General features: G+C 37.6%; 2 protein-coding genes and 4 long non-coding RNA genes across 8 annotated transcripts; 1 reads left to right on the top strand and 5 right to left on the bottom strand.

The window, feature by feature from the left end:
• Positions 1-19,004: 19,004 nt before the first annotated feature.
• Positions 19,005-24,942, bottom strand: fgf9 (fibroblast growth factor 9). Of its 2 annotated transcripts, none has more exons than XM_052605496.1 (4): positions 22,783-23,648; positions 20,627-20,749; positions 20,387-20,490; positions 19,005-19,451 (listed from the first exon to the last, which is right to left on the bottom strand). In XM_052605496.1, the coding sequence occupies exons 1-4, from the start codon at positions 22,949-22,951 to the stop codon at positions 19,266-19,268; spliced, it is 582 nt and encodes a 193-aa protein (XP_052461456.1). In that variant the 5' UTR covers positions 22,952-23,648; the 3' UTR covers positions 19,005-19,265. The 2 variants fall into 2 exon arrangements, with proteins under 2 accessions (XP_052461456.1, XP_052461457.1); XM_052605497.1 differs by having other exon boundaries at positions 19,407-19,451; positions 20,632-20,749; positions 22,783-24,942.
• A 279-nt stretch (positions 24,943-25,221) lies between these two features.
• Positions 25,222-43,950, top strand: LOC128019495 (pyridoxal kinase). The gene is made up of 11 exons (XM_052605495.1): positions 25,222-25,370; positions 25,622-25,676; positions 35,800-35,904; positions 36,178-36,261; positions 38,718-38,752; positions 38,922-39,007; positions 39,449-39,494; positions 40,973-41,084; positions 42,686-42,822; positions 43,066-43,132; positions 43,223-43,950. The coding sequence occupies exons 1-11, from the start codon at positions 25,290-25,292 to the stop codon at positions 43,333-43,335; spliced, it is 921 nt and encodes a 306-aa protein (XP_052461455.1). The 5' UTR covers positions 25,222-25,289; the 3' UTR covers positions 43,336-43,950.
• A 14,699-nt stretch (positions 43,951-58,649) lies between these two features.
• Positions 58,650-63,411, bottom strand: LOC128019503 (uncharacterized). The gene is made up of 3 exons (XR_008185188.1): positions 61,575-63,411; positions 61,081-61,196; positions 58,650-60,287 (listed from the first exon to the last, which is right to left on the bottom strand). It is a non-coding gene; the product is annotated as an uncharacterized LOC128019503 (long non-coding RNA).
• A 7,934-nt stretch (positions 63,412-71,345) lies between these two features.
• Positions 71,346-91,045, bottom strand: LOC128019501 (uncharacterized). Its single transcript, XR_008185186.1, has 3 exons — positions 90,523-91,045; positions 81,490-83,746; positions 71,346-71,599 (listed from the first exon to the last, which is right to left on the bottom strand). It is a non-coding gene; the product is annotated as an uncharacterized LOC128019501 (long non-coding RNA).
• A 7,199-nt stretch (positions 91,046-98,244) lies between these two features.
• Positions 98,245-112,091, bottom strand: LOC128019499 (uncharacterized). Of its 2 annotated transcripts, none has more exons than XR_008185184.1 (3): positions 110,256-112,091; positions 105,186-105,360; positions 98,245-98,769 (listed from the first exon to the last, which is right to left on the bottom strand). It is a non-coding gene; the product is annotated as an uncharacterized LOC128019499 (long non-coding RNA). The 2 variants fall into 2 exon arrangements; XR_008185183.1 differs by lacking the exon at positions 105,186-105,360 and adding an exon at positions 101,277-101,447.
• A 12,817-nt stretch (positions 112,092-124,908) lies between these two features.
• LOC128019500 (uncharacterized) lies at positions 124,909-140,448 on the bottom strand. The gene is made up of 3 exons (XR_008185185.1): positions 139,416-140,448; positions 133,053-134,442; positions 124,909-128,170 (listed from the first exon to the last, which is right to left on the bottom strand). It is a non-coding gene; the product is annotated as an uncharacterized LOC128019500 (long non-coding RNA).
• Between the last annotated feature and the right edge of the window lie 3,731 nt (positions 140,449-144,179).

Below are 144,179 nucleotides of genomic sequence, written 5' to 3'. Positions count from 1 at the left end.
CTTGTCAAAAGTTTCATTCAGTGGCATTGCTTGAGGCTTCCTGATCATCCACACAGTCAGGTGCTGAGCAATATGAACTAACTTTTTTCCCGAGACTATATAAAGTTAAACAGCACTTGTCAGTTGGCATTTTATGATCTAGATTCAATCTAACGTTAAATCATGAAATGCCAACTGACAAAGTGCTGTATAACTTAATCAACCGCGATCGCGCATGGAGATAATAAATAATTAATTTCCACAAAGCGGTAGGCTATATTTATATGTGTATTAGCGAAATAATTGTTATGTAGTAAATGATAATATAATCTAGGGTGTTTAAACAAGATAATCTTGTCAAAAGTTTCATTCAGTGGCCGTGCTTAAGCCTCCAGATCATCCGTCAGTTGCTAAGCAATATGAACAAACTTTCTCTTCTAGACTAATGGTGAGCAAATACAACAGATAGAGAATTAAATTCAACACTTTTATTTTCAACATGTACTCATTCATGTCTGTTTTATTTAATTCATGTAAAGATACGTCTTTATTGGGTCAGGACATGATGAATTACACTACTTGACTCAATGAGTTCGTCTCAATTGTTTAGAAACAAGCTGCATAAATTAACTATATCAGGAATTTATGTCTCAGATCTCATTTGTGCATGTCTGTTATGTTAAATAAAGTTGATTAATTAAAGCAAACCAAGTAGAACATATATTTACCTGTGCACTGAGTTGTTGTTGACTTATCACCTCAGACGCCCGGGCTGCAATGGCGGAAATCTCAAAACGGCCACAAGATGGCGCTGTAAATCGGCGAATCCGATATTACAAAACCGATACCCGATTATGGAAAAATGTTTAAATATCGGGAAAAATATCGGGAAACAGATACATCGGTCGATCACTAATGTCATTATGTCCTTTTTGAACATCATCTTATACATATATTATGTGACTTGTACATATATAATGTCAATTTTGCCTAGGAAAAGCAATTATTATACTAGCAAACTCAAAATTGGATTAAGAATGAACAAACTTGTCAGATAGGAGGTGAGGTGAGCTAATCACAGACTGAAGACCCAGGTGAAAAATGAATTAATCTTTTCTGTATCTTATAGCATTTTAGTTTTGTATTGTTGTGTGATCAACGTTTGCGTAAGTACTAGATGTGGTGGGGAAGTAACATGTAACATTTTAATAAAATTTTGCTAAAATGAACGAAATGACTCGAAAAAAGATTCGTTCATTTTGCTGAACGTGACTCAAAAGTCTGAGTTAGTAAAATGATCCGAACTTCCCATCACTATTTGACATCTCGCGTGGTTCTGTGTGATTTGGACAACTTAAAGTTACACCCACTTCAAGTTACGCTGTCTGTCTGCAGACTCAGACAGTAAGACAGGGCCGTAACTTGAAAGAGGCGTAAATTGAGACAATAAATTAATAAAGGAACAGAAATCTGACCAAAAACAAACTGAATGAGGACAACTACAAAATAAATGATAAAATGTTTAATCGTGTAGATCACAAAATGTACACAATGTATCAATATCACAATTAAATCGGTTCACAAGGAAATAATTACATGGGTAAAATTTATAAATAAGTTTAAACAGGATTTCTTTGATTTTATTAGTAATTAAATATCTATGTGGGAGTTTCCAGATTTTATACCATAACAAATTATCAGCACATCCATTCCAGAATGATATAATAGCAGGTCTGGGGACAATATCCCTTTGGAACAATGCCTGTATATAACGGTTAGTATTTTTAATACAGGGAATAGAGAAACAGATCCGTCCTATTTCAATATCAGCAGGATCCAACGAGTATGGAGAGAGCAGAGGACAGGTTTTTTTAAGAATAATTTTTAGACCCATAGCACCCATAACCACTGCAAAATCCCTAGGAGTAACAGGAATATTATATTTAGAAAGAAATTCAGAGTAGGCCAACATAAGACCATCATGCTTATAAAGTTGCCTGACAAAAATTATATCATTACAAAACCAATTCAAAAGAAATAAAGATTTAGATTTATACAGAATGTGCTTATTATTCCACATAAAACACCTGTTAGGAGAGAAGTTGTGTTTATAGATTAAGATAAGAAAGAAGCATCTGTTTGTGAAAATTAGATAGTTTTAAAGGAAGTTTGGTAATACTGCAGTCACAAAGTAAAAGGAATTGAAGTCCTCCCTGAAAAGATAAATTGAGGAATAATATTCCAGACAGATGTTGTTTCTTAAGGAATTGCTTAATCCAGTTAACTTTGAAGGTGTGATCAAGGGTGGTAAAATCTAAATTCAGACCTCCATTTTCCGGTGAGTTCATAACCAAAAAATGTCTTTATATAGAGGGTTTTTTTTTCCATAAGAAGTTAAATAGAATTTTATGATTAATTTTACAAGTATTATCATTAACTGCTAGGCGCTGCATACGTAAGTCTCGATATGCCCTTTGCCTTTGCGATCAGTACTCTCCTCGGGGTGTTTGCACTTTGTGGTGAAGTCTGTATGTTTGCGTCTGCACTGATTAGTTTGTGGGCGCCTCCGTTAATTGTCATCATCAACAGCTGTCACTCATTACTCATCCCCTTTATATTGGCTTGTCTCACGTCTTGTGTTTGTGAGATCGTTGTTTAATGTCGTTTACCCTGTTTGTCGGCTTCACTGTTGTCTGCGTTGGATGTTCGTGTTTTCCTGGAACCTCATCCACTCTACGCACTTCCACTCAGCCACAAACACTTACCTTCGGCTCTATTCCCCGCAGTTCCTGTTCCATCCTCTCCTGCTGCCTTCTCACCGCCATCATCCGGATTCCTAACCTCCTCACCACCATCTTGGATTGTCGTCTTCCCAGCATCATTGTCCCTTCTTGTTTGCTTATTTCTATTAAATTTGTTAACTCGCTATTGTTTCTAGTCCTTCCTTCATCCCACCGTAACAGAACGATCTCAGCCAAAATGGAAGCAGCGAGCACCAACGCTCTCACGGACTTGCACCACAGTGTGAAACGAATGGATCAGCAGCAGGAGAGCATCTCGAACACCGGACGCGCTGTCCAAGCACTGGTGGCACAGGTGTCCGAGCTCACCCAGCAGATCCATCAGCTCACATCTCCCACTGTGGGCATCGCACCGCCCGTCCCCCGGTATGCATTTCATGCATACTGAGTTTTTTTACACTGTTAAAGAGTTGGATTCCCATGCTAAACATGGTCAAAGTTTCAAAAATCAAGTTGTACGTTTGAAGGAGTATTTTTTCTCCCAAAATCCTCCATCCGGTTTGTCACAAGTTTCTGAAAGTTTTTTTTGAGTATGGGTCTGTGTGACGTTAGATGGAGTGGAATTTCCTTAAATGGGTCCTAAGGGCACTTCTGCCGGAAGAGCGCGCACTCCCGTATAGCAGAGCAGAGAGAGCACAGACATTCACTGATCAGAACGAGAGCGAAATGTCACAAAAGAAGTGTGTTTTTGGTTGCCAGGGCAAGACAACCCTGCACAGATCACCAAAAAAAAAAAAAAAAAAAAAAAAAAACAGCATTAAGGGACCAGTGGATGGAGTTTTTTTTTACAGAGCATCAACGGAGCTGTGCAAGTGTTTTTGTTTGTTCCCTGCATTTCGAAGATGCTTGTTTTACAAACAAGGCCCAGTTTGACGCTGGATTTGCGTATCGTTTATTTCTTAAGGATAATGCAGTCCCAACGAAAAAGGGTCACGATCGTGTGTTGGAACCGCAAGTGGTGAGTAAAACTGCTTCAAATATCTCTGTGTTGTTAACTATCTAGTAAACAGCATGCGATGTTGGCATAAAACTGCACTTTCCGAAAGACGTCATTTTCCAAAATGGCTAAGCAAATATATACAGTTTCAATACATACCACATAGAGACGTCCTGCTGTAGTTGTTGATGCTGCTGCTCTCGTTCAATTTCAGCCTCGGGATCTGATTCTGGATCATAAATATACGCTGAATCTGACTGTTAGCCATGGTTTGTTTTGGATGATGGTTTTTTCCTCACAGTAATGTCACAGTTTCTAGCGCTCTCAACGCAAAAGCCTACTCGCGCTCGTGATTCTTTAGCTCCGCCCACACACCACGCCTCCAGCCAGTCGTGTTTTTCCGGGAAAAAATGGTACAGACTATCTTTTTCTTATAGATATGATAAAACTAAAGACTTTTTGGAGTTATGAAGGATGCAGTACTACTCTATAGGTACTCAAGATTAACAGGATATTGAGTGAAAACGAGCATTGCACCCCCCCTCCCCTTTAAATAAATGTTCAATGCATTTCACTCTGCAGCCCTCACGTTACTGTCGGGCAAGGCCGCCCTATGGGGGACGGCGGTGTGGGAGAATCAACATCTGTGTTGTGCCTCGTTCCACGCCCTCTCAGAGGAAATGAGAAAGGTATTCGATCGATCTTGACCTCTCCCAGTACTCCGTTCAGGTGGTCACTAACCTCAAGAGCCGCTTCGTTTCCGCTCCCATCCTTGTGGCCCCTGATCCCACACGGCAGTTCGTGGTTCAGGTCGACGCGTCAGAGGTGGTGGTAGGAGCAGTGTTGTCCCAACGTACTGCTTCGGATGATAAGGTACATCCTTGCACGTTTTTCTCTCATCGACTGTCTCCTGCTGAACGTAATTATGACATTGGCAATAGAGAGTTGTTGGCCTTCAAATTAGCGTTAGAGGAGTAGCGCCACTGGCTGGAAGGTTCAGGGGTTCCTTTTATTGTTTGGACCGATCATAAGAATTTAGAGTACATTAGAACCGCCAAAAGACTCAATTCCAGGCAGGCTCGGTGGGCACTTTTTTTCGGTTGCTTTGTGTTTAACTTATCGTACCGCCCGGGTTCCAAGAATATCAAATCCGATTCTTTATCACATCTTTTTGATCCCTCCGCCCGCCCGGTGACTCCCGAGTGTATTTTACCTGAGAAGTTAGTGGTCTCAGCACTCATATGGGAGGTCGAGTCGAAGGTCAAGGTGATTTTGTTTTTGCTTCCTCAGTTTGCGCCAGTGGCAAGTCATCTAATCGACCTTCTGATGGGCTTCTTCAACCGCTGTCTGTCCCTTCGAGACCCTGGTCCCACATCGCTCTAGATTTTGTTACCACCCTCTAATGGCATGATGGTTGTTTTGACCGTAGTGGACCAGTTCTCGAAGGTGGCAAATTTCATTCCCTTGCCCAAATTACCTACAGCCAAGGAGACAGCGGTCACTGACCTAGATCACGTCTTTCGGCTTCATGGCCTCCCGGTAGACGTGGTTTCTGACAGGGGATCTCAATTCATATCCAAATTTTGGAAAGAGTTTTGTAAATTGTAAGGAGCGTCAGTTAGTTTGTCTTCGGGTTATCATCCCCAAAGTAACAGACAGTCTGAGCGAGCCAACCAAGATTTAGAGAGGACGTTGAGATGTTTGGTCTCAAAGAATCCTTCTTCCTGGAGTCAACAACTCTCTATGGTGGAGTACGCCCACAATTCTTTGCCAGTGTCAGCTACAGGCCTTTCTCTGTTTCAGTGCAGTTTAGGTTACCAGCCACCAGTTTTTCCCAGTTTGGAATATGAAGTTGGCCCTCCGCTCACACATTTGTCCAGAGGTGCCACCGCACCTGGACCAGAGGGAGTGCACTAAGGCCAAGGCCGATCACCACCGGTCAAAGCCTCCCGTTTACGTCGTGGGTCAAAAAGTGTGGCTTTCTACTAGTAACATTCCTCTGCGTTCAGTCTCTAATAAATTAGCTCCCAAATTTATTGGCCCGTTTACTATCACCAAGATCATCAGTCAAGTGACAGTCCGCCTCAAACTACCTCCAGCGTATAGGAGGATACATCCCGCCTTTCATGTGTCCAAAATTAAACCCATGTTTTATGCACGTATTAATCCGCCTACTCTGATTCCCCCGCCGCTGCGTCTCGTAGATGGGAAACTGACTTATTTGGTTAATCGTATTCTTGACTCGAGACGGAGGGGATGAGGATTCCAGTACCTGGTGGACTGGGAAGGTTACGGTCTGGAGGAGAGGAGTTGGGTACCTGCTAGGGACATATTGGATCACTCCCTTATTGATGAATACAATCAGCAGGTAGGCCCTTCTGGGAGCTCCAAGAGGAGCTCTTGGGGGGGGGGGGGGGGGGGGTACTGTCACGGTTGGTAAACCGTGATCTCGGGGTGTTTGCATTTTGTGGTGAAGTCTGTGTATTTTGTGTCTGCACTGATTAGTTTGTGGCTAAAATTTTATAATCATTAAGTAAGCGGGAGCTTACCATACTCAATAGATTGTAAGAAGAGTTTCAAAAGAAAAGAAGCAAGTTCTTCTGAGAAGGTTTTATAGAATTCAGAGTTTAAACCATCTATGCCAGGGGATTTATTCAACTTGAGTTCTGTAATAGCTTGAAGGACTTCATTTACACATATAAGACTGTCACAATGTTCTTTTTGATTTTCACTTATAGTTTTCGAATAAGATATCTATAAAAACTGAATTGTAAATCCTGAATTGTAGAGAATGCTAAAAAAGGTTGAACAGCAATCTGCAACGTCCTTTGAATCACTTGTTATTGTACCATTAATATTCAGTTGCACAATTGTATTTGTTTTTGCATGGATTTTTTCTAATTAAAGAAAAATGCTGAATTCTGTTCACCTTTTTCTAACCATCTCTGTCTGGATCTAATAAAGGCACCCTCTGCCCTCCTTTTATAAATATCATCTAACTGGCTTTGAAGTGTGAATAATTCAAGATCTTCATGATTCAACTAGTTTGGTGATTTATGAGTTAAAGACATAATTTTAGAAATTATCATCTCCTCTTCAAACGTTCTAGCTTTAGATAATAAACTACCAAATTTTCTAAGAAATTTACAAACTTCAAATTTAAACAACTCCTAATTAGAGCAATAGTTATTACTAATCTGAGCTATATTCAAACTGCACAAACTGCGAATGGTCATCTTAACAAATTTGTGTTCCAATAATGACTTATTAAGCTTCCAATAAAAGTTATGGTAGTTAGAGAAAGGAGAAGAAAGTAAAGAAATGTTAATAGATACTGCCTGTCTGTTAATGGTGTGGGAAGAATATTAACAGAAATATCTTATTTGTGTAAATTGCATGGTGTTAACCAGTAGTCAATATGAGACATAACGGTACAGGACTTATTATTCCACGTAAAAGAGCGAATAGTTTTGATAATTTACACTGCGAGGTGGCCATCGGTCAAGGGAGTTATCTAAAGTGATATTAAAATCTCCTCCTATCAGAACAAATGTCAGAGGTTTGCTATTATCTGATGAGTGGAATGTAAAGGTGTCTGTTGATATTTCCCAGCTCAAGCCAAGACTGCGTTGAACAGGGATGGTATCGTCTTCGAAATCAAGATCTTTGACACCTTTTACACAGTCTTCAGATGGAAAGGCTGCCAACACCTCCGGGCTGTTTGACATTATCTTTTGAAGCCTTAGATTTGATTCTGCAAGAGACGCTTGTGTCCTTTGAAGTAGATCAATAGCTTCAAAAGTGGTTGGAAATGATCACAGACCATCGTCCACATAAAAATCTCTCCTCACAAAGTTGTAGGTGTCAGTTCCATGCACAAGCTCTCCTTTTTTGGCAGCCCGAAGAAGTCTGTAAATCGCCACTGCTGGGGAGGGGCTATTTCCAAATACATGGACTTTCATCCTGCATTCAACTACATCCTTGTCTAGATCATTGTCACGGAACCATAAGAACCTTAAATAATCTCTGTGTTCTTCCTTCACTGTGAAACAGTGGAACATCTGCTGTATATCAACAGTCACAGCAACTGGCTCCTTTCTGAATCGAATCAGGACACCTAACAAGCTATTATTTTTAATCTGGTCCTGTCAAAAGGATGCTGTTTAGTGAGAGACCCTTATATTGTGCACTGGAGTCAAACACCACTCTAATTTGGTTGGGTTTTTTAGGATGATAAACCCCAAAGAATGGCAAATACCAACGTTCCTGGTCATCACTTAAGAGAGGAGCATACTCAGCATGATCATTTTCAAACAACTTTTGCATAAAGTCTGTGAATTACTTTTTCATCTCCATTCTCTTCAGCAGAGTGCGACAGATAGAGTAGAGCCGAGAGACAGCATGCTCTCTGTTATCGGGAAGTAGTGGCCTCGGGCATCTGAAAAGGAAGAGGACCCACCAAGCTATTATCCCTATCTCTGAAAAAATCATTGTCCTTGATTTCCAGGAAAAGATGATGCTCAACAGAAAGAGCAGGCTTGTTGTCATCCTTTGTGCGCTTCAACACCGAACAGCCAATGTGATTTCCTTTGTTTGTACATGCACCCTTGTTGTTATTAGGGATTCCTTGTACTTCAGGTGTGAGACTGAAACTATCCTTCACGTTGATGTGACTTTGACAAGGGGAAAAATATAGGAAAAATAGGTTCTGCCATTGTCCAACATACGTCTCCAATTATCAGCCAGCCTAGATCTGATTTAATTGCAAAAGGTGCATTATGAGGCCCATTTATCTGGTGTCTCACTTTATGGACTCACAACCCAACAGCATGAGGATCTGGGCATTGTCATCTATTTCTGGAATCTCAGAAGCAATTCTTTTAAGATGATTTTGAGCAACCTCTGTAGTAGGTATTTCTACCCTGTTATACAGAATGTCATTGCACTCAATTAGAGTAGGTAGTGTGAAGCTAATATTACCGATAACAGGCTCTATCTTAAATCCATCAACTCTCCTTCCAGAAGCTTCAATAGTTCCAGCAAATTTTTTCAAAAGATAAGGAGAAGCCTGACTATTTATGCAAAAAAGCTCAAAAAACTCTCTAGAAACCTGTTACTCTGGTCATCGAGTATTGCATACATCTTAACAGCGGTTTCTGGACTGCCCTTAGGATACATTACAACTAAGCATATTTTAGAACAAGATTTGGCAGGTGAACTTTCACCACATATCTTGGTACAGGCGCTGTTCACCGGAGGTGATGAACATTCTTCATCCCCGCCATGCTCTGAAGAGGAAATGGAAGGCTTTGAGACCCATGGTGCTGACCCTGGGTGGAGGGCAGCAGTGTGATCTTCACTGTCACATTCTGTACACTTGACTACAGTTTTGCAATTACATGCAATGTGTGAAGAAAACCCACAACATCGAAAACAGATTCCATTCTCCTTTAGGTAGGCCTTACATACCTCCAATGGCTTCATCCGGAAACTGCAACATTTTCTCAGTGGTTGTGGTTTCTTATGTATCGGGCAGTTCTTAGAGCTTTCATCACTGATGCCAAAGTCCTTACTAGTGTAGGACTTTTGCAAAACATCAATTTTATGAACAGAAATGGGTGTTCTCTGATGTGTTTGTTTGCTCAAGAATTTCTCTCCTTTAGGACAACTAGCAATTGAGAAGCTTGGATAATTTCTGGCTTTTGACAGTTAACAGACAAAGCTAACAAAATACCAGAATGGAGAAAAAGAGGCACTGTACATTTATTTGTATTTCATGTCATGCAAGAGCCATTTCTCTTGAAGAAAGTGTGGTAGCTTTTCAACTATGGGATTTACTCCTCTAGCGGAGTCCAGATATGTTAGGCCAGGGAGATCGCCAAAAGATCGCCTAACTCTCTTAATTTTACATAATCCTTGCTAAGAATCTTAGGAAAATGTTCTAGCCTTTGCAGGAGTCCATTTTCAATTAACTCGGGAGCACCATAACATTCTGTTAATCTTTCCCAGGCCACGTTTAGAGCTGTCTCAGGATCACTGACATGGGCTAATCGTAATCTTTTCACATAGTCAGATGATTCTTTGCCATGCCACCTAATAAGCAGGTCCAACTTTTCACCAGCAGTCAGGACTAAGATGGCATAAGATGCCATTGAGGTGTACATTATGAATTAGGAGTAAAACTGTAAAAACAGTAAACAAACAATAATCAGAATAATTATACAACAACCAAAGAATATGCATACCGAAGAATATGCATACAAGCAGCTCTGACTTATTTCTAAAAAAAGGCTCAAATGTTATCAATGTACTCAATTTACAGTACTTAATGAGATTACCAAATAACCAAAAATAGCAGCAAATACAAATATTAACTGGTATTGTGAACTTATTTTAGCAAAGTAGAATGAAATCAACACATTGAGTGCCATATCTAATGAAAGCTAGGCTAACAGCTAGAGGCTTTTACTAAAATTACATCAAATCAAAGCTCTGAAAGAATTTTATCACAAATATGTGCAGATATATATAATCAAGTATTATATAAATAATAATTAACTTACAGATGATGCTTTTTCATACACAAATCAAAGGATGGCATCCAAAGATTGAGGAGAAAGTGACTGTATGAGAAATGTGCTGTACTCTGAACTACCACTAGGTGGCGTCAAACCTATAAAACTGACAAACTTGGAGCAGAACAGTGACCTGTGCAAGGACTTCTGCAGCCGTTACATTACCTGCCTCAAGACCAAGATGAACATACCCGAGTGGAGAGCCAGGCAGCCCGTACTCTCCAGGCCATGACCAAGTAAAGGCTGTTTTCCTTGGATTTTAGACCCTAACACTCACAGCGAGTACACTGATGTAGTGTTCATTTATTTATTCTTTTGCAGTTGTCCAATGCTTTCTCAGGTGTCCTCAGTCCCCAGGGCATTGTGGTGCCCTCACAAGGTCTTCACATTAAAGTGTGTGCTTCTAAATTCGTCCCTGTTTGGATCCTAAGGAATGAATGATCCTAAGTTAAACGCAAGCATAGTGGCATTTAAGGACTGTAAACACTACAGTAGTATAACATAATTAAAGCCTTTAAAAAGTTTTGCAACAGTAAAAATACTTTTTTGCATTGATGGTTGGATTTTGTCCTTTTTTCACCATATTCATTGCATATTATTAGACAAGCACATTGGAATATTTGTGTATTTAATACTTCAGGACACGTCAGAGGATTGTTTGGCAGCTGTTTCTTAAAACTTAAAGCAAGGACTGTCTAAGACTACTTACAAATAAAACCTTTTCAGATTTGAGTGCACGTACTATAATGGTATCTTAAGCCGTGCCTGTATTTGACATACAGTGACCAGTGCAAGGTTTGTTTTTACCTGGATTCAGTTCCTTGATGTTGTCTTTCCCGTAAGTAAACTGTAGAGCTGGGAGTAGAGGAATGCAGCTTTTATTCTCTCTGTATGAAAAGTAGCAGAGACGATTATTGTAGTTTTTTCTTCTTCTTGTAATTCTTCAACCACAAGAGGGCGCTGTTTCATCAGAATAACTGATGAGATGATTTCAGAGTGTAACCACTCCCTTTTTACAACTGCCTTGGTTCTGGTATTTTTCCATTCGATTTATAAGAAGTGAATCACAACTTTAAAACTTTAATTTGAAGGAGTGTACAAAATTCATAAAGAGGAGGTGTACCTTTTGACAAACAACAAACAACTTCGTTCACAGACGAATGTGACATGATCACAATCCTGGCTCCATCCAGGTGTAAACCCCAGGTTCAGTTTATGTTGGATATACAATTTTCACTCCAACTTTCTTGTGATTTTAGACAAAACGCAAATTGGTTCTTGTTCATGTGAGTGATGATCACAAAGTGTGACTTCTGCATATCTGAAAGCACATTATTTCCTGTACCACTTCTTTCACTATTGTTTTTTTTAAATGAGACACAGTAAACAACTTTGAAAATTGTGTGTATGGATGACTTTAGTGAAACTTCACTGTGAGTCATTACAATAGCAGTGGTTCTTCAGAATAACTATTTTAAACAAACAAATATTGCAGAAGGCACCACTGAAGCTGAGGGGCTGCACCAGTTTCATCAGAGCCATATCATGGTCCAAGCCCTTAGGTCTGTAGCAATTTTAATAAATGATCTTCTCCACTGCGAGAGATTGCATTGCATTAACTGGCTGTTCAATCAAACCAACATGTCCACAGTTTATATGCAAACCTGCATGGAAAGCTGCAGACTATCATCATTTCCATGTGGGTGTCTGAATATTGTTCCATGAACCCCGTATACACAATGTGCAGCAGTCACTATCCAGCGAGATGATATGATGGAGCCTCCACACACACAGGTGCTCGTTCAGAAAGTCCCGGGGAACTGACCCTCAACGGTTACGGCCTGCTGTATAAGCATTAAACTTAGGTCTGGAACCACAAGCTATGCAGAAATAGATCAAATGATTATTTGGTAAACTCCGATGTGACCAGTATTATTACATTTGCAATTATAGTTATAAAGATAAATTTTTAAAGCGAATACAAAACTTTTCAGAAAACTCCAAAATAGCAGTTTCGAGAAGAAGAAAAATCTGATTGACTTTGTGTGGGCGGTGCTTCCTGCACTTAAGTGTTGTTATAATTCCCAGAATGCATTGGGTTTTACTAGTAGGGAGAGAGAAGAAAACAAACCCATTCAAATGGTTAAGAAATTGTATGTCAATAATACGGGTTAATTCATCCAAAACCATATTTGCCTTGAGAAAAAAGAAAGGCCTGTTTTGAATAAAAATCAGCAGTGAAGGGCATGACGTAAGGAAATATCATATGAGTAATATGAGCTCCTAATATGTCCCATGGAAAAATGAAAATCAAAAGGGTTTGTTTTGCTTGAGGTAAGAAAATGATGACAGAAATTGAACTCTTCATGCATGCTGAGAAAATCTACAAAATATTAATAGCATTTGACTTTAAGATATTAATCTACTATGCTGGAGAATGAAAATGAAAAGCAAATCAGCTGTAAAAGAGTTACATTCTTAAATGCAAATATGCACAAGTGTTCTGGGAAACTGCCGTGGGCAGAGACTCCAGGCCTAAAATAGCAGGCTTACACAAACCACAGGGGCCATAAAAGGAAAGAAGCTGTACTATGTGTACAAAAATACCCTGAATGGCTTGTAAACAACATACCAAACTCAATGTCATATTTACAACAGTGTCTACAATTCTAAGCAGATTACAGATACATTGAAATGTATTCATTCCTGAGGGTGAGGCACACGTGAATGAAGAGGTTTTAGTTCTGTGTAAATTAAATCAGATCAGAGCTGCTTTAGCTGTCACAAGACTCAGCACACATCTTGCTTTCAGTCAACATATAAGAATCAACTGAAATAGTTAAAGAGCGGCTAGAATTATTAAATTGACTGATTACAAGTCAGTTTGATGTCAATGCTGTCAGTTACATTTAAAATTTTGTGCATTTATGCTGGTAAAGGCCCAAGAAAGATTGCAGATAACTATAACACCAAAGCATACTGATGTTCTCTTTCGGCTATTATAAGATTGCAGGGCATGCATTTCCTAAATAGCAACTATGATAACAAGTTATGTTGTTTCTAATAGAGTTCATTGGAACCTATGACCATAGTTAGTTTACGATGTGTTGATGAAGAACAGAAAGCTGCTTTGTTTGAATGTGAATTCTGTGTGGGCTGTGCTTTATTCTTCTATACTTGATTGAGACCAACAATTCACAATTTTTCTTTTTATTGTTCTTATTAACTATAATAATTTGTTGAGTTAGTGAATTGGTGGGTTTTTGTTAAATGTGATCCAAAATCATCACAATTAAAAGGACCAAAGTCTTAAACTACTTCAGTCTGTGTGCATTTAATTTAATTACAATTCACAACTTTCACAATTATAGTTGAATTACTGAAATAGATGAAATTTTCCATGACATTCTAATTTATTGAGATTCACCTTTATATCACAATGGGGGGGGGGGGGGGGGGCTCTTATTTTGTAATACCACAACACGTGTACTTTCAATCTGAGGTGGAGCTAGTCTGTGCAATCTAGAACTTTTATTGTTATAGATCTTTTAAAAAGTAGAGATGCAACAGCATATTTATGATATTTTGGAGGCTCTTATTTTGTAATTCCACATCAGACAGTTCTGAAACTATGCAGCTGACATTGTGGCAAGGTGTACTTCTCAGTCTAAGGGTGAAAGTGGCCTGTGCAATCTATGACTTTAATTTGTATAGATTTTTGAAAGTAGAGATGCAGCAGCATATTTTTGAGATTTGAGACAGCGACACTGAACCGAGCTCTCTTCTGCGAAGTTCATATCGAAGTCCCTCCTGCATCTGAACGAACAAATACAAATCGCAGTTTGAACAAACAAAAAGATGTGAAAGAGCCCAATTCAGTACAACGGTGTTCTGGTGTTCAGGGCTCACGCAGACAAAGGCGTCTCAAAACGTTTGAACACTGAATTTGCTTCTTTTTGCTCTTGTGCCGACAAATACATACAAAATATGTCAAAATACCCACCTAGGAAAGTATGGTCGAAAAAAACTAGTGAAAGTAGTGAAAGTGAAAGTAAACAGTTGAGGAAAAAAATTATTTTGGATGCGTTCATCTTCTCTTAAAGTGACCTCGCCTAATTTAGCTATAGCTGCTATGTTAATCCAAGAAAATGAAAGAAAGAAAATCACTGAAATACTTTGTAGTTTTAACAAGAATTTATGCACAGTTAAACCAAAAATTATTCAGACACCAGATATAATGTTATATATATATATATATATATATATATATATATATATATGTATATATATATATATATATATATACATATATATATATATATATATATATATATATATATATATATATATATATATATATATATATATATATAATATATATATTACTAGTAGCTACAGGACACTATGATACATTTATGTAAGTGAGTTGGCTATAGCAAAATTAAGCGAACTGTGACATATTATACGAATCTTCATATACGTCACGCTGTCAGTCTCTGTTTTCCTGGGTGTTCCCTAGTGAGCTCACTTCTCCTTAGGCACTTCACCATAGGCACTATAATTCCTCTAGTCTGGTCCTGTCTTCACAGTAATTGCACTCCAATTAATCGCACCAGGTGCAGGCAATCTATTGTCATTAGTCTCCTTATAAATACCTGTCTTTCCCTGTTGTTTGTATGGAGTCCTTACCCTTCGTGTTACCTATGTTCTAGTCTCCCGAGACTTACCCTTACCTTCTCGTCCTCCGAGTTCCCGTTCTGTTCCTTCCGGTTCCCTCTTTTGTTTTATTTGTCTCCTTGGATTGTTTATTTTTGGATTACCCTTTTTGTCAATAAAGTTTACCTGTAATTGGATCTCTCCCTCTCCTTATGTTTTCCTGGTGCACGAACGTCACAATATATTGAACTACTAGTGAAATTGATAAAAATGTTATATATATATATATATATATATATATATATATATATATATATATATATATATATATATATAAAATTGGGACCAAAAATTAAACCTTAAAAACAGCACCTTATGAAGCACCATGTATTGCTTATATGTTTATTTATTATTATTATTATTTTTTTAATTGTTAATGCAACCTCACACCACAGTCTGAACAGAATGAAGCATTGCTTGGTAATTGGTCAACAAAGTGTTGATAGTTGTTTAAATATTGTCATAAAAACAGTTGTAGTTTTTGGTTGATTGTAATGCGTTAAATACATTCCTATCAAAGTTATGACATTATCAAGACAAATTTGTTCTGACACAGTTTAACTCTTAAGCAATAGCAAATAAAACTGTGGGCCTCAAACAGGGCCCACTGGAACAACCTTCACTGGGGCACCGCAAACCCCAGCTACGGCCCTGGTGAGTAGGATGCGTTTCACACAAGATCTGGCAACTGGACAACCTTGGAATAATATATTGATGTGATTGTTCATGTAAGGAAGTAGGGCCATACAAAGTAACCCCTCTCTGCACCGCTTCGCTAAATATAGGCGCCTAGTCTATTTTTGACGGACGAGCGTACAAGTCGCACCGGAAATACAAAATAAAAGTCAGAAATCCCTGTCAATTTAAAAAGACTAGACTTAAGAATAGACTAGGCGCCTATATTTAGAGACTTCTGGGAAGCTTCTGAAACGCGCCGCGTCGCAGCCGGTGTAAACACAAGCATTGACTAGAATGGGCGCGATCAGCTCCGGTAGCCGTGTCGCAGCCATAATGCGCCGCACATGTGTTCAGTGTAAATGAGGGGTGAGGGAGTTTAACAAAAGTGAAATAACAAAACGGGAGGAGGTGGGAGATGAGTGTGAAATACGTGAGAATCCCGGGAAAAACGGGAGTATTGACAGGTATGGACATGGCTGTATGTCACCTCTCACACTAAAATCCTAACTTTTAGAATGAAGAAAAATTCAATTGCACTCTAATTTAAAATATGTGCACTTGCTACTTAGAGTACTAAGATAGTACTGTGTGTTATAACTATGGGTCAAGCTAAGGTTTAGGGTAGGTTTGGAATTAGTACTTAGTTATTACCCGATTTTTGTAATTACAATTACAGGTACATAGTATGTAAATGCATAACATATTTGTAAATAAATTAATCACAAAACATGATCAAAATTTTGATATCAGAAGAATGCTAAGATTACTTGAGTTAATTTAACAAGAAAATACTGTTTCAGTCTTTGTGTTAATTGCTGTTTCTTTGTAATTATTTGTGAAATGTACAAGCTGTGTGATTTTTTTCCCAGTCCATATGGCTGATAAGATGACACATACATAATGGGATAAGATGAGGAGCTGCTCTGTGGTCATGACCATCTGTTCTCCATTTATATAGCCCCAACATCTACACCTACTGTAGACTCTAGCTCCTCTGGATGAGCCATGACTTTCTTCATACACTTATCTCAACAGCACTCAAACATATACGACTGGGGAAAGACAGCAGAAGAAGAAGAAGAGTTAACAAGTGAGGAGAGAGAGCACTGTATGATAATGGACCAAACAAACAATACACAAAAGTTCGACATGTCTAATTTATCTAATAGAGTTATATAGTCTGTGGTGTCTAATTTGCTTGAGCTTTCTCTTCGTCATCTGGTCTTCTCAAAGGGGGGGGGGGGGGGGTGAAATGCTATTTCATGCATACTGAGTTTTTTACACTGTTAAAGAGTTGGATTCCCATGCTAAACATGGACAAAGTTTCAAAAATTAAGTTGTACGTTTGAAGGAGTATTTCTGTTCCAAAAATACTCCTTCCGGTTTGTCACAAGTTTCGGAAAGTTTTTTTCGAGTATGGCTCTGTGTGACGTTAGATGGAGCGGAATTTCCTTATATGGGTCCTGAGGCACTTCTGCCGGAAGAGCACGCGCTCCCGTATAGCAGAGCACTGAGAGCACAACAGACTTCACTGATCAGAGCGAGAGCGTCGCGAAATGTCACAAAAGAAGTGTGTTTTTGGTTGCCAGGGCAAGACAACCCTGCACAGATTACCAAAAATGGATGGAGTTTATTTTTACAGAGCATCAACAGAGTTGTGCAAGTGTTTGTGTTTGTTCCCTGCATTTTGAAGATGCTTGTTTTACAAACAAGGCACAGTTTGACGCCGGATTTGCACATCGTTTATTTCTTAAGGATAATGCAATCCCAAGGAAAAAGGGTCACGATCGTGTGTTGGAACCGCAGGCGGTGAGTAAAACTGCTTCAAATATCTCTGCCTCCTTGTTAGTGCGTCCGCCTCCCATCAGAGACCCGGGTTCGAGCCCCGCTCGGAGCGAGTCGTTGCTGCTGCTGCTCTCGTTCAGTTTCAGCCTCGGGATCTGATTCTGGATCATAAATATACGGCTGAATCTGACTGTAAGCCATGGTTTGTTTTGGATGATGGGTTTTCCCTCACGGCTTTTAGGATAGGAGATATATAAAACATAGACTTTAAAATGATTCATTGTGATGTGAATGAAATATGGCGTTAGTCTGGGTTTATTTTCAGCATCATTTCCTGTAAATGCTTTGATAGTTTATGATAGCCTTGTGACGTGAAGCAGGGCAGGTGAGAGCTGTGGGAGAGGGGCGAGGCACACCTGTGCAAACACCCCAGACTCCAGAACTGTGTGTCGCAGGTGTTCCTCATTAACACCGGCCCCACCGGCCTCGCCCCTCCCCCACGGCGCCAACGATATCAGTGGAATCACTATACATTTTTTCCAGCTGATGTAAAATAAAAACATCAGTATAAATCCTGCTATAATAAGCTAGAGAGTTTTGTGCTTAGAACAGACGGACAATATCATCCGCTGGTGTGGATGCTAATATAATTATCCTTATAGTTATCATTCTTGGTGTTGAATGGGCCTTTATTCAGTATGGAGTCAGTTCAACCTTTAATTTTTTTATTTTTTTGTTTTATTTTTTCTCTGTTTGCATTTTCCAACATTCACTGTTATTCAGCATGTTCATCTTTATTTGGAGTTCAGAACTGTCAGATGGATCGGCTTCATTTCATACAATGAGATGAAATATGACATGCACTACATAATAAAATCATACATATCAAACTTTTTAGTCATTGAAAAGTTGCTATAAAGTATAAATAATAGATGAAAACTAATTAGAAAAGTTGACACAGTGTGACCATTTAAGCTGAAGTACTAAAATAACTAAATAGAAATATATATATATATATATATATATATATATATATATATATATATATATATATATATATATATATATATATATATATATATATATATATACATATATATATATATATATATAAAATAAATAAAAAATATGACATAAAATAATAGCTAATTAAAAATATTAATAAATATAATAAAAGTATATAAATATTACAAAAATAACACTGGCATAAATGTATATCTCATTCATTATTAAACTATACACACATTAGAGACAAATAAATAAATATGTGCATATTTACACATTCATTCTAAACACAAATTACAGATAAAGATGTCAAATTCAGTCATTTATCAATTTAAATGTTTAAAATAAATACAAATACGGTAAGTAATTGGAGTGACAAAATGTGCAGTTTGCAGCCAATTCACCACATGCATTGCGGATTCCAAAAATAGAGTAAAGGTCACAGGGACGATCTCTCGCTGCGACTGCAGCAGCTGCATCACCCTAGGGATGGTCCTGTTTGTGGGCATGGCCTCGTGGCTAGAAAGTTTGACTCTTAACCCTAAGGTTGTTGGTTTGAGTCTCGGGCCGGCAAGACCACAACAGGTGCCCTTGAGCAAGCAACCCTCAACTGCTCCCCGGGCACCGCAGCATAAATGGCTGCCCACTGCTCTGGGTGTGTGTTCACGGTGTGTGTGTGTGTGTGTGTGTATACTTTGTATGGGTTAAATGCAGAGCACGAATTCTGAACATGGGTCACCATACTTGGCTGTATGTCACGTCACATTGTCACTGTTCAGAATAAAAAGTTTAATGAGATAAGGGTTTGCGAGGCAAAAAGTGAGTGCATGCCTGGTGCCGGCCCACTTTTTTCCCTTTCCTCAGCTGGCCTTGCTGCGACAAAGCCAGGAAGAATCCTGTGCTGACGGAGGAGTATGTGTTGTAATGATTCTTCTCCATGTGCTCTTTAAAAAGGCATTCGTTTGAGAACTTCTTCTACAACAAAAAATAGACATAATGTTATTGTTTACATATGCAAATGTGTCATTATTTCAGGATGCACTTGATAAGAATAGTAATTATTCCTTACAAATAGCCAAAATTACTATTATTTCACATAAGCGTAAGAATTAATTGTTGCACACAATCTACTACTTGGGTTGATACTTTTTAGTAAGTAAAAGGCTTTTTTTCTATAATTGTAAACATGTCCACCTTTAGGTCATGGTTCACGTGTCTCTTTGCTGTCTATTTACTGTTTTTTTATGAATTAAACATGATAATAACTTTTATATTTTTAGTAATATTTCAAGATAAACATTTAGTGGACTGAAGCAACTTGATTAACCATATATATATATATATATATATATATATATATTGGAAAACTCTTTATACATTATGTGAGTATCTGATATGATTTTGATAAAGCTTTTGATAAATGTTTTAATGTTTTTGATAAATAATTGTATTGCATTGCATTATATGTTTTTCCCTGCAGAGCTTTGCTCATTAAACTAAGAAATCAAATATTATCCTACTAAGACATTATTGGGTGATGCAGAGTCACAACTGATATTATAGTTTATGTGCAGTCTCATTGTCAATAGTTTGCTATACTGTTATAAAGATCTCATTGATTTACATTACATATTACATTACTTGTAGTCCATTTTAATAACAACGTCTGTACCAAATTGCATATTTGTTTTTCAGATCAGGTTGGACCTTATGAGGCATAATGCATGATATGGCACCAAAACATACTCATGCATATTTCAGAAAATTGTATTTTATATTTTGTGCATAGGTTTAATAAACTGTAACATTACAAAGCATTAGATTTTTTGACTGGTTTCATATATCAGGCCTTACAGGCATAAATGTGATTCTGAGAAATGTAATGTTGTGTAACAGATGACCTTTCTCACCATTCCCTGTGCGATTCCCTCCGGATTCATGCACAAATATCGCTCGCTCTTCACACCACAGATACCCACTATTCCTGGCCTGACAGCAAACACTCTCAGCAAGCCTTAAAGACAAAAAGAGAATGAAGAAGAAATCATTACATAGAAATAAAATAAATGGGAATGATATAACGTACATTTATTCTGACAATTTAATATGTGCAAATCTCTGTAGAAAAAAGTTAGGTGAGTAAATCATACTGTACTCAGAAGGCTCGTGAACGCCCCAAACACTGCCGTTCATCACAATCTGAAGGTGGAAGCCAATCCCAACACGGCAATACAGGAGCTGATGTCGAGCTGGATTAGACCCCCCTATGACTGCTGGGATATTCAAAGAACAGTAATAATTTACATTTAAGAAATGTTGAACTATAGTTAGATGGTAAGATGGAGAACATCTGACATTGCACACTTCACTATTATATAGAAAAACAGTATGTGAAGAAAGTAGTGTGTGTTTTTAAGATTATATGAGGCCAATAGAAGAAGATTTGAGAATGAGAGAGAAGCAACACAGTATGGCGGATGTAGTGCGTCCAGATAACAGTCAAACTACACACATTCCTATTCTAGGAAACTTATTTAAACTGACTGTTTAACTTTTTTAACAGATACTAGGGAATTGTTTACTCAAACATGTACCAGAGTATGATTTTGGACACAGCCAGGGTGATAAGGCTGCCGAAGGTGGATATTTTGTAGAAATTTCTCATTGGTTAAAATATTGTTTTGAGATGAATATATTTATAATCAGTTGTTACTAACAAACTGGTTTGATTGTGTGCATGTTCTCTTGAACAGCTGCCTTGCTAACACACTTTATGCTATCAGCGAAAAGTTATCAGCATGCGTCACAGATCTGTCCTTGTGTCTTTGATTGCTGTAAACCAGACATGACCTGATGCACACTGCACACTGAAGCTCAGATCCTGAGTGAATGGCTATATGTGGCCACTAACATGTGTCACTGGTCTCAGTAACAGCACAATGCAGGGAGCATCAGTATGATCAGTATGATGATATATATATATATATATATATATATATATATATATATATATATATATATATATATATATATATATAATTGAATATCATGCATATAAGTGACCAAACAAACTTTAGAACAAAATATAGGTATCAGAATAGCACACTACCATACTACACTTCATTTGCAAAATATTACAATTTATGTATGCATTTTATACCTGGATGACCTACTTTGACTTTTTTCAAATGTGCAACAAAATAGCAATAAATATATTGTGTACTACACAATATTCATTCAATAGTAATAGGTAAGATAGTATTTAATACCATATGCTGGTGCATTCATTCAGTTTTTAAGCAACAGATGGTGTTATAAATAGGCAGTAGATAGACAGCTGTCATGTGTTCAGCTCTTAAGCCACATTTGTCATCTGTGCTGCTCTGTGTAAAACTTATTTTAACAAAAATTATGGCCTACTATTAAGCTGCTAATACTAATAAAAAATTCATATAAAAAAGTACTGGGATTATTGCCAAATGCATGTACCGTACACACATTATTTTTGACACAGTGTCATGTGACACACAGAAACAGCCACTATGGTCATTCTCAGTCTTTCTGACGCAAAGCCCCATGACTTTATTTAAAGACCCCATGACTTTTCCAGTGGTTCGTGATTTGATGGAAGATGACTGATGATAAAGATTTTAAATATATTTTGTAGTCTAAAAAACTATTTTAGAATTTGGCATAACAATAAATATGCATATTAAATTTTAAAAAGTAATTTATGTAACCATTCCAGGTTTAGAAATCACACTTTTGAAATTAGGCTACCTCATATATCTTATATATATATATGAGATGGGGAATTTAAATCATGATTTTTAGCCGTTTTAGCTTATTGCAATGCTTTGTCTTAAATTTAAGTCACTTTTAGGCATCTTAAGGCCCAGTTAGAAGTTTCTTTGCAGAAGAAACACTTATGTACCATTTATTCAGGCAATGATGTATGAGATGCGGTGCTGTATTCTGAATACACTCACAGTAAAAGGACATTAAGGTGCAACAACTTTTACCATGTTAAATACTGAAAAAAACAGCATGGTTTTGAGTTCTGTATCACTTTTTAAAATGGCTTTTGAACAATTTTAGTCCGAAATCACCATATTTACAATCATAACATAAATTAATTACATACATATATATATATATATATATATATATATATATATATATATATATATATATATATATATATATATATATATATATATATATATATATATATATGGATTAAAGATTCCCATGAATAGTAAAAAAGGTGTTTTGAATGAACAAGCTGGTACAGATTTGATCTTACCTTTCTCTCTCATTTTCACATCCCTCATTGAGAGCAGCCACATGTGTCTCACGTGACTGGCCTGGTCACCTAAGGACTCGGTGTCTTCATCTGTGCAGTTACATCTTACACAAATTGACAGTATAACTGATATAAAGCATAAAAGCGTCCATATCCAGGAGAGAGGCATCAGGAACACAAATACGGCCTCCAGGTGAAGCTCTTTGACATGCTGTCGGCTCGTGACCGCACTGACACCTGTGAAACCGTCTCTGAGGCCCGGAGTGTCCTTCCTCAATCACCAGTGCTGTGACTGACTGATATATTGAAACTAAAGGAACATAATGTCCTGCACTCAGTGTAAACAAACTTCACTACACAGGGTCAGCGTGCCTCCACTCATCATATCGCCATCCTTTATACATACATCATCTGCACTGATACATACTAAATGAACATTCAGAACAGATGCACACAGAGGACAGAACTATAACTAGAAGTATCTCTTCGCTCATGCACATTCATAGGTAATGACACAAGTGAATGTGTATGAAGTGTATGAGAGCCTTAACTCGCTTCCATTTCAGTTATTGATTCATTTGCCTTTATTAACTTGACCTCAAAGCAGTGTTTCTGTTCAATTCTAAAACTAATAATGCACTACTACTAATAGTACAACTACTGTTGTTGATAACATAAAATACTTGCTAATATTGTATGCATTTTACTGTTCAGCAAAGGTTAACATGGAGAAAATGATTGCATTTCAAGTGTATCAACATTTATGTGGAAACTTGTTTCCACCACAGAATAAAAAAAAGAAAGAAAACAATTTAAATGCAACTTTTTATTTCAGAATTCTTACCTTTTCTCATCATTTTGAGAAATATGTCATAATTGTGAGTTATGTCTCTCAGTTCTAAGAAAAATTCAAAAACACAGAATTATCATACTTTTTTCTTTCAATTTCAAGTTGATATCCCACAATTCTGACTTTTTTCTCTCTTAATTCTGAGTGTATATCTGATATCATTTTTTGCAATCGCAAGTTTACATCTTGCAAGTCTGACTTTATATCATATATTTTTCAGAATTGCAAGTTGTTTCTCAGAATTGCCAGATATAAATCTGCAAGATATAAACTCGAACTCACACCACACTAGCACCCGTGGAGCCTCTCATATCTGAGGCCTTATATGAGTTTTGCAATTAATGTGTGATGATGGTTCCAATGAAGCCAGAAGAAATGAGATCAAAGTGGGTGGTAATAAATTGGTCAGTTTATTTGTTTATGTACTGGAGGCCTCAAATAGCACGCTCTGATGTCTAAATCATTATGAAGAAAAAAATGATATGCCTCATATCTTAGGTTCCCTCAACATTAGCACTGACCATTTGCTTTCACCATGGAAAGAGTGGAAATCTTTATTTATTTATTGTGGAAAATTGGTTAACGCTGTCCTCCTACAAAATTTAAAGAGGTATGAGTTATTTACGCATACAGGCGGATCAAAGTAGAGCTGTTTTTATTTTATTTGTATTTTTAATCAGAAGCAATTCTAGATTTTTAGAAAAGCAATTGAGGATTTGTGAGTATAATGTTCTGTGATTATTAGTTAACATTACTGGAGTTGTTGAGATGAAAGGGAGTAGCAACCCTTTTCTCTGTATAGTGACGTAGATCCGAGTGAAATCGATTGTTGAAGAAGAAGAAATGCAGGAAATTCCAAAAAGAACTAACAGCAAACATAAAACCAGGGCTGGCTTAAAATGTAACCAAACAGCTCTATTCTGTGACTTTAAGTGATATCTTATAATTCTTTCATTAAAAAAAAATATTTATTTATAATGAAACTTATCTTGAGGAATTACATTTTGTTTTCAGATGTAGCTTATTCTAGCAGAAAAAGAAAAGAAAAAAACGTTTTTGAAACAAAACGTTATTGTCTTGAATTTATCAGGACGGATTGTAATTCATTAAATTCCCTTCCTCTGGGATGAGAGTGACTCATTTCAGATTTATAATCATGAGAACTAATGTGCTGATTCTTAGATTCAGAATTCTTCTGTGCAATTTGAGCTGAATCAAATAAGTCTGTTCTTAAAAACTTTACAAACGCAATATTTAATTTATTAGATAAATGCTGACGTTTATTAAAAAGTTTTGTTATACGACTACTTTGCAAAGTACCCTGCACTTGTAACTTTATTAAAACTTTAAAAGCAGTAGTTGAATTACACAAAAACATTAACCAGCCACGCTTTGATCTCGAAAGCCTGACAATCCTTTCACGTGATTGGTCAATTTCTTGTAAACATGCTGAGCACTTAGGTGTCTTTGCAAACGCCTGAAGAAAGAAAACTCAGCCTAGTCTATGAATGTACTGTGCAGAGGCTGCTGTTGAATGTCTGTCATTACTGAAGTGTGTTTTTATTTGATCTTCTGCGACTGATCGCGGTCTTTTAGGCTGCTGTGAGAACATTAAAGTCTAGTAAAGTTAGTGTTCAGCTGTTAGCGCGCGTCAGTCATGGACTGCAGAGTACTGTCTGTACAAAGTCATGTTGTCAGAGGATATGTGGGAAACAAATCTGCATCTTTTCCTTTACAGGTAAGAATAAGTAGCTTTTGCAGTGCATTAGATGCCTGCAGCGTCATTTACAATTTTAACGTACGTTAGCTGTGGTGCAAAGCATAGCACACCAAAGCTGCTTCCTGAACCCTTACAATAAAGACATCTGCTTCCTAAACCCTTAACGTTACAATAATGCACCATCTGCTTCCTGAGTCTAAAACAAAGTTAGTTTCCCCTCTACAATGGATGTCAGCATGTGTAACGTGTAACTTGTGTGTCACTGCTAGGTGCTGGGCTTTGAGGTCGACACTATCAATTCTGTGCAGTTCTCCAATCACACAGGTAAAGAAGTTATGTTGTCCTTAAAGAAAAGGAGCAAAAACCAAACACTAAGACACTCTGTAATTCATAGAGTTTTTATTTTCAAATTGTATTGCTCAAATTATTTGCTGCTGATAAAATGTTTAAAACTTTTGACTAACAGATTGTCACACTGCTGAAATGGCCTTGTTGTGTAATGGAGGCTGGAGTTCACTGAGGCGTTACTAATTACTCCTCTTGGTCTGGTTTCTCTGTAAAGCCTTTGTTTCAGATAGGGATTAGAGATAGGAAGTTAGTGTGGTGGTTTTGCATGAATATCTCACCAGCATTGCTAAAGCATGCTTTAGTATGTTCTTGTTTATAAGAGAAAGACATATGTGGGTGGGTTTATCTTGGTATTGTTCAGCTATCTTGGTGTGGAAAGTTTTCATGAGTGCTAAAATAATCTATGTTTCTTTGTCTTTATCTTTCGATGCCATCGGACTATTCTCAGTTCTTGCATAGGCCCATGGAAAGAAGTAAATGAACATTAAGCCTTTTAGTCTGCTCACAAACTTCTTCAAAGTGTATTAATACATTCACACATTATGTAGTTGCATTGCAAGGGGTGGTGTTTTAGTTTATCCAATGAGATATGGATTACATATGTGTTGAGTATGAGCCAAAACAACAAGTTAGCTGAAGTAAGCATATAGTCAGCCATTACTGGACATTATAAGGAAAAATACTGACAGTAGAATACTTCAAGGACAAAAGGACAAACTAAACCCAGCAACCTGGGCCCACAGAGCTCCCCCACCATTCTTCACTGATTGATCTCTATGAATCATCTGTGCATGTGTGTATACATTGAGGTTAAGAGATATATAACTAGAGAATAGAGAGAAAGAGAACACAGATGGGAGGAGATTGAAAAACAAGGAGAAAGAAAGGGAGGACAGGAGTAAAAGAGAAGATAAAATCACTCACACTCCAACAATAATAGGAAACATCTGTGGAAAGGAGCGAGTAAGAAGGGATTGCAGAGGGGCAAACTCACAGAGATATCTAATAGAGATCATGATTTAATCTACAAGAAGGTCAAAGATCATCTCTGATCAGCATGTGGCCCACAGTTGGCCCAGTCTGTTGTGATTGGTCTACAGTGTCAGTGTTCTGCATACCATACCATACCATATCAACTTTATTTGTTAAGCACTTTAAAACAACCAAAGTTGACCAAAGTGCTGTACAGAAAAAAAGAAACACATGTACCATTAATAACCACACAATAAAAGCATTCAAAGTAACAAATTAAATCAAGTGAATAAAGTCGACATATTACTAGGTGTCAAAAGCCAAAGAGAAAAGAAGGGTTTTAAGAAGGGTTTTAAAAACAGATAAAGAAGAGGCCGGCTTAACATGTATGCACTTTGATATTAATAAAAATGTATATACATCTGAATGCACCTACAACGGAAGGTTTATAATTAGTTGATAATCCATTACAAATCATTAAAGTTCCATTCCATAATGCATCCCTGTAGATCAAACAGCTATATTGCTGAAATTAATGGATTTGATTCCCAGGGAATGGATAACAAAAAAAAAAAAAAACACTTTAACTAGCGTACTTCGGCTAACTTAGTCGTTTTATGTTTTCACCGCTACGATGGCAATCACAAGAAAAAGCTCTTATTGGAATGTGTTTTAAAATACACCTCCCAACTTCAAAATAGAAAAACAGTAGAAATACTTAAAAATACCATTAAGATAACTTAATGGATAACTCAATAAAATGTCTACATTAAATGCAGCGCAAGTTGCTTTGGATATGTATGAATGTAAATGTAATGTAAGTCAATGTATTTTGGGTGATCTAATTGCATGAATTCTGAGTATGGGTGACCATACTTGGCTGTATGTCACGTCACTTGGCTGTATGTCATGTTTTTTCTGTGGTTAAATGTATTTTGGGTGATCTAATTGCATGAATTCTGAGTATGGGTGACAATACTAGGCTGTATGTCATGTTTTTTTTTTTGTATTATTATAGTTTATGGTCAGGAAATAACAGAACTTGAATCAAATAAACAAATATTTGTTAGTAAAACAAACGTATTAATATATTGCTAGTCCGTTCCTCCTCCTTCAGCAGCCAGTGGTTAATTCGGCTAATATAGTTGATGTTAGCTTACTCACCTGTTACCAACGCAGCGATGGCAATCACAAGAAAAGACTCCAGTCACTACCATAAGACCACTTGAAAATAAAACACAAAAGATGTACTTAACAGGCGTGTCTCTTATAGTTTTCTTCACTATTTCACGTTAGTTCGCTGTTAACGTTATGTAATGTCTGTCTGACCTAACTTGCAATAAAGAGGCAGCCTATAATGCTTGTCTTTAACTAGTTTACTATGGCTAACTGACGTTAATGTTGATGTTACGATGGCTCCAAAATACAACTGCGACATTGCAGTTGATATGATCCACAAACTTGAAGATAGAAAACAGAAACAATGAAAAAAACTTTAGAGCCCTATGAAATCCATTTTATTTTTTTTCAAAAGAACAATTTATTTTTTCCAAAATTTCCCAAAGTTAACATTTTTCTGGATTCCATTTTTTTCCTTTTTATTTTTTCTTGCATTTTTTTAATGATTAAATTAAATTGTATTAATCAAAAAGCATGTCTAATTAATTAAAATCATGAAACTTATACATTTTCACATCAATTTATTAAAAGTTTAAAAAATATTACATGTTTAGGGCCCTATAAAATGTTTTATTTTTTCATCACCATGTTTTATTGTTATCTTATTCTGTGTTTTAGCATGTCTAATTATTTAGAATTAAAATGAATTTAACTTAATTTTTTCAATTTTATATAAATAGCCTTATGAATTTTTATATATATTTTTTTTCCCTTTTTGGGGGGGTATTTACATTTTTCTGGTTATCAAAGGAAGGCATAAAATATTAATTTTAAGTTATCTTTTAATTATTGAAAATTAAACTTTATTTTTAGTAAACAAAGTGGATTTACTATTACAGTTAAAATTTAGATTTCTGGCAAATACTTGTCTTTTAAATTTAAATTAAAATTTTTATTTTGACAGTTTGCCGTGAATACCTTTACAGTTCTGTGTATGTGATGTGATGCTAGTTTTACACAAATCAAATGATCAAATGCTCATGAAGTGACTCGCGCTTCTGTGCCATTCATTAACACAGACACGCAGAACATGCAGGATTCATATTTAAATCGACTTTTCCAGCTTAATATTTACAGATACTAGTCCATATCGCGATTTGATTAAAGTGTAATGACCTACTTTTGGTGAATTAATTCAAAACTTTACAAATTCCGTGACATTCCGCGTTAAACTGTAAATTCCGTTTTTATGACTGGATTCTGCGATTCCGTTCGCATTTTCTGCATCACGGAAATCGTAGGGCCCTAAAACTTAAACAGTGGTGTTGCCTAATTCACTTTATTTCAGTATATTCTGTTATTTCGCTGTTACGGTTAAGTTACTATCGTTTTTACCTGAGTTAACTTGCATTATAGAGGCAGTAAAACATACAAACATTGTTTCTTGGTTTAACTGAAGTTTATTTCTTATAGATGTTGGTTATTAAATAAACCTGAGCAAATGTAGTTGAAGGAGAAAAATGTGAATGCTCTTGCATGACCTTGTCAGAGTCCAGACTTAAACTCCATTGAAAATCTGTGAAATAACTGAAAGACTGCAGTCCATAAACGCTCCCCATCAAACTGAACTGAACTTGAGCAGATCTTCAAAGGCAAATATTACAAAGATGTGCAAAGCCAGCAGAAAGATAGACAAATGACTAAAGGCTAAATCCCAACAGACTAAAGGCTGTAATTAAAGATAAAGACTTTAAGGCACCAATGTTTGCTGACAAAACCACCACTAGCTCTGCACCCCTTTACCTAAATTCATCTCTTCAGACTAAGCTTGTGTTCTGCAAGTGAACGTCACTTTATTGTAGCATCCCAAAGATGCACATAATCATTACACATACTTTTAATTGAAATGTTCATTTTTGCTCTATCCTTTATCTATTCTGTTTTCTTTTTATTTATTATAATTTAGAAGATAAAACAACAACAACCTTGCTACATGTACATCGTTAATCTAACTGAGACTTGTCACAGCACATATTATTGCCCTTTTGTTGGTTTTGATTGTTTCATCTGTCCTCATTTGTAAGTCGCTTTGAATAAAAGCGTCTGCTAAACGACTAAATGTAAATCTATGTAAATGTAAAGGTGGTTCAAAAAAATACTGACACAAGAAGGTGATCCTTTTTTCAACTCGGTACTTCTGTTTTTTCTTTTCTTTTTTTGACGTTGTTCTTGAATCTTTCACTTGGATGTTATAAGTTATCCGGAGTAAATACTGCTGAATAAAACTAAAACTGTATTTGTCTTTATATCAGCGTGCAAAGCAACAAAATGTGATAATTTTAAAATTCCACTATCGAGCTAAGACCGGGCGTGCTAGTGCGAGCCAGGGCCAGTCGCGTTTCCACAGTCACTTCCGGGGCTCGATCGTGCCTCGTCGGGGCTTCCTCGGGGCCAACGGCCAGGTTTTTTCGGCCCAACGAAATCCTTGGGCCAAAGCGGGCCAGTTGGGGCTAGAGGAGGGGTTATGAACAAAGGCGGAGTTTCTCAGCGTCTGCAGAGCGTCAGCGCGGATCATTTCAGAAAGATAACAACTTTAACACCAGCATTAAAGACGTTTTAAAATAAGTTGAGCTCAAAACTCACTCTTAGTTAGCAACAAGTGTTTGAAATAACTTGATCCGATGTGGATTATAATCACTAAACAAGGCAGAAATATTTATAAGCGATGTAAAAGACTATGCACGCTAAACATAAACGTTACCATAGTAAACATGGTAAAAATGACCGCTTGGATAAATCAGACGTCAGCTTCTTATTCTCTATCACATTTATTAAGTAACATTGTATCTGTCGTTTCGTGAGTTTAGCTCCACGTTGCATATCATCAAAATATAATAATTATTTTTGTTTGGGAGCATTTATAAAAATAGAGAGTCTGCGCTGAGGATCATTTCAGAAAGATAACCGCTTTAACACCAGCATTAAACACTTTTTTTTTTTTTAATAAGTCGAGCTCAAAACTCTCTTTCAGTCAGCAGCGAGTGTTTGAAATAACTTGATCTGATGTTGATTATAATCACTAAATAAGGCAGAAATATTTATAAGCGATGAAAAAGATATGCACGCTAAACTTGTTACCATAGTAAACATGGTAAAATATGACGCTTGAAGAAATCAGACATCAGCTCCGAGAGTTTAGCTCACGTTGCCTATCATAAAAGAATATAGCCTAATAATGTTTTTTTGTTCGGGAGCTTACAAAAATAGAGATATTATCATTAATTCTAAATGTGACGGTTACTGTGGCTAATAAACAGAAACAGACTTGACTGAATAAGCAGGCTATTTTCATGAGCGTTAAAAATAAATAAATAAATAAAATAGAAATAAGTGTATTTATGTGTGAATAATTTTGAGTCCTAATAAATTAAAACAATATGATCAATGTATCACTTATTCTATAGTTAAAACATTGATTATTTTGAATTTGAATATATAACAAAGCATGCAAACAAACGGCCGCTTTTATCATGTTGGTTTTGTGATCGCGCATGTTCCAGTGACTTATTTCTTAGTTTTCTGATAACTTCTCTTTGATGGTAAAATTTTGAGGTTGCATGGCGTTGTTCTGAGAGGCGTGTAAAGGGCGTGTTTTAGTGAGGTGCACCGGTGCTTCAAGCTCCACTGTGGAAACCTTGCGCTATTCTGGCCTCGTGCTACTGGACCGGGACTATGAGCCCCGCCCGGCCTGCTTTAAGCCCTGGCTCGCACTGGCCCGACAGTGGAAATGCGGCTATTGACTCTCTGTTCCTTTCAGACCAGGTTGCTAAGCGCTCTAATGGGTTTTTAAGGCTATTTGTCCTCGCTCTGCTGGTCATGCTGTTCACATCCCATCCCATCAACCACATTCATTTTACTTTTGTTTTTAAGGAGGATTTTGTAACAATACTCCCACTTTACGGGGGTTTTTTCTCACAGTGTTGTTGTTCTCCTCACATTTCCAACCTATTTCTCATACAAAGCATTTTGTGTTTATCCTCTTAAAAAACATTTCTCTTCCTTCCCCAGCATGAAATCACAGAATGGTATCAGGACTTATATATAAATGTATATGTAAAATATATGGATAATGTAGTAGTATTTGATTATGATCAAACGGTTCCCTGTGATACTTACTTGGCAGGACAGACAGTGTTTCTCCAGTCTTTTGTTTATTTAAGTCATCACATGCTCTTGTGTCAACATCATGTTTTAGTAATTAGGTGCAGAAAGGGTGTTGAACTAAAGGGTGTTGTCGAGCTTTCCACCTATAGACGGTTTCAGCGGCATCAACATAAACAAAGGTTAATGCGCGTGAGCGCTTTTGTGGACCTAACTTAACTTCCGGTAGACTCCAAATAGAATCAATAACAACAGCCAAGTCCCTCTAGAGTAGATATTTTTTGATAACAAACAAAATGTGTTTTCTGTGCGAATCAGGCAGACTTAATGAAAATGCTAATTCATTATTTGCCAGCAGGAGATGTTTTAAAGCACAGACATAAAGCGCGAGAAATAGTGGTAAAATACAGTGGAAATACAGCAAAACAATAAAATTTTGAAATATTTTTAGTAGTCTATTTAAAATAACTGTTTTGAAAGTCATGACATTTGCGAAGTATGGGAACCCATACTCCGAATTGGTGCTCTGCATTTAACCAATCCAAGTGCACACACAAAGCAGTCAGAAATGAACACACCGTGAACACACACACACCGTGAACACACACCCGGAGCAGTGAACACACACACGCCGTGAACACACACCCAGAGCTATGGGCAGCTATAGATCCAGTGCCCTGGGAGCAGCCGGGCGTTCAGTGTCCTGCTCAAGGACACTTCAGTCATGGGTATTAAGGGTGGAAGAGAGTGCTGTTCATTCACTCCCACCTACAACTCCTGCCAGCATCCAGACTCAAACCTGTGACCTTCGGGTAACTAGTCCAACACTCTAACCATTAGGCCACAGCTGCACAGCTTTTTATTTTAATAGATTTCAAAATGTAATTTGAGATTTCAAAGCTGATTTTTTTTTTTTGCATCATTACTCCAGTCACACAAATTCTGATATTCTGATTTACTGCTCTAAAAAAAAACAAAAAAAAAACTTATGATAATGTTGAATGTAATATAATGTTTTCAGGTTTCTTTGATGAATAGAATGTTCAGATGAACAGCATTCATCTGAAATATAAATATTTTGTAAAAATGGTGCCTTTATCATCTTTTGTTCAATTTAAAGAACACTTGCTAAATAAAAGTATTCATTTCTATAATTTATAAAAAAAAAAAAAAATTATACTGACTCTAAGCTCTTGAATGGAATAGTGTATGATGTTGCGAAAGCTTTTTATTTCACATAAATGCTGATCTTTGGATCCTTCTATTCAAAGAATGCTGAAAAATGTACTCGTCTGTTTTAAATATTGATAATCAGCAAATTAGCATATTAGATTGCTGAAGGATGTGACACTGAAGACTGGAGTTATGATGCTGAAAACTCAGCTTTACATCACGGGAATAAATTACATTTCATTATTTTATTATTTTGTTATTTTAAATAGTAAAAATATTTCAAATAAATGCAGGCTTGTTAAGCAGAAGAGACCTCTTTAAAAAATAAAAAATCTTACTGTTCAAAAACTGTTGACTGGTTAGCTATATAGATAGAAACGTATATAATGTAATGTATTGCAATGTTTTATATATATGTATATGTGTGTGTGTGTGTTTGTGTGTGTGTAATTTCTGTCCCCCTCTTCTGAAAAGATGGCTAAGCCTCTGCGTTCAACTGTTTAAACTGTTCAACACCTGCCCACTTTACAAACATTAGGTCATGTTAAAGCAAACAGAGCTAGAAATCGTGAATTCAAACAGTATTTTCTCACTAAGAACAGTATGATTACTTCTCATTCATTACAAATAGGATTCAGACAATCCTGCATCATTTAAACCTTAAATTAATCCTAGATATAAAAGAGCTGGGGCCGGGAAAATCTTCTTAAGAAATCAGTTAAGAAATGTCTTAAGATAAATTCCATGAAGTTCGTAAGAATGTTCTTAAATGGATTTAAGTTCTCAATGTATTCTTAAGAACATCTGAATTTTTTTTCTTAAGAAGAAAATCACAGCCGTTATCTGAATGAATACAAAATGCACGATAAACTTAAAGGGGGTTGAAATGCTATGAGTTTTTTACACTGTTAAAGAGTTGGATTCCCATGCTAAACATGGACAAAGTTTCAAAAATTAAGTTGCACGTTTGAAGGAGTATTTCTGTTCCAAAAATACTCCTTCCAGTTTGTCACAAGTTTCGGAAAGTTTTTTTCGAGTATGGCTCTGTGTGATGTTAGATGGAGCGGAATTTCCTTATATGGGTCCGAATGGCACGTCTGCCGGAAGAGCGCGCGCTCCCGTATAGCAGAGCACTGAGAGCACAACAGACTTCACTGATCAGAGCGAGAGCGTCGCCAAATGTCACAAAAGGAGTGTGTTTTTGGTTGCCAGGGCAAGACAACCCTGCACATCAAGTAAACAACATGCAATGTTGTCATCAAACTGCACTTTCCACATGTACAGCTTAAAAAAAAAAAAAGACGACAAAGTGGAACTTTGCAAAGCAAATATATACAGTTTCAGTACATACCACATAGAGACGTCGTTGCTGATGCTGCTCTTGTTAAATTTCAGCCTCTGGATCTGATTCTGGATCATAAATATACGCTGAATCTGACTGTTAGCCATGGTTTGTTTTGGTTGTTTTTTTTCCTCACGGTAATGTCACAGCTTCCAAACGCTCTCAAGGCAAAAGCCTACTGGCGCTCGTGATTCTTTAGCTCCGCCCACACACCACGCCTCCAGTCAGTCGTGTTTTTCCGGGAAAAATCGGTACAGACTATCTTTCTGTTATGAATATAATAAAACTAAACGACTTTTTGGAGTTATGAAGGATGCAGTACTACTCTATAGGTACTCAAGATTAACAGCATATTGAGTGAAAACGAGCATTTCACCCCCCTTTAAACTTTATTCTCTTTTCACGCTTCCTGCAGATAACCCTAATAATTATAATAAGCACAAACACTATTTTCGTCGTGACTTTGCTTGGAGCTCAGCTTCACATTTTTAATGCTGTGTGTTTTTAAACAGTTACTTTTAAAATAACCTGACTCAAGCTACAGCGATACGTTTCAATTATTTTTGTGCTTTGTTTTTGCTAAATGGGTCATTCGCATTTATATGCACTGAATACTGCTAAGAATATGTCGTTTTTATGAACTAAAATTAAAAGCATTCAATTAAAGCTCCCTATGTGACTCGTTTTAGAGTTGCTACTGAGTTTTGAAGTCAGCAAAAAGTTGCATCACACATTGGCTAATCATGACAAATCATGTTTACTTAACAGTCATCGCTGTCACTCCATAAAACTCGTGCACATCTCTAGTCCTCCTATGTATAGGATGTTGGCACAATTGCATGTGATGACTTTGAGAAAACAAATATTCCATTTGATAAATATTAAAACAATCAAATATTCAATCAAATATTACTACATTATCCATCTATAATTACTGAACATACTATTTAACCTTTTTTCCTTTTAAACGTACAAAAAAAAAAAACTTAAATTAATTTTGCGCCTAACTTGTGCTATTCAGTGTGTGTGTTCAAAGCTCATCTTTTTTACACCATTTAGTAGTGCTAAAAAAGGAGTTTGAAGACAGACAACTGCCTGAACTTTTTATACATGGTTTTTAAGGGATAACATTTTAATTTTAACGTGGTTGCTTCATATTTTTAATATGTAGTAACTGTTTTATGAGCCAGTAGAGTGTTCTGTATTATGAATAGGCAGCAAGCTCGACAACACCCTTTAGTTCTTCAACACCCTTTCTCCATCTAATTACTAAAACATGGATTTAAGATGCATATGAGGCAGACTACTTGAATGAATTCTTTCTATTGCAAGGATATGAGCACTGGAAAGGGCAAGTGCTTACTGCAGATGAATTGCACGTCCTGTACGAGGGGATCAAGCTGAACAACGTGAACCAATATGACTATGTGCTCACAGGTACTCTTACGTCAGATGTTATTTAATTAATCATGTACATTATTCAATTACTGTCGGACTTACAGCAGACACAAGCCCAGATTGTTTTAAATAGAATAATGTATGTCCAAAAATGACATGACTGTTTATAACTATGATTGCATTAGGTATGATTTTTAATTAAAGACCATTGATCTCTAAAACCCTGCCCTTTCAAAGCTTTGTCCACCAGCACTGCTAAGAATAATTTTCAGTTGATATGGTCCAGATATTTTCCATCATTATTTATTTCAGGGTACTCTAGGGATGATTCCTTTTTGGATATGATGGTGGACATTGTACAGGAGCTGAAGAGGGCAAACCCGAACCTGGTGTATGGTATGCATATTTTAAAGCATTATCACTTTTCAAGGTCTCATGTGTTCCCATTAGTTAACATGAAAAACAGAACAACTGTATTTTTTTTATTAACAAACAAAACAAAGATTAATAAAAATTTCCCAGATATAATTTTATGTTAGATAATGCATTGAGTTTGTAGCTCATTTATGAAACTCTAGATGGGACAGATCATTTTTATTGCATTCTGATAGCTATCACATCATTCAACACATGGCACAAGTTGATTGGTTGTCTCTACAGCCAATGGAATGGTTTGTTCATCATTTAAATATTCTAGTTCAGTGTGTGCTGTAAGCTGGTTACTCTGAAACCCTCCACATCCCCCAGCTCCACCTGTCTAGATCTATCTTATGTATGCCTATTCACACAGTAGCACCAGCATGTCTCAGATGCTCACAGTGGTGTATATGGACCATTCTACAGAATTCTAAAGAAAGTCAGAGTTAAAAACATCTTGAAAAGAAAAAATGATCTATTCAAATTGTATAATATCCAAGGTACATATTTCTAGTAATTGCGCAGTTAATTCTTATATTGCATTTTAAGAATGTTTTGGAATATTTCAGAGGTAAATCAATGACAATTACATTGTAAACTATTTCTTGTGTAATTTATTAGATTTGTTGTATTTTGAATCCAATTTTTCTTTGTTAAAGTTTAAGGATTCGTTAGTTTGAATATACATTGAACCAAAACTATCAGAACATCTTAGGTGACAATTCAGTATACTTTTTTGATAAAACATCTCATGTTACGGTTGTGACTACACATTTTCGGTAATGACAGTAATGCTATGTTAGTGACCATTTTTTTTTACTTGCATACTAGAACACTACTTAAACATTCTAAAATACAAAAATATACAAAGTAATTTGTTTCCCCAAAATTAGTTATGCGTTCCCTTTTGTAACTACAAAAATGCTAACATGTTTCGGTTTTGAGTGTTTCGGTCATGACATGTAAGGGGATGTCACCAAAAAACCAAAACAAAGATGTCTCTACTGAAATTCCACCAAATGTTTTGGTAGTGACAATTTTAGATACTTTTGAACCTATCTCAAAGATGCACATGTCAGCACATGGTTAGCTAGCACAGTTCTGAACGGTTGTACACACATAAAATAAAATATGGAAATAACCCCCCCCCCCCCCCCAAAGTGTGAATAGTAGCAGAAATAAATGCTAGTTTAAATGTGATATTTGGTTGTGGACCAGCAGTTTAGACCAATTCTTTAGAATGGCCCATAAACTGACAGTAGCGCATCCACACAGCAAGAGCAGCAGCATAGATCTAGTCTACCAAGGCCAAATACATTAATATTTTCATATCCTTTAACATGTTGAATCTCTTCTGAGAGTTTGTAAAGTCAAGTCAAATTACTTAATTTACTTACAAGTTACTAAAGTTGCATTACTTAAAGGGGTCATGAACTTAATTTTTTTATTATAATTATTTAATGTTTTTTGAGGTTCAATTATAATGTTATTGTGATTTTTACATTTTAAAAAAATCATCATTTTGAAGTAATAGGCTATTTTCTATCCTGTTTTTGAGCCTCTCTTCAAAATGGTCCATCAGTTCAAACTGATGACAGACACAGTGATGATGCTCATATGTATGCGTTTGCTGTTCACAAGCCGCGAAAGCTGACTCCGATGTGATGAGACCCAGTTTCTCTCTCACGCCCTAACACAAAGTGATACTTTACACAGCACAAAAATCCACATTTAAACAGTCAATAGCAAATACTTTTAAGAAAACATACTTACAGTAGCTGATTCAGAATAAGCGATAGATTATCTTAGCAAAGTCTGAATCAACCCATTTTATTTTTAAAATAGCCTTTGCTCAGTCAGCCTTGTAGGTTACTCTCATAGGTTCACAAATCTGTCAACCATAAAATGCATTGCACAAATTTGAACATCTGGGTTGTGCTGTTCTGTTGTAAATAAATGTTAATAAATGATTCATCTTTGTATCTACTTCAGGAAGGGCAAATAAAGTGCTTTTGCTTTTGCACAGAAACACACAGCATCTCCCTGACATGACTGCATTAACCCTACTGCGCTTCCTCAAACCACACCTTCTTTCTTTGTGTGAACATTTGGGTGGCATTACGCAAATATTTCCCCATAGTGACATCGACATGTGGGGGGCGTTTTAGCCCTGTCTGGATCAGCCTTCTCTTTTAGATAGATTAAGTCCTTTTGTGAGAGACTTTAAACTTTGTAACACTGCAGATCTTATACATCCACAAATAGCTACATAACACACTTAAGAAAAGGAAACATAGAAATCGCATCATATTTAAAGACAGATTATCCCAAGACATGATGCAGCAGATTTTATTTCAAGCACTGATCCAAACATCAATGTGTTACAGCATGTTATGTTTATTGTGCTTATAAATGCTGTTTTTCTGCTTTCCAAGTCTGTGATCCAGTGCTGGGTGATAATGGGGCTATGGTGAGCATATCTAAAATGCTAAAATAATTTCCCTTCATCATTTGCATCTTATTTTTCTATGCAATAATGTAAACATTTATTCAACAGAAACACTGTTGAACTAATGTTAAACACTTAAGACGTGGTTAGAATAGTTTAAGGAAATGATCACTTTCTGTGTTATCTTTAGTATGTTCCTGAGAACCTGCTGCCCATCTACAGGTGCAAAGTAGTTCCAGCTGCAGACATCATCACTCCCAATCAGTTTGAGGCAGAGTAAGTGTCCTGTTATGCTGATTTTTTGTGCGTGTAGAAATGCGTGATGAAGGCACTGTGTACTCCTAGATCATATGCTGTGATCATACTATATTAGTATGTACAATATGTCTTCTGTGAACATTTGTGATGGACCAACCCAAAACAGATGTTCATACCAAATGCAAATGGTGTCTCTTTAAGGGATGAAATTTGTGGTTGTTGCCATCCGAGATCTGCACACATGCTTAAGATATAAAGTTGTTGATAACACATGTTGTCCACACTCTCCTGTCTGTCTCTGCTGTCTTATAAATAAAGGCAAAAGGGGGTAATGGGGGCATTTGTGGATAGTTGGATTTCCATGTTTTATGCCTGTGCCCTGTGGCTCACCCACAAGTCATTGCCGTTATGACACACCCAACATGTAAATAATATATCATTTCATTTTCTTTCTCACAGGCTCCTCACTGGTAGAAACATAAGTTCAGAAAAAGATGCAGTTGAAGTAAGTTTTTATAAGCTGTTTTATTTTTGCAGCTAGGGAAAACTGGGATGTTTTTATGATGTACCGCTGTCCACACTCACAGCAGAATTTCAGCAAAACATTTGCACACAAAAAAAGATGTATTATTTGTTGTCAACAAATGCAGGTATAAAGCACAGCTCACACAGAAGTCATTTTTAAACCAAGCATCGCAGCAGATTCAGCGCAGTGATCAACTTGAAAATGAACAAAATATGTACTGAAATTTTTCAGCCTCTAACATGAAATGCAAATCAAGTCTCCCTTGTGCTTCATTTTAGAAATACTGATGGTATGACACTATATAGTTGTCTATCTAAATCGGTTCCCTTTCAGTGAGGAAGTTCAGTTAGTGGAAACGTGGTGTGCCTTATTAGGTGAAACTTGACAGAGAAGTCCAGTGTAATCGCTCTAAATTTGCTTCCCCACTCACTTTGGCTCAACATACGGCTCTTTGTGTGTGAGACACAGTCTGCTATTGTTAGCCTCCAGTTTCCACTGTGGTCCAAGCTCTGTCTGACAACCTTGTGTAAAATACCTGTATTGTATTTGTGTGTGGAATTTTCAAGCCCTTTAAAATCACCCACTACTCCCCTGTGCCGAGTCCACCGTCCTTAATCAGCACTGAAGATACTCTGCACAAGGGCTAAAATAATGAATAAAGGAAGCCATGCTTTGAGTGTCTTAAAAGATCACTTCAGCCTGGCTTAGAAGATTTCCACAGAGTTTCATTCAGAATAAACTAGTAAAAATAATCCTATAGGATGAACCTAAATTATGATATAGCTCAGTGGTTCTCTACTTATTTATTAATATGCACACACAGGGACGGGGATCTATCTATTGGTTGCTGACTGGATTGAAGTAGATCTGAATGTGAGCTTCATTCAGTTGAAAGAAAGGGGCGGGGTTTAAACTGACTAAATATTTGTTTTCTTTAACTTTGTGTAGTATTTTAATGGTTTTTGAGAATGAGGGCTTCAGGCAAACTGTTCATGTTGGTGTCTATCTAATTACACTGGCTTCCGCCAAATTAAAGATAAACTCAAGGCAACGTATCATCTAGATGGATTCAACAGTGAAAACTGAAGAAAATTTACCTCTCTCCCTAAAAGAGAAAAAAAACATCATTATATGGTATAGTATGATATATTATTTGCATTTTACATAGTTGTTAAAGCACACACAACTCCCACACAACTCCCACACAACTCCCAATCGATTTGGTTTTGCCTGCAAAATTTTTCTGAACAACAGTAAATGTTCTTGTTTTTAGTGGATTCCACCCCTCAACTCAAAAAAAAAAAAAACCGGTTAACAGACATATAGTTTGTCTTGTGGCTATACAATTGAAACTTTTCTCAGAGCATTATGCCACTACTGAGCTTAACTTGTCACTCTAATTAATGTAACTCCAACTGGAGTTGGAACAGAGCCTGAAACTGTTGGTTGTATTTCAGGTTATGAACCTGTTGCATTCGATGGGTCCAGACACCGTGGTCATCACCAGCTCTGATCTGCCCTCTCCTCTGGGGGATCAGTATCTGGTTGCTCTGGGGAGCCAGAAAAAAGGTAATTTTGTTCATTTAAAAACAAGTTGGAGCCCAGTGCAATGGAACTTAACCTGTTAATTGTCACCCCGTCCCGTACACGGGACGCCTACGTTGACTATACTATATTACAATCAAGTCTAATCTAATCTTGAAAAACTATATATCGTTGGAAAGGTCTAAGACTCCCAAATATATATTTTACCAAAAAATTATTTAGGAAAAGTAATAGATGAATTTATGACGAGTTCACCCTCAGAAATCTACATTACAAAAGGAGCTTTGACCTTTGTTTAAAAAAAAGACTTCCTCGTTGCCTTTTTCTCTATCACATTTTAGAAATCATCAGAAGTTATATATCACTTGAAAACATAAAATCTCAAAATTCATCCTTCAAAACCCATTTTAAAATCAGACATTGCATTACCATGTAAATGGCACATCAAAATCATGTTACAAAATGTTTTCAGTCATGAATTATAAAAATTTAGGTTTTGTTTTATGCACATTCATCTCTATCTTCAAAAACGTGAGTGACAGTTAACAGGTTAAAGTTCTCGCCATGCTTGCTTCATACTTTTCATCAATGCTATTTGACAGGGTTGAGTAAGTTGCTGTTATATTCGGAATTCAGTTGATTCGTTTTGCATGTCATGTTCAAAGGTCACGCCTGGCAGCTTGTCTCTGTTTGCACAACAGATAGAGACTCTAAATTCTGATTGGATGAGCTGTTCTTGAAACTGTTGTAAGAGGATAACCACATGCTCCAGTGACCACTTTATATTACAAGTTGCTATGTGGTTTGGCAACCGTGAACAGCCAACTGACTTATCGAGAGCAACAGTCTGGTTCTGACAGGAAAATTCCATTCGTTTTCTCTAGAGGAATAGTTTTTAAATGATGACTTATAAACTGTAAAGACAGACCTACCATGAGTTAAACAGTGGTAATCAATGGTATGTTTTGAAGCCACCAGACCACATTATTTTTTAAATAATCATGTTTCAATAAACAATTAACCCTCAAATTGTGTTATTTTGACTCCGAGAGGATTCTAATAGTAATTTTGTGCCTGAATAACAAGTTAATGTCACATTAGACTAAAACTTAGCAACACAACATACAACAACACCCCACCCTCACCCGTACACACACACACAAAACAAACTTGTGAATTTTTTTTTCAGCCCTGTTACACTTTCGGTTTTCCTGGTCAAAATGACCAGCCTACAAAAATTTACTAAACATTATTATTGTTTTTTTTTTTTATACCAATTAATATTCAATCTGGATTAAATCCTCTCCTTTCAGTCAGCACAGGTTTGTATTCCTTTTCGGAACTAATTGATTCTTGGCTTATTCTACATTATAGTTTACACATCTCAGTTTTTGTGTGAACGTGGCCATAATTGTCCACAAATGATGCTTTTTCACCTTTGTTTCTAACTAAAATAATCATGTTTAACAGCAGAATTTCTGTTAAAAAACTGCATTACCCATGATTCCGCTTTTTGTCTGATTTGGTTCATGGCTTAAACCGGTGCATGGTCTATAATGACTAGTGGCTTCTCTAGGGTTTCATCCCAGTTGCCAATTGAATGATAAACTTGTGTTGTTTTCCAGTGACAGCTGATGGTACCTTGGTGACTCAACAGATCCGTATGGACATCCCCAGGGTGGATGCTGTGTTTGTGGGAACAGGGGACCTGTTTGCTGCGATGCTGCTGGCGTGGACACATCTCCACCCAAATGATCTGAAGGTCAACACCATGATATCATGCTAAAACATAGTTGCATTATCAAGTGTGAGAATAAAGCAGTTTGCTTTTGAATCAGCAAGCATTATGCAGTGGCTACATTTGGTCAATGGTGTCAACCTGTTAAAATACTTGGATTAAGTGTACAAATAGTTTGGGGCCACTTAACAAAGGTCCAAAATAAAAGCTAAAATGTTCTGCAAGGTATGCTGAATTACACCCAAAGCCCTTGATGTGTTTTTACAGATGGCCTGTGAAAAGACGGTTTCAGTCCTTTACCATGTCATTAAGAGGACCATTACTTATGCAGAAGGTAAGACTTTCTGTTGCAAACCAAATATTGCAAAGTCCCTATTATATGATGATGATAATGTAACTCATTCCTTACCTTTGTTCGTCTCAGAGGTGGCCGGTCCGAATCAAAGGCCCAGTCCTGCTCAGCTTGAGTTGCGGATGGTTCAGAGTAAAGCAGACATTGAGGATCCTGCCATAGTTGTTCATGCTGTAGTTCTGTAGTGCTTTGAGACTCTGTACTAGACCGTATGAATGTCATTCATCTAACAGCAAGAGTTTACAATCACAATACTTTGGATGGTGGATGGCTTATTTTTTTATGTGGTAGTGTTATAAATTTGTTTATAACAACACTAATGTTTTTTGAATTGGTACTGTGACTTCTGGTACTTCATAGTGCATTAGTGCAGATACTGCATCCAGAAACTAACATGGTGCCTAAAGTTATAATGTTCACATTCCAGCCATTATGTGCATATGATTTTAGCATTTTATTATGATTTATGCAAGCGTATAACTGGATTAAGTATTTAAGATGATTTATTAAGATCATATGAATCTTGAATAACATTTGATTTGATTCAGTCTGCATAGTCAACATAGTATTCGATCCATTATTTCATCAGAACAACTGTACAGACCAAGTCATGCCAAGTGTAAGACAGATGTCTATTAAAAAAGATAAATTGTTTATACTAAGAATGTGCCTTGAAAATGCTGCTATAGTTTATATCATACTAAAAAAAGTCTTTATCTTTGTAATAATAAGCAATAACCGCCATGGCAACTGACATATTTTCATTATTCATTTTAATAAAATCCTTCCATTTTTATTCATCTTTTGTATCCAGGAGTTTAATTTTTTTATATTTAGGGCCCGAGCACCGAGGTGCGAGGACCCTCTTGTATCTGCTTTGTTTATTATTATTATTATTATTATTAGGGCCCGAGCACCGAGGTGCGAGGACCCTCTTGTATCTGCTTTGTTTTTTATTAGGGCCCGAGCACCGATGGTGTGAGGACCCTCTTGGAATTGCTCTGTTTATTATTAGGGCCCGAGCACCGATGGTGTGAGGACCCTCTTGGAATTGCTCCGTTTATTAGGGCCCGAGCACCGATGGTGTGAGGACCCTCTTGGAATTGCTCCGTTTATTATTATTATTAGGGCTCAAGCCCAAAGGGCGAGAGGCCTATTGTTTTCCTTAGGATTATTTTTTATTATTATTATTATTATTATTATTATTTTTTTCCAACGTCTCGGGGGCTTTTGGGGCCCTTAACGTGCTTAAAAAGTCTTGAAAATTGGCACACAGATTGGAACCTGCGGCCATTAGGGCCGGGCAGAGACTGATACACGGGCGTGGCACAGGGGCTCTACAGCGCCCCCTGGAATATGGAGGGCCATATATCATACATTCTTGCTCGTAGACGTATGAAACTCGGTACACATATAAATCTCATCAATCCAAACAACTTTTGTATTGCATATCATAGGCTCCGCCCAACAGGAAGTTGGCTATTTAGGGTTTAGTATTCAAATTTTTCGTCAAAGTTGTGGGGGCTTTTGGGGTCCTTAAAATACTCAAAAACTCTTGAAAATTTGCGCACACTTTGGAATCTGTGGCCTTTAGGAGCCTGCAGAGGCTGGGACCCGGGCGTGGCACAGGGGCTCTACGGCGCCCCCTGGAACACAGTCAGAAATGTTGATGTATAGCTCACACATACTTGCACATATTCATATGAAACTCAGTACACATATAGATCTCATCGTGCCGAACAACTTTCGTATTGCATGTCATAGGCTCCGCCCAACAGGAAGTCAGCTATTTAGAGTTATGTAAAAAGCGCATGCTCTGGAATTTGAAATACTTGTCATAGGTTTTTTTCTCGATTGTCGCCAAACTCGGTCAACATGATCTCAAGACACTGGGGATGAAAAATTGCCAGGGGATTTTTGATATCTCGAACGGTTTGCTCGTGGCGAGGCGTTGAAATTATGGCGAGAAATGAGAAACAGGAAGTGTCTAATACCGTCCACATACATTTCCTGATTTTAATCAAACTTCATCAGATTATTCGTTGTATGATGTCGATTGCATATATGTGACTATTAGGAGTCAAAGTTATAGCGCCACCAACTGGCAGAAGGAAGTGTGTCATTTTCAAAATGATTTGAATTCAGCATCTTATTATTACTCGATTTGCTTCAAACTTCATCAGAATAATGTTAAAACACAGCCGATATAAATCTGCAAGGGGGATATTGATATCTAAAAAATTGTTGGCGTGGCAACATGTCAAACTGGAATACTTCTCAGGTGATTTTGAGGCAAATAACATACTTAGAATTTCACAAAACTCTGAACATACATCAGTATTTCTGATAGGAACTTAAATTGTGAATGGATTTTGGATAGCTTGAATGGTTTTGCAGTGGTGATTTTTTTAAATGACCTTACAAAGGGAATCATTATTGTATTTTTAAATTGCAGCTTCCAAACACGTCAAAGAATTTTTTCATACAGATGAAAAAGTCATTCTGAGGAAATATGCATAGTTTAACGACTTTACAACACTGTATGGATAACAGAAAACTAAAAAACTGTCAGACATCTCATCTCACTCTGTCCATCTGTTTGAGTATATGTGCTTCAGACTTCCATTGTCTGAGAGATATAGCGCCCCTACAGGTTCAATTCCCGGACTTTTACTTTCACTTTTAAATCGGTTAAAAATACAAATAAATACTTAGATTTAATTCACACTGACAAGCTAAACCAACATATCTGATTATTACCAGTTCAGGGCTCATGGATAAATTATTTCTGGCCAGAGATACGTGAGAAATAGGAGAGATGAATCACCGCTGTGACCATGAGCGTCTGGAGTAAAGAGCTCAGAAAAAAACGAATTTATTCCTGTTTTAAAGCTTTTAAAAATAAATTATTACAGCGATATCACACAATCAACCAATTAGAACACACCAAGAGCTAAATTCAGATGTTTTTGAACTGTTTGTGTGAAAATGAAATATTTGTGGCTGCCTATCTGAAATCACGCCTCCGATCAGCGCGTACAGTGTCCAGCTCAAAACAAACGAATTTATTCTTGTTTAAGAGCTTTTTTAAATAAAATATTACCACAAATGCACACAATAAACCCAATGTAACACAACAAGAGGTAAATGCAGGTGTTTGTGACCAGTTTAAGTGTGCAAGACTATTTGAAAGCGTGACTGGCAGAATAACATATCTCTCGAGCTGCAGGTTTCTGCCTTTCGTCGTACGAACGAACACATCACGGACAAGATTATTTCAAAATACATAATAGCTTGGCGAATATAAACGAAAACAGCCACGTGAACATAAACTGGATCTACTGGATTTGAATATTAAAGTGACCACATTTACCACTTGCTTCTGTCTTCAATTTTAATCTATATAAAAAAGGAAACTCATTCGACTTGGCTGCTTTTTTAATGTGTGCGTATTTATTTATTTACCTTTTTATACATTTTGTATAATTTCATAGTTTGTGTATTACAATTATAAAAACAAAAATAAATTTAGCCACTCACATAGAAATAGCTTAGGCCTTAAACTTTTTCTGACAGTTTTAGGGATTTTTAAAAATCCTAAAAAAAACTTATTTGTGCTGCAAATAATAATTTCAAACTCATTTGATACTGACCTATGACATCCTGTGACATTATATTTATTTTAATTTACATAATCTCATGGATGTAACAGTACATCTGTTCAGCTCACAGATCAATACTAAGCTGTAATGCAAGCAGAACTTTCACAAATGCTTATGAGTCATTTAAGGATTTGATAACACTGTAAAATAATGTCTAATTTGTTAACATTAGCAAATGCATTGATAACACTTTATAATAACTGCACTCATTAGTAAATAGTCAGTTCATGCTTTATAAAGCCTTGTCCCAATATTAATAGTCAGTAGTAAGCAGTTTATAAATACAGCTATAAATAGCTTGTCCTTGGTTTATAAGCACATTTATTAAAAAGGAGAGTAAGTTATCTTCCTATGAAAAATAAAAGATAAAAATAAACAAACAACAACACAGATTGATACAGAACTCAGAAATTTTATTGTGGATTTATGATAAAATCAGCCTGTAAATGAATTCATACTCCTCCTCATACTACTCCATACTCCTTTTTCAACATGATGCCAATATACTGAGATGTTAAATTGTGAATGGGTTTAGGATAGCTTAAATGGTGCTGCCATAGAGATTTATTAAAGTAACATAAAAAATACAATAGTTATTTTACTATATCTTTAAAATTTTTCATTCTAACTCTTCATAATTTTTTATATAAGTAGAAGTCCTCATTTGAAGGAAGCACAGTAAGTTTCATAGCTTTATCCTTTTCAAGAGCCAGCATAAAATTAAAACTATCATAACTTATAAATCAAGCTTGCAATTCTTAGTACCTATAATGGCCACCAGAGCTATAGGATTACTTTTAAATAATTATTGTAGAAACGAGTATGATTTAAATAATTTATAGAAATCTTTCAAATAAAATAATATGTATTTTAGGAATTTTACTGATAAAATGACCCTCACTTAATTAGAATAACAAGCTGAAGTATTGTGAACTGTATATTAAGAATAATTCTTTATAGGCTTTATGGACAGATACGTTTTGAGTGACTCTTGAAGGTTCAGCACCACATCCTCTTTTACCACTGTTTAAAGAATTAATCTTACAGAACAGGTGTGAATGAATTTGGGATAGCTTGAATGGTTTTGTCGTGGTGATTTTTTTAAATAATAGTAAAAAAAAAACAGTAAATGTCTTTTTATTTTTTTAAAGTGCAGCTTCTAAACACTTCAAAAAAAATGTACACATAGAAGACAATTCATTCTGAGGCATATTTCCTCAGAATGACTGGTCTCATGACAATAGTTTCATAACTATACAACACTATATGGATGATAGAAAATTAAAAAACTATCATACATCTGATGTCACTCTGTCCCTCTGTCACTGTAGGTAATGTGTGTGTGTGTGTTAAGTGAATTAGGTGTGAATCTATCAGGGAGCATTTAGTCTCCAGCGCCAACATTTTACAGAACTGCCACTTTCCTGGAGTCTCCAGAATTACTCGGTGTCAGGCTCTGAGAGACTTAAGATTCCAAAAAATGATTTAATTAGAATACCATGAAGTATTGTGAAATACTATATATTAAGGCTTTATATATAGGCTTTATGAACAGATTAAAGAGACTCGTGAAGGACCAGCACCACCTCCTCTTGTTCGATGGTTTGAGGAATATATCTTCCAGAATCCAGGATTAAGATTCAGGAGCTCATTTTTATTCCACCTCCTTTCCTGAAAGTCTGTCTTGCAGAATTGACTAAAAATTAATCTTCACATTATTTCCTAATTATTTTGCAATTCTTTTTGTTAGTTCTTCTTGACCTGTTTTTCTCTTCCAGCTTTCCTGGACTATTGTATAGCACTCATAAATGATTAAATAAAAAATAATGGTAGTTATTAAGATTGATATGGTTTGGAATTGGTAAAATGTGCTTGGAAAAAAATCACAATAAAACAATGTTTTAATGTTTAAGTTTGGAATATTAACTGACATGAATGAATGCTATATAAATATTGTTCATGTTAACATAATGTTTATGAATGGAATCTTATTGTAAAGTGTTACTAAAGTTATATACCGTAAAACTTCAAATAATAGCCCGGGCTTCTATTTACCCAAATCGCCGAACTGCACCGGCTTGTATTTGAGACAGGCGTCTATAAGAGACAGGCCTTTAATTTAGTGTTGAGATGATCAAGCATGACAGTAGGAGGTTACCACATTATATTACGTTTTATTTATAATTAATTTGAATGTGTTTAACAAATCATTTAATGTAAGAAATGTATTTGGCTATTGGCAGCTTAAAAAAATATATCATAAAAAACGAAACTATGTGACCGCGATGGGAGGAACAATACAAGTTAACTTACCCCTAAACGAATGTGTTCAACAAATAATTTAGTGTAAGAAATGTCTTATATTATTGGCAGCATAAAAAAAAATGAAACGATGTGACCGCAAGGGTCAGAACAATATTACCGCTAAAATCCATCGAGCATATCAACAAGAAAGAATGAAGGCTACCCTGTAAAACAACTGCAATCATGTGATAGAAAATTACTCTATTCATCACTATCATCATCCCTGCGATCCTCAATTACAAGTTCATTGGCGAATTCCTCCTCCACGTCGCTCTCCTCCACTTCCCCCTCTCCAGCCTCCGCTAACTCTGCCTGCCGTGCTTGCACTAAACACAGCTCTCGCCCAGATGCGCACGGCTCTCCCTCTTTGAAACAATGGATAAGGTGATCCTCACCTCTGTCAGAAGCTACTGTCAGGCCACATACCTAAGGATAACACCCCGAAGTTAATCAAGTATATTACCTCCTCTTTCTCCCTCGATAACACACACGCGCGCGCACGCGCGCAAGCATACCTTCAGCCGCTCCGTTTCTAGCTCTTTTTGTATCAACCGAGAAATGCCGCTGCTTCTCCTGAATTTTGTACGGCAAATTTGAAAACTGTCAGCTTAAAATGTCAAATTATACTTATTTATTTTTGTCTCCATGGAGGTATTGAGAGAATTAAGAAAAACTGAAGACTAAAAGAAAGTTCGTTAACCTCTTTATTATGTTGCCATAGTGAGTCGTTCATGAACTGTTGTCGTGTCTGTCACGTGAAATCTAATCAAGACATAGAACAGACGATCTGACGGGTTTGAGAAGATCAAATACAACCCACTACTAAAAAAAACAGACCAGGCCTCTATTTGAGACCGGCCTTTATTTACCCAAACCTGTCGTCACACCAGGCGTTTAAAAGAGACAGGCGTCTATTTGGGACTCGGCTATTATTTGAAGTTTTACGGTATATATATATTGTTCTGTGAATGTGATTTTAAAGTCTAGATGATTCGGATTAACCCTTTAACTGCCATATCCTTTAAAACCTCACTGCCAGAGGGATATTGTGAATGCATGTGCCCGCTGGGCACAGTTTACCTGATCCCACCGGGGTGGCGATGGCACTGGTGGCTTGAGCCCGCCATCGCTGCTTGCAGCTATATTTATTATTATTATTATTATTATTATTATTATTATTATTATTAGGGCTCAAGCCCAAAGGGCGAGAGGCCTATTGTTTTCCTTAGGATTATTAGGGCTCAAGCCCAAAGGGCGAGAGGCCTATTGTTTTCCTTAGGATTATTTTTTATTATTAGGGCTCAAGCCCAAAGGGCGAGAGGCCTATTGTTTTCCTTAGGATTATTTTTTATTATTATTATTATTATTTTTTTCCAACGTCTCGGGGGCTTTTGGGGCCCTTAACGTGCTTAAAAAGTCTTGAAAATTGGCACACAGATTGGAACCTGCGGCCATTAGGGCCGGGCAGAGACTGATACACGGGCGTGGCACAGGGGCTCTACAGCGCCCCCTGGAATATGGAGGGCCATATATCATACATTCTTGCTCGTAGACGTATGAAACTCGGTACACATATAAATCTCATCAATCCAAACAACTTTTGTATTGCATATCATGGGCTCCGCCCAACAGGAAGTTGGCTATTTAGGGTTTAGTATTCAAATTTTTCGTCAAAGTTGTGGGGGCTTTTGGGGTCCTTAACATACTCAAAAACTCTTGAAAATTTGCGCACACTTTGGAATCTGTGGCCTTTAGGAGCCTGCAGAGGCTGGGACCCGGGCGTGGCACAGGGGCTCTACGGCGCCCCCTGGAACACAGTCAGAAATGTTGATGTATAGCTCACACATACTTGCACATATTCATATGAAACTCAGTACACATATAGATCTCATCGTGCCGAACAACTTTCGTATTGCATGTCATAGGCTCCACCCAACAGGAAGTCAGCTATTTAGAGTTATGTAAAAAGCGCATGCTCTGGAATTTGAAATACTTGTCATAGGTTTTTTTCTCGATTGCCGCCAAACTCGGTCAACATGATCTCAAGACACTGGGGATGAAAAATTGCCAGGGGATTTTTGATATCTCGAACGGTTTGCTCGTGGCGAGGCGTTGAAATTATGGCGAGAAATTAGAAACAGGAAGTGTCTAATACCATCCACATACATTTCCTGATTTTAATCAAACTTCATCAGATTATTCGTTGCATGATGTCGATCGCATATATGTGACTATTAGGAGTCAAAGTTATAGCGCCACCAACTGGCAGAAGGAAGTGTGTCATTTTCAAAATGATTTGAATTCAGCATCTTATTATTACTCGATTTGCTTCAAACTTCATCAGAATAATGTTAAAACACAGCTGATATAAATCTGCAAGGGGGATATTGATATCTAAAAAATTGTTGCCGTGGCAACATGTCAAACTGGAATACTTCTCAGGTGATTTTGAGGCAAATAACATACTTAGAATTTCACAAAACTCTGAACACACATCAGTATTTCTGATAGGAACTTAAATTGTGAATGGATTTTGGATAGCTTGAATGGTTTTGCCGTGGTGATTTTTTTAAATGACCTTACAAAGGGAATCATTATTGTATTTTTAAATTGCAGCTTCCAAACACGTCAAATAATTTTTTCATACAGATGAAAAAGTCATTCTGAGGAAATATGCATAGTTTCACGACTTTACAACACTGTATGGATAACAGAAAATTAAAAAAACTGTCAGACATCTCATCTCACTCTGTCCCTCTGTTTGAGTATATGTGCTTCAGACTTCCATTGTCTGAGAGAAATAGCGCCCCTACAGGTTCAATTACCGGACTTTTACTTTCACTTTTAAATCGGTTAAAAATACAAACAAATACTTAGATTTAATTCACACTGACAAGCTAAACCAACATATCTGATTATTACCGGTTCAGGGCTCATGGATAAATTATTTCTGGCCAGAGATACGTGAGAAATAGGAGAGATTAATCACCGCTGTGATCACGAGCGTCTGGAGTAAAGAGCTCAGAGAAAACGAATTTATTCCTGTTTTAAAGCTTTTAAAAATAAATTATTACAGCGATATCACACAATCAACCAATTAGAACACACCAAGAGCTAAATTAAGATGTTTTTGAACTGTTTGTGTGAAAATGAAATATTTGCAGCTGCCTATCTGAAATCACCGCCTCCGATCAGCGCGTACAGTGTCGAGCTCAAAACAAACGAATTTATTCTTGTTTAAGAGCTTTTTTAAATAAAATATTACCACAAATGCACACAATAAACCCATTGTAACACAACAAGAGCTAAATGCAGGTGTTTGTGACCTGTTTAAGTGTGCAAGACTATTTGAAAGCGCGACTGGCAGAATAACATATATCTCTGGAGCTGCAGGATTCTGTCTTTCGTCGTACGAACGAACACTTCACGGACAAGATTATTTCAAAACACATAATAGCTTGGCGACCATAAACAACAACAGCCACGTGAACATAAACTGGATCTACTGGATTTGAATATTAAAGTGACCACATTTACCACTTGCTTCTGTCTTCAATTTTAATCTATATAAAAAAGGAAACTCATTCGACTTGGCTGCTTTTTTAATGTGTGCGTATTTATTTATTTATCTTTTTATACATTTTGTATAATTTCATAGTTTGTGTATTACAATTATAAAAACAAAAATAAAATTAGCCACTCACATAGAAATAGCTTAGGCCTTAACCTTTTTCTGACAGTTTTAGGGATTTTTAAAAATCCTAAAAAAACCTTATTTGTGCTGCAAATAATAATTTCAAACTCATTTGATACTGACCTATGACATCCTGTGACATTATATTTATTTTAATTTACATAATCTCATGGATGTAACAGTAAATCTGTTCAGCTCACAGATCAAATACTAAGCTGTAATACAAGCAGAACTTTCACAAATGCTTATGAGTCATTTAAGGATTTGATAACACTGTAAAATAATGTCTAATGTGTTAACATTAGCAAATTCATTGATAACACTTTATAATAACTGCACTCATTATTAAATAGTCAGTTCATGCTTTATAAAGCCTTGTCCCAATATTAATAGTCAGTAGTAAGCAGTTTATAAATACAGCTATAAATAGCTTGTCCTTGGTTTATAAGCACATTTATTAAAAATGAGAGTAAGTTATCTTCCTATGAAAAATAAAAGATAAAAATAAACAAACAACAACACAGATTGATACAGAACTCAGAAATTTTATTGTGGATTTATGATAAAGCCTGCAAATGAATTCATACTCCTACTCATACTACTCCATACTCCTTTTTCAACATGATGCCAATATACTGAGATGTTAAATTGTGAATGGGTTTAGGATAGCTTAAATGGTGTTGCCATAGAGATTTATTAAAGTAACATAAAAAAATACAATAGTTATTTTACTATATCTTTACAATTTTTCATTCTAAATCTTCATAATTTTTTATATAAGTAGAAGTCCTCATTTGAAGGAAGCACAGTAAGTTTCATAGCTTTATCACTTTCAAGAGCCAGCATAAAATTTAAACTATCATAACTTATAAATCAAGCTTGCAATTCTTAGTACCTATAATGGCCACCAGAGGGAGCTATAGGATTACTTTTAAATAATTATTGTAGAAACGAGTATGATTTAAATCATTTATAGAAATCTTTCAAAAAAAAATGAATTGTATATATTTTACTGATAAAATGACCCTCACTTAATTAGAATAACAAGCTGAAGTATTTTGAACTGTATATTAAGAATAATTCTTTATAGGCTTTATGGACAGATACGTTTTGAGTGACTCTTGAAGGATCAGCACCACATCCTCTTTTACCACTGTTTAAAGAATTAATCTTACAGAATAGGTGTGAATGAATTTTGGATAGCTTGAATGGTTTTGCCGTGATGTTTTTTGAAATAATAGTAAAAAAGGAACCAGTAAATGTCTTTTTATTTTTTTAAAGTGCAGCTTCTAAACACTTTAAAAAAAAAGAAATGTACACATAGAAGACCAGTCATTCTGAGGCATATTTCCTCAGAATGACTGGTCTCATGACCATAGTTTCATGACTATACAACACTATATGGATGATAGAAAATTAAAAAAAACTATCATACATCTGATGTCACTCAGTCCCACTGTCACTGTGGGTAATGTGTGTGTGTGTGTGTGTGTGTGTGTGTGTGTGTGTGTTAAGTGAATTAGGTGTGAAACTATCAGGGTGCATTTAGTCTCCAGCGCCAACATTTTACAGAACTGCCACTTTCCTGGAGTCTCCAGAATTACTCGGTGTCGGACTCTGAGAGACTTAAGATTCCAAAAAATTATTTAATTAGAATACCATGAAGTATTGTGAAATACTATATATTAAGTCTTTATATATAGGCTTTATGCACAGATTAGAGTGACTCGTGAAGGACCAGCACCACCTCCTCTTGTTCGATGGTTTGAGGAATATATCTTGCAGAATCCAGGATTAAGATTTAGGAGCTCATTTTTATTCCACCTCCTTTCCTGAAAAGTCTGTCTTGCAGAATTGACTAAAAATTAATCTTCACATTAATTACTAATTATTTTGCAATTCTTTTTGTCAGTTCTTCTTGACATGTTTTTCTCTTCCAGCTTTCCTGGACTATTGTATAGCACTCATAAATGATTAAATAAAAAATAATGGTAGTTATTAAGATTGATATGGTTTGGAATTGGTAAAAAATGCTTGGAAAAAAATCACAATAAAACAATGTTTTAATGTTTAAGTTTGGAATATTAACTGACGTGAATGAATGCTATATAAACATTGTTCATGTTAACATAATGTTTATGAATGGAATCTTATTGTAAAGTGTTACTAAAGTTATATATATATATATTGTTTTGTGAATGTGATTTTAAAGTCTAGATGATTCGGATTAACCCTTTAACTGCCATATCCTTTAAAACCTCACTGCCAGAGGGATATTGTGAATGCATGTGCCCGCTGGGCACAGTTTACCTGATGCCACCGGGGTGGCGATGGCACTGGTGGCTTGAGCCCGCCATCGCTGCTTGCAGCTATATTTATTATTATTATTATTATTATTATTATTATTATTATTTTTTTTTTCCAACGTCTCGGGGGCTTTTGGGGCCCTTAACGTGCTTAAAAAGTCTTGAAAATTGGCACACAGATTGGAACCTGCGGCCATTAGGGCCGGGCAGAGACTGATACACGGGCGTGGCACAGGGGCTCTACAGCGCCCCCTGGAATATGGAGGGCCATATATCATACATTCTTGCTCGTAGACGTATGAAACTCGGTACACATATAAATCTCATCAATCCAAACAACTTTTGTATTGCATATCATAGGCTCCGCCCAACAGGAAGTTGGCTATTTAGGGTTTAGTATTCAAATTTTTCGTCAAAGTTGTGGGGGCTTTTGGGGTCCTTAACATACTCAAAAACTCCTGAAAATTTGCGCAAACTTTGGAATCTGTGGCCTTTAGGAGCCTGCAGAGGCTGGGACCCGGGCGTGGCACAGGGGCTCTACGGCGCCCCCTGGAACACAGTCAGAAATGTTGATGTATAGCTCACACATACTTGCACATATTCATATGAAACTCAGTACACATATAGATCTCATCGTGCCAAACAACTTTCGTATTGCATGTCATAGGCTCCGCCCATCAGGAAGTCAGCTATTTAGAGTTATGTAAAAAGCGCATGCTCTGGAATTTGAAATACTTGTCATAGGTTTTTTTCTCGATTGCCGCCAAACTCGGTCAACATGATCTCAAGACACTGGGGATGAAAAATTGCCAGGGGATTTTTGATATCTCGAACGGTTTGCTCGTGGCGAGGCGTTGAAATTATGGCGAGAAATGAGAAACAGGAAGTGTCTAATACCGTCCACATACATTTCCTGATTTTAATCAAACTTCATCAGATTATTCGTTGTATGATGTCGATCGCATATATGTGACTATTAGGAGTCAAAGTTATAGCGCCACCAACTGGCAGAAGGAAGTGTGTCATTTTCAAAATGATTTGAATTCAGCATCTTATTATTACTCGATTTGCTTCAAACTTCATCAGAATAATGTTAAAACACAGCCGATATAAATCTGCAAGGGGGATATTGATATCTAAAAAATTGTTGGCGTGGCAACATGTCAAACTGGAATACTTCTCAGGTGATTTTGAGGCAAATAACATACTTAGAATTTCACAAAACTCTGAACACACATCAGTATTTCTGATAGGAACTTAAATTGTGAATGGATTTTGGATAGCTTGAATGGTTTTGCCGTGGTGATTTTTTTAAATGACCTTACAAAGGGAATCATTATTGTATTTTTAAATTGCAGCTTCCAAACACGTCAAAGAATTTTTTCATACAGATGAAAAAGTCATTCTGAGGAAATATGCATAGTTTAACGACTTTACAACACTGTATGGATAACAGAAAATTAAAAAACTGTCAGACATCTCATCTCACGCTGTCCCTCTGTTTGAGTATATGTGCTTCAGACTTCCATTGTCTGAGAGAAATAGCGCCCCTACAGGTTCAATTCCCGAACTTTTACTTTCACTTTTAAATCGGTTAAAAATACAAATAAATACTTAGATTTAATTCACACTGACAAGCTAAACCAACATATCTGATTATTACCGGTTCAGGGCTCATGGATAAATTATTTCTGGCCAGAGATACGTGAGAAATAGGAGAGATGAATCACCGCTGTGATCAGGAGCGTCTGGAGTAAAGAGCTCAGAGAAAACGAATTTATTCCTGTTTTAAAGCTTTTAAAAATAAATTATTACAGCGATATCACACAATCAACCAATTAGAACACACCAAGAGCTAAATTCAGATGTTTTTGAACTGTTTGTGTGAAAATGAAATATTTGTGGCTGCCTATCTGAAATCACCGCCTCCGATCAGCGCGTACAGTGTCGAGCTCAAAACAAACGAATTTATTCTTGTTTAAGAGCTTTTTTAAATAAAATATTACCACAAATGCACACAATAAAACCCATTGTAACACTACAAGAGCTAAATGCAGGTGTTTGTGACCCGTTTAAGTGTGCAAGACTATTTGAAAGCGCGACTGGCAGAATAACATATCTCTCGAGCTGCAGGTTTCTGTCTTTCGTCGTACGAACGAACACATCACGGACAAGATTATTTCAAAATACATAATAGCTTGGCGAATATAAACGAAAACAGCCACGTGAACATAAACTGGATCTACTGGATTTGAATATTAAAGTGACCACATTTACCACTTGCTTCTGTCTTCAATTTTAATCTATATAAAAAAGGAAACTCATTCGACTTGGCTGCTTTTTTAATGTGTGCGTATTTATTTATTTACCTTTTTATACATTTTGTATAATTTCATAGTTTGTGTATTACAATTATAAAAACAAAAATAAATTTAGCCACTCACATAGAAATAGCTTAGGCCTTAACCTTTTTCTGACAGTTTTAGGGATTTTTAAAAATCCTAAAAAAAACTTATTTGTGCTGCAAATAATAATTTCAAACTCATTTGATACTGACCTATGACATCCTGTGACATTATATTTATTTGAATTTACATAATCTCATAGATGTAACAGTAAATCTGTTCAGCTCACAGATCAATACTAAGCTGTAATGCAAGCAGAACTTTCACAAATGCTTATGAGTCATTTAAGGATTTGATAACACTGTAAAATAATGTCTAATTTGTTAACATTAGCAAATTCATTGATAACACTTTATAATAACTGCACTCATTAGTAAATAGTCAGTTCATGCTTTATAAAGCCTTGTCCCAATATTAATAGTCAGTAGTAAGCAGTTTATAAATACAGCTATAAATAGCTTGTCCTTGGTTTATAAGCACATTTATTAAAAAGGAGAGTAAAGGGTCAGTTATCTTCCTATGAAAAATAAAAGATAAAAATAAACAAACAACAACAACACAGATTGATACAGAACTCAGAAATTTTATTGTGGATTTATGATAAAATCAGCCTGTAAATGAATTCATACTCCTCCTCATACTACTCCATACTCCTTTTTCAACATGATGCCAATATACTGAGATGTTAAATTGTGAATGGGTTTAGGATAGCTTAAATGGTGTTGCCATAGAGATTTATTAAAGTAACATAAAAAATACAATAGTTATTTTACTATATCTTTAAATTTTTTCATTCTAACTCTTCATAATTTTTTATATAAGTAGAAGTCCTCATTTGAAGGAAGCACAGTAAGTTTCATAGCTTTATCATTTTCAAGAGCCAGCATAAAATTAAAACTATCATAACTTATAAATCAAGCTTGCAATTCTTAGTATCTATAATGGCCACCAGAGAGAGCTATAGGATTACTTTTAAATAATTATTGGAGAAACGAGTATGATTTAAATAATTTATAGAAATCTTTCAAATAAAATAATATGTATTTTAGGAATTTTACTGATAAAATGACCCTCACTTAATTAGAATAACAAGCTGAAGTATTGTGAACTGTATACACTCTAAAAATGGCTGGGTTAAAAATAACCCAATTGGCAACCCAGCACTGGGTAAATATTGGACAGAACACGTGCTGGGTTAAAGTAACCCAGCATGCTGGTTTACACATTTTAACCCAGCATGCTGGGTTATTTAGAAAACCCAAGTTAGAGTCATTTTTACCATTTGTGGGTTTGCATTTTTATGATTCTGGGTTATTCTTGCTGGGTTATTCTCATAATTTCACTTTTACTTAAAGCAATCATTGATTAATAAATAAAGAATACAGGTTATTTAGACTGTTAAAAATATTTTTAATGCCATCTGACATTCAAAAATTTGTACCAATGACAAACAACATGGAATTTTCCCTTTTTTTGTTTCCAGCAAATGCAAAATAAATAATTAAAATAAAAATCACAGAATTACAGATTATTTTAATTTTTTTCTGAATGACCTGTGTCTAGCCGTTTAACTATTACATTTTGACATATTTAGCTATTTAAATACACAGTGAAATGACATTAACATTCTTTAAATTTAAAGATGTCCTTAAATTTATATCAAGTATATAAAGACTCCTATGTAGGTAGATGTGCACTGCTTAGGGTAGTTCAACATATAGTTCACCCAAAAATGAAAATTCTGTCATTTATTACTCAACTTCATGTTGTTACTAACCCGTAAGCCCTTCGTTCATCTTCAGAAGACAAGTTAAGATATTTTCGATGATATTCGAGAGATTTCAGACCAGGGTGAATAATTAACAATTTTCATTTTTGGGTGTACTATTGTCAAACACTTAAGCTCTGAAGCAAAGATCTACAGCCGAGAGCAGTGTACTCTATGCTATAGAGCCTGTCTATGGAAGGACAATTTTCAAAAGGAATTGCAAATTATATTTTCAATTGCGTTTTCCACATGTGACAAATTGTGACATAATCCAAACACAATTGCAAATCTTGAACAAAAACACTTTCAAAAACACTGAACAAAAATTACTTGATGCATTCATGAATGCACAGTGACTGCCAAATTTCAAATAGAAAAGCAAAGTCCATTTGCAGCTGTATTTTCCATGTATTATGAGTAATAAACCTGTCATATTGATCAAATACTGCATCATAGCAGCTTTACAGTATTAAATAGGAAAATAGTGTGTAATAATGCAAGGAGTAAACACAAAAGTAAACACTCAGTTTTCAGTTGAAGTCAGTTCATCATTGATTCAGTGATGTATCGTCCCTCTGTGCAATCAAGTCGATGATATCGCTTGATATTAATTGTCTCAAACTAAGGAAAACCAAGGAACCAAAACTCCATCGGTGACAGAATGGAGAAAAAAACCTTGGGAGAGACCAGGCTCAGTTGGGGGCCAGTTCTCCTCTGACCAGACGAAACCAGTAGTTCAATTCCAGGCTGCAGCAAAGTCAGATTGTGCAGAAGAATCATCTGTTTCCTGTGGTCTTGTCCTGGTGCTCCTCTGAGACAAGGTCTTTACAGGGGATCTGTATCTGGGGCTCTAGTTGTCCTGGTCTCCGCTGTCTTTCAGGGATGTAGAGGTCCTTTCTAGGTGCTGATCCACCATCTGGTCTGGATACGTACTGGATCCGGGTGACTGCAGTGACCCTCTGATCTGGATACAGACTGGATCTGGTGGCTACGGTGACCTCAGAACAAGAGAGAAACAGACTAATGTTAGCGTAGATGCAACATAAGAACAAGTACATGAGGTTTTATGAATTACCATGTCTGTTTTTTCACTGTTACCTGAGAAAACACAAATGGAATTGCAATTACTTTAGCATCTGAATTTAAAATGCCTCACATTGAAAGCTGCCAATTTTTGTCAGTGGTGGGACCATACTATGGAGAGTGTTTGTATTGGGAGGTGACGTCACTAAAAGACAATTGTGCCAAATGCTTTGAACAATGGAGGTTAAGGCACTACTTAAGGCATCTGCCGCTCCGAGAGATGTGTGATAAAGAACAGACAGTGCAACCCGGATCTTTCTATATTCTTGGCACCTAACACAATAAATAATTCTGTCATTTTTACCCCAAATGCAGCTACTATCCCCTGCTAACAGTTAGAACCACATGGTACTATTGGTCAATATTCACCATTAACCAAATGCTTTTCACCGGAGGAATAAAATATAGGGTAAGATGCAAATAAGTAAATAAGAGTAGAACTGCAATGTTGTTTTGCTGACGTGCATCAGAGTGCAAACAGTGAGAGATTTGGGGTAAAAACTACAGAATATATCCCAATAAAAAACACGCCCCATAGTATAGTCCCACACTTGACACAAAATGACAGCTTTCTGTGTAAAGCATCTGAAATTCAAATATTTTTAGTTGCGTCTGGACTATGTCACAATGTATGCATCCACATGTGGAAAAATGCAATTAAATATACAATTTGCAATTCCTTTTGAAAATAGTCCAGAATATCCTTACCTGTCCATTGATTATGATAATGCCTGAGAGATCTGCTGGCATTTTTAAATCACCATGACAATTGGATGGGGTTTTGTGGACTCTGTTCGGTTAAGGAATTCCAGGTTTGTTCAGACCTTTAAAATAAATAAATAAAAAGTTCAATTAACTGTGTGAAGTTAATCATGAAATTGACCAATCATGATTATTTGTGAAATTCGCCTATGAGTTGGTCTACAGAAGCAGAATATGATATAGCGATTGGCTGAAAGGTGTGCTTTCAAACTGTCTAATCAATGGGATGTTCCAGTCATTATACATCACAGTTTTATGTTAATATGTTGGGCTGGCTTTATCAAACACACAGTCACTGGCACAGATAAGGGAGATCACACTGAATGCGCGCACACAGACATTTCTATGACAAGTCACGTAGGTAACTTACTGGGTTACTCCGCAGCTTTAAAACAGTCCATATAACGTTAGTTAACGTTAGTTGATAAACACGAACTTACCTTTAGACGCCTCAATAAGACTGCATTTGACGAGTTTTTCCTCTCACAAATGTATCCATGTGCTTTTCTGACAGGAAAAAAACACATTTTGAATTACAATTTGTATGTGAAAATACTTTATAAACCACACAAGCATCAAATCACTTCACTAACGCGGCCCTCGCTGTGCGTGCGTCACTTTGAAGAGACGTCGATTCTTTTCCGGGAATTACTTTGTTCGAGAATTACTGAACCGGTTTATTTGAACCGGATCGTCGGTTCTTTTAGACCTGCAGTCCGACTATATCGTACGTAATTGTATGATTTACATGTCGATATGGACAACTGCAGGCGTTTACATTAGAGCAGAAAGTCGTATTTGCTTTTTGAACTCATTTCACTCACTTAAATGTTAAATTCGTTTTTCAGTGTCACAAACTACTTTTTCCTCTATTTTCACAGGTATTCGCATATTTCAGCCATCCGTAACTGTCTGAAACTTAATAAAACTGTTTTAATTTGTCGTCTCAGATATCTTAACATGATTATGCGAGTCACGTAACGCAGGTTGGCCGTTTGAGGTAAACTGTTCATCATTTAACGTAAATAATGTTGGCCTGTAGAAGTTTAACAGTATTGTAGCCGCAAAAAGGTTATAATTCTGCCAACTTAAAATAATTATTAATGAAAACATGAAATAAACTTACCTTAAAACAGTTGAAAGCCGTGTCTTTGCCCCGTTGTTCTTCCAAAGTGACAGTTGGGGAGCGATTTAAACATCTTCAAGGCGCGTTAAATAACCCAGCGCTGGCCTGAAACAACCCAGCGACGCAACCCAGCAGGTTTAACCCAACACCTGGTAAACTGAAACTACCCAAAAGTGTTTAAAAATAAATAAAATAACCCAACAAAATGACCCAACAGACTCAACCCAGCATTTTGGGTTAAAAAATAACCCAGCCGTTTTTAGAGTGTATTAAGAATAATTCTTAATAGGCTTTATGGACAGATACGTTTTAAGTGACTCTTGAAGGTTCAGCACCACATCCTCTTTTACCACTGTTTAAAGAATTAATCTTACAGAACAGGTGTGAATGAATTTTGGATAGCTTGAATGGTTTTGTCGTGGTGATTTTTTGAAATAATAGTAAAAAAGGAACCAGTAAAAAAAAGTGCAGCTTCTAAACACTTCAAAAAAATGTACACATAGAAGACAAGTCATTCTGAGGAAATATGCATAGTTTCATGACTATACAACATTATATGGATGACAGAAAATTAAAAAACATACATCTGATGTCACTCTGTCCCTCTGTCACTGTGTGTGTGTGTTTGTGTGTGTTTTAAGTGAATAAGGTGTGAAACTATCAGTGAGCATTTAGTCTCCAGCGCCAACATTTTACAGAACTGACACTTTCCTGGAGTCTCAGAATTACAATGTGTCAGGTTCTGAGAGATCTAAGATTCCAAAAAAATATTTAATTAGAATACCATGAAGTATTGTGAAATACTATATATTAAGACTTTATATATAGGCTTAATGAACAGATTAGACTGACTCGTGAAGGACCAGCACCACCTCCTCTTGTTTGATGGTTTGAGGAATATATCTTCCAGAATCCGGGATTAAGATTTAGGAGCTCATTTTTATTCCACCTCCTTTCCTGAAAGTCTGTCTTGCAGAATTGACTAAAAATTAATCTTCACATTAATTCCTAATTCTTTTGCAATTCTTTTGTCAGTTCTTCTTGACCTGTTTTTCTCTTCCAGCTTTCCTGGACTATTGTATAGCACTCATAAATGATTAAATAAAAAATAATGGTAGTTATTAAGATTGATATGGTTTGGAATTGGTAAAATGTGCTTGGAAAAAAATCACAATAAAACAATGTTTAAGTTTGGAATATTAACTGACATGAATGAATGCTATATAAATATTGTTCATGTTAACATAATTAAATGAAATCTTATTGTAAAGTGTTACTAAAGTTATATATATATATATATTGTTCTGTGAATGTGATTTTAAAGTCTAGATGATTCGGATTAACCCTTTAACTGCCATATCAAGTTCAAGTTCAAGTTCAAGTTCAATTTATTTGTATAGCGCATTTACAACAGCCTCCTGGCTGACCAAAGTGCTTTAACATAAGAGCAAGAATATTACACATACATAAAAATAGACCAGACAAAAAATTTAAAACCACCCATTTCAAAATGAAGCATAACACAGTAGTCAGTACACTAAGGAAAATAAAAAAGTTTTTAGCAAAGATTTAAAAATAGACAAGGAAGGGGCCAGTCTGATCTCTAAAGGCAGGGTATTCCAGAGTCGTGGCCCAGCCACTGCAAATGCACGCTCCCCTCTACGCTCCCCTCTATCCTTTAAAACCTCACTGCCAGAGGGATATTGTGAATGCATGTGCCCGCTGGGCACAGTTTACCTGATGCCACCGGGGTGGTGATGGCATTGGTGGCTTGAGCCCGCCATCGCTGCTTGCAGCTATATTTTTTTATTATTATTATTATTATTATTATTATGATTTTTTTTTTTTTCCAACGTCTCGGGGGCTTTTGGGGCCCTTAACGTGCTTAAAAAGTCTTGAAAATTGGCACACAGATTGGAACCTGCGGCCATTAGGGCCGGGCAGAGACTGATACACGGGCGTGGCACAGGGGCTCTACAGCGCCCCCTGGAATATGGAGGGCCATATATCATACATTCTTGCTCGTAGACGTATGAAACTCGGTACACATATAAATCTCATCAATCCAAACAACTTTTGTATTGCATATCATAGGCTCCGCCCAACAGGAAGTTGGCTATTTAGGGTTTAGTATTCAAATTTTTCGTCAAAGTTGTGGGGGCTTTTGGGGTCCTTAACATACTCAAAAACTCTTGAAAATTTGCGCACACTTTGGAATCTGTGGCCTTTAGGAGCCTGCAGAGGCTGGGACCCGGGCGTGGCACAGGGGCTCTACGGCGCCCCCTGGAACACAGTCAGAAATGTTGATGTATAGCTCACACATACTTGCACGTATTCATATGAAACTCAGTACACATATAGATCTCATCGTGCCGAACAACTTTCGTATTGCATGTCATAGGCTCCACCCAACAGGAAGTCAGCTATTTAGAGTTATGTAAAAAGCGCATGCTCTGGAATTTGAAATACTTGTCATAGGTTTTTTTCTCGATTGCCGCCAAACTCGGTCAACATGATCTCAAGACATTGGGGATGAAAAATTGCCAGGGGATTTTTGATATCTCGAACGGTTTGCTCGTGGCGAGGCGTTGAAATTATGGCGAGAAATGAGAAACAGGAAGTGTCTAATACCGTCCACATACATTTCCTGATTTTAATCAAACTTCATCAGATTATTCGTTGTATGATGTCGATCGCATATATGTGACTATTAGGAGTCAAAGTTATAGCGCCACCAACTGGCAGAAGGAAGTGTGTCATTTTCAAAATGATTTGAATTCAGCATCTTATTATTACTCGATTTGCTTCAAACTTCATCAGAATAATGTTAAAACACAGCCGATATAAATCTGCAAGGGGGATATTGATATCTAAAAAATTGTTGGCGTGGCAACATGTCAAACTGGAATACTTCTCAGGTGATTTTGAGGCAAATAACATACTTAGAATTTCACAAAACTCTGAACACACATCAGTATTTCTGATAGGAACTTAAATTGTGAATGGATTTTGGATAGCTTGAATGGTTTTGCCGTGGTGATTTTTTTAAATGACCTTACAAAGGGAATCATTATTGTATTTTTAAATTGCAGCTTCCAAACACGTCAAATAATTTTTTCATACAGATGAAAAAGTCATTCTGAGGAAATATGCATAGTTTAACGACTTTACAACACTGTATGGATAACAGAAAACTAAAAAACTGTCAGACATCTCATCTCACTCTGTCCATCTGTTTGAGTATATGTGCTTCAGACTTCCATTGTCTGAGAGAAATTGCGCCCCTACAGGTTCAATTCCCGAACTTTTACTTTCACTTTTAAATCGGTTAAAAATACAAATAAATACTTAGATTTAATTCACACTGACAAGCTAAACCAACATATCTGATTATTACCGGTTCAGGGCTCATGGATAAATTATTTCTGGCCAGAGATACGTGAGAAATAGGAGAGATGAATCACCGCTGTGATCACGAGCGTCTGGAGTAAAGAGCTCAGAGAAAACGAATTTATTCCTGTTTTAAAGCTTTTAAAAATAAATTATTACAGCGATATCACACAATCAACCAATTAGAACACACCAAGAGCTAAATTCAGATGTTTTTGAACTGTTTGTGTGAAAATGAAATATTTGCAGCTGCCTATCTAAAATCACCGCCTCCGATCAGCGCGTAAAGTGTCCAGCTCAAAACAAACGAATGTATTCTTGTTTAAGAGCTTTTTTACATAAAATATTACCACAAATGCACACAATAAACCCATTGTAACACTACAAGAGCTAAATGCAGGTGTTTGTGACCTGTTTAAGTGTGCAAGACTATTTGAAAGCGCGACTGGCAGAATAACATATCTCTCGAGCTGCAGGTTTCTGTCTTTCGTCGTACGAACGAACACATAACGGACAAGATTATTTCAAAACACATAATAGCTTGGCGAATATAAACGAAAACAGCCACGTGAACATAAACTGGATCTACTGGATTTGAATATTAAAGTGACCACATTTACCACTTGCTTCTGTCTTCAATTTTAATCTATATAAAAAAGGAAACTCATTCGACTTGGCTGCTTTTTTAATGTGTGCGTATTTATTTATTTACCTTTTTATACATTTTGTATAATTTCATAGTTTGTGTATTACAATTATGAAAACAAAAATAAATTTAGCCACTCACATAGAAATAGCTTAGGCCTTAACCTTTTTCTGTCAGTTTTAGGGATTTTTAAAAATCCTAAAAAAAAACCTTATTTGTGCTGCAAATAATAATTTCAAACTCATTTGATACTGACCTATGACATCCTGTGACATTATATTTATTTGAATTTACATAATCTCATAGATGTAACAGTAAATCTGTTCAGCTCACAGATCAATACTAAGCTGTAATGCAAGCAGAACTTTCACAAATGCTTATGAGTCATTTAAGGATTTGATAACACTGTAAAATAATGTCTAATTTGTTAACATTAGCAAATTCATTGATAACACTTTATAATAACTGCACTCATTAGTAAATAGTCAGTTCATGCTTTATAAAGCCTTGTCCCAATATTAATAGTCAGTAGTAAGCAGTTTATAAATACAGCTATAAATAGCTTGTCCTTGGTTTATAAGCACATTTATTAAAAAGGAGAGTAAAGGGTCAGTTATCTTCCTATGAAAAATAAAAGATAAAAATAAACAAACAACAACACAGATTGATACAGAACTCAGAAATTTTATTGTGGATTTATGATAAAATCAGCCTGTAAATGAATTCATACTCCTCCTCATACTACTCCATACTCCTTTTTCAACATGATGCCAATATACTGAGATGTTAAATTGTGAATGGGTTTAGGATAGCTTAAATGGTGTTGCCATAGAAATTTATTAAAGTAACATAAAAAATACAATAGTTATTTTACTATATCTTTAAAAATTTTCATTCTAACTCTTCATAATTTTTTATATAAGTAGAAGTCCTCATTTGAAGGAAGTACAGTAAGTTTCATAGCTTTATAATTTTCAAGAGCCAGCATAAAATTAAAACTATCATAACTTATAAATCAAGCTTGCAATTCTTAGTACCTATAATGGCCACCAGAGGGAGCTATAGGATTACTTTTAAATAATTATTGGAGAAACGAGTATGATTTAAATAATTTATAGAAATCTTTCAAATAAAATAATATGTATTTTAGGAATTTTACTGATAAAATGACCCTCACTTAATTAGAATAACAAGCTGAAGTATTGTGAACTGTATATTAAGAATAATTCTTAATAGGCTTTATGGACAGATACGTTTTAAGTGACTCTTGAAGGTTCAGCACCACATCCTCTTTTACCACTGTTTAAAGAATTAATCTTACAGAACAGGTGTGAATTAATTTTGGATAGCTTGAATGGTTTTGTCGTGGTGATTTTTTGAAATAATAGTAAAAAAGGAACCAGTAAAAAAAAGTGCAGCTTCTAAACACTTCAAAAAAATGTACACATAGAAGACAAGTCATTCTGAGGAAATATGCATAGTTTCATGACTATACAACATTATATGGATGACAGAAAATTAAAAAACATACATCTGATGTCACTCTGTCCCTCTGTCACTGTGTGTGTGTGTTTGTGTGTGTTTTAAGTGAATTAGGTGTGAAACTATCAGTGAGCATTTAGTCTCCAGCGCCAACATTTTACAGAACTGCCACTTTCCTGGAGTCTCAGAATTACAATGTGTCAGGTTCTGAGAGATCTAAGATTCCAAAAAATGATTTAATTAGAATACCATGAAGTATTGTGAAATACTATATATTAAGACTTTATATATAGGCTTTATGAACAGATTAGAGTGACTCGTGAAGGACCAGCACCACCTTTTCTTGCCCGATGGTTTGAGGAATATATCTTCCAGAATCTGGGATTAAGATTTAGGAGCTCATTTTTATTCCACCTCCTTTCCTGAAAGTCTGTCTTGCAGAATTGACTAAAAATTAATCTTCACATTAATTCCTAATTCTTTTGCAATTCTTTTGTCAGTTCTTCTTGACCTGTTTTTCTCTTCCAGCTTTCCTGGACTATTGTATAGCACTCATAAATGATTAAATAAAAAATAATGGTAGTTATTAAGATTGATATGGTTTGGAATTGGTAAAATGTGCTTGGAAAAAAATCACAATAAAACAATGTTTTAATGTTTAAGTTTGGAATATTAACTGACATGAATGAATGCTATATAAATATTGTTCATGTTAACATAATGTTTATAAATGAAATCTTATTGTAAAGTGTTACTAAAGTTATATATATATATATATATATATATATATATATATTGTTCTGTGAATGTGATTTTAAAGTCTAGATGATTCGGATTAACCCTTTAACTGCCATATCAAGTTCAAGTTCTAGTTCAAGTTCAATTTATTTGTATAGCGCATTTACAACAGCCTCCTGGCTGACCAAAGTGCTTTAACATAAGAGCAAGAATATTACACATACATAAAAATAGACCAGACAAAAAATTTAAAACCACCCATTTCAAAATGTAGCATAACACAGTAGTCAGTACACTAAGGAAAATAAAAAAGTTTTTAGCAAAGATTTAAAAATAGACAAGGAAGGGGCCAGTCTGATCTCTAAAGGCAGGGTATTCCAGAGTCGTGGCCCAGCCACTGCAAATGCACGCTCCCCTCTACGCTCCCCTCTATCCTTTAAAACCTCACTGCCAGAGGGATATTGTGAATGCATGTGCCAGCTGGGCACAGTTTACCTGATGCCACCGGGGTGGTGATGGCATTGGTGGCTTGAGCCCGCCATCGCTGCTTGCAGCTATATTTAGGGCCCGAGCACCGATGGTGTGAGGACCCTATTGGAATTGCTCCGTTTATTATTATTATTATTCCGCTTCTCCAAAATGAATCGCATTTTTGAGGGCCTAAACATGCTCAAAAAGTCACCAAATTTTGCACACGCCTCCGAACTGGCGAAAATTTACGTCTGATATGGGTTTCAGAAGTGGGCGTGGTAAAATGGCTCGACAGCGCCACCTATGCACGTTCAGCGGTGTGCGCCTCGAGTTACATTTCACGTACATGTATGAAAATCGGTACACACATGTAACACATCAATACCTACAAAAAAGACTCTTGGAGCAAAATTCTAAACCCAACCGGAAGTCAGTTATTTTTAATATTATGAGCAAATTTTGTGTCATTTTTGCCATTTCCATGCGTTGTATTTTAACGAACTCCTCCTAGAGATTTCTTCAAATCAACACCAAATTTGGTATGCCTTATCTAAAGGCCTTTGCGATGTTAAATTGCGAAGATTTTGAGTTTTCGTTGAAGGGCGTGTCCGTGGCGGCCTGGCGAATTTCGATGACTCGCCATGAAAAATGAAGTTGCTATAACTCAGACATACAATGTCCAATCTACCCCAAACTTCACATGGTTGATAAGACTCTGGAACAGAATAGATTGACATGCCCATATGCAGTTATAGTCATAGCGCCACCTATTGGCAACAGGAAGTGTCATATTTTATGCTGCGAAGAACTACTCCTAGAAATTTTATGACATCAATGTCTTTTTTGTGGTCAGTCTAATCTAAAGGCCTGTGCGATGTTAAGTTGTGAAGATCTTGAGTTTTCGTTAAAAGGCGTGTCCATGGCGCCGTCACAAAGTTCGATGTCTCGCCATGGGAATAAAAGATGTTATAACTCAGGCATAAAATGTCCGATCTTCCCCAAACTACACATGTGTGATAAGAGTCCTGGCCTGAACACATCTGAAGGCCAAAATTCCATCAGGTGTGGCAAAATGGCTCGATAGCGCCACCTATACACTTTCAACAGAGTGCGCCTCGAGCTATGTTTCACGTACATGTACAAAAATCGGTATACACATGTAACACAGCAATACCTACAAAAAAGTCTCTTGGCACGAAATCCGAATCCCAACAGGAAGTCGGTTATTTAGAATTTTCTCTGCAAAATTGGCGTTGTTTTTGCCATTTTCAGGGGTTGTACTTTAACGAACTCCTCCTAGAGATTTATTCAGATCAACAACAAACTTGGTCAGTGTAATCTTAAGCCCTTTGCGATGTTAAATTGCAAAGATCTTTAGATTTCGTTAAAGGCCGTGTCCATGGCGGCCTGACAAATTTCGATGTTTCGCCATGAAAAAGGAAGTTGCTGTAACTCAGACATACAATGTCCAATCTGCCCCAAACTTCACATGTTAGATAAAACTTCTGCCCTTAACAGATCTACATGCCCACATTCAGTTATAGTCATAGCGCCACCTATTGGCAACAGGAAGTGACATGTTTTACGCTGCGACAAACTACTCCTATAACTTTTTTGAGATTAACATATATCTTGTGGTCAGTCTAATCTAAAGGCCTGTGCAATGTTAACTTTTGGAGATCTTGAGTTTTTGTTAAAGGGCGTTTCCATGGTGCCATGACAAAATTTGATGTCTTGCCACAGCAAGAGAAGTTGTTGTAACTCAAGCATAAAATGTTCAATCTTCCCCAAACTTTACATGTTTGATAAGAGTCCTGGCCTGAACACATCTGAAGGCCAATATTCCATTATAATGATAGCGCCACCTGCTGGAAACGGTAAGATTGGCACATATATGGGATATACTTTGATATATTCCACGTATATTTATGACATTAAATGCATATTTCTCACTGTTCACCTTTTTACTAAAGCAACTCACTGGTGGTGAGCCCGGGTGCGAGGGCCCGTTCATCGCTGCTTGCAGCTTTAATTATTATTATTATTCTTCTTCTCCAAAATGAATCGGATTTTTGAGGGCCTAAACATGCTCGAAAAGTCATGAAACTTTGCACACACCTCAGAACTGGCGAAAATTTACGTCTGATATGGGTTTCAGAAGTGGGTGTGGCAAAATGGCTCAACAGCGCCACCTATACACGTTCAACTGTGTGCGCCTCGAGCTACGTTTCATGTACATGTATGAAAATCGGTATACACATGTAACTCTCCAATACCTACAAAAAAGTCTCTTGGAGCAAAATCCGAAACCCAACAGGAAGTCGGTTATTTCTAATATTATGAGCAAATTTTGTGTCATTTTTGTCATTTCCATGCGTTGTATTTTAACGAACTCCTCCTAGAGATTCATTCAGATCAACACCAAATTTGGTATGCCTAATCTGAAGGCCTTTGCGATGTTAAATTGCGAAGCTTTTGAGTTTTCGTTAATGGGCGTGTCCGTGGCGGCCTGGCGAATTTTGATGATTCGCCATGAAACAGGAAGTTGCTATAACTCAGACATACAATGACCAATCTGCCCCAAACTTCACATGTTTGATGAGACTCCTGGCCTGAACAGATTGACATGCCCATATTTAGTTATAGTCATAGCACCACCTATTGGCAACAGGAAGTGACATATTTTACACTGCGATGAACTACTCCTAGAAATTTTATGACATCAATGTATTTTTTGTGGTCAGTCTAATCTAAAGGCCTGTGCAATGTTAAGTTGTGAAGATCTTGAGTTTTCGTTAAAAGGCGTGTCCATGGCGCCGTCACGAAGTTCGATGTCTTGCCATGGGAATAAAATATGTTATAACTCAGGCATAAAATGTCCGATCTTCCCCAAACTGCACATGTGTGATAAGAGTCCTGGCTTGAACACATCTGAAGGCCAAAATTCCATCAGGTGTGGCAAAATGGCTCGATAGCGCCACCTATACACTTTCAACAGAGTGCGCCTCGAGCTATGTTTCACGTACATGTACAAAAATCGGTATACACATTTAACACACCAATACCTACAAAAAAGTCTCTTGGTACGAAATCCGAATCCCAACAGGAAGTCGGTTATTTAGAATTTTCTCTGCAAAATTGGCGTTGTTTTTGCCATTTTCAGGGGTTGTACTTTAACGAACTCCTCCTAGAGATTTATTCAGATCAACACCAAACCTGGTCAGTTTAATCTTAAGCCCTTTGCGATGTTAAATTGCGAAGATCTTTAGATTCCGTTAAAGGGCGTGTCCATGGCGGCCTGACAAATTTCGATGTTTCGCCATGAAAAAGGAAGTTGCTGTAACTCAGACATACAATGTCCAATCTGCCCCAAACTTCACATGTTAGATAAAACTTCTGCCCTTAACAGATCTACATGCCCACATTCAGTTATAGTCATAGCGCCACCTATTGGCAACAGGAAGTGACATGTTTTACGCTGCGACAAACTACTCCTATAATTTTTTTGAGATTAACATATATTTTGTGGTCATTCTAATCTAAAGGCCTGTGCAATGTTAACTTTTGGAGATCTTGAGTTTTTTTTAAAGGGTGTTTCCATGGCGCCATGACAAAATTTGATGTCTTGCCACAGCAAGAGAAGTTGTTGTAACTCAAGCATAAAATGTTCAATCTTCCCCAAACTTCACATGTTTGATAAGAGTCCTGGCCTGAACACATCTGAATATTCAATATTCCATTATAATGATAGCACCACCTGCTGGCAACGGTAAGATTGGCACATATATGGGATATACTTTGATATATTCCACCCAATTTAGGACATTAAATGCATATTTCTCAACGTTCACCTTTTTACTAAAGCCACACGATGGCGGTGAGCCCGGGTGCGAGGGCCCGTTCATCGCTGCTTGCAGCTTTAATTATTATTATTATTATTATTATTATTATTATTATTATTATTATTCTTCTCCAAAATGAATTGCATTTTTGAGGGCCTAAACATGCTCGAAAAGTCATGAAACTTTACACACACCTCAGAACTGGCGAAAATTTACGTCTGATATGGGTTTCAGAAGCGGGTGTGGCAAAATGGCTCAACAGCGCCACCTATACACGTTCAACGGTGTGCGCCTCGAGCTACGTTTCATGTACATGTATGAAAATCGGTATACACATGTAACTCTCCAATATCTACAAAAAAGTCTCTTGGAGCAAAATCCGAAACCCAACAGGAAGTCGGTTATTACTAATATTATGAGCAAATTTTGTGTCATTTTTGTCACTTCCATGCGTTGTATTTTAACGAACTCCTCCTAGAGATTCATTCAGATCAACACCAAATTTGGTATGCCTAATCTAAAGGCCTTTGCGATGTTAAATTGCGAAGCTTTTGAGTTTTCGTTAATGGGCGTGTCCGTGGCGGCCTGGCGAATTTCGATGATTCGCCATGAAACAGGAAGTTGCTATAACTCAGACATACAATGACCAATCTGCCCCAAACTTCACATGTTTGATGATACTCCTGACCTGAACAGATTGACATGCCCATATTCAGTTATAGTCATAGCGCCACCTATTGGCAACAGGAAGTGACATATTTTACACTGCGATGAACTACTCCTAGAAATTTTATGACATCAATGTATTTTTTGTGGTCAGTCTAATCTAAAGGCCTGTGCAATGTTAAGTTGTGAAGATCTTGAGTTTTCGTTAAAAGGCGTGTCCATGGCGCCGTCACGAAGTTCGATGTCTTGCCATGGGAATAAAATATGTTATAACTCAGGCATAAAATGTCCGATCTTCCCCAAACTGCACATGTGTGATAAGAGTCCTGGCTTGAACACATCTGAAGGCCAAAATTCCATCAGGTGTGGCAAAATGGCTCGATAGCGCCACCTATACACTTTCAACAGAGTGCGCCTCGAGCTATGTTTCACGTACATGTACAAAAATCGGTATACACATTTAACACACCAATACCTACAAAAAAGTCTCTTGGTACGAAATCCGAATCCCAACAGGAAGTCGGTTATTTAGAATTTTCTCTGCAAAATTGGCGTAGTTTTTGCCATTTTCAGGGGTTGTACTTTAACGAACTCCTCCTAGAGATTTATTCAGATCAACACCAAACCTGGTCAGTTTAATCTTAAGCCCTTTGCGATGTTAAATTGCGAAGATCTTTAGATTCCGTTAAAGGGCGTGTCCATGGCGGCCTGACAAATTTCGATGTTTCGCCATGAAAAAGGAAGTTGCTGTAACTCAGACATACAATGTCCAATCTGCCCCAAACTTCACATGTTAGATAAAACTTCTGCCCTTAACAGATCTACATGCCCACATTCAGTTATAGTCATAGCGCCACCTATTGGCAACAGGAAGTGACATGTTTTACGCTGCGACAAACTACTCCTATAATTTTTTTGAGATTAACATATATTTTGTGGTCATTCTAATCTAAAGGCCTGTGCAATGTTAACTTTTGGAGATCTTGAGTTTTTTTTAAAGGGTGTTTCCATGGCGCCATGACAAAATTTGATGTCTTGCCACAGCAAGAGAAGTTGTTGTAACTCAAGCATAAAATGTTCAATCTTCCCCAAACTTCACATGTTTGATAAGAGTCCTGGCCTGAACACATCTGAATATTCAATATTCCATTATAATGATAGCACCACCTGCTGGCAACGGTAAGATTGGCACATATATGGGATATACTTTGATATATTCCACCCAATTTAGGACATTAAATGCATATTTCTCAACGTTCACCTTTTTACTAAAGCCACACGATGGCGGTGAGCCCGGGTGCGAGGGCCCGTTCATCGCTGCTTGCAGCTTTAATTATTATTATTATTATTATTATTATTATTATTATTATTATTATTATTATTCTTCTCCAAAATGAATCGCATTTTTGAGGGCCTAAACATGCTCGAAAAGTCATGAAACTTTGCACACACCTCAGAACTGGCGAAAATTTACGTCTGATATGGGTTTCAGAAGCGGGTGTGGCAAAATGGCTCAACAGCGCCACCTATACACGTTCAACGGTGTGCGCCTCGAGCTACGTTTCATGTACATGTATGAAAATCGGTATACACATGTAACTCTCCAATATCTACAAAAAAGTCTCTTGGAGCAAAATCCGAAACCCAACAGGAAGTCGGTTATTACTAATATTATGAGCAAATTTTGTGTCATTTTTGTCACTTCCATGCGTTGTATTTTAACGAACTCCTCCTAGAGATTCATTCAGATCAACACCAAATTTGGTATGCCTAATCTAAAGGCCTTTGCGATGTTAAATTGCGAAGCTTTTGAGTTTTCGTTAATGGGCGTGTCCGTGGCGGCCTGGCGAATTTCGATGATTCGCCATGAAACAGGAAGTTGCTATAACTCAGACATACAATGACCAATCTGCCCCAAACTTCACATGTTTGATGATACTCCTGACCTGAACAGATTGACATGCCCATATTCAGTTATAGTCATAGCGCCACCTATTGGCAACAGGAAGTGACATATTTTACACTGCGATGAACTACTCCTAGAAATTTTATGACATCAATGTATTTTTTGTGGTCAGTCTAATCTAAAGCCCTGTGCGATGTTAAGTTGTGAAGATCTTGAGTTTTCGTTAAAAGGCGTGTCCATGGCGCCGTCACGAAGTTCGATGTCTCGCCATGGGAATAAAAGATGTTATAACTCAGGCATAAAATGTCCGATCTTCCCCAAACTTCACATGTGTGATAAGAGTCCTGGCCTGAACACATCTGAAGGCCAAAATTCCATCAGGTGTGGCAAAATGGCTCGATAGTGCCACCTATACACTTTCAACAGAGTGCGCCTCGAGCTATGTTTCACGTACATGTACAAAAATCGGTATACTCATGTAACACACCAATACCTACAAAAAAGTCTCTTGGTACGAAATCCGAATCCCAACAGGAAGTCGGTTATTTAGAATTTTCTCTGCAATATTGGCGTTGCTTTTGCCATTTTCAGGGGTTGTACTTTAACGAACTCCTCCTAGAGATTTATTCAGATCAACACCAAACCTGGTCAGTGTAATCTTAAGCCCTTTGCGATGTTAAATTGCGAAGATCTTTAGATTTCGTTAAAGGGCGTGTCCATGGTGGCCTGACAAATTTCGATGTTTCGCCATGAAAAAGGAAGTTGCTGTAACTCAGTCATACAATGTCCAATCTGCCCCAAACTTCACATGTTAGATAAAACTTCTGCCCTTAACAGATCTACATGCCCACTTTCAGTTATAGTCATAGCGCCACCTATTGGCAACAGGAAGTGACATGTTTTACGCTGCGACAAACTACTCCTATAATTTTTTTGAGATTAACATATATTTTGTGGTCAGTCTAATCTAAAGGCCTGTGCAATGTTAACTTTTGGAGATCTTGAGTTTTTGTTAAAGGCCGTTTCCATGGCGCCAAGACAAAATTTGATGTCTTGCCACAGCAAGAGAAGTTGTTGTAACTCAAGCATAAAATGTTCAATCTTCCCCAAACTTCACATGTTCGATAAGAGTCCTGTCCTGAACACATCTGAAGGCCAATATTCCATTATAATGATAGCGCCAACTGCTGGCAAGGGTAAGATTGGCACATATATGGGATATACTTTGATATATTCCACTTATATTTAGGACATTAAATGCATTTTTCTCAACGTTCACCTTTTTACTAAAGCAACACGATGGCGGTGAGCCCGGGTGCGAGGGCCCGTTCATCGCTGCTTGCAGCTTTAATTATTATTATTATTATTATTATTATTATTAGGGCCCGAGCACTGATGGTGTGAGGACCCTCTTGGAATTGCTCCGTTTATTATTATTATTATTATTATTATTATTATTATTATTATTATTATTATTATTATTATTATTATTATTATTCTTCTTCTTCTCCAAAATGAATCGCATTTTTGAGGGCCTAAACATGCTCGAAAAGTCATGAAACTTTGCACACACCTCAGAACTGGCGAAAATTTACGTCTGATATGGGTTTCAGAAGTGGGTGTGGCAAAATGGCTCAACAGCGCCACCTATACACGTTCAACGGTGTGCGCCTCGAGCTACGTTTCATGTACATGTATGAAAATCGGTATACACATGTAACTCTCCAATACCTACAAAAAAGTCTCTTGGAGCAAAATCCGAAACCCAACAGGAAGTCGGTTATTACTAATATTATGAGCAAATTTTGTGTCATTTTTGTCATTTCCATGCGTTGTATTTTAACGAACTCCTCCTAGAGATTCATTCAGATCAACACCAAATTTGGTATGCCTAATCTGAAGGCCTTTGCGATGTTAAATTGCGAAGCTTTTGAGTTTTCGTTAATGGGCGTGTCCGTGGTGGCCTGGCGAATTTCGATGATTCGCCATGAAACAGGAAGTTGCTATAACTCAGACATACAATGACCAATCTGCCCCAAACTTCACATGTTTGATGAGACTCCTGACCTGAACAGATTGACATGCCCATATTCAGTTATAGTCATAGCGCCACCTATTGGCAACAGGAAGTGACATATTTTACACTGCAATGAACTACTCCTAGAAATTTTATGACATCAATGTATTTTTTGTGGTCAGTCTAATCTAAAGCCCTGTGCGATGTTAAGTTGTGAAGATCTTGAGTTTTCGTTAAAAGGCGTGTCCATGGCGCCGTCACGAAGTTCGATGTCTCGCCATGGGAATAAAAGATGTTATAACTCAGGCATAAAATGTCCGATTTTCCCCAAACTTCACATGTGTGATAAGAGTCCTGGCCTGAACACATCTGAAGGCCAAAATTCCATCAGGTGTGGCAAAATGGCTCGATAGCGCCACCTATACACTTTCAACAGAGTGCGCCTCGAGCTATGTTTCACGTACATGTACAAAAATCGGTATACACATGTAACACACCAATACCTACAAAAAAGTCTCTTGGTACGAAATCCGAATCCCAACAGGAAGTCGGTTATTTAGAATTTTCTCTGCAATATTGGCGTTGTTTTTGCCATTTTCAGGGGTTGTACTTTAACGAACTCCTCCTAGAGATTTATTCAGATCAACACCAAACCTGGTCAGTGTAATCTTAAGCCCTTTGCGATGTTAAATTGCGAAGATCTTTAGATTTCGTTAAAGGGCGTGTCCATGGTGGCCTGACAAATTTCGATGTTTCGCCATGAAAAAGGAAGTTGCTGTAACTCAGACATACAATGTCCAATCTGCCCCAAACTTCACATGTTAGATAAAACTTCTGCCCTTAACAGATCTACATACCCACATTCAGTTATAGTCATAGCGCCACCTATTGGCAACAGGAAGTGACATGTTTTACGCTGCGACAAACTACTCCTATAATTTTTTTGAGATTAACATATATTTTGTGGTCAGTCTAATCTAAAGGCCTGTGCAATGTTAACTTTTGGAGATCTTGAGTTTTTGTTAAAGGGCGTTTCCATGGCGCCATGACAAAATTTGATGTCTTGCCACAGCAAGAGAAGTTGTTGTAACTCAAGCATAAAATGTTCAATCTTCCCCAAACTTCACATGTTCGATAAGAGTCCTGGCCTGAACACATCTGAAGGCCAATATTCCATTATAATGATAGCGCCACCTGCTGGCAACGGTAAGATTGGCACATATATGGGATATACTTTGATATATTCCACTTATATTTAGGACATTAAATGCATATTTCTCAACGTTCACCTTTTTACTAAAGCAACACGATGGCGGTGAGCCCGGGTGCGAGGGCCCGTTCATCGCTGCTTGCAGCTTTAATTAGGGCCCGAGCACCGATGGTGTGAGGACCCTCTTGGAATTGCTCCGTTTATTATTATTATTATTATTATTATTATTATTATTATTATTATTATTATTATTAGGGCCCGAGCACCGATGGTGTGAGGACCCTATTGGAATTGCTCCGTTTATTATTATTATTATTCCGCTTCTCCAAAATGAATCGCATTTTTGAGGGCCTAAACATGCTCAAAAAGTCACCAAATTTTGCACACGCCTCCGAACTGGCGAAAATTTACGTCTGATATGGGTTTCAGAAGTGGGCGTGGTAAAATGGCTCGACAGCGCCACCTATGCACGTTCAGCGGTGTGCGCCTCGAGCTACATTTCACGTACATGTATGAAAATCGGTACACACATGTAACACATCAATACCTACAAAAAAGACTCTTGGAGCAAAATTCTAAACCCAACAGGAAGTCGGTTATTTTTTATATTATGGGCAAATTTTGTGTAATTTTTGCCATTTCTATGCGTTGTATTTTAACGAACTCCTCCTAGAGATTTCTTCAAATCAACACCAAATTTGGTATGCCTAATCTAAAGGCCTTTGCGATGTTAAATTGCGAAGATTTTGAGTTTTCGTTGCATGGCGTGTCCGTGGCGGCCTGGCGAATTTCGATGACTCGCCATGAAAAATGAAGTTGCTATAACTCAGACATACAATGTCCAATCTGCCCCAAACTTCACATGGTTGATAAGACTCTGGAACTGAACAGATTGACATGCCCATATTCAGTTATAGTCATAGCGCCACCTATTGGCAACAGGAAGTGTCATATTTTATGCTCCGAGGAACTACTCCTAGAAATTTTATGACATCAATGTCTTTTTTGTGGTCAGTCTAATCTAAAGGCCTGTGCAATGTTAAATTGTGAAGATCTTGAGTTTTCGTTAAAGGGCGTTTCCATGGCGCGGTGACAAAGTTCGATGTCTCGCCATGGGAGTAGAAGTTGTTGTAACTCAGGCATAAAATATCAGATCTTGCCCAAACTTCACATGTTTGATAAGAGTACTGACCTGCCCACATCAGGAGGCCAATATTCCATTGGGTGTGGCAAAATGGCTCGATAGCGCCACCTATACACTTTCAATGGAGTGCGCCTCGAGCTACGTGTCACGTACATGTACAAAAATCGGTATACACATGTAACACACCAATACCTACAAAAAAGTCTCTTGGTACGAAATCCGAATCCCAACAGGAAGTCAGTTTTTAGAATTTTCTCTGCAAAATTGGCGTTGTTTTTGCCATTTTCAGGGGTTGTACTTTAACGAACTCCTCCTAGAGATTTATTCAGATCAACACCAAACCTGGTCAGTGTAATCTTAAGCCCTTTGCGATGTTAAATTGCGAAGATCTTTAAATTTCGTTAAAGGGCGTGTCCATGGCGGCCTGACAAATTTCGATGTTTCGCCATGAAAAAGGAAGTTGCTGTAACTCAGACATACAATGTCCAATCTGCCCCAAACTTCACATTTTAGATAAAACTTCTGCCCTTAACAGATCTACATGCCCACATTCAGTTATAGTCATAGCGCCACCTATTGGCAACAGGAAGTGACATGTTTTACGCTGCGACAAACTACTCCTATAATTTTTTTGAGATTAACATATATTTTGTGGTCAGTCTAATCTAAAGGCCTGTGCAATGTTAACTTGTGGAGATCTTGAGTTTTTGTTAAAGGGCGTGTCCATGGCGCCATGACAAATTTTTATGTCTCGCCACAGTAAGAGAAGTTGTTGTAACTCAGGCATAATTTGTTCGATCTTCCCCAAACTTCACATGTTTGATAACAGTCCTGGCCTGAACACATCTGAAGGACAATATTCCATTATAATGATAGCGCCACCTGCTGGCAACGGTAAGATTGGCACATATATGGGATATACTTTGATATATTCCACTTATATTTATGACATTAAATGCATATTTCTCACCGTTCACCTTTTTACTAAAGCAACTCGCTGGTGGTGAGCCCGGGTGCGAGGGCCCGTTCATCGCTGCTTGCAGCTTTAATTATTATTATTAGGGCCCGAGCACCGATGGTGTGAGGACCCTCTTGGAATTGCTCCGTTTATTATTATTATTATTATTATTATTATTATTATTATTATTATTCTTCTTCTCCAAAATGAATCGCATTTTTGAGGGCCTAAACATGCTCGAAAAGTCATGAAACTTTGCACACACCTCAGAACTGGCGAAAATTTACGTCTGATATGGGTTTCAGAAGTGGGTGTGGCAAAATGGCTCAACAGCGCCACCTATACACGTTCAACGGTGTGCGCCTCGAACTACGTTTCATGTACATGTATGAAAATCGGTATACACATGTAACTCTCCAATACCTACAAAAAAGTCTCTTGGAGCAAAATCCGAAACCCAACAGGAAGTCGGTTATTACTAATATTATGAGCAAATTTTGTGTCATTTTTGTCATTTCCATGCGTTGTATTTTAACGAACTCCTCCTAGAGATTCATTCAGATCAACACCAAATTTGGTATGCCTAATCTGAAGGCCTTTGCGATGTTAAATTGCGAAGCTTTTGAGTTTTCGTTAATGGGCGTGTCCGTGGCGGCCTGGCGAATTTCGATGATTCGCCATGAAACAGGAAGTTGCTATAACTCAGACATACAATGACCAATCTGCCCCAAACTTCACATGTTTGATGAGACTCCTGACCTGAACAGATTGACATGCCCATATTCAGTTATAGTCATAGCGCCACCTATTGGCAACAGGAAGTGACATATTTTACACTGCGATGAACTACTCCTAGAAATTTTATGACATCAATGTATTTTTTGTGGTCAGTCTAATCTAAAGCCCTGTGCGATGCTAAGTTGTGAAGATCTTGAGTTTTCGTCAAAAGGCGTGTCCATGGCGCCGTCACGAAGTTCTATGTCTCGCCATGGGAATAAAAGATGTTATAACTCAGGCATAAAATGTCCGATCTTCCCCAAACTTCACATGTGTGATAAGAGTCCTGGCCTGAACACATCTGAAGGCCAAAATTCCATCAGGTGTGGCAAAATGGCTCGATAGCGCCACCTATACACTTTCAACAGAGTGCGCCTCGAGCTATGTTTCACGTACATGTACAAAAATCGGTATACACATGTAACACACCAATACCTACAAAAAAGTCTCTTGGTACGAAATCCGAATCCCAACAGGAAGTCGGTTATTTAGAATTTTCTCTGCAATATTGGCGTTGTTTTTGCCATTTTCAGGGGTTGTACTTTAACGAACTCCTCCTAGAGATTTATTCAGATCAACACCAAACCTGGTCAGTGTAATCTTAAGCCCTTTGCGATGTTAAATTGCGAAGATCTTTAGATTTCGTTAAAGGGCGTGTCCATGGTGGCCTGACAAATTTCGATATTTCGCCATGAAAAAGGAAGTTGCTGTAACTCAGACATACAATGTCCAATCTGCCCCAAACTTCACATGTTAGATAAAACTTCTGCCCTTAACAGATCTACATGCCCACATTCAGTTATAGTCATAGCGCCACCTATTGGCAACAGGAAGTGACATGTTTTACGCTGCGACAAACTACTCCTATAATTTTTTTGAGATTAACATATATTTTGTGGTCAGTCTAATCTAAAGGCCTGTGCAATGTTAACTTTTGGAGATCTTGAGTTTTTGTTAAAGGGCGTTTCCATGGCGCCATGACAAAATTTGATGTCTTGCCACAGCAAGAGAAGTGGTTGTAACTCAAGCATAAAATGTTTAATCTTCCCCAAACTTCACATGTTCGATAAGAGTCCTGGCCTGAACACATCTGAAGGCCAATATTCCATTATAATGATAGCGCCACCTGCTGGCAACGGTAAGATTGGCACATATATGGGATATACTTTGATATATTCCACTTATATTTAGGACATTAAATGCATATTTCTCAACGTTCACCTTTTTACTAAAGCAACACGATGGCGGTGAGCCCGGGTGCGAGGGCCCGTTCATCGCTGCTTGCAGCTTTAATTATTATTATTCTTCTTCTCCAAAATGAATCGCATTTTTGAGGGCCTAAACATGCTCGAAAAGTCATGAAACTTTGCACACACCTCAGAACTGGCGAAAATTTACGTCTGATATGGGTTTCAGAAGTGGGTGTGGCAAAATGGCTCAACAGCGCCACCTATACACGTTCAACGGTGTGCGCCTCGAGCTACGTTTCATGTACATGTATGAAAATCGGTATACTCATGTAACTCTCCAATACCTACAAAAAAGTCTCTTGGAGCAAAATCCGAAACCCAACAGGAAGTCGGTTATTACTAATAGTATGAGCAAATTTTGTGTCATTTTTGTCATTTCCATGCGTTGTATTTTAACGAACTCCTCCTAGAGATTCATTCAGATCAACACCAAATTTGGTATGCCTAATCTGAAGGCCTTTGCGATGTTAAATTGCGAAGCTTTTGAGTTTTCGTTAATGGGCGTGTCCGTGGCGGCCTGGCGAACTTCGATGATTCGCCATGAAACAGGAAGTTGCTATAACTCAGACATACAATGACCAATCTGCCCCAAGCTTCACATGTTTGATGAGACTCCTGACCTGAACAGATTGACATGCCCATATTCAGTTATAGTCATAGCGCCACCTATTGGCAACAGGAAGTGACATATTTTACACTGCGATGAACTACTCCTAGAAATTTTATGACATCAATGTATTTTTTGTGGTCAGTCTAATCTAAAGGCCTGTGCGATGTTAAGTTGTGAAGATCTTGAGTTTTCGTTAAAAGGCGTGTCCATGGCGCCGTCACGAAGTTCGATGTCTCGCCATGGGAATAAAAGATGTTATAACTAAGGCATAAAATGTCCGATCTTCCCCAAACTGCACATGTGTGATAAGAGTCCTGGCCTGAACACATCTGAAGGCCAAAATTCCATCAGGTGTGGCAAAATGGCTCGATAGCGCCACCTATACACTTTCAACAGAGTGCGCCTCGTGCTATGTTTCACGTACATGTACAAAAATCGGTAAACATATGTAAGACACCAATACCTACAAAAAAGTCTCTTGGTACGAAATCCGAATCCCAACAGGAAGTCGGTTATTTAGAATTTTCTCTGCAAAATTGGCGTTGTTTTTGCCATTTTCAGGGGTTGTACATTAACGAACTCCTCCTAGAGATTTAGTCAGATCAACACCAAACCTGGTCAGTGTAATCTTAAGCCCTTTGCGATGTTAAATTGCGAAGATCTTTAGATTTCGTTAAAGGGCGTGTCCATGGTGGCCTGACAAATTTCGATGTTTCGCCATGAAAAAGGAAGTTGCTGTAACTCAGACATACAATGTCCAATCTGCCCCAAACTTCACATGTTAGATAAAACTTCTGCCCTTAACAGATCTACATGCCCACATTCAGTTATAGTCATAGCGCCACCTATTGGCAACAGGAAGTGACATGTTTTACGCTGCGACAAACTACTCCTATAATTTTTTTGAGATTAACATATATTTTGTGGTCAGTCTAATCTAAAGGCCTGTGCAATGTTAACTTTTGGAGATCTTGAGTTTTTGTTAAAGGGCGTTTCCATGGCGCCATGACAAAATTTGATGTCTTGCCACAGCAAGAGAAGTTGTTGTAACTCAAGCATAAAATGTTCAATCTTCCCCAAACTTCACATGTTTGATAAGAGTCCTGGCCTGAACACCTCTGAAGGCCAATATTCCATTATAATGATAGCGCCACCTGCTGGCAACGGTAAGATTGGCACACATATGGGATATACTTTGATATATTCCACTTATATTTAGGACATTAAATGCATATTTCTCAACGTTCACCTTTTTACTAAAGCCACACGATGGCGGTGAGCCCGGGTGCGAGGGCCCGTTCATCGCTGCTTGCAGCTTTAATTAGGGCTCAAGCCCGAAGGGGCGAAGAGCCCTATTGTTCTTCTAAGGATTATTCTTGTTATTATTATTATTTTTATTTTTTATTAAACCTTCCGGGGGTTTTTGGGGGCCTTAACATGCTCAAAAACTCTTGAAAATTGGCACACACATTGGAATCTGCGGCCATCAGGACGCCACAGAGACTGGGACCCGGGCGTGGCACAGGGGCTCTACAGCGCCCCCTGGAACACAGTCAGAAATCTTGAACCATAGCTCACACACACTTGCATATATTTATATGAAACGCAGTACACTTATAGATCTCTTTGAGCTGAACAACTTTCACACTCTATGTCATAGGCTCCGCCCAACAGGAAGTCAGCTATCCAGGGCTGTTTATAAAAAGCATGCTCTGGAATTTGATATACTTGTCATAGGTTATTTACTTGATTGCCACGAAACTCGGTGAACATGATCTCAAGACATTGGGGATGAAAAATTGCGAGGGGATTTTTGATATCTCGAACGGTTTGCCCGTGGCGAGGCGTGGCAATTATGGCGAGAAATGAGAAACAGGAAATGTCTAATAACATCCATATACATTTCCTGAATTTGATCAAACTTCATTGGTTTGTTCGTTGTATGATACCGATCGCATATATGTGACTATTAAGAGTCAACGGTATAGCGCCACCAACTGGCAGCAGGAAGTGTGTCATTTTCCAAATGCTTTGAATTCAGCATCTTATTTTTACTTGATTTACTTAAAACTTCATCAGAATAATGACAAAACATGGCCGATGTAAATCTGTTGTGGGGATATTGATATCTGATATAGTGTTGCCATGGCAACGTGTCAAACTTGAATGTTCTGTTATGGTGAGTTTGAGGCAGACAACAAGCTCAGATTTACATGAAACTCAAAACACATATCAGTATTAGTGATAGCTAGACAATGGCAAAAGCTTTTAAAAGGGCGTGAAGGAGGCACTCTATAGCGCCACCTTTTGTCAAAAGTGGGGGGGTTAGTTTTAGCTACAGACACCAAACTTGGTACATAAATTGTTCTTTTCAAGACGGACAACTTTCTAATTCACAGTCATCAGCTACGACCAACAGGAAGTCGGCTATTTTGATTTGAATATTTAAATTGAGCTCTGATTTAATGCATACTCCTCACAGGAAATGTTCACTATACTCACCAAACTTTGTCTACATGTTGAAAAAACATTGAGGAACTTAAATTGCGAACGGATTTTGGTTAGCTTGAACCGTTTTGTTGTGGTGATTTTTTGAAATGACAGTAAAAAGGGAATCATTAATTGTCTTGTATTTTTAAATTGCAGCTTCCAAACACTTAAAAAAAAATTCATACAGAGATCAAATCATTATGAGGACATATGCATAGTTTCATGACTTTACAAAACTGTATGATTAAAAGAAAATTAAAAAACTGTCAGACATCTCAACTCACTCTGTCCCTCTGTTTGAGGAATGTATGTGTGCTGACTGAGTGTGTGTGTGTGTGTGTGTGTGTGTCTGTGTGTGTGTGTCTGTGAGTGGGGGATGGGCATGAGCTGAGTGGCAGACACAATGAGAGAGAGAGAGAGAGAGAGAGACTTGATCATCTCTTTAATCACCAGAAAAAAAAAATGTATTTTAAATTGTTATTTTTTGTTGCTGTTGCTAACATTGCTGTTTTCATTACAGCTTAAGAAATCTCTTAGGCCTTATCCTTTTCTGACAGTTTCAGGAATTAAAAACAAAATTCTAAAAATACTTATTTGTGCCGCAAATAATAATTTCAAACTCATTTGATACTGACCTATTCCATCTTGTGACATGACATTTATCTTAATTTACATAATCTCATGGATGTAACAGTAAAACTGTTCAGCTCACAGATGAAGACTAAGCTGTAATGCAAGCAGAACTTTCACAAATGCTTGTAAGTCATTAAAGGATTTTATAACACTGTAAAATAATGTCTAATTTGTTAACATTAGTAAATGCATTGGTAACACTTTATAATAACTGCACTCATTAGTAAATAGTCAGTTCATGCTTTATAAAGCCTTGTCCCAACTTAAATAGTCATTAATAAGCAGCTTATAAATACAGCTATAAATAGCTTGATCTTGGTTTATAAGCACATTTACTAAAAAGGACAGTGAAGGGTCAGTTATCTTCCTATGAAAAATAAAAAAATGAAAATAAACTAACAACAACACAGATTGATACAGAACTCAGAAATTTTATTGTGGATTTATGATCGAATCAGCCTGTAAATGAATCATACTCCTCCAAGAAGACACAAATAGTTCACACCAAACTTTTTCAACATGATGCCAATATACTGAAGATGTTAAATTGCGAATGGGTTTAAGATACCTTAAATGGTGTGGCCATACCGATTTATTAAAGTAACATAAAAAAAAATACAATAGTTATTTTACTATATCTTTAACATTCTTCATTCCAACTCTTCATAATTTTTTATATACGTAGAAGTCATCATTTGAAAGAAGCACAGTAAGTAAGTTCATAGCTTTATCATGTCCAGGAGCCACCATAAAATTAAAACTATCATAACATATAAATCAAGCTTGCAATTATTAGTACCAATAATGGCCACCAGATGGAGATATAGGTTTACTTTTAAATAATTATTGTAGAAACGAATATGATTTAAATCATTTATAGAAATCTTTCAAAGAAAAATATGTATTTTACTGATAAAATGAACCTCACTTAATTAGAATAATATGCTGAAGTATTGTGAAATACTGTGTATTAAGAATAATTATTTATAGGCTTTATGGACAGATAAGTTTGGAGTGACTCTTGAAGGATCAGCACCACATCCTCTTTTACCACTGTTTAAAGAATTTATCTTACAGAACAGGTGCGAATGAATTTTGGATGGTGATTTTTTGAAATAACAGTAAAAAAGGAACCAGTAAATGTCTTTTATTTTTTTAAGTGCAGCTTCTAAACACTTCAACAAAATGTACACATAGAAGACAAGTCATGCTGAGGAAATATGCATAGTTTCATGACTATACAACACTATATGGATGAGAGAAAATTAAAAAACTACCATACATCTGATGTCACTCTGTCCCTCTGTCACTGTGGGTAATGTGTGTGTGTGTGTGTGTGTGTGTGTGTGTGTGTGTGTGTGTTAAGTGTGTGTGCTGAGTTTGTGTGAATGTGTGGGAGAGGGGATGGGCTTGGTGTCAGAGAGAGAGAGAGAGAGAGAGAGAGAGGGAGGGAGACTTAATCATCTCTTTAATCACCAGCAGAAAAAAAAAGCAATTTTGTGTTGTTGTTGTTGTTGTTTTTTCATCATTACAGCTTAAGAAATATCTTAGGCCTCAACATCAACTGTTGCTGCTTTATATAGCCTTCTCCCAAAATTAATAGTCATTAGTAAGCATTTTATAAATACAGCTATAATTAAATTGTTCATGGTTTATATGCACATTTATTTTGAGGAGATTAAAGGCTGTAATCTTCCTAAAAAAGTAATAATAAAAAAATAAACAAACACAGAACTCAGAAACATTTATTTCAAGATGCAATAAAAGAAAACTGTACACTATATATATATATATATATATATATATATATATATATATATATATATATATATATATATATATATATATATATATATATATATATATATATATATATATATATATATACAATTGCATAAGTTTATATTAATTTTTTTATCAAGTGTACAGCTAATAATAATAATAATAATAATAATGCATTTTATTTAAGGCGCCTTTCAAACCACTCAAGGTCACCGTACAACAAGTAACAACAGTAACAATATTAAAACAAAAAATAACAGTAAATAACAATGTCAATAAAAAAACGCAATATTATTAGAATAGCACAACATATTGTGGAATACTATATTAAGACTTTATATATAGGCTTTATGAACAGATAGGTTTTGAGAGATTCTTGAAGTACTAGCATCACCTCCTCTTGTACGACGGTTTGAGGAATATATCTTCCAGATAGTACCGCCGCTCCCTATATGCAGAATACGCAGTCTTCGTAGGGCACCAACTCCCAAAGGGGGCACCATCCCAGCAGCTCAAAAAAAATAAAACATGCACCATTCTCCCATCCGCGCTCGCGACCGCTCGGACATTTGCGGATGAATGTTCGTAATTGATGGATGGACATCTATGGCCGGATAAAAGACATCAGCAATCCGGCACAGAGAAAAGAAAAATAAAGTAAAAAACAAAACAAAAACAGGCATAAATTTGGCCTGACATTGGACATTTGAGAGTCTCAAATTTAGGGACCGTCTCTAAAGTTACATGTGATATTGTTATACACTTTTCTAACATCAGTACCATTTGAAGATAATTACTTACAGTCATAAAAACAACTGTAATTGTTCATCTACGTGACAGCTATAATGCACAATTAAATTGAATGTTTGATGTTTATTAAAACAAACTGTAAGTCATATGTACATTATGCTACTTTTCACATGGACTCAAAAGCAAATTTGAAGCTCAATAGCATTTGAGGAGAAAGACTTGCAGTCATAAAACAATTTTAATGTGTTAATTTAGGTGTCAGCTACAATGCACACCTTATACATTTATATATATATATATATATATATATATATATATATATATATATATATATTACAATAAAGTGTTACTAAAGTTATATATATTGTTCTGTGTATGTGATTTCAAAGTCTAGATGGGTCGGATTAACCCTTTAACTGTCGTATCCCTTAAAACTTGATTGCCAGAGGGTTACTGTAAATGCTTATGCCCGCTGGGCACAGTTTTCCCGATGCCACCGGGGTGGCGTTGCACTGACGGCTTGAGCCCGCCATCGCTGCTTGCAGCTATATTTATTATTATTATTCTTCTTCTCCAAAATGAATCGCATTTTTGAGGGCCTAAACATGCTCGAAAAGTCATGAAACTTTGCACACAACTCAGAACTGGCGAAAATTTACGTCTGATATGGGTTTCAGAAGTGGGTGTGGCAAAATGGCTCAACAGCGCCACCTATACACGTTCAACGGTGTGCGCCTCGAGCTACGTTTCATGTACATGTATGAAAATCGGTATACACATGTAACTCTCCAATACCTACAAAAAAGTCTCTTTGAGCAAAATCCGAAACCCAACAGGAAGTCGGTTATTACTAATATTATGAGCAAATTTTGTGTCATTTTTGTCATTTCCATGCGTTGTATTTTAACGAACTCCTCCTAGAGATTCATTCAGATCAACACCAAATTTGGTATGCCTAATCTGAAGGCCTTTGCGATGTTAAATTGCGAAGCTTTTGAGTTTTCGTTAATGGGCGTGTCCGTGGCGGCCTGGCGAATTTCGATGATTCGCCATGAAACAGGAAGTTGCTATAACTCAGACATACAATGACCAATCTGCCCCAAACTTCACATGTTTGATGAGTCTCCTGACCTGAACAGATTGACATGCCCATATTCAGTTATAGTCATAGCGCCACCTATTGGCAACAGGAAGTGACATATTTTACACTGCGATGAACTACTCCTAGAAATTTTATGACATCAATGTATTTTTTGTGGTCAGTCTAATCTAAAGCCCTGTGCGATGTTAAGTTGTGAAGATCTTGAGTTTTCGTTAAAAGGCGTGTCCATGGCGCCGTCACGAAATTCGATGTCTCGCCATGGGAATAAAAGATGTTATAACTCAGGCATAAAATGTCCGATCTTCCCCAAACTTCACATGTGTGATAAGAGTCCTGGCCTGAACACATCTGAAGGCCAAAATTCCATCAGTTGTGGCAAAATGGCTCGATAGCGCCACCTATACACTTTCAACAGAGTGCGCCTCGAGCTATGTTTCACGTACATGTACAAAAATCGGTATACACATGTAACACACCAATACCTACAAAAAAGTCTCTTGGTACGAAATCCGAATCCCAACAGGAAGTCGGTTATTTAGAATTTTCTCTGCAATATTGGCGTTGTTTTTGCCATTTTCAGGGGTTGTACTTTAACGAACTCCTCCTAGAGATTTATTCAGATCAACACCAAACCTGGTCAGTGTAATCTTAAGCCCTTTGCGATGTTAAATTGCGAAGATCTTTAGATTTCGTTAAAGGGCGTGTCCATGGTGGCCTGACAAATTTCGATGTTTTGCCATGAAAAAGGAAGTTGCTGTAACTCAGACATACAATGTCCAATCTGCCCCAAACTTCACATGTTAGATAAAACTTCTGCCCTTAACAGATCTACATGCCCACATTCAGTTATAGTCATAGCGCCACCTATTGGCAACAGGAAGTGACATGTTTTACGCTGCGACAAACTACTCCTATAATTTTTTTGAGATTAACATATATTTTGTGGTCAGTCTAATCTAAAGGCCTGTGCAATGTTAACTTTTGGATATCTTGAGTTTTTGTTAAAGGGCGTTTCCATGGCGCCATGACAAAATTTGATGTTTTGCCACAGCAAGAGAAGTTGTTGTAACTCAAGCATAAAATGTTCAATCTTCCCCAAACTTCACATGTTTGATAAGAGTCCTCACCTGAACACATCTGAAGGCCAATATTCCATTATGATGATAGCGCCACCTGCTGGCAACGGTAAGATTGGCACATATATGGGATATACTTTGATATATTCCACTTATATTTAGGACATTAAATGCATATTTCTCACTGTTCACCTTTTTACTAAAGCCACTCGCTGGCGGTGAGCCCGGGTGCGAGGGCCCGTTCATCGCTGCTTGCAGCTTTAATTATTATTAGGGCTCAAGCCCAAAGGGCGAGAGGCCTATTGTTTTCCTTAGGATTATTTTTTATTATTATTATTATTATTATTATTATTATTTTTTTCCAACGTCTCGGGGGCTTTTGGGGCCCTTAACGTGCTTAAAAAGTCTTGAAAATTGGCACACAGATTGGAACCTGCGGCCATTAGGGCCGGGCAGAGACTGATACACGGGCGTGGCACAGGGGCTCTACAGCGCCCCCTGGAATATGGAGGGCCATATATCATACATTCTTGCTCGTAGACGTATGAAACTCGGTACACATATAAATCTCATCAATCCAAACAACTTTTGTATTGCATATCATAGGCTCCGCCCAACAGGAAGTTGGCTATTTAGGGTTTAGTATTGAAATTTTTCGTCAAAGTTGTGGGTGCTTTTGGGGTCCTTAACATACTCAAAAACTCTTGAAAATTTGCGCACACTTTGGAATCTGTGGCCTTTAGGAGCCTGCAGAGGCTGGGACCCGGGCGTGGCACAGGGGCTCTACGGCGCCCCCTGGAACACAGTCAGAAATGTTGATGTATAGCTCACACATACTTGCACATATTCATATGAAACTCAGTACACATATAGATCTCATCGTGCCGAACAACTTTCGTATTGCATGTCATAGGCTCCACCCAACAGGAAGTCAGCTATTTAGAGTTATGTAAAAAGCGCATGCTCTGGAATTTGAAATACTTGTCATAGGTTTTTTTCTCGATTGCCGCCAAACTCGGTCAACATGATCTCAAGACACTGGGGATGAAAAATTGCCAGGGGATTTTTGATATCTCGAATGGTTTGCTCGTGGCGAGGCGTTGAAATTATGGCGAGAAATTAGAAACAGGAAGTGTCTAATACCATCCACATACATTTCCTGATTTTAATCAAACTTCATCAGATTATTCGTTGTATGATGTCGATCGCATATATGTGACTATTAGGAGTCAAAGTTATAGCGCCACCAACTGGCAGAAGGAAGTGTGTCATTTTCAAAATGATTTGAATTCAGCATCTTATTATTACTCGATTTGCTTCAAACTTCATCAGAATAATGTTAAAACACAGCTGATATAAATCTGCAAGGGGGATATTGATATCTAAAAAATTGTTGCCGTGGCAACATGTCAAACTGGAATACTTCTCAGGTGATTTTGAGGCATATAACATGCTTAGAATTTCATCAAACTCAGAACACATATCAGTATTAGTGACAGCTAGACACTGGCAAAAGTTCATAAGAGGGCGTGGAATAGGCACTCTATAGCGCCACCTTTTGTCAAAAGTGGGGGGGTTAGTTTTAGCTACAGACACCAAACTCAGTACAAAAATTGTTCTTATCAAGACGGACAACTTTCTAATTCACAGTCATCAGCTACGACCAACAGGAAGTCGGCTATTTTGATTTGAATGTGGATTATTTTTTACATTTAGCCGTGAATTAATGCATACTGCTCAGAGGAGAGTAACACTATACACACCAAACTTGGTCTACATGTTGAAAAAACATTGAGGAACTTAAATTGTGAATGGGTTTTGGATAGCTTGGATGGTTTTGTCGTGGTGATTTTTTTAAATGACAATAAAGATGGAATTATTAATTTTCCTGCATTTTTAAATTCCAAACACTTCAAAACCTTTTTTCATACAGAAAAAAAAGTTATTCTGAGTAAATATGCATAGTTTCATGACTTTACAACACTGTATGGATAACAGAAAATTAAAAAACTGTCAGACATCTCATCTCACTCTGTCCATCTGTTTGAGTGTGTGTGCTTAGACTTCCATTGTCTGAGAGAAATAGCGCCCCTACAGGTGCAGTTACCGGACTAAAAAAGGGAGGAGACTGTCTTTTGGTTTCGATTTTAAATCGGTTAAAATACAAATAAATACTTGGATTTAATTCACAGTGACAAGCTAAACCAACATATATGATTATTATCAGGTCAGGGCTCATTAATAATTGATGTGTGGTCAGTGATACGTGAGAAACACGAGAGATGAATCACCGCTCTGAGCAGGAGCGTGTGGAATGATGAGCTCAGAAAAAACGAGTTTATTCTTGTTTTATAGCTATTAAAAATGAAGTATTGCAGCGATATCACACAATTCACCAATTAGAGCACACCAAGAGCTAAATTAAGATGTTTTTGAACTGTTTGTGTGAAAATGAAATATTTGCAGCTGCCTATCTGAAATCACTGCCTCCGATCAGCGCGCACAGTGTCTCAGAGCTCAAAACAAACGAATTTATTCTTGTTTAAGAGCTTTTTAAAATAAATCATTGCCATAAATGCACACAATACATCCATTATAACACAACAAGAGCTAAATGCAGGTGTTTGTGACCCGTTTAAGTGCGCAAGACTATTTGAAAGCGCGACTGGCAGAATAACATATATCTCTCGAGCTGCAGGATTCTGCCTTTCGTCGTAAGAACGAACACATCACGGACAAGATTATTTCAAAATACACAATAGCTTGGCTAATATAAACGAAAACAGCCACGTGAACATAAACTGTTGAGAATTAAATCTGAAGTGGATCTACTGGATTTTAATATTAAGTGACCGCATATACCAGCTGCTTCTGTCTTCAATTTTAATCTATATAAAAAAATTAAACTCATTCATCTTGGCTGCTTTTTTCATGTGTGTACGTATTTATTTATTATTTTGCTCTAACAAGACTTAATCTATATTTAATTAAATCAATTACATTTTATTTTACATTTGATTTGTCCATTTCTGCATCTAAACGCCTAAAAACCTAAAACATGCTCTATTATACTATTGTTAGCAATTTCTTTATCGTCCAAGTTATCTGGTGTACACGCTTTTATTTTCATAATAAACTCGTTTGTTAGATTATACACAGTTATAGTGGTCTATAATAAATATTGACAGGTTTTATTCAAGATGTTTAGAATGATCGCCGTAGGCTAATTTTTTAAAATGTAAATCCAAAAAAAAAAAAAAAAAAAAAAAATTAAATAAATTAAAAACATTGGAAAAGAATAACTTGTACTTTTTTATACATTTTGTATAGTTTCATAGTTTATGCATTATAGTTATAAAAACAAACAAATTTAGCCACTCACATAGAAATCTTAGGCCTTATCCTTTTCTGACAGTTTTAGGGATTTTTAAAAATCCTAAAAAACCTTATTTGTGCTGCAAATAATAATTTCAAACTAATTTGATACTGACCTCTGACATCCTGTGACATGATATTTATTTGAATTTACATAATCTCATGGATGTAACAGTAAATCTGTTCAGCTCACAGATCAAGACTAAGCTCTAATGCAAGCAGAACTTTCACAAATGCTTTTAGGTCAATAAAATCATTACAAAACACTTACAAATCATTTAAGGGATTTGATAACACTGTAAAATAATGTCTAATTTGTTAAGATTAGCAAATGCATTGATAACACTTTATAATAACTGCACTCATTAGTAAATAGTCAGTTCATGCTTCATAAAGCCTTGTCCCAATATTAATAGTCAGTAGTAAGCAGTTTATAAATACAGCTATAAATAGCTTGTTCTTGGTTTATAAGCACATTTATTAAAAAGGAGAGTAAAGGGTCAGTTATCTTCCTATGAAAAAAATAAATAAAAAATAAACAAACAACAACACTGATTGATACGGAACTCATAAATGTTATTGTGGATTTATGATAAACTCAGCCTGTAAATGAATTCATTCTCCTCCAAGAAGACACAAGTAGTTCACACCAAACTGTTTTAACATGAAGCCATATACTGAAGATGTTAAATTGCGAATGGGTTTAGGATACCTTAAATGGTGTGGCCATAGCAATTTATTAAAGTAACATAAAAAAAATACAATAGTAATTTTACTATATCTTTAAAATTTTTAATTCCAACTCTTCATAATTTTTTATATACGTAGAAGTCATCATTTGAAGGAAGCACAGTAAGTTTCATAGCTTTATCATTTTCAAGAGCCAGCATAAATTTAAAACTATCATAACATATAAATCAAGCTGGCAATTCTTAGTACCAATAATGGCCACCAGATGGAGCTATAGGATTACTTTTAAATAATTATTGTAGAAACAAGTATGATTTAAATCATTTATAGAAATCTTTCAAAGAAAAATAATATGAATTTTATGTATTTTACTGATAAAATGACATTCACTTAATTAGAATAACAAGCTGAAGTATTGTGAACTGTATATTAAGAATAATTCTTTATAGGCTTTATGGACAGATACGTTTTGAGTGACTCTTGAAGGATCAGCACCACATCCTCTTTTACCAGTTTAAAGAATGTATCTTACAGTACAGGTGCGGATGAATTTTGAATGGCTTGAATGGTTTTGTCGTGGTGATTTTTTAAAATATTAGTAAAAAAGTAACCAGTAAATGTCTTTTATTTTTTTAAGTGCAGCTTCTAAACACTTAAAAAAAATTTACACATAGAAGACAAGTCATTATGAGGAAATATGCATAGTTTCATGACTATACAACACTATATGGATGATAGAAAATTAAAAAACTATCATACATCTGATGTCACTCTGTCCCTCTGTCACTGTGGGTAATGTGTGTGTGTGTGTGTGTGTGTGTGTGTGTGTGTGTGTGTGTGTGTGTGTGTGTGTGTGTTAAGTGAATTAGTTGTGAAACTATCAGGGAGCATTTAGTCTCCAGTGCCAACATTTTACAGAACTGCCACTTTCCTGGAGTCTCAGAATTACAATGTGTCAGGTTCTGAGAGATCTAAGATTCCAAAAAATGATTTAATTAGAATACCATGAAGTATTGTGAAATACTACATATTAAGACTTTATATATAGGCTTTATGAACAGATTAGAGTGACTCGTGAAGGACCAGCACCACCTTCTCTTGTCCGATGGTTTGAGGAATATATTTTCCTGAATCCGGGGTTAAGATTTAGGAGCTCATTTTTATTCCACCTCCTTTCCTGAAAGTCTGTCTTGCAGAATTTACTAAAAATTAATCTTCACATTAATTCCTAATTATTTTGCAATTATTTTTGTCAGTTCTTCTTGACCTGTTTTTTTTTTTTTCTTCTTCTTTTCTGACCTCATGACCCAGTCAGCATTTTTGTACAATGGTCAAATCTTAACTTATCCATTTCTGTATTGCATTTGTGTTTGATATTTCTCATGGGTATTTCATAATTTTCGACTTTGAGTTAAAAACGTTTGAGTTAAAACTCTTTTTTAGCGCATTTCATCTGTAAAAGAAAACATGCCTAATGATTCTGCACATGAATATAAGGAGTTTTTCTCTTCCAGCTTTCCTGGACTATTGTATAGCACTCATAAATGATTAAATAAAAAATAATGGTAGTTATTAAGATTGATATGGTTTGGAATTGGTAAAATGTGCTTGGAAAAAAATCACAATAAAACAATGTTTTAATGTTTAAGTTTGGAATATTAAATGACATGAATGAATGCTATATAAATATTGTTCATGTTAACATAATGTTTATAAATGAAATCTTATTGTAAAGTGTTACTAAATATATATATATATATATATATATATATATATATATATATATTGTTCTGTGAATGTGATTTTAAAGTCTAGATGATTCGGATTAACCCTTTAACCGCCATACCCTTTAAAACCTCACTGCCAGAGGGATATTGTGAATGCATGTGCCCGCTGGGCACAGTTTACCTGATGCCACCGGGGTGGCGATGGCATTGGTGGCTTGAGCCCGCCATCGCTGCTTGCAGCTATATTTATTCTTCTTCTTCTTCTTCTCCCGAATGAATCGCATTTTTGAGGGCTTTAACATGCTCAAAAAGTCATGAAACTTTGCACACGCGTCAAACCTGGTGAAAATTTTCGTCTGATATAGGATTCAGAAGAGGGTGTGGCAAAATGGCTAGACAGCGCCACCTATACCAAGAAAATCAACAGCCTTCCAGCTATGTTTCACGTGCATGCACGAAAATTGGCACACATATGTAACACACCAATACCTACAAAAAAGACTCTTGGAGCGAAATTCTAAACCCTACAGGAAGTCGGTTATTTTTAATATTATGAGCATATTTTGTGTAATTTTGGTCATTTCCATGTGTTGTATTTTAACGAACTCCTCCTAGAGAGTTCTTCAAATCAACACCAAATTTGGTATGCCTAATCTAAAGGCCTTTGCGATGTTAAATTGCGAAGATCCTGACTTTTCGTTGAAGGGCGTGTCCGTGGCGGCCTGGCGAATTTCGATGATTCGCCATGAAAAATGAAGTTGCTATAACTCACACATACAATGACCAATCTGCCCCAAACTTCACATGTTTGATGAGACTCCGAACCTGAACAGATTGACATGCCCATATTCAGTTATAGTCATAGCGCCACCTATTGGCAACGGGAAGTGACATATTTTATGCTGCGACGAACTACTCCTAGAAATTTTATGACATCAATGTCTTTTTTGTGGTCAGTCTAATCTAAAGGCCTGTGCGATGTTCAGTTGTGAAGATCTTGAGTTTTCGTTAAAAGGCTTGTTCATGGCGCCGCGACGAAGTTCGATGTCTCGCCATGCGAATAAAAGATGTTATAACTCAGGCATAAGATGTCCGATCTTCCCCAAACTTCACATGTGTGATAAGAGTCCTGGCCTGAACAGATCTTCAGGCCAATATTCAACCGGGTGTGGCAGAATGGCTCTATAGCGCCACCTATAAACTTTCAACGGAGTGCGTATACACTTTAAACGGAGTGCGCCTCGAGCTATGTTTCACGTACATGTACAAAAATCGGTACACATATGTAACACACCAATATCTACGAAAAAGTCTCTTGGTACGAAGTCCGAATCCCAACAGGAAGTCAGTTATTTGGAATATTCTCTGCAAAATTAGTGTTGTTTTGGCCATTTTCAGGGGTTGTACTTTAACGAACTCCTCCTAGATATTTATTCAGATCAACACCAAACTTGGTCAGTGTAATCTAAAGCCTTTTGCGATCTTAAATTGCGAAGATCTTGAGGTTTTGTTAAAGGGCGTGTCCATGGCGGCCTGACAAATTTCATTGTTTCGCCATGAAATAGGATGTTGTTGTAACTCAGGCATAAAATGTCCAATCCTCCCCAAACCTCACATGTTCGATAAAAGTCCTGCCCTGAACACATCTGAAGGCCAATATTCCATTATAATGATAGCGCCACCTGCTGGCAACAGGAAGATTGGCACATATATGGAATAAACATTGATATATTCTACTTATATTTATGAGTTTAAACGCATATTTCTCACCGTTCACCTATTAACTAAAGCCACTCGCTGCCGGTGAGCCCGGGTGCGAGGGCCCGTTCATCGCTGCTTGCAGCTTTAATTAGGGCCCGAGCACCGAGGTGCGAGGACCCTCTTGTATCTGCTTTGTTTTTTATTATTAGGGCCCGAGCACCGATGGTGTGAGGACCCTATTGTATCTGCTCTGTTTATTATTATTATTCTTATTCTTCCGCTTCTCCAAAATGAATCGCATTTTTGAGGACTTAAACATGCTCAAAAAGTCATGAAACTTTGCACACGCGTAAAACCAGGTGAAAATTTTCGTCTGATATAGGATTCAGAAGAGGGTGTGGCAAAATGGCTCGACAGCGCCACCTATACGAAGAAAATCAACAGCCTTCGAGCTATGTTTCACGTACATGCACGAAAATTGGCACACATATGTAACACACCAATACCTACAAAAAAGACTCTTGGAGCAAAATTCTAAAACCAACACGAAGTCGGTTATTTGTCATATTATGAGCAAATTTTGTGTAATTTTGGTCATTTCCATATGTTGTATTTTAACGAACTCCTCCTAGAGATTTCTTCAAATCAACACCAAATTTGGTATGCCTAATCTAAAGGCCTTTGCGATATTAAATTGCGAAGATCTTGAGTTTTCGTTGAAGGGCGTGTCCGTGGCGGCCTGGCGAATTTCGATGATTCGCCATGAAAAATGAAGTTGCTATAACTCAGATATACAATGTCCAATCTGCCCCAAACTTCACATGTTTGATGAGACTCCAAACCTGAACAGATTGACATGCCCATATTCAGTTTTAGTCATGGCGCCACCTATTGGCAACAGGAAGTGACATATTTTACGCTGCGACAAACTACTCCTAGAAATTTTATGACATCAGTGTCTTTTTTGTAGTCAGTCTAATCTAAAGGCCTGTGCGATGTTCAGTTGTGAAGATCTTGAGTTTTCGTTAAAAGGCTTGTTCATGGCGCTGTGACGAAGTTCAATGTCTCGCCATGGGAATAAAAGATGTTATAACTCAGGCATAAAATGTCCGATCTTCCCCAAACTTCACATGTGTGATAAGAGTCCTGGCCTGAACAGATCTGCAGGCCAATATTCCATCGGGTGTGGCAGTATGGCTCTATAGCGCCACCTATACACTTTCAACGGAGTGCGCCTCGAGCTATGTTTCACGTACATGTACAAAAATTGGTACACACATGTAACACTCCAATACCTACAAAAAAGTCTCTTTGTACGAAATCCGGATCCCAACAGGAAGTCGGTTATTTTGAATTTTACCTTCAAAATTGGTGTTGTTTTTGCCATTTTCAGGGGTTGTATTTTAACGAACTCCTCCTAGAGATTTATTCAGATCAACACCAAACTTGGTCAGTGTAATCTAAAGCCCTTTGCGATAATAAATTGCGAAGGACTTGAGGTTTCGTTAAAGGGCGGGTCCATGGCGGCCTGACAAATTTCGATGTTTCGCCATGAAAAAGGAAGTTGCTGTAACTCAGACATACAATGTCCAATCTGCCCCAAACTTCACATGTTGGATAAGACTCTTGATCTGAACAGATCTACATGCCAATATTCAGTTATAGTCATAGCGCCACCTATTGGCAACAGGAAGTTACATATTTTACACTGCGACAAACTACTCCTAGAAATTTTATGACATCAATGTCTTTTTTGTGGTCAGTCTAATCTAAAGACCTGTGTGATGTTTAGTTGTGAATATCTTGAGTTTTTGTTAAAAGGTGTGTCCATGGCGCTGTGATGAAGTTCGATGTCTCGCCATGGGAATAAAAGATGTTATAACTCAGGCATAAAATGTCCGATCTTGCCCAAACTTCACTTGTGTGATAAGGGTCCTGGCCTAAACAGATCTGAAGGCCAATATTCCATCGAATGTGGCAAAATGGCTCGATAGCGCCACCTATACACTTTCAACGGAGTGCGTATACACTTTAAACGGAGTGCGCCTCGAGCTATGTTTCACGTACATGTACAAAAATCGGTACACACATGTAACACACCAATATCTACGAAAAAGTCTCTTGGTACGAAATCCGAATCCCAACAGGAAGTCAGTTATTTCGAATTTTCTCTGCAAAATTAGTGTTGTTTTGGCCATTTTCAGGGGTTGGACTTTAACGAACTCCTCCTAGAGATTTATTCAGATCAACACCAAACTGGGTCAGTGTAATCTAAAGCCTTTTGCGATCTAAAATTGCGAAGATCTTGAGGTTTCGTTAAAGGGCGTGTCCATGGCAGCCTGACAAATTTCGATGTTTCGCCATGAAATAGGATGTTGTTTTAACTCAGGCATAAAATGTCCAATCCTCTCCAAACCTCACATGTTCGACAAAAGTCCTGCCCTGAACACATCTGAAGGCCAATATTCCACTATAATGATAGCGCCACCTGCTGGCAACAGGAAGATTGGCACATGTATGGAATAAACATTGATATATTCTACTTATATTTATGAGTTTAAACGCATATTTCTCACCGTTCACCTATTAACTAAAGCCACTCACTGCCGGTGAGCCCGGGTGCGAGGGCCCGTTCATCGCTGCTTGCAGCTTTAATTATTATTATTATTCTTCTTCTTCTTCTCCCGAATGAATCGCATTTTTGAGGGCTTTAACATGCTCAAAAAGTCATGAAACTTTGCACACGCGTCAAACCTGGTGAAAATTTTCGTCTGATATAGGATTCAGAAGAGGGTGTGGCAAAATGGCTCGACAGCGCCACCTATACCAAGAAAATCAACAGCCTTCCAGCTATGTTTCACGTACATGCACGAAAATTGGCACACATATGTAACACACCAATACCTACAAAAAAGACTCTTGGAGTGAAATTCTAAACCCAACAGGAAGTCGGTTATTTTTAATATTATGAGCAAATTTTGTGTAATTTTGGTCATTTCCATGTGTTGTATTTTAACGAACTCCTCCTAGAGAAATCTTCAAATCATCACCAAATTTGGTATGCCTAATCTAAAGGCCTTTGCGATGTTAAATTGCGAAGATCTTGAGTTTTCGTTGAAGGGCGTGTCCGTGGCGGCCTGGCGAATTTCGATGATTCGCCATGAAAAATGAAGTTGCTATAACTCAGACATACAATGACCAATTTGCCCCAAACTTCACATGTTTGATGAGACTCCGAAGCTGAACAGATTGACATGCCCATATTCAGTTATATTCATAGCGCCACCTATTGGCAACAGGAAGTGACATATTTTACGCTGCGACGAACTACTCCTAGAAATTTTATGACATCAATGTCTTTTTTGTGGTCAGTCTAATCTAAAGGCCTGTGCGATGTTCAGTTGTGAAGATCTTGAGTTTTCGTTAAATGGCTTGTTCATGGCGCCGCGACGAATTTCGATGTCTCGCCATGAGAATAAAAGATGTTATAACTCAGGCATAAAATGTCCGATCTTCCCCAAACTTCACATGTGTGATAAGAGTCCTGGCCTGAACAGATCTGCAGGCCAATATTCCACCGGGTGTGGCAGAATGGCTCTATAGCGCCACCTATACACTTTCAACGGAGTGCGCCTCGAGCTATGTTTCACGTACATGTACAAAAATTGGTACACACATGTAACACTCATATACCTACAAAAAAGTCTCTTGGTACGAAATCCGGATCCCAACAGGAAGTCAGTTATTTTGCATTTTCCCTTCAAAATTGGTGTTGTTTTTGCCATTTTCAGGGGTTGTACTTTAACGAACTCCTCCTAGAGATTTATTCAGATCAACACCAAACTTGGTCAATGTAATCTAAAGCCCTTTGCGATAATAAATTGCGAAGGACTTGAGGTTTCGTTAAAGGGCATGTCCATGGCGGCCTGACAAATTTCGATGTTTCGCCATGAAAAAGGAAGTTGCTGTAACTCAGACATACAATGTCCAATCTGCCCCAAACTTCACATGTTGGATAAGACTCTTGACCTGAACAGATCTACATGCCAATATTCAGTTATAGTCATAGCGCCACCTATTGGCAACAGGAAGTTACATATTTTACACTGCGACAAACTACTCCTAGAAATTTTATGACATCAGTGTCTTTTTTGTGGTCAGTCTAATCTAATAATAATAATAATAATAATAAGTTTATTTTATATAGCGCCTTTCTCAGACCCAAGGTCGCTTTACATAGAAATAGAATAACAAACATAATAACAGAATAAACAGATTAACATTACATAGGAAACATAAGAATTAGTGATACAAACAGTAATACAACAAAACATACAGTAAATGGATTATAAATTGTATGAGGAGAAGTGATCATTAAACAGAAATGTCTTGAGATGCGTTTTGAAGAAAGGAAGAGATGAACAGTTACGAAGAGGTTGTGGGAGGGAGTTCCAGAGTTTTGGGGCCAGGGCACTGAAAGACCTACCACCCACGGTGGAAAGTCTAGTGCGGGGAATAACAAGAAGGTTTTGGTCGGAGGATCGGAGTGAACGGGAGGGGGTGTATGTAATCAGGAGGTCACAGATGTATGGAGGAGCGAGGTTATGGAGAGCTTTGAAGGTGAGTAGTAGTACTTTGTATTTAATCCGGGACGGGACTGGTAGCCAGTGGAGTTGATGGAGAATGGGGGTGATGTGAGCAGATCGTTTTGTATGTGTAAGGAGCCTGGCTGCCGAGTTTTGAATGTATTGCAATCTTTGAAGGGATTTGGTGGGTAGACCAAGGAAAAGTGAGTTACAATAATCTAAGCGGGACATGATGAAGGAGTTAACCAAAGTCTCTGCATCACTAATAGAAAGGAAAGGTCGGAGGCGGGCAATGTTACGGAGGTGAAAGAAGGCAGTTTTAGTGAGTGATTTGATATGATGATCAAAACTGAGAGTGGAGTCGAATGTAATGCCAAGGTTTTTGACAACCGGGGTGGGGTGAACGGGTGAATCATCAATATTAAGAGTAAAAGTGTACGGTTTGGAGAGCATGCTTTTGGGGCCAATCAGTAGAATTTCAGTTTTATCCGTGTTGAGTTTGAGAAAATTGTTTTCCATCCATGTTTTTAAGTCAGAAAGGCAGTCAGTGAACGAGTGTGGGGGGGGGTCAGAGAAGGAAGTAGTGGTAAGATAGAGTTGAATGTCATCAGCATAGCAGTGGAAATTTAGACCGTGGCTGCGAATAATCTGACCAAGAGGGAGAATGTATATGAGAAAGAGGAGTGGCCCGAGAACCGAACCCTGAGGGACACCAATAGTGACTGGGGACATAGAAGATTTATGTGAGCCAAGTGCGACAAACTGCTTTCTGTTGGTGAGGTAAGATTGAAACCAATTTAGGGCTGTGCCTGAAACACCAATGGTAGACAGACGGGAGATTAAGACATTGTGATTTATTGTATCAAAAGCAGCACTAAGATCGAGAAGGATGAGAATGTTGAGTGAGCCAGAGTCCACAGACAGAAGGAGGTCGTTAACTATGCGTAATAGGGCAGTCTCTGTACTGTGACACGGGCGGAAGCCAGATTGAAAAGGCTCGTACAGGTTGTGATGGTGTAGAAAAGTGTGTAGTTGTAAGGCCACCACTTTTTCTAATACCTTAGCCAGAAATGGGAGGTTGGAGATTGGACGGTAAAGACCTGTGTGATGTTTAGTTGTGAAGATCTTGAGTTTTTGTTAAAAGGTGTGTCCATGGCGCCGTGATGAAGTTCGATGTCTCGCCATGGGAATAAAAGATGTTATAACTCAGGCATAAAATGTCCAATCTTGCCCAAACTTCACTTTTGTGTAAAGGGTCCTGGCCTAAACAGATCTGAAGGCCAATATTCCATCGAGTGTGGCAAACTGGCTCGATAGCGCCACCTATACAATTTCAACGGAGTGCGTATACACTTTAAACGGAGTGCGCCTCGAGCTATGTTTCACGTACATGTACAAAAATCGGTACACACATGTAACACACCAATATCTACGAAAAAGTCTCTTGGTACGAAATCCGAATCCCAACAGGAAGTCAGTTATTTAGAATTTTCTCTGCAAAATTAGTGTTGTTTTGGCCATTTTCAGGGGTTGGACTTTGATGAACTCCTCCTAGAGATTTATTCAGATCAACACCAAACTTGGTCAGTGTAATCTAAAGCCTTTTGCGATCTTAAATTGCGAAGATCTTGAGGTTTCGTTAAAGGGCGTGTCCATGGCGGCCTGACAAATTTCGATGTTTCGCCATGAAATAGGATGTTGTTTTAACTCAGGCATTAAATGTCCAATCCTCCCCAAACCTCACATGTTCGACAAAAGTCCTGCCCTGAACACATCTGAAGGCCAATATTCCACTATAATGATAGCGCCACCTGCTGGCAAAAGGAAGATTGGCACATATATGGAATAAACATTGATATATTCTACTTATATTTATGAGTTTAAACGCATATTTCTCACCGTTCACCTATTAACTAAAGCCACTCGCTGCCGGTGAGCCCGGGTGCGAGGGCCCGTTCATCGCTGCTTGCAGCTTTAATTTATTATTATTATTCTTCTTCTTCTTCTTCTCCCGAATGAATCGCATTTTTGAGGGCTTTAACATGCTCAAAAAGTCATGAAACTTTGCACACGCGTCAAACCTGGTGAAAATTTTCGTCTGATATAGGATTCAGAAGAGGGTGTGGCAAAATGGCTCGACAGCGCCACCTATACCAAGAAAATCAACAGCCTTCCAGCTATGTTTCACGTACATGCACGGAAATTGGCACACATATGTAACACACCAATAGCTACAAAAAAGACTCTTGGAGCGAAATTCTAAACCCAACAGGAAGTCGGTTATTTTTAATATTATGAGCATATTTTGTGTAATTTTGGTCATTTCCATGTGTTGTATTTTAACGAACTCCTCCTAGAGAGTTCTTCAAATCAACACCAAATTTGGTATGCCTAATCTAAAGGCCTTTGCGATGTTAAATTGCGAAGATCTTGAGTTTTCGTTGAAGGGCGTGTCCGTGGCGGCCTGGCGAATTTCGATGATTCGCCATGAAAAATGAAGTTGCTATAACTCACACATACAATGTCCAATCTGCCCCAAACTTCACATGTTTGATGAGACTCCGAACCTGAACAGATTGACATGCCCATATTCAGTTATAGTCATAGCGCCACCTATTGGCAACAGGAAGTTACATATTTTACGCTGCGACGAACTACTCCTAGAAATTTTATGACATCAATGTCTTTTTTGTGGTCAGTCTAATCTAAAGGCCTGTGCGATGTTCAGTTGTGAAGATCTTGAGTTTTCGTTAAAAGGCTTGTTCATGGCGCCGCGACGAAGTTCGATGTCTCGCCATGGGAATAAAAGATGTTATAACTCAGGCATAAAATGTCCGATGTTCCCCAAACTTCACATGTGTGATAAGAGTCCTGGCCTGAACAGATCTGCAGGCCAATATTCCACCGGGTGTGGCAGAATGGCTCTATAGCGCCACCTATACACTTTCAACGGAGTGCGCCTCGAGCTATGTTTCACGTACATGTACAAAAATTGGTACACACATGTAACACTCCAATACCTACAAAAAAGTCTCTTGGTACGAAATCCGGATCCCAACAGGAAGTCGGTTATTTTGAATTTTCCCTGCAAAATTGGTGCTGTTTTTGCCATTTTCAGGGGTTGTACTTTAACGAACTCCTCCTAGAGATTTATTCAGATCAACACCAAACTTGGTCAGTGTAATCTAAAGCCATTTGCGATGTTAAATTGCGAAGGACTTGAGGTTTCGTTAAAGGGCGTGTCCATGGCGGCCTGACAAATTTCGATGTTTCGCCATAAAAAGGAAGTTGCTGTAACTCAGACATACAATGTCCAATCTGCCCCAAACTACACATGTTGGATAAGACTCTTGACCTGAACAAATCTACATGCCAATATTCAGTTATAGTCATAGCGCCACCTATTGGCAACAGGAAGTGACATATTTTACACTGCGACAAACTATTTCCAGAAATGTTATGACATCAATGTCTTTTTTGTGGTCAGTCTAATCTAAAGACCTGTGTGATGTTTAGTTGTGAAGATCTTGAGATTATGTTAAAAGGCGTGTCCATGGCGCCGCGACGAAATTCGATGTCTCGCCATGGGAATAAAATATGTTATAACTCAGGCATAAAATGTCCGATCTTCCCCAAACTTTAAATGTGTGATAAGGGTCCTGGCCTGAACAGACATGAAGGCAAATATTCCATTGGGTGTGGCAAAATGGCTCAATAGTGCCACCTATACACTTTCAACGGAGTGCATATGCACTTTCAATGGAGTGCGCCTCGAGCTATGTTTCACGTACATGTACAAAAATCGGTACACACATGTAACACACCAATACCTACAAAAAAGTCTCTTGGTACGAAATCCGAATCCCAACAGGAAGTCGGTTATTTAGAATTTTCTCTGCAAAATTGGCATAGTTTTTGCCATTTTCAGGGGTTGTACTTTAACGAACTCCTCCTAGAGATTTATTCAGATAAACACCAAACTTGGTCAGTGTAATCTTAAGCCCTTTGCGATGTTTAATTGCGAAGATCTTGAGGTTTCGTTAAAGGGCGTGTCCATGGCGGCCTGACAAATTTCGATGTTTCGCCATGAAAAAGGAAGCTGCTGTAACTCAGACATACAATGTCCAATCTGCCTCAAACTTCACATGTTAGATAAGACTTCTGCCCTTAACAGATCTACATGCCCATATTCAGTCATAGTCATAGCGCCACCTACTAGCAGCAGGAAGTGTCAATGTTTTACACTGCAAATAACTACTCCAAGAAATTTTATGACATCCAAATTTTATTTTGGTCAGTCTAATCTTAAGTTCTTTGCAATGTTAAATTGTGGAGATCTTGAGATTTTGTTAAAGGGTGTGTCCATGGCGCCATGACAAAATTTGATGTCTCGCCATCGGAAGAGAAGTTGTTGTAACTCAGGCATTAAATGTTCAATCTTCCCTAAACTTCACATGCTCGATAAGAGTCCTGGCCTGAACACATCTGAAGGCCAATATTCCATTATAATGACAGCGCCACCTGCTTACAACAGGAAAATTGGCAGATATATGGAATAAACTTTGACATATTCCACTTATATTTCTGAGTTTAAATGCATATTTCTCACCGTTCACATATCTACTAAAGCCACTTACTGCCGGTGAGCCCGGGTGCGAGGGCCCGTTCATCGCTGCTTGCAGCTTTAATTAGGGCCCGAGCACCGATGGTGTGAGGACCCTCTTGGAATTGCTCCGTTTATTATTATTATTATTAGGGCCCGAGCACCGATGGTGTGAGGACCCTCTTGGAATTGCTCCGTTTATTATTATTATTATTATTATTAGGGCCCGAGCACCGATGGTGTGAGGACCCTCTTGGAATTGCTCCGTTTATTATTATTATTATTATTATTATTATTATTATTATTATTATTATTATTATTCTTCTTCTCCAAAATGAATCGCATTTTTGAGGGCCTAAACATGCTCGAAAAGTCATGAAACTTTGCACACACCTCAGAACTGGCGAAAATTTACGTCTGATATGGGTTTCAGAAGTGGGTGTGGCAAAATGGCTCAACAGCGCCACCTATACACGTTCAACGGTGTGCGCCTCGAGCTACGTTTCATGTACATGTATGAAAATCGGTATACAAATGTAACTCTCCAATACCTACAAAAAAGTCTCTTGGAGCAAAATCCGAAACCCAACAGGAAGTCGGTTATTACTAATATTATGAGCAAATTTTGTGTCATTTTTGTCATTTCCATGCGTTGTATTTTAACGAACTCCTCCTAGAGATTCATTCAGATCAACACCAAATTTGGTATGCCTAATCTGAAGGCCTTTGCGATGTTAAATTGCGAAGCTTTTGAGTTTTCGTTAATGGGCGTGTCCGTGGCGGCCTGGCGAATTTCGATGATTCGCCATGAAACAGGAAGTTGCTATAACTCAGACATACAATGACCAATCTGCCCCAAACTTCACATGTTTGATGAGACTCCTGACCTGAACAGATTGACATGCCCATATTCAGTTATAGTCATAGCGCCACCTATTGGCAACAGGAAGTGACATATTTTACACTGCGATGAACTACTCCTAGAAATTTTATGACATCAATGTATTTTTTGTGGTCAGTCTAATCTAAAGCCCTGTGCGATGTTAAGTTGTGAAGATCTTGAGTTTTCGTTAAAAGGCGTGTCCATGGCGCCGTCACGAAGTTCGATGTCTCGCCATGGGAATAAAAGATGTTATAACTCAGGCATAAAATGTCCGATCTTCCCCAAACTTCACATGTGTGATAAGAGTCCTGGCCTGAACACATCTGAAGGCCAAAATTCCATCAGGTGTGGCAAAATGGCTCGATAGCGCCACCTATACACTTTCAACAGAGTGCGCCTCGAACTATGTTTCACGTACATGTACAAAAATCGGTATACACATGTAACACACCAATACCTACAAAAAAGTCTCTTGGTACGAAATCCGAATCCCAACAGGAAGTCGGTTATTTAGAATTTTCTCTGCAATATTGGCGTTGTTTTTGCCATTTTCAGGGGTTGTACTTTAACGAACTCCTCCTAGAGATTTATTCAGATCAACACCAAACCTGGTCAGTGTAATCTAAAGCCCTTTGCGATGTTAAATTGCGAAGATCTTAAGATTTCGTTAAAGGGCGTGTCCATGGTGGCCTGACAAATTTCGATGTTTCGCCATGAAAAAGGAAGTTGCTGTAACTCAGACATACAATGTCCAATCTGCCCCAAACTTCACATGTTAGATAAAACTTCTGCCCTTAACAGATCTACATGCCCACATTCAGTTATAGTCATAGCGCCACCTATTGGCAACAGGAAGTGACATGTTTTACGCTGCGACAAACTACTCCTATAATTTTTTTGAGATTAACATATATTTTGTGGTCAGTCTAATCTAAAGGCCTGTGCAATGTTAACTTTTGGAGATCCTGAGTTTTTCTTAAAGGGCGTTTCCATGGCGCCATGACAAAATTTGATGTCTTGCCACAGCAAGAGAAGTTGTTGTAACTCAAGCATAAAATGTTCAATCTTCCCCAAACTTCACATGTTCGATAAGAGTCCTGGCCTGAACACATCTGAAGGCCAATATTCCATTATAATGATAGCGCCACCTGCTGGCAACGGTAAGATTGGCACATATATGGGATATACTTTGATATATTCCACTTATATTTAGGACATTAAATGCATATTTCTCAACGTTCACCTTTTTACTAAAGCAACACGATGGCGGTGAGCCCGGGTGCGAGGGCCCGTTCATCGCTGCTTGCAGCTTTAATTAGGGCCCGAGCACCGATGGTGTGAGGACCCTCTTGTATCTGCTTTGTTTATTATTATTATTATTATTATTATTATTATTATTATTATTCTTCTTCTTCTTCTCCCGAATGAATCGCATTTTTGAGGGCTTTGACATGCTCAAAAAGTCATGAAACTTTGCACACGCGTCAAACCTGGTGAAAATTTTCGTGTGATATAGGATTCAGAAGAGGGTGTGGCAAAATGGCTCGACAGCGCCACCTATACCAAGAAAATCAACAGCCTTCAAGCTATGTTTCACGTACATGCACGAAAATTGGCACACATATGTAACACACCAATACCTACAAAAAAGACTCTTGGAGCGAAATTCTAAACCCAACAGGAAGTCGGTTATTTTTAATATTATGAGCATTTTTTGTTTAATTTTGGTCATTTCCATGTGTTGTATTTTAACGAACTCCTCCTAGAGATTTCTTCAAATCAACACCAAATTTGGTATGCCTAATCTAAAGGCCTTTGCGATGTTAAATTGCAAAGATCTTGAGTTTTCGTTGAAGGGCGTGTCCGTGGCGGCCTGGCGAATTTCGATGATTCGCCATGAAAAATGAAGTTGCTATAACTCAGACATACAATGTCCAATCTGCCCCAAACATCACATGTTTGATGAGACTCCGAACCTGAACAGATTGACATGCCCATATTCAGTTATAGTCATAGCGCCACCTATTGGCAACAGGAAGTGACATATTTTACGCTGCGACGAACTACTCCTACAAATTTTATGACATCAATGTCTTTTTTGTGGTCAGTCTAATCTAAAGGCCTGTGCCATGTTCAGTTGTGAAGATCTTGAATTTTCGTTAAAAGGCTTGTTCATGGCGCCGCAACGAAGTTCGATGTCTCGCCATGGGAATAAAAGATGTTATAACTCAGGCATAAAATGTCCGATCTTCCCCAAACTTCACATGTGTGATAAGAGTCCTGGCCTGAACAGATCTCCCGGCCAATATTCCACCGGGTGTGGCAGAATGGCTCGATAGCGCCACCTATACACTTTAAACGGAGTGCGCCTCGAGCTATGTTTCACGTACATGTACAAAAATTGGTACACACATGTAACACTCCAATACCTACAAAAAAGTCTCTTGGTACGAAATCCGGATCCCAACAGGAAGTCGGTTATTTAGAATTTTCCCTTCAAAATTGGTGTTGTTTTTGCCATTTTCAGGGGTTGTACTTTAACGAACTCCTCCTAGAGATTTATTCAGATCAACACCAAACTTCTTCAATGTAATCTAAAGGCCTTTGTGATGTAAAATTGCGAAGATCTTGAGGTTTCGTTAAAGGGCGTGTCCATGGCGGCCTGCCAAATTTTGATGTTTCGCCATGAAAAAGGACGTTGCTGTAACTCAGACATACAATGTCCAATCTGCCCCAAACTTCACATGTTAGATAAGACTTCTGCCCTTAACAGATCTACATGCCAATTTTCAGTTATAGTCATAGCGCCACCTGCTGGCAACAGGAAGTGACATGTTTTACGCTGCGACAAACTACTCCAAGAATTTTTTTGAGATTAAAGTATTTTTTGTATTCAGTCTAATCTAAAGGCCTGTGCAATGTTAACTTGTGGAGATCTTGAGTTTTTGTTAAAGGGCGTGTACATGGAGCCATGACAAATTTTGATGTCTCGCCACAGCAAGAGAAGTTGTTGTAACTCAGGCATAAAATGTCCAATCCTCCCCAAACCTCACATGTTCGATAAAAGTCCTGCCCTGAACACATCTGAAGGCCAATATTCCATTATAATGATAGTGCCACCTGCTGGCAACAGGAAGATTGGCACATATATGGAATAAACATTGATATATTCTACTTATATTTATGAGTTTAAACGCATATTTCTCACCGTTCACCTTTTAACTAAAGCCACTCGCTGGCGGTGAGCCCGGGTGCGAGGGCCCGTTCATCGCTGCTTGCAGCTTTAATTAGGGCTCAAGCCTGGAGGGCGAGAGCCCTATTGTTTTCCTTAGGATTATTTGTTATTATTATTATTATTATTATTATTAGGGCTCAAGCCTGGAGGGCGAGAGCCCTATTGTTTTCCTTAGGATTATTTGTTATTATTATTATTATTTTTCTTCAAGGTTTCGGGGGCTTTTGGGGCCCTTAACATGCTTAAAAAGTCTTGAAAATTGGCACACACATTGGAACCTGTGGCCATTAGGGCCGGGCAGAGACTGATACACGGGCGTGGCACAGGGGCTCTACAGCGCCCCCTGGAATACTGAGGGCCATATATCATACATACTTGCATGTAGACGCACGAAACTCGGTACACATGTAGATCTCATCAAACCAAACAACTTTCGTACTGCATGTCATAGGCTCCGCCCAACAGGAAGTTGGATATTTAGCGTTTAGTATTCATATTTCTCGTCAAAGTTGTGGGGGCTTTTGGGGTCCTTAACATACTCAAAAACTCTTGAAAATTTGCGCACACTTTGGAATCTGTGGCCTTTAGGAGCCTGCAGAGGCTGGGACCCGGGTGTGGCACAGGGGCTCTACGGCGCCCCCTGGATCACAGTCAGAAATGTTGATGCATAGCTCACACATACTTGCACATATTAATATCAAACTCAGTACACATATAGATCTCATCGTGCTGAACAACTTTCGTATTGCATGTCATAGGCTCCGCCCAACAGGAAGTCAGCTATTTAGAGTTATGTAAAAAGCGCATGCTCTGGAATTTGAAATACTTGTCATAGGGTTTTTTGCCGATTGACACCAAACTCGGTCAACATGATCTCAAGACATTGGGGATGAAAAATTGCCAGGGGATTTTTGATATCTCAAACGGTTTGCTCGTAGTGAGGCGTTGAATTTATGGCGAGAATTGAGAAACAGGAAGTGTCTAATACCATCCACATACATTTCCTAATTGTTATAAAACTTCATCAGATTATTCATTGTATGATGTCGATCGCATACATGTGACTATTAGGAGTCAAAGTTATAGCGCCACCAACTGGCAGCAGGAAGTGTGTCATTTTCAAAATGCTTTGAATTCAGCATCTTATTTTTACTCGATTTGCTTCAAACTTCATCAGAATAATGTTAAAACACAGTCGATATAAATCTGCTGGGGGGATATTGATATCTAAAAATATTGTTGCCGTGGCAACATGTCAAACTGGAATACTTCTCAGGTGATTTTGAGGCATATAACATGCTTAGAATTTCATCAAACTCAGAACACATATCAGTATTAGTGACAGCTAGACACTGGCAAAAGTTCATAAGAGGGCGTGGAAGAGGCACTCTATAGCGCCACCTTTTGTCAAAAGTGAGGGGGTTAGTTTTAGCTACAGACACCAAACTCAGTACAAAAATTGTTCTTATCAAGACGGACAACTTTCTAATTCACAGTCATTAGCTACGACCAACAGGAAGTCGGCTATTTTGATTTGAATGTGGATTGTTTTTTACATTTAGCTGTGAATTAATGCATACTGCTCAGAGGAGAGTAACACTATAAACACCAAACTTTGTCTACATGTTGAAAAAACATTGAGGAACTTAAATTGTGAATGGGTTTTGGATAGCTTGGATGGTTTTGTCGTGGTGATTTTTTTAAATGACAGTAAAAATGGAATTATTAATTTTCCTGCATTTTTTAATTCCAAACACTTCAAAACATTTTTTCATACAGAAAAGAAAGTTATTCTGAGTAAATATGCATAGTTTCATGACTTTACAACACTGTATGGATAACAGAAATTTAAAAAACTCTCATAAAAACTCTCATCTCATCTCACTCTGTCCCTCTGTTTGAGTGTGTGTGCTTAGACTTCCATTGTCTGAGAGAAATAGCGCCCCTACAGGTGCATATCCTAAACTAAAAAAGGGAGGAGACTCTCTTTTGGTTTCACTTTTAAATCGGTTAAAATACAAAATAATACTTGGATTTAATTCACACTGACAAGCTAAACCAACATATATGATTATTATCAGGTCAGGGCTCATTAATAATGGATGTGTGGTCAGTGATACGTGAGAAACACGAGAGATGAATCACCGCTCTGAGCAAGAGCGTGTGGAATGATGAGCTCAGAAAAAACGAGTTTATTCTTGTTTTATAGCTATTAAAAATAAAGTATTGCAGCGATATCACACAATTCACCAATTAGAACACACCAAGAGCTAAATTAAGATGTTTTTGAACTGTTTGTGTGATAATGAAATATTTGCGGCTGCCTATCTGAAATCACTGCCTCCGATCAGCGCGCACAGTGTCACAAGTTCAAAACAAATGAATTTATTCTTGTTTAAGAGCTTTTTAAAATAAATTATTGCCATAAATGCACACTATACACCCATTATAACACAACACGAGCTAAATACAGGTGTTTGTGACCCGTTTATGTGCGCAAGACTATTTGAAAGCGCGACTGGCAGAATAACATATCTCTCGAGCTGCATGATTCTGCCTTTCGTCGTAAGAACGAACACATCACGGACAAGATTATTTCAAAACACATAATAGCTTGGCTAATATAAACGAAAACAGCCAAGTGAACATAAACTGTTGAGTATTAAATCTGAAGTGGATCTACTGGATTTTAATATTAAGTGACCGCATATACCAGCTGCTTCTGTCTTCAATTTTAATCTATATAAAAAATTAAACTCATTAATCTTGGCTGCTTTTTTAATGTGTGTAGGTATTTATTTATTATTTTGCTCTAACAAGACTTAATATATATTTAATTAAATCAATTACATTTTATTTTACATTTGATTTGTCCATTTCTGCATCTAAACGCCTAAAAACCTAAAACATGCTCTATTATATTATTGTTAGCAATTTCTTTATCGTCCAATTTATCTGCTGTACACACTTTTATTTTCATAATAAACTTTTTTGTTAGATTATACACAGTTGCAGTGGTCTATAATAAATATTAACAGGTTTTATTCAAGCTGTTTAGAATGATTGCCATAGGATAATTTTTTAAATGTAAATCCATACAGCTATAAATAGCTTGTTCTTGGTTTATAAGCACATTTATTAAAAAGGAGAGTAAAGGGTCAGTTATCTTCCTATGAAAAATAAAAAAATAAAAATAAACAAACAACAACACAGATTGATACAGAACTCAGAAATGTTATTGTGGATTTATGATAAACTCAGCCTGTAAATGAATTCATTCTCCTCCAAGAAGACACAAGTAGTTCACACCTGTTTTACTGTTTTAACATGAAGCCATATACTGAAGATGTTCAATTTCGAATGGGTTTAGGATACCTTAAATGGTGTGGCCATAGCGATTTATTAAAGTAACATAAACAAAATACAATAGTTATTTTACTATATCTTTAAAAAAAATTTAATTCCAACTCTTCATAATTTTTTATATACGTAGGAGTCATCATTTGAAGGAAGCACAGTAAGTTTCATAGCTTTATCATTTTCAAGAGCCAGCATAAAATTAAAACTATCATAACATATAAATCAAGCTTGCAATTCTTAGTACCAATAATGGCCACCAGATGGCGCTATAGGATTACTTTTAAATAATTATTATAGAAACAAGTATGATTTAAATCATTTATAGAAATCTTTCAAAGAAAAATAATATGTATTTTACTGATAAAATGACCCTCACTTAATTAGAATAATATGCTGAAGTATTGTGAAAACTGTGTATTAAGAATAATTATTTATAGGCTTTATGGACAGATAAGTTTGGAGTCACTCTTGAAGGATCAGCACCACATCCTCTTTTACCACTGTTTAAAGAATTTATCTTACAGAACAGGTGCGAATGAATTTTGGATAGCTTGAATGGTTTTGTCGTGGTGATTTTTTGAAATAAAAGTAAAAAAGGAACCAGTAAATGTCTTTTATTTTTTTAAGTGCAGCTTCTAAACACTTCAACAAAATGTACACATAGAAGACAAGTCATGCTGAGGAAATATGCATAGTTTCATGACTATACAACACTATATGGATGATAGAAAATTAAAAAACTACCATAAATCTGATGTCATTGTCCCTCTGGGTAATGTGTGTGTGTTTGTGTGTTAAGTGTGTGTGTGTTAAGTGTGTGTGCTGAGTTTGTGTGAATGTGTGGGAGAGGGGATGGGCTTGGTGTCAGAGAGAGAGAGAGAGAGAGGGGGGGGGACTTAATCATCTCTTTAATCACCAGCAGAAAAAAAAGCAATTTGGTGTTGTTGTTGTTTTTTCATCATTACAGCTTAAGAAATATCTTAGACCTCAACATTAACTGTTGCTAGCCTACTCCCAAAATTAATAGTCATTAGTAAGCATTTTATAAATACAGCTATAATTAAATTGTTCATAGTTTATATGCACATTAATTTTGAGGAGATTAAAGGCTGTAATCTTCCTAAAAAAAATAAAAAATAAACAAACACAGAACTCAGAAACATTTATTTCAAGATGCAATAAAAGAAAACTGTACACTATATATATATATATATATATATATATATATATATATATATATATATATATATATATATATATATATATATATACACAATTGAATAAGTTTATATTTAATTTTTTTTATCAAGTGTACAGCTAATAATAATAATAATAATAATAACAATAATAATAATGCATTTTATTTAAGGCGCCTTTCAAACCACTCAAGGTCACCGTACAACAAGTAACAACAGTAACAATATTAAAACAAAAAATAACAGCAAATAACAATGTCAATAAAAACCACAATAATATTAGAATAGCACAACATACTGTGGAATACTATATTAAGACTTTATATATAGGCTTTATGAACAGATAAGTTTTGAGAGATTCTTGAAGTACTAGCATCACCTCCTCTTGTACAACGGTTTGAGGAATATATCTTCCAGATAGTACCGCCGCTCCCTATATGCAGAATACGCAGTCTTCGTAGGGCACCAACTCCCAGAGGGGGCACCATCCCAGTAGCTCAAAAAAAATAAAACATGCGCCATTCTCCCATCCGCGCTCGCGACCGCTCGGACATTTGCGGATGAATGTTCGTAATTGATGGATGGACATCTATGCCAGGGTAAAAGACATCAGCAATCCGGCACAGAGAAAAGAAAAATAAAGTAAAAAACAAAACAAAAACAGGCATAAAGTTGGCTTGACATTGGACATTCGAGAGTCTCAAATTTAGGGACCGTCTCTAAAGTTACATGTGATATTGTTATACACTTTTCTAACGTCAGTAGCATTTGAAGAGAATGACTTACAGTCATAAAAACAACTGTAATTGTTCATCTAGGTGACAGCTATAATGCACCATTAAATTAAATGTTTGATATTTATTAAAACAAACTGTAAGTCATATGTACATTATGCTACTTTTTCACATGGGCTCAAAAGCAAATTTGAAGCTCAATAGCATTTGAGGAAAAAGACTTGCAGTCATAAACCAATTGTAATGTGTTCATTTAGGTGTCAGCTACGATGCACAACTTATACATTTTTTATATATATTAAAATAAAGTGTTACTAAAGTTATATATATATATATTGCTCTGTGTATGTGATTTCAAAGTCTAGACGGGTTGGATTAACCCTTTAACTGCCATATCCCTTAAAATTTGATTGCCAGAGGGTTACTGTAAATGCTTATGCCCGCTGGGCACAGTTTTCCCGATGCCACCGGGGTGGTGTTGCACTGACGGCTTGAGCCCGCCATCGCTGCTTGCAGCTATATTTATTATTTATTATTATTATTTTTCTTCAAGGTTTCGGGGGCTTTTGGGGCCCTTAACATGCTTAAAAAGTCTTGAAAATTGGCACACACATTGGAACCTGCGGCCATTAGGGCCGGGCAGAGACTGATACACGGGCATGGCACAGGGGCTCTACAGCGCCCCCTGGAATGCTGAGGGCCATATATCATACATACTTGCACGTAGACGCACAAAACTCGGTACACATATAGAACTCATCAATACAAACAACTTTCGAATTGCATATCATAGGCTCCGCCCAACAGGAAGTTGGCTATTTGGGGTTTATTATTCATATTTGTCGTCAAAGTTGTGGGGGCTTTTGGGGTCCTTAAAATACTCAAAAACTCTTGAAAGTTTGCGCACACTTTGGAATCTGTGGCCTTAAGGAGCCTGCAGAGGCTGGGACCTGGGCGTGGCACAGGGGCTCTACAGCGCCCCCTGGAACACAGTCATAAATGTTGATGTATAGCTCACACATACTTGCACATATTAATATGAAACTCAGTACACATTTAGATCTCATCGTGCCGAACAACTTGCGTATTGCATGTTATAGGCTCCGCCCAACAGGAAGTCAGCTATTTAGAGTTATGTAAAAAGCATATGCTCTGGAATTTGAAATACTTGTCATAGGTTTTTTACTCGATTGCCGCCAAACTCGGTCAACATGATCTCAAGACAATGGGGATGAAAAATTGCCAGGGGATTTTTGATATCTCGAACGGTTTGCTCGTGGCGAGGCGTTGAAATTATGGCGAGAAATGAGAAACAGGAAGTGTCTAATACCATCCACATACATTTCCTGATTTTAATCAAACTTCATCAGATTATTCATTGTATGATGTCGATCGCATATATGTGACTATTAGGAGTCAAAGTTATAGCGCCACCAACTGGCAGCAGGAAGTGTGTCATTTTCAAAATGCTTTGTATTCAGCATCTTATTTTTACTCGATTTGCTTCAAACTTCATCAGAATAATGTTAAAACACAGCCGATATAAATCTGCTGGGGGGATATTGATATCTAAAAATATTGTTGCCATGGCAACATGTCAAACTTGAATACTTCTCAGGTGATTTTAAGGCATATAACATACTTAGAATTTCATGAAATTCAGAACACATATCAGTATTTATGATAACTAGACACTGGCAAAAGTTCATAAGAGGGCGTGGAAGAGGCACTCTATAGCGCCACCTTTTGTCAAAAGTGGGGGGGTTAGTTTTAGCTACAGACACCAAACTCGGTACAAAAATTGTTCTTATCAAGACGGACAACTTTCTAATTCACAGTCATCAGCTACGATCAACAGGAAGTCAGCTATTTTGATTTGAATGTGGATTTTTTTTTACATTTAGCTGTGAATTAATGCATACTGCTCAGAGGAGAGTAACACGATACACACCAAACTTTGTCTACATGATGCCAAAACATTTTAAACAACTTAAATTGCCAAAGGATTTTGGATAGCTTGAACGGTTTTGTCGTGGTGATTTTTTTAAATGACAGTAAAAATGGAATTATTAATTGTCCTGCATTTTTAAATTCCAAACACTTCAAAACCTTTTTTCATACAAAAAAAAAAAGTCATTCTGAGTAAATATGGATAGTTTCACGACTTTACAACACTGTATGGATAACAGAAAATTAAAAAACTGTCAGACATCTCATCTCACTCTGTCCCTCTGTTTGAGTATTATGTGCTGAGACTTACATTGTCTGAGAGAAAATGCGCCCCTACAGGTTCAATTCCTTAAAGGGAAATTCGACTGAAAGGGAGGAGACTCTCTTTTAGTTTCATTTTTAAATCGGTTAAAATACAAAATAATACTTGGATTTAATTCACACTGACAAGCTAAACCAACATATATGATTATTACCGGGTCAGGGCTCATTAATAATTGATGTGTGGTCAGTGATACGTGAGAAACACGAGAGATGAATCATCGCTCTGAGCAGGAGCGTGTGGAATGATGAGCTCAGAAAAAAACGAGTTTATTCTTGTTTTATAGCTTTTAAAATTAAAATATTAAAGCGATATCACACAATTCATCAATTAGAACACACCAGGAGCTAAATTCAGATGTTTTTGAACTGTTTGTGTGAAAATGAAATATTTGCAGCTGCCTATCTGAAATCACCGCCTCCGATCAGCGCGTACAGAGTTCAAAACAAACGAATTTATTCTTGTTTAAGAGCTTTTTCAAATAAAATATTGCCATAAATGCACACAGTACACCCATTATAACACAAGAGCTAAATGCAGGTGTTTGTGACCCGTTTAAGTGTGCAAGACTATTTGAAAGCGCGACTGGCACAATATCTCTCGAGCTGCAGGATTCTGCCTTTCGTCGTACGAACGAACACATCACAGACAAGATTATTTCAAAATACATAATAGCTTGGCAAAAATAAACGAAAAAAGCCACATGGACATAAACTGTTGAGAAATAAATCTGAAGTAGATCTACTGGATTTGAATATTAAGTGACCGCATATACCAGCTGCTTCTGTCTTCAATTTTAATCTACATATAAAAAAGGAAACTCATTCATCTTGGCTGCTTTTTAATGTGTGTACGTATTTATTTATTTATTTATTTATTATTTTGCTCTAACAAGAATTAATCTATATTTAATTAAACCAATTACATTTTATTTTACATTTTATTTGTCCAATTCTGCATCTATACGCCTAAAAACCTAAAACATGCTCTATTATACTATTATTAGCAATTTCTTTATCGTCCAATTTATCTGGTGTACACACTTTTATTTTCATAATAAACTTGTTTGTTAGATTATACACAGTTACAGTGGTCTATAATAAATATTAACAGGTTTTATTCAAGCTATTTAGAATGATTGCAGTAGGCTAATTTTTTTTTTAATGTAAATCCAAAAAAAAATAAAAAATAAATAAAAAACATTGGAAAACAATAACTGTTGTACTTTTTCATACATTTTGTATAATTTCATAGTTTATGCATTATAGTTATAAAAACAAATAAATTTAGCCACTCACATAGAAATATTAGGCCTTATCCTTTTCTGACAGTTTTAGGGATTTTTAAAAATCCAAAAAAAAAACTTATTTGTGCTGCAAATAATAATTTCAAACTCATTTGATACTGACCTCTGACATCCTGTGACATGATATTTATTTGAATTTACATAATCTCATGGCTGTAACAGTAAAACTGTTCATCTCACAGATCAAGACTAAGCTGTAATGCAAGCAGAACTTTCACAAATGCTTGTAGGTCAATAAAATAATTACAAAAGAAAAATAATTTAAGGATTTGATAACACTGTAAAATAATGTCTAATTTGTTAACATTAGCAAATGCATTAATAACACTTTGTAACAATTGCACTCAATAGTAAATAGTCAGTTCATGCTTTATAAAGCCTTGTCCCAACATTAATAGTCATTAGTAAGCAGTTTATAAATACAGCTATAAATAGCTTGGTTTATAAGCACATTTATTAAAAAGGAGAGTAAAGGGTCAGTTATCTTCCTATGAAAAATAAAAAAATAAAAATAAACAAACAACAACACAGATTGATACAGAACTCAGAAATTTTATTGTGGATTTATGATCAAATCAGCCTGTAAATGAATCAAGAAGACACAAGTAGTTCACACCAAACTTTTTCAACATGATGCCAATATACTGAAGATGTTAAATTGCGAATGGGTTTAGGATACCTTAAATGGTGTGGCCATACCGATTTATTAAAGTAACATAAAAAAATACAATAGTTATTTTACTATATCTTTAACATTCTTCATCCAACTCTTCATAATTTTTTATATACGTAGAAGTCATCATTTGAAAGAAGCACAGTAAGTTTCATAGCTTTATCATTTTCAAGAGCCAGCTTAAAATTAAAACTATCATAACATATAAATCAAGCTTGCAATTCTTAGTACCAATAATGGCCACCAGATGGAGCTATATGATTACTTTTAAATAATTATTGTAGAAACAAGTATGATTTAAATCATTTATAGAAATCTTTCAAGGAAAAATTATATGTATTTTACTGATAAAATGACCCTCACTTAATTAGAATAATATGCTGAAGTATTGTGAAATACTGTGTATTAAGAATAATTCTTTATAGGCTTTATGGACAGATAAGTTTGGAGTGACTCTTGAAGGATCAGCACCACATCCTCTTTTACCACTGTTTAAAGAATTTATCTTACAGAACAGGTGCGAATGAATTTTGGATAGCTTGAATGGTTTTGTCATGGTGATTTTTTGAAATAACAGTAAAAAAGGAACCAGTAAATGTCTTTTATTTTTTTAAGTGCAGCTTCTAAACACTTCAACAAAATGTACACATAGAAGACAAGTCATGCTGAGGAAATATGCATAGTTTCATGACTATACAACACTATATGGATGATAGAAAATTAAAAAACTACCATACATCTGATGTCACTCTGTCCCTCTGTCACTGTGGGTAATGTGTGTGTGTGTGTGTTTGTGTGTGTGTGTGTGTGTGTGTGTGTGTGTGTGTTTGTGTGTTAAGTGTGTGTGTGTTAAGTGTGTGTGCTGAGTTTGTGTGAATGTGTGGGAGAGGGGATGGGCTTGGTGTCAGAGAGAGAGAGAGAGAGAGAGAGAGGGAGGGAGAATTAATCATCTCTTTAATCACCAGCAGAAAAAAAAAGCAATTTTGTGTTGTTGTTGTTGTTTTTTTCATCATTACAGCTTAAGAAATATCTTAGGCCTCAACATCAATTGTTGCTGCTTTATATAGCCTTCTCCCAAAATTAATAGTCATTAGTAAGCATTTTATAAATACAGCTATAATTAAATTGTTCATGGTTTATATGCACATTTATTTTGAGGAGATTAAAGGCTGTAATCTTCCTAAAAAAAATTAAAAAAAAATAAATAAAAAAAACAAACAAACACAGAACTCAGAAACATTTATTTCAAGATGCAATAAAAGAAAACTGTACACTATATATATATATATATATATATATATATATATATATATATATATATATATATACAATTGCATAAGTTTATATTTAATTTTTATTTATCAAGTGTACAGCTAATAATAATAATAATAATAATAATAATGCATTTTATTTAAGGCGCCTTTCAAACCACTCAAGGTCACCGTACAACAAGTAACAACAGTAACAATATTAAAACAAAAAATAACAGCAAATAACAATGTCAATAAAAAAACACAATAATATTAGAATAGCACAACATATTGTGGAATACTATATTAAGACTTTATATATAGGCTTAATGAACAGATAGGTTTTGAGAGATTCTTGAAGTACTAGCATCACCTCCTCTTGTACGACGGTTTGAGGAATATATCTTCCAGATAGTACCGCCGCTCCCTATATGCAGAATACGCAGTCTTCGTAGGGCACCAACTCCCAGAGGGGGCACCATCCCAGTAGCTCAAAAAAAATAAAACACGCGCCATTCTCCCATCCGCGCTCGCGACCGCTCGGACATTTGCGGAAGAATGTTCGTAATTGATGGATGGACATCTATGCCCGGGTAAAAGACATCAGCAATCCGGCACAGAGAAAAGAAAAATAAAGTAAAAAACAAAACAAAAACAGGCATAAAGTTGGCTTGACATTGGACATTCGAGAGTCTCAAATTTAGGGACCGTCTCTAAAGTTACATGTGATATTGTTATACACTTTTCTAACGTCAGTAGCATTTGAAGAGAATGACTTACAGTCATAAAAACAACTGTAATTGTTCATCTAGGTGACAGCGATAATGCACAATTAAATTGAATGTTTGATATTTATTAAAACAAACTGTAAGTAATATGTAAATTATGCTACTTTTTCACATGGGCTCAAAAGCAAATTTGAAGCTCAGTAGCATTTGAGGAGAGGGACTTGCAGTCATAAACCAATTGTAAAGTGTTCATTTAGGTGTTAGCTATGATGCACAACTTATACATTTTTTATATATATTAAAATAAAGTGTTACTAAAGTTATATATATTGTTCTGTGTATGTGATTTCAAAGTCTAGATGGGTCGGATTAACCCTTTAACTGCCATATCCCTTAAAATTTGATTGCCAGAGGGTTACTGTAAATGCTTATGCCCGCTGGGCACAGTTTTCCCGATGCCACCGGGGTGGCGTTGCACTGACGGCTTGAGCCCGCCATCGCTGCTTGCAGCTATATTTAGGGGCCAAGCCCAGAGGGCTGTAGCCCCTATTGTATCTGTACGTTTTATTATTATTATTATTATTTTCGTCCAATGGGAGTCTATGGCAGCCCTATGAAGGGAACATGGGAAAATGATGAAATTTGGCACACTTGTAGAGATGACCATTATTAGTGATCTGACCAACTTTGGGGTCTCTAGGACCAACTCTACAGCGCCACCACCAGTTCAAAAATTCAACATTCAAACGTTAATAACTCTTGAACCACTAATTCTATGAAAATAAAACTTAGTACATCTGTTTTGTCTCTTCATGGAGATTCCATTCCATATCTTACATTAAGACTCCGCCCATTACAGTAGCAGCCATTTTGAAAAGTACAGTAATCAGTCTAAACACTACTCCTCCTTCAAAATTGGTCCAATTCTTCTGAAATTTGGCACAGATAATCTTTGGACTGAGCCGCACAGAATAGACTGAACAGAATTTTTTGAACACTAGTGAAAAAAAAAGTTATGATGCTGTGAACTTACAGAGGTTGACCTCAAATCGGTAGAGATGCTGTATCTCGGCCAAACTTTGATCAATCGATACCAATCTTGGTACACTTCATCTACACCATGATCTGGGGGTCCATGCTAAATTTGGGAACAGCGCCACCTATGGGTGTTGAGATACCAAAAATGCACTTTTTAGCTTATAACTTCTGAACAATTCATCAGAAAATTATGATCTTGATGTCTATGGTTTCTGTAGATCATTTCGAATCTGTGGATGTCAATTTTGTCAAGACCACCTGGACCACCCGTCCGCCATTTTGAAATTTGTCAAAAATTGCTCTAACTTTTGAACTACTGTACAAATCTTCACAAAAATCGATAGGCATCATCAACACCATGTGCCGGAAGTACCCCGGAAGTTGGAAGACATCGCCACCTAGTGTTCAAGAGATATAACGATTCTTGCAAAACCCCTTATAACTACTGTAAATGTTGATCGATTTTTGTTATTTTTATGTCATTTTATTCCTTTGGTTATGCCGATTCTGAGGATGTCTCAATTGTCATTTTCCAACATGGCGTCTGTCCGCCATATTGAATGGAATGAAATACAGTTTTTTCACTACTCCTCCCTGAAATCTTGTTCAATTTTGTTAAAAGTTTTATCAGATGAACTTCAGAACGGGCCTGACAGAAATGACAGAACGGATTTTTGATATTCGTTCCCGTTCCAGAGATGTACAGCTCCGAAGTTGACCGTGCCTGTGTTTGTTGATTTATGCTAATTAGCTTAGCATGCTAATTAACTAAAATGCTAACACTTTTCTATTCACTCTAATGGGTCTCTTGAGCAATCTGGTTAACTTTGACAATGTTAGCATTTTTTAGCGTAGCATGCTAATCTGGCTAAAATGCTACTTCGGGCTTGTGAGAGATCATTCTCACACCTTGACCTCTCTTCTGTGCCATGTAAATTGTGTGTCAACTAATGTGGCGCACTTAGCTAAGGCGTTGGTTCTGAACCTGTGAGGTTGTGGGTTCGAAACCTGTATGGGAAAAATTTAAAATTGGGTATAAAGTTGTCATTTCAATTCCTTTATTACATGGTTAAGAGCTGTACTAAAGTTTCTTAAAATGGGATCAAAAATAAGTGTGTTTTTGTAACTTCATTCTGCGTTCGTTCTCATCAGACCTTCTGATTTCACCTTATCTGTAATTCTGAATCTATCTGTTCTGTAAAAAGTGCTGAAAAAGTTGCTTGAAAAAACCTTAAAAGCCAAAGAGCAATAAGGGCTTGGCCCCAGAAAGGCTGCTTGCAGCTTTAATTATTAGGGGCCAAGCCCAGAGGGCTGTAGCCCCTATTGTATCTGTATGTTTTATTATTATTATTATTATTCTTCTTCTTCTTCCTCTCCAATGGGAGTCTATGGCAGCCCTATGAAGGAAACATGGGAAAATGATGAAATTTGGCACACTTGTAGAACTGGTCATTATTAGAGATCTGACCAACTTTGGGGTCTCTAGGCCAAACTCTATAGCGCCACCAGCAGTCCAAAAATTCAACATTCAAACGTTAATAACTCTTGAACCACTAATTCTATGAAAATAAAACTTAGTACATCTATTTTGTCTCTTCATGGAGATTCCATTCCATATCTTACATTAAGACTCCGCCCATTACAGTGGCGGCCATTTTGAAAAGTACAGTATTCAGTCTAAACACTACTCCTCCTTCAAAATTGGTCCAATTCTTCTGAAATTTGGCTCAGATGTTCTTTGGACTGAGCCGCACAGAAATGACTGAACAGAATTTTTTGAACACTAGTGAAAAAAAAAGTTATGATGCTGTGAACTTACTGAGGCTGACCTAAAATCGGTTGAGATGCTGTATCTCGGCCAAACTTTGATCAATCGAAACCAAACTCGGTACACTTCATCTACACCATGATCTGGGGGTCCATGCCGAATTTGGGAATAGCGCCACCTATGGGTGTCGAGATACCAAAAATGCACTTTTTTGCTTATAACTTCTGAACAATTCATCAGAAAATTATGATCTTGATGTCTATGGATTCTTTAGATCATTCCGGATCTGTGGATGTCAATTTTGTCGAGACCACCAGGACCACCCGTCCGCCATTTTGAATTTTGTCATAAATTGCTATATCTTTTGATCTATTGTACATATCTTCACAAAAATCGATAGGCATCATCAACAACATGTGCCTGAGGTACCCCGGAAGTTAGAAGACAGCGCCACCTAGTGTTCAAGAGATATAACGATTCTTGCAAAACCCCTTATAACTACTGTAAATTTTGATCGATTTTTGATATTTTTATGTCATTTGATTCCGTGGGTTATGCCGAATCAGATGATGTCTCATTTGCCATTTTCCAATATGGCGTCTGTCCGCCATATTGAATGGATTTAAATACAGTTTTTTCGCTACTCCTCCCTGAAATCTTGTTCAATTTTGTTCAAAATTTTATCAGATGAACTTCAGACCGGGCCTGACAGAAATGACTGAACAGATTTTTGATATTCACTCACGTTCCCGATATGTACAGCTCTGAAGTTGACCGTGCCTGTGCTGGTTGATTTATGCTAGTTAGCTTAGCATGCTAATTAGCTAAAATGCTAACACGTTTCTATTGACTCTAATGGGTCTCCTGAGCTATCTGGTTAACTTTGAGCAACGTTAGCATTTTTTAGCGTAGCATGCTAATCTGGCTAAAATGCTGATTTGGGCTTTTGAGATTTAATTCTCACACCTTAACCTCTCTTCTGTGCCATGCGAACTGTGTGTCAACTAATGTGGCGCACTTCGCTAAGGCACTCGTCCCAAACCCGAGAGGTCGTGGGATCGAATCCGGGGTGGGTAACGTCGGTCCGATGGAAGTTCTGTTTTGGCCATTTTGCTTCGTCCCGCTCGTTGCTCTGGCTACAGCCCTTCAGGGCTTGGCCCCGGTATCGCTGCTTGCAGCTATATTTATTATTATTAGGGGCCAAGCCCAGAGGGCTGTAGCCCCTATTGTATCTGTATGTTTTATTAGGGGCCAAGCCCAGAGGGCTGTAGCCCCTATTGTATCTGTATGTTTTATTAGGGGCCAAGCCCAGAGGGCTGTAGCCCCTATTGTATCTGTATGTTTTATTATTATTATTATTCTTCTTCTTCTTCTTCTTCTTCTTCTTCTCGTCCAATGGGAGTCTATGGCAGCCCTATGAAGGGAACATGGGAAAATGATAAAATTTGGCACACTTTTAGAACTGGTCATTATAAGTGATCTGACCAACTTTGGGGTCTCTAGGCCAAACTCTATAGCGCCACCACCAGCTCAAAAAATCAACATTCAAACGTTAATAACTCTTGAACCACTAATTCTATGAAAATAAAACTTAGTACATCTATTTTGTCTCTTCATGGAGATTCCATTCCATATCTTACATTAAGACTCCGCCCATTACAGTGGCGGCCATTTTGAAAAGTACAGTATTCAGTCTAAACACTACTCCTCCTTCAAAATTGGTCCAATTCTTCTGAAATTTGGCTCAGATGTTCTTTGGACTGAGCCGCACAGAAATGACTGAACAGATTTTTGATTTTCGTCTTTGTTCAAAAGTTATTCAATTGTGAACTTAATGAGGCTGACCTAAAATCGGTAGAGATGCTATATCTCGGCCAAACTTTGATCAATCGATACCAAACTTGGAACACATCATCTTCACCATGATCTGGGGGTCCATGCCAAATTTGGGAACAGCGCCACCTATGGGTGTTGAGATACCAAAAATGCACTTTTTTGCTTATAACTTCTGAACAATTCATCAGAAAATTATTATCTTGATGTCTTTGGATTCTTTAGATCATTCCGGATCTGTGGATGTCAATTTTGTCAAGACCACCAGGACCACCCGTCCGCCATTTTGAATTTTGTCAAAAATTGCTATATCTTTTGATCTACTGTACATATCTTCACAAAAATCGATAGGCATCATCAACACCATATCCCGGAGGTACCCCGGAAGTTGGAAGACAGCGCCACCTAGTGTTCAAGAGATATAACGATTCTTGCAAAACCCCTTATAACTACTGTAAATGTTGATCGATTTTTGTTATTTTTATGTTATTTTATTCCGTGGGTTATGCTGAATCTGATGATGTCTCAATTGTCATTTTCCAACATGGCGTCTGTCCGCCATATTGAATGGAATGAAATACAGTTTTTTCGCTACTCCTCCCTGAAATCTTGTTCAATTTTGTTCAAAATTTTATCAGATGAACTTCAGACCGGGCCTGACAGAAATGACTGAACAGATTTTTGATATTCACTCCCGTTCCCGACGTGTACAGCTCTGAACTTGACCGTGCCTGTGCTTGTTGATTTATGCTAGTTAGCTTAGCATGCTAATTAGCTAAAATGCTAATACGTTTCTATTGACTCTAATGGGTCTCCTGAGCTATCTGGTTAACTTTGAGCAACGTTAGCATTTTTTAGCGTAGCATGCTAATCTGGCTAAAATGCTGCTTCGGGCTTTTGAGAGTTAATTCTCACACCTTAACCTCTCTTCTGTGCCATGCAAACAGTGTGTCAACTAATGTGGCACACTTTGCTAAGGCACTCGTCCCGAACCCGAGAGGTCGTGGGATCGAATCCGGGGTGGGTAATGTCGATCCGATGGAAGTTCCGTTTTGGCCGTTTTGCTTCATCCCGCTCGTTGCTCTGGCTACAGCCCTTCAGGGCTTGGCCCCGGTATCGCTGCTTGCAGCTATATTTATTATTATTATTATTCTTCTTCTTCTTCTCGTCCAATGGGAGTCTATGGCAGCCCTATGAAGGGAACATGGGAAAATGATGAAATTTGGCACACTTGTAGAACTGGTCATTATTAGTGATCTGACCAACTTTTGGGTCTCTAGGCCAAACTCTATAGCGCCACCACCAGTCCAAAAATTCAACATTCAAACGTTAATAACTCTTGAACCACTTATTCTATGAAAATAAAACTTAGTACATCTATTTTGTCTCTTCATGGAGATTCCATTCCATATCTTACATTAAGACTCCGCCCATTACAGTAGCGGCCATTTTGAAAAGTACAGTATTCAGTCTAAACACTACTCCTCCTTCAAAATTGGTCCAATTCTTCTGAAATTTGGCTCAGATGTTCTTTGGACTGAGCCGCACAGAAATGACTGAACAGAATTTTTTGAACACTAGTGAAAAAAAAAGTTATGATGCTGTGAACTTACTGAGGCTGACCTAAAATCAGTTGAGATGCTGTATCTCGGCCAAACTTTGATCAATCGATACCAAACTTGGTACACTTCATCTAGACCATGATCTGGGGGTCCATGCCAAATTTGGGAATAGCGCCACCTATGGGTGTTGAGATACCAAAAATGCACTTTTTTGCTTATAACTTCTGAACAATTCATCAGAAAATTATGATCTTGATATCTATGGATTCTTTACATCAATCCGAATCTGTGGATGTCAATTTTGTCAAGACCACCAGGACCACCCGTCCGCCATTTTGAAATTTGTCAAAAATTGCTATATCTTTTGATCTACTGTACATATCTTCACAAAAATCGATATGCATCATCAACAACATGTGCCGGAGGTACCCCGGAAGTTAGAAGACAGCGCCACCTAGTGTTCAAGAGATATAACGATTCTCGCAAAACCCCTTATAACTACTGTAAATGTTGATCAATTTTTGTTATTTTTATGTCATTTCATTCCGTGGGTTATGTCAAATCTGATGATGTCTCAATTTTTATTTTCCAATATGGCGTCTGTCCGCCATATTGAATGGAATGAAATACAGTTTTTTCGCTACTCCTCCCTGAAATCTTGTTCAATTTTGTCCAAAATTTGATCAGATGAACTTCAGACCGGGCCTGACAGAAATGACTGAACAGATTTTTGATATTCACTCCCGTTCCCGATATGTACAGCTCTGAACTTGACCGTGCCTGTGCTCGTTGATTTATGCTAGTTAGCTTAGCATGCTAATTAGCCGAAATGCTAACACGTTTCTATTGACTCTAATGGGTCTCCTGAGCTATCTGGTTAACTTTGAGCAACGTTAGCATTTTTAGCGTATCATGCTAATCTGGCTAAAATGCTACTTCGGGCTCTTGAGAGTTAATTCTCACACCTTAACCTCTCTTCTGTGCCATGTAAATCGTGTGTCAACTAATGTGGCGCACTTCGCTAAGGCACCGGTCCCAGACCCGAGAGGTCGTGGGATCGAATCCGGGGTGGGTAATGTCGATCCGATGGAAGTTCCGTTTTGGCCGTTTTGCTTCGTCCCGCTCGCTGCTCTGGCTACAGCCCTTCAGGGCTTGGCCCCGGTATCGCTGCTTGCAGCTATATTTATTAGGGGCCAAGCCCAGAGGGCTGTAGCCCCTATTGTATCTGTATGTTTTATTATTATTATTATTATTCTTCTTCTTCTTCTCGTCCAATGGGAGTCTATGGCAGCCCTATGAAGGGAACATGGGAAAATGATGAAATTTGGCACACTTGTAGAACTGGTCATTATTAGTGATCTGACCAACTTTTGGGTCTCTAGGCCAAACTCTATAGCGCCACCACCAGTCCAAAAATTCAACATTCAAACGTTAATAACTCTTGAACCACTTATTCTATGAAAATAAAACTTAGTACATCTATTTTGTCTCTTCATGGAGATTCCATTCCATATCTTACATTAAGACTCCGCCCATTACAGTAGCGGCCATTTTGAAAAGTACAGTATTCAGTCTAAACACTACTCCTCCTTCAAAATTGGTCCAATTCTTCTGAAATTTGGCTCAGATGTTCTTTGGACTGAGCCGCACAGAAATGACTGAACAGAATTTTTTGAACACTAGTGAAAAAAAAAGTTATGATGCTGTGAACTTACTGAGGCTGACCTAAAATCAGTTGAGATGCTGTATCTCGGCCAAACTTTGATCAATCGATACCAAACTTGGTACACTTCATCTAGACCATGATCTGGGGGTCCATGCCAAATTTGGGAATAGCGCCACCTATGGGTGTTGAGATACCAAAAATGCACTTTTTTGCTTATAACTTCTGAACAATTCATCAGAAAATTATGATCTTGATATCTATGGATTCTTTACATCAATCCGAATCTGTGGATGTCAATTTTGTCAAGACCACCAGGACCACCCGTCCGCCATTTTGAAATTTGTCAAAAATTGCTATATCTTTTGATCTACTGTACATATCTTCACAAAAATCGATATGCATCATCAACAACATGTGCCGGAGGTACCCCGGAAGTTAGAAGACAGCGCCACCTAGTGTTCAAGAGATATAACGATTCTCGCAAAACCCCTTATAACTACTGTAAATGTTGATCAATTTTTGTTATTTTTATGTCATTTCATTCCGTGGGTTATGTCAAATCTGATGATGTCTCAATTTTTATTTTCCAATATGGCGTCTGTCCGCCATATTGAATGGAATGAAATACAGTTTTTTCGCTACTCCTCCCTGAAATCTTGTTCAATTTTGTCCAAAATTTGATCAGATGAACTTCAGACCGGGCCTGACAGAAATGACTGAACAGATTTTTGATATTCACTCCCGTTCCCGATATGTACAGCTCTGAACTTGACCGTGCCTGTGCTCGTTGATTTATGCTAGTTAGCTTAGCATGCTAATTAGCCGAAATGCTAACACGTTTCTATTGACTCTAATGGGTCTCCTGAGCTATCTGGTTAACTTTGAGCAACGTTAGCATTTTTAGCGTATCATGCTAATCTGGCTAAAATGCTACTTCGGGCTCTTGAGAGTTAATTCTCACACCTTAACCTCTCTTCTGTGCCATGTAAATCGTGTGTCAACTAATGTGGCGCACTTCGCTAAGGCACCGTTCCCAGACCCGAGAGGTCGTGGGATCGAATCCGGGGTGGGTAATGTCGATCCGATGGAAGTTCCGTTTTGGCCGTTTTGCTTCGTCCCGCTCGCTGCTCTGGCTACAGCCCTTCAGGGCTTGGCCCCGGTATCGCTGCTTGCAGCTATATTTATTATTATTATTCTTCTTCTTCTTCCTCTCCAATGGGAGTCTATGGCAGCCCTATGAAGGAAACATGGGAAAATGATGAAATTTGGCACACTTGTAGAACTGGTCATTATTAGAGATCTGACCAACTTTGGGGTCTCTAGGCCAAACTCTATAGCGCCACCAGCAGTCCAAAAATTCAACATTCAAACGTTAATAACTCTTGAACCACTAATTCTATGAAAATAAAACTTAGTACATCTATTTTGTCTCTTCATGGAGATTCCATTCCATATCTTACATTAAGACTCCGCCCATTACAGTGGCGGCCATTTTGAAAAGTACAGTATTCAGTCTAAACACTACTCCTCCTTCAAAATTGGTCCAATTCTTCTGAAATTTGGCTCAGATGTTCTTTGGACTGAGCCGCACAGAAATGACTGAACAGAATTTTTTGAACACTAGTGAAAAAAAAAGTTATGATGCTGTGAACTTACTGAGGCTGACCTAAAATCGGTTGAGATGCTGTATCTCGGCCAAACTTTGATCAATCGAAACCAAACTCGGTACACTTCATCTACACCATGATCTGGGGGTCCATGCCGAATTTGGGAATAGCGCCACCTATGGGTGTCGAGATACCAAAAATGCACTTTTTTGCTTATAACTTCTGAACAATTCATCAGAAAATTATGATCTTGATGTCTATGGATTCTTTAGATCATTCCGGATCTGTGGATGTCAATTTTGTCGAGACCACCAGGACCACCCGTCCGCCATTTTGAATTTTGTCATAAATTGCTATATCTTTTGATCTATTGTACATATCTTCACAAAAATCGATAGGCATCATCAACAACATGTGCCTGAGGTACCCCGGAAGTTAGAAGACAGCGCCACCTAGTGTTCAAGAGATATAACGATTCTTGCAAAACCCCTTATAACTACTGTAAATTTTGATCGATTTTTGATATTTTTATGTCATTTGATTCCGTGGGTTATGCCGAATCAGATGATGTCTCATTTGCCATTTTCCAATATGGCGTCTGTCCGCCATATTGAATGGATTTAAATACAGTTTTTTCGCTACTCCTCCCTGAAATCTTGTTCAATTTTGTTCAAAATTTTATCAGATGAACTTCAGACCGGGCCTGACAGAAATGACTGAACAGATTTTTGATATTCACTCACGTTCCCGATATGTACAGCTCTGAAGTTGACCGTGCCTGTGCTGGTTGATTTATGCTAGTTAGCTTAGCATGCTAATTAGCTAAAATGCTAACACGTTTCTATTGACTCTAATGGGTCTCCTGAGCTATCTGGTTAACTTTGAGCAACGTTAGCATTTTTTAGCGTAGCATGCTAATCTGGCTAAAATGCTGATTTGGGCTTTTGAGATTTAATTCTCACACCTTAACCTCTCTTCTGTGCCATGCGAACTGTGTGTCAACTAATGTGGCGCACTTCGCTAAGGCACTCGTCCCAAACCCGAGAGGTCGTGGGATCGAATCCGGGGTGGGTAACGTCGGTCCGATGGAAGTTCTGTTTTGGCCATTTTGCTTCGTCCCGCTCGTTGCTCTGGCTACAGCCCTTCAGGGCTTGGCCCCGGTATCGCTGCTTGCAGCTATATTTATTATTATTATTCTTCTTTTCGTCCCATTGGGTCTATGGCAGCCCTATGAAGGGAACATGGGAAAATGATGAAATTTGGCACACTTGTAGAGATGACCATTATTAGTGATCTGACCAACTTTGGGGTCTCTAGGACCAACTCTACAGCGCCACCACCAGTTCAAAAATTCAACATTCAAACGTTAATAACTCTTGAACCACTAATTCTATGAAAATAAAACTTAGTACATCTATTTTGTCTCTTCATGGAGATTCCATTCCATATCTTACATTAAGACTCCACCCATTACAGTAGCGGCCATTTTGAAAAGTACAGTATTCAGTCTAAACACTACTCCTCCTTCAAAATTGGTCCAATTCTTCTGAAATTTGGCTCAGATGTTCTTTGGACTGAGCCGCACAGAAATGACTGAACAGAATTTTGATTTTCGTCTTTGTTCAAAAGTTATTCAATTGTGAACTTAATGAGCCTGACCTAAAATCGGCTGAAATGCTGTATCTCGGCCAAACTTTGATCAATCGAAACCAAACTTGGTACACTTCATCTACACCATGAGCTGGGGGTCCATGCCAAATTTGGGAATAGCGCCACCTATGGGTGTTGAGATACCAAAAATGCACTTTTTTGCTTATAACTTCTGAACAGTTCATCAGAAAATTATTATCTTAATGTCTATGGATTCTTTAGATCATTCCGGATCTGTGGATGTCCATTTTGTCAAGACCACCTGGACCACCCGTCCGCCATTTTGAAATTTGTCATAAAATGCTATATCTTTTGAATTACTTTACAAATCTTCACAAAAATTGGTAGACATAATCAACACCATATCCCGGAGATACCCCGGAAGTTGGAACACAGCGCCACCTAGTGTTCAAGAGATATAACGATTCTTGCAAAACCCCTTATAACTACTGTAAATTTTGATCGATTTTTGTTATTTTTATGTCATTTTATTCCATGGGTTATGCCAAATCTGATGATGTCTCATTTGTCATTTTCCAATATGGCAACTGTCCGCAATATAAAATGGAATGAAATACAGTTTTTTCGCTACTCCTCCCTGAAATCTTGTTCAATTTTGTTCAAAATGTTATCAGATGAACTTCAGACCAGGCCTGACAGAAATGACTGAACAGATTTTTGATATTCACTCCCGTTCCCGACATGTACTGCTCCGAAGTTGACCGTGCCTGTGCTTGTTGATTAATGCTAGTTAGCTTAGCATGCTAATTAGCTAAAATGCTAACACGTTTCTATTGACTCTAATGGGTCTCTTGAGCTACCTGGTTAACTTTGAGCAATGTTAACAATTTTTAGCGTAGCATGCTAATCTGGCTAAAATGCTACTTCGGGCTTTTGATAGTTCATTCTCACACCTTAACCTGTCTTCTGTGCCATGTAAACTGTGTGTCAACTAATGTGGCGCACTTAGCTAAGGCACTGGTCCTGAAACCGAGAGGTTGTGGGATCGAATCCGTGGTGGGTCAGGTTGATCTGATGTAACTCTCATTTTGGCCATTTTGCTCTGGCTACAGCCCTTCAGGGCTTGGCCCCGGTATCGCTGCTTGCAGCTATATTTAGGGGCCAAGCCCAGAGGGCTGTAGCCCCTATTGTATCTGTATGTTTTATTAGGGGCCAAGCCCAGAGGGCTGTAGCCCCTATTGTATCTGTATGTTTTATTATTATTATTATTCTTCTTCTTCTTCTTCTTCTTCTTCTTCTCGTCCAATGGGAGTCTATGGCAGCCCTATGAAGGGAACATGGGAAAATGATAAAATTTGGCACACTTTTAGAACTGGTCATTATAAGTGATCTGACCAACTTTGGGGTCTCTAGGCCAAACTCTATAGCGCCACCACCAGCTCAAAAAATCAACATTCAAACGTTAATAACTCTTGAACCACTAATTCTATGAAAATAAAACTTAGTACATCTATTTTGTCTCTTCATGGAGATTCCATTCCATATCTTACATTAAGACTCCGCCCATTACAGTGGCGGCCATTTTGAAAAGTACAGTATTCAGTCTAAACACTACTCCTCCTTCAAAATTGGTCCAATTCTTCTGAAATTTGGCTCAGATGTTCTTTGGACTGAGCCGCACAGAAATGACTGAACAGATTTTTGATTTTCGTCTTTGTTCAAAAGTTATTCAATTGTGAACTTAATGAGGCTGACCTAAAATCGGTAGAGATGCTATATCTCGGCCAAACTTTGATCAATCGATACCAAACTTGGAACACATCATCTTCACCATGATCTGGGGGTCCATGCCAAATTTGGGAACAGCGCCACCTATGGGTGTTGAGATACCAAAAATGCACTTTTTTGCTTATAACTTCTGAACAATTCATCAGAAAATTATTATCTTGATGTCTTTGGATTCTTTAGATCATTCCGGATCTGTGGATGTCAATTTTGTCAAGACCACCAGGACCACCCGTCCGCCATTTTGAATTTTGTCAAAAATTGCTATATCTTTTGATCTACTGTACATATCTTCACAAAAATCGATAGGCATCATCAACACCATATCCCGGAGGTACCCCGGAAGTTGGAAGACAGCGCCACCTAGTGTTCAAGAGATATAACGATTCTTGCAAAACCCCTTATAACTACTGTAAATGTTGATCGATTTTTGTTATTTTTATGTTATTTTATTCCGTGGGTTATGCTGAATCTGATGATGTCTCAATTGTCATTTTCCAACATGGCGTCTGTCCGCCATATTGAATGGAATGAAATACAGTTTTTTCGCTACTCCTCCCTGAAATCTTGTTCAATTTTGTTCAAAATTTTATCAGATGAACTTCAGACCGGGCCTGACAGAAATGACTGAACAGATTTTTGATATTCACTCCCGTTCCCGACGTGTACAGCTCTGAACTTGACCGTGCCTGTGCTTGTTGATTTATGCTAGTTAGCTTAGCATGCTAATTAGCTAAAATGCTAATACGTTTCTATTGACTCTAATGGGTCTCCTGAGCTATCTGGTTAACTTTGAGCAACGTTAGCATTTTTTAGCGTAGCATGCTAATCTGGCTAAAATGCTGCTTCGGGCTTTTGAGAGTTAATTCTCACACCTTAACCTCTCTTCTGTGCCATGCAAACAGTGTGTCAACTAATGTGGCACACTTTGCTAAGGCACTCGTCCCGAACCCGAGAGGTCGTGGGATCGAATCCGGGGTGGGTAATGTCGATCCGATGGAAGTTCCGTTTTGGCCGTTTTGCTTCATCCCGCTCGTTGCTCTGGCTACAGCCCTTCAGGGCTTGGCCCCGGTATCGCTGCTTGCAGCTATATTTATTATTATTATTATTCTTCTTCTTCTTCCTCTCCAATGGGAGTCTATGGCAGCCCTATGAAGGAAACATGGGAAAATGATGAAATTTGGCACACTTGTAGAACTGGTCATTATTAGAGATCTGACCAACTTTGGGGTCTCTAGGCCAAACTCTATAGCGCCACCAGCAGTCCAAAAATTCAACATTCAAACGTTAATAACTCTTGAACCACTAATTCTATGAAAATAAAACTTAGTACATCTATTTTGTCTCTTCATGGAGATTCCATTCCATATCTTACATTAAGACTCCGCCCATTACAGTGGCGGCCATTTTGAAAAGTACAGTATTCAGTCTAAACACTACTCCTCCTTCAAAATTGGTCCAATTCTTCTGAAATTTGGCTCAGATGTTCTTTGGACTGAGCCGCACAGAAATGACTGAACAGAATTTTTTGAACACTAGTGAAAAAAAAAGTTATGATGCTGTGAACTTACTGAGGCTGACCTAAAATCGGTTGAGATGCTGTATCTCGGCCAAACTTTGATCAATCGAAACCAAACTCGGTACACTTCATCTACACCATGATCTGGGGGTCCATGCCGAATTTGGGAATAGCGCCACCTATGGGTGTCGAGATACCAAAAATGCACTTTTTTGCTTATAACTTCTGAACAATTCATCAGAAAATTATGATCTTGATGTCTATGGATTCTTTAGATCATTCCGGATCTGTGGATGTCAATTTTGTCGAGACCACCAGGACCACCCGTCCGCCATTTTGAATTTTGTCATAAATTGCTATATCTTTTGATCTATTGTACATATCTTCACAAAAATCGATAGGCATCATCAACAACATGTGCCTGAGGTACCCCGGAAGTTAGAAGACAGCGCCACCTAGTGTTCAAGAGATATAACGATTCTTGCAAAACCCCTTATAACTACTGTAAATTTTGATCGATTTTTGATATTTTTATGTCATTTGATTCCGTGGGTTATGCCGAATCAGATGATGTCTCATTTGCCATTTTCCAATATGGCGTCTGTCCGCCATATTGAATGGATTTAAATACAGTTTTTTCGCTACTCCTCCCTGAAATCTTGTTCAATTTTGTTCAAAATTTTATCAGATGAACTTCAGACCGGGCCTGACAGAAATGACTGAACAGATTTTTGATATTCACTCACGTTCCCGATATGTACAGCTCTGAAGTTGACCGTGCCTGTGCTGGTTGATTTATGCTAGTTAGCTTAGCATGCTAATTAGCTAAAATGCTAACACGTTTCTATTGACTCTAATGGGTCTCCTGAGCTATCTGGTTAACTTTGAGCAACGTTAGCATTTTTTAGCGTAGCATGCTAATCTGGCTAAAATGCTGATTTGGGCTTTTGAGATTTAATTCTCACACCTTAACCTCTCTTCTGTGCCATGCGAACTGTGTGTCAACTAATGTGGCGCACTTCGCTAAGGCACTCGTCCCAAACCCGAGAGGTCGTGGGATCGAATCCGGGGTGGGTAACGTCGGTCCGATGGAAGTTCTGTTTTGGCCATTTTGCTTCGTCCCGCTCGTTGCTCTGGCTACAGCCCTTCAGGGCTTGGCCCCGGTATCGCTGCTTGCAGCTATATTTAGGGGCCAAGCCCAGAGGGCTGTAGCCCCTATTGTATCTGTATGTTTTATTATTATTATTCTTCTTCTTCTTCTTGGCCAATGGGGGTCTATGGCAGCCCTATGAAGGGAACATGGGAAAATGATAAAATTTGGCACACTTGTAGAGATGACCATTATTAGTGATCTGACCAACTTTGGGGTCTCTATGACCAACTCTATAGCGCCACCACCAGTTCAAAAATTCAACATTCAAACGTTAATAACTCTTGAACCACTAATTCTATGAAAATAAAACTTAGTACATCTATTTTGTCTCTTCATGGAGATTCCATTCCACACCTTACATTAAGACTCCGCCCATTACAGTAGCGGCCATTTTGAAAAGTACAGTATTCAGTCTAAACACTACTCCTCCTTCAAAATTGGTCCAATTCTTCTGAAATTTGTCTCAGATGATCTTTGGACTGAGCCGCACAGAAATGACTGAACAGATTTTTGATTTTCGTCTTTGTTCAAAAGTTATTCAATTGTGAACTTAATGAGGCTGACCTAAAATCGGTTGAGATGCTGTATCTTGGCCAAACTTTGATCAATCGATACCAAACTTGGTACACTTCATCTACACCATGATCTGGGGGTCCACGCCAAATTTGGGAACAGCGCCACCTATGGGTGTTGAGATACCAAAAATGCACTTTTTTGCTTATAACTTCTGAACAGTTCATCAGAAAATTATTTTCTTGATGTCTATGGATTATTTAGATCATTCCGGATCTGTGGATGTCAATTTTGTCGAGACCACCAGGACCACCCGTCCGCCATTTTGAAATTTGTCAAAAATTGCTATATCTTTTGATCTACTGTACATATCTTCACAAAAATCGATAGGCATCATCAACAACATGTGCCTGAGGTACCCCGGAAGTTAGAAGACAGCGCCACCTAGTGTTCAAGAGATATAATGATTCTTGCAAAACCCCTTATAACTACTGTAAATTTTGATCGATTTTTGATATTTTTATGTCATTTGATTCCGTGGGTTATGCCAAATCAGATGATGTCTCATTTGCCATTTTCCAATATGGCGTCTGTCCGCCATATTGAATGGAATGAAATACAGTTTTTTCGCTACTCCTCCCTGAAATCTTGTTCAATTTTGTTCAAAATTTTATCAGATGAACTTCAGACCGGGCCTGACAGAAATGACTGAACAGATTTTTGATATTCACTCCCGTTCCCGACGTGTACAGCTCTGAAGTTGACCGTGCCTGTGCTGGTTGATTTATGCTAATTAGCTTAGCATGCTAATTAGCTAAAATGCTAACACGTTTCTATTGACTCCAATGGGTCTCCTGAGCTATCTGGTTAACTTTGAGCAACTTTAGCATTTTTTAGCGTAGCATGCTAATCTGGCTAAAATGCTGCTTCGGGCTTTTGAGAGTTCATTCTCACACCTTAACCTCTCTTCTGTGCCATGTAAATTGTGTGTCAACTAATGTGGCGCACTTAGCTAAGGCACTGGTCCCGAACCCGAGAGGATGTGGGATCGAATCCGGGGTGGGTAACGTCGATCCGATGTGAGTTCCATTTGGGCCATTTTGCTTCGTCCCGCTCGTTGCTCTGGCTACAGCCCTTCAGGGCTTGGCCCCGGTATCGCTGCTTGCAGCTATATTAGCGATTGTTTTTGGTAGAATTTTCGAGCAAAAACAATCGATCACTATGCCAGCCCTATGAAGGGAACATGGGAAAATGATGAAATTTGGCACACTTCTAGAGATGGTCACCAATAGTGATCTGACCAACTTTGGGGTCTCTAAGACCAACTCTACAGCGCCACCACCAGTTCAAAAATTCAGTTTTTAAACTTTAATAACTCCTGAACCCTTTGGTCTATCCAGATACGACTTAGTACACATGATTACTCTCTTCATGGAGATTAATCTCTATACCTTACATTAAGTCTCCACCCATTACAGTAATTGCTATTAAGATAATTAAGTGTTTCCGTTTAAACGCTACTCCTCCTTCAAAAGTGGTTTGATTCTTCTGAAATTTGCCACAGACGATCTTCTGACCGAGCCGCACAGAAATGACTGAACAGATTTTTGATATTCGTCTTTGTTCAAAAGTTATTCAATTGTGAACATAACGAGGTCGACCCAAAATCGGTTAAGAGGCTGTATCTCGGCCAAACATTGATCAATCGAAACCAAACTTGATACACTTCATCAACACCATGATCTGAGGGTTCATGCCGAATTTAGGCACAGCGCCACCTATGGGTCATGATATAGCATAAATGCACATTTTTCCTTATAACTTTTGAACACCTTCTTGTATCAAGATAAAACTTAGTACACCTGATTCCTCTCTTCACGCTGATCACATTGAATAGTTTACATTAAAATTCCTGCCATTACAGTGAAGGCCATTAAGAAAAGTACAGTATTCCATTTTTCTGCTACTCCTCCTTCAAATGTGGCCCAATTCTTCTCAAATTTTCCTCAGATGATCTTTGGACTGAGCCGCACGGAAATGACTGAACGGAATTTTCCGACCTACTGGTCAAAAAAAGAGTTATGATGCTCTGAAGTTAATAGTGTTGAATCGAAATTGTATGAGAGGCTATATCTCGGCCGTGCTTTGATCAATCGCCACAAAACTTGCTACACTTCATCAACACTATGAACTGAGAATATATCCCAAAGTTGGAAACAGCGCCACCTATGGGTCATGAGATACCAAAAATTCACGTTTCTGCTTATAGCTTTTGAACAATTAGTTGGAAAATCATGATCTTGGTGTCTTTCTATTCCTCGGGTCATGCCGAATCTATGGATGTAAATTTTGGCAGGATTGACTAAACTACCTTAAAATGCTAGGCAACTTTCTTTAGTGACCTCATCCTCACACCTTAACCTTTCTTCTGTAGCCCACTGGATGTGTAAAGACTCAGTGGTGCAGTATGTTAAGCCGCTGGTTCTGAGCTTCTGAGGTCATGGGTTCGAATCCAGGACAGTTAATGTTGTTTCTGAGTTCATGTGTTCGGATCAAGGGCAGTTAATGTTGCTTCTGTCCAAGCCTTTGCATTTCCTGAGTGTGTTTGCCTTGAATCAAAAATATGTTTTTGGTCTTTCTCATCTAAAGTTCTGTTCGATTTCAAACTTCTCTACTTCTGAACCGATCGGTTGTCCTGACGTGCGTACCGTTTCGGCCGTTTTGCTTCGTCCCGCTCGTTGCTCTGGCTACAGCCCTTCAGGGCTTGGCCCCGGTATCGCTGCTTGTTATTATTATTATTCTTCTTCTCCAAAATGAATCGCATTTTTGAGGGCCTAAACATGTTCGAAAAGTCATGAAACTTTGCACACACCTCAGAACTGGCGAAAATTTACGTCTGATATGGGTTTCAGAAGTGGGTGTGGCAAAATGGCTCAACAGCGCCACCTATACACGTTCAACGGTGTGCGCCTCGAGCTACGTTTCATGTACATGTATGAAAATCGGTATACACATGTAACTCTCCAATACCTACAAAAAAGTCTCTTGGAGCAAAATCCGAAAGCCAACAGGAAGTCGGTTATTACTAATATTATGAGCAAATTTTGTGTCATTTTTGTCATTTCCATGCTTTGTATTTTAACGAACTCCTCCTAGAGATTCATTCAGATCAACACCAAATTTGGTATGCCTAATCTGAAGGCCTTTGCGATGTTAAATTGCGAAGCTTTTGAGTTTTCGTTAATGGACGTGTCCGTGGCGGCCTGGCGAATTTCGATGATTCGCCATGAAACAGGAAGTTGCTATAACTCAGACATACAATGACCAATCTGCCCCAAACTTCACATGTTTGATGAGACTCCTGACCTGAACAGATTGACATGCCCATATTCAGTTATAGTCATAGCGCCACCTATTGGCAACAGGAAGTGACATATTTTACACTGCGATGAACTACTCCTAGAAATTTTATGACATCAATGTATTTTTTGTGGTCAGTCTAATCTAAAGCCCTGTGCGATGTTAAGTTGTGAAGATCTTGAGTTTTCGTCAAAAGGCGTGTCCATGGCGCCGTCACGAAGTTCGATGTCTCGCCATGGGAATAAAAGATGTTATAACTCAGGCATAAAATGTCCGATCTTCCCCAAACTTCACATGTGTGATAAGAGTCCTGGCCTGAACACATCTGAAGGCCAAAATTCAATCAGGTGTGGCAAAATGGCTCGATAGCGCCACCTATACACTTTCAACAGAGTGCGCCTCGAGCTATGTTTCACGTACATGTACAAAAATCGGTATACACATGTAACACACCAATACCTACAAAAAAGTCTCTTGGTACGAAATCCGAATCCCAACAGGAAGTCGGTTATTTAGAATTTTCTCTGCAATATTGGCGTTGTTTTTGCCATTTTCAGGGGTTGTACTTTAACGAACTCCTCCTAGAGATTTATTCAGATCAACACCAAACCTGGTCAGTGTAATCTTAAGCCCTTTGCGATGTTAAATTGCGAAGATCTTTAGATTTCGTTAAAGGGCGTGTCCATGGTGGCCTGACAAATTTCGATGTTTCGCCATGAAAAAGGAAGTTGCTGTAACTCAGACATACAATGTCCAATCTGCCCCAAACTTCACATGTTAGATAAAACTTCTGCCCTTAACAGATCTACATGCCCACATTCAGTTATAGTCATAGCGCCACCTATTGGCAACAGGAAGTGACATGTTTTACGCTGCGACAAACTACTCCTATAATTTTTTTGAGATTAACATATATTTTGTGGTCAGTCTAATCTAAAGGCCTGTGCAATGTTAACTTTTGGAGATCTTGAGTTTTTGTTAAAGGGCGTTTCCATGGCGCCATGACAAAATTTGATGTCTTGCCACAGCAAGAGAAGTTGTTGTAACTCAAGCATAAAATGTTTAATCTTCCCCAAACTTCACATGTTCGATAAGAGTCCTGGCCTGAACACATCTGAAGGCCAATATTCCATTATAATGATAGCGCCACCTGCTGGCAACGGTAAGATTTATGGAAGCATATGGGTAGCATTATTCAATTTGGGATGTAATATGCAAAATGACAATGCAATATGTAAAATGGCA

This window comes from Carassius gibelio, chromosome A9 (assembly GCF_023724105.1).
Source record: "Carassius gibelio isolate Cgi1373 ecotype wild population from Czech Republic chromosome A9, carGib1.2-hapl.c, whole genome shotgun sequence".
Lineage (NCBI taxonomy): Eukaryota > Metazoa > Chordata > Actinopteri > Cypriniformes > Cyprinidae > Carassius > Carassius gibelio.
This window is presented reverse-complemented; position numbering and strand designations above follow the sequence as displayed.

Coding starts and splice junctions, on each gene's coding strand:
- LOC128019495 (XM_052605495.1), top strand. CDS start 25,290: ATGGACTGCAGAGTACTGTCTGTACAAAGTCATGTTGTCAGAGGATAT. Junction 35,905..36,177: donor ATATGACTATGTGCTCACAG/GTACTCTTACGT, acceptor TATTTATTTCAG/GGTACTCTAGGGATGATTCC. Junction 39,495..40,972: donor CAGAAAAAGATGCAGTTGAA/GTAAGTTTTTAT, acceptor GTTGTATTTCAG/GTTATGAACCTGTTGCATTC.
- fgf9 (XM_052605496.1), bottom strand. CDS start 22,951: ATGCCTCTCTCCTGGATATGGACGCTTTTATGCTTTATATCAGTTATA. Junction 20,491..20,626: donor TCACGAGCCTTCTGAGTACA/GTATGATTTACT, acceptor TTTGTCTTTAAG/GCTTGCTGAGAGTGTTTGCT. Junction 19,452..20,386: donor AGGGAATCGCACAGGGAATG/GTGAGAAAGGTC, acceptor TTTTTGTTGTAG/AAGAAGTTCTCAAACGAATG.